General features: G+C 38.4%; 9 protein-coding genes and 1 pseudogene across 29 annotated transcripts; 5 read left to right on the forward strand and 5 right to left on the reverse strand.

Annotated features, from left to right (window-relative positions):
• Positions 1 to 3,088: 3,088 nt before the first annotated feature.
• LOC116258710 (G-type lectin S-receptor-like serine/threonine-protein kinase At5g35370) lies at positions 3,089 to 19,149 on the forward strand. 9 transcript variants are annotated; one of them, XM_031636037.2, is made up of 5 exons: positions 3,089 to 3,642; positions 7,550 to 7,639; positions 7,899 to 8,281; positions 14,065 to 14,178; positions 14,276 to 19,149. In XM_031636037.2, exon 5 carries the CDS (start codon positions 16,382 to 16,384, stop codon positions 18,920 to 18,922), a length of 2,541 nt encoding a protein of 846 aa, XP_031491897.1. In that variant the 5' UTR covers positions 3,089 to 3,642; positions 7,550 to 7,639; positions 7,899 to 8,281; positions 14,065 to 14,178; positions 14,276 to 16,381; the 3' UTR covers positions 18,923 to 19,149. The 9 variants fall into 9 exon arrangements, with proteins under 9 accessions (XP_031491897.1, XP_049935040.1, XP_049935042.1 ...); XM_050079083.1 differs by having other exon boundaries at positions 7,899 to 16,014; positions 16,095 to 19,149; XM_050079085.1 differs by having other exon boundaries at positions 7,899 to 16,014; positions 16,117 to 19,149.
• A 3,162-nt stretch (positions 19,150 to 22,311) lies between these two features.
• On the reverse strand, positions 22,312 to 26,054 carry LOC116259503 (ABC transporter G family member 1-like). Its single transcript, XM_031637366.2, has 8 exons — positions 25,525 to 26,054; positions 25,328 to 25,407; positions 24,405 to 24,869; positions 24,122 to 24,208; positions 23,889 to 24,017; positions 23,590 to 23,784; positions 23,414 to 23,500; positions 22,312 to 23,223 (listed from the first exon to the last, which is right to left on the reverse strand). The coding sequence occupies exons 1-8, from the start codon at positions 25,970 to 25,972 to the stop codon at positions 22,549 to 22,551; spliced, it is 2,166 nt and encodes a 721-aa protein (XP_031493226.1). The 5' UTR covers positions 25,973 to 26,054; the 3' UTR covers positions 22,312 to 22,548.
• Positions 26,055 to 33,734: 7,680 nt separating this feature from the next.
• Positions 33,735 to 37,186, forward strand: LOC116258758 (ras-related protein Rab11D-like). The gene is made up of 2 exons (XM_031636129.2): positions 33,735 to 34,392; positions 36,515 to 37,186. The coding sequence occupies exons 1-2, from the start codon at positions 34,163 to 34,165 to the stop codon at positions 36,957 to 36,959; spliced, it is 675 nt and encodes a 224-aa protein (XP_031491989.1). The 5' UTR covers positions 33,735 to 34,162; the 3' UTR covers positions 36,960 to 37,186.
• An 860-nt stretch (positions 37,187 to 38,046) lies between these two features.
• Positions 38,047 to 47,709, reverse strand: LOC116258757 (uncharacterized). Of its 2 annotated transcripts, none has more exons than XM_031636128.2 (15): positions 47,403 to 47,709; positions 47,232 to 47,320; positions 46,075 to 46,141; positions 45,872 to 45,987; positions 44,977 to 45,043; positions 44,825 to 44,873; positions 44,209 to 44,294; positions 43,756 to 44,045; positions 43,604 to 43,659; positions 43,349 to 43,434; positions 41,901 to 41,993; positions 40,392 to 40,830; positions 39,428 to 39,990; positions 38,591 to 38,822; positions 38,047 to 38,447 (listed from the first exon to the last, which is right to left on the reverse strand). In XM_031636128.2, the coding sequence occupies exons 1-15, from the start codon at positions 47,577 to 47,579 to the stop codon at positions 38,257 to 38,259; spliced, it is 2,601 nt and encodes an 866-aa protein (XP_031491988.1). In that variant the 5' UTR covers positions 47,580 to 47,709; the 3' UTR covers positions 38,047 to 38,256. The 2 variants fall into 2 exon arrangements, with proteins under 2 accessions (XP_031491988.1, XP_031491987.1); XM_031636127.2 differs by having other exon boundaries at positions 46,069 to 46,141; positions 47,403 to 47,708.
• A 297-nt stretch (positions 47,710 to 48,006) lies between these two features.
• On the forward strand, positions 48,007 to 58,182 carry LOC116258756 (lysine-specific demethylase JMJ21). Of its 3 annotated transcripts, XR_004173810.2 has the most exons (17): positions 48,007 to 48,261; positions 50,142 to 50,256; positions 50,545 to 50,599; positions 50,753 to 50,895; positions 51,678 to 51,875; positions 51,962 to 52,161; positions 53,497 to 53,596; positions 53,806 to 54,396; positions 54,579 to 54,701; positions 54,845 to 54,925; positions 55,004 to 55,332; positions 55,412 to 55,714; positions 56,105 to 56,180; positions 56,285 to 56,510; positions 56,944 to 57,124; positions 57,604 to 57,834; positions 57,970 to 58,182. XR_004173810.2 is itself a non-coding variant. In XM_031636125.2 (16 exons), the coding sequence occupies exons 1-16, from the start codon at positions 48,110 to 48,112 to the stop codon at positions 57,737 to 57,739; spliced, it is 3,009 nt and encodes a 1,002-aa protein (XP_031491985.1). In that variant the 5' UTR covers positions 48,007 to 48,109; the 3' UTR covers positions 57,740 to 58,182. The 3 variants fall into 3 exon arrangements, 2 of the variants coding, with proteins under 2 accessions (XP_031491985.1, XP_031491986.1); XM_031636125.2 differs by having other exon boundaries at positions 57,604 to 58,182; XM_031636126.1 differs by lacking the exons at positions 57,604 to 57,834; positions 57,970 to 58,182 and having other exon boundaries at positions 56,285 to 56,449; positions 56,944 to 57,110.
• A 2,365-nt stretch (positions 58,183 to 60,547) lies between these two features.
• On the forward strand, positions 60,548 to 76,114 carry LOC116259364 (pre-mRNA-splicing factor ATP-dependent RNA helicase DEAH10-like). Of its 5 annotated transcripts, none has more exons than XM_031637142.2 (14): positions 60,548 to 61,010; positions 61,130 to 61,222; positions 61,563 to 61,710; positions 64,827 to 64,873; positions 65,089 to 65,169; positions 66,815 to 67,031; positions 67,760 to 68,168; positions 70,051 to 70,254; positions 70,746 to 70,906; positions 72,332 to 72,517; positions 73,143 to 73,374; positions 74,553 to 74,764; positions 75,339 to 75,473; positions 75,628 to 76,114. In XM_031637142.2, exons 3-14 carry the CDS (start codon positions 61,586 to 61,588, stop codon positions 75,839 to 75,841), a joined length of 2,223 nt encoding a protein of 740 aa, XP_031493002.1. In that variant the 5' UTR covers positions 60,548 to 61,010; positions 61,130 to 61,222; positions 61,563 to 61,585; the 3' UTR covers positions 75,842 to 76,114. The 5 variants fall into 5 exon arrangements, with proteins under 5 accessions (XP_031493002.1, XP_049935196.1, XP_031493000.1 ...); XM_050079239.1 differs by having other exon boundaries at positions 61,568 to 61,710; XM_031637140.2 differs by lacking the exon at positions 61,130 to 61,222.
• Positions 76,115 to 78,657: 2,543 nt separating this feature from the next.
• Positions 78,658 to 83,724, reverse strand: LOC116259173 (uncharacterized). 5 transcript variants are annotated; one of them, XM_050079209.1, is made up of 6 exons: positions 83,577 to 83,724; positions 83,075 to 83,155; positions 81,972 to 82,208; positions 81,757 to 81,853; positions 80,686 to 80,872; positions 78,658 to 78,742 (listed from the first exon to the last, which is right to left on the reverse strand). In XM_050079209.1, the coding sequence occupies exons 1-6, from the start codon at positions 83,598 to 83,600 to the stop codon at positions 78,724 to 78,726; spliced, it is 645 nt and encodes a 214-aa protein (XP_049935166.1). In that variant the 5' UTR covers positions 83,601 to 83,724; the 3' UTR covers positions 78,658 to 78,723. The 5 variants fall into 5 exon arrangements, with proteins under 5 accessions (XP_049935166.1, XP_031492706.1, XP_031492708.1 ...); XM_031636846.2 differs by having other exon boundaries at positions 78,694 to 78,880; XM_031636847.2 differs by having other exon boundaries at positions 78,737 to 78,880; positions 81,972 to 82,205.
• Positions 83,725 to 84,842: 1,118 nt separating this feature from the next.
• On the reverse strand, positions 84,843 to 88,458 carry LOC116258694 (ubiquinol oxidase, mitochondrial-like; annotated as a pseudogene).
• Positions 88,459 to 88,555: 97 nt separating this feature from the next.
• LOC116258695 (ubiquinol oxidase, mitochondrial-like) lies at positions 88,556 to 94,156 on the reverse strand. Its single transcript, XM_031636015.2, has 4 exons — positions 93,641 to 94,156; positions 93,386 to 93,514; positions 89,515 to 90,003; positions 88,556 to 88,942 (listed from the first exon to the last, which is right to left on the reverse strand). The coding sequence occupies exons 1-4, from the start codon at positions 94,001 to 94,003 to the stop codon at positions 88,883 to 88,885; spliced, it is 1,041 nt and encodes a 346-aa protein (XP_031491875.1). The 5' UTR covers positions 94,004 to 94,156; the 3' UTR covers positions 88,556 to 88,882.
• Positions 94,157 to 98,194: 4,038 nt separating this feature from the next.
• Positions 98,195 to 102,128, forward strand: LOC116258693 (probable mitochondrial adenine nucleotide transporter BTL3). 2 transcript variants are annotated; one of them, XM_050079093.1, is made up of 4 exons: positions 98,195 to 99,034; positions 99,899 to 100,202; positions 100,971 to 101,418; positions 101,677 to 102,128. In XM_050079093.1, exons 1-4 carry the CDS (start codon positions 98,607 to 98,609, stop codon positions 101,712 to 101,714), a joined length of 1,218 nt encoding a protein of 405 aa, XP_049935050.1. In that variant the 5' UTR covers positions 98,195 to 98,606; the 3' UTR covers positions 101,715 to 102,128. The 2 variants fall into 2 exon arrangements, with proteins under 2 accessions (XP_049935050.1, XP_031491873.1); XM_031636013.2 differs by having other exon boundaries at positions 98,196 to 99,034; positions 100,971 to 101,441.
• The last annotated feature ends 20,838 nt before the right edge of the window (positions 102,129 to 122,966 follow it).

Raw genomic sequence — 122,966 nt, forward strand, 5'->3', positions numbered from 1 at the left:
CTTTGGTTTATTTCTCAATCAAAATGCAACTGACATTCAAGTTAAAAAGAAAAAAATGTAAAGCAGTGTAGTTTATACTTAAATATGCCAAAATGTGATGATCTCTATATACGGATTCTTTCATTTTTGCATTGTATTTTATAAGGTAAAAAAGGATTGGGTTTTGATGTCATGACACCGAACTAACATAAATGCGTTCTCTACGACAACTAGGCATTGTCTAAGTTGGGCCGAATCTGGCATCTGACAATTGGGACTTGGATCTGCCAAAGATCCAAGATGCCTTTCCCTGACTTGGATTTGGTAACGAGTTACGAAATGGTGCGGGTCAGATTAGCGTAGGTATCTGAATCATCTTTATAGCAGCCGTAGTGGTTCGACTGAGACCCGCCAACGCCAAGTTGCGTGGCCCAACTCATTCCTGCCTTATCTGGGGGTCCACATGACAGGATTTTCATAGGTTGGTAAAAAACAAAAGAGGATATGGTAAAATATATACCAAAAGTACGTTCGAGCGACAATTTTGTGCCAAGGAATATAAGGAGCGTGGTCCAAGAGTATATTCCTTTTACCGCCTTTTTTGTATGATAAATAATGGAAATTTTGATTTCTTTGAAAAATAAATTTTAAAAATACATGAATAGAAATTGGTAGGTGCCATAATTATGAAAAGAAAAAAATGCCGAACTAAATAATTAGGTGTCTTTATTTTTTTTTTCCTGCCTTTTCTTTCAACTTGAAAAAGATAAAGATGAAATGCTTAGTTGGTTCCTTGGGGGAGCATTTGATTGATTGCCCCCATTGTATGATTCTCATGATTTGAAAACTATTTATTTAAAATCCAACTCTCCCCCCTCTAATTTTAAATATAATGTTTTCTCAACACAAATAGTAAGCAAGGGTTCCAATCGTGGAATTTACGTGAGACTAAAGAGCGTTAATTTGATGAACCATAAATTTTACTTTACATCTTTTACCACGTCGTATCCAAATACCCAAATCAGATATAGCACCTGTGCGTTTGGCACCAATTATCCAAATTAATACATTTAGAGAGGTGGGTAGTTATTGCCTTAACTCCTCCCAAGTAAACAAATTAATGTAATTGAGTGTGACCTACCAAGGCGCCTGTACAAAAAATAAAGGGACGTATTTAAGTGTATTTAACGATAAAACTGTAGCCTTAACTCTTGAGCGAATTTATAGGTAGAGCATTTGCTATTTTATAGGCAAATAAATGACATATAAAAAACTCCCCCACCCTCCCGCCTCCTAATTTAGACATTAAATAAGCCAAGCGAATATGAAGAAGCCAAAAAATAATTCTGACAAATGAGGAAGGCGGCTAAGTTATTTGAATATGAATTTCACTTACCAAGGTTGAGTCTAAGTTAAAGTGAATAATACAACTCAAACCTGAACACATATTGCGAATTCCATACGTAGCTCCGGATCCAGATTTGCATTACCCAAGTTTCGATCCGAACGGGGTCCGAAACAGCCGAAGAGTCGACCGCCTCGAAGAGACGTGGACGGTTCACATTAAGCTTAAAGCAACAAACCTTCCACCGTCAACACATAATGATTCATTGGGGAAATTCCACCGTTTTGTTTCAACTTTTGTAAAAGTCTCACTTATTAATATTTTATAAAAACCAGAAGCATCGAGCTTTTTTTTTCTAAATCCAGAGTTAAAATAAATGATATGCTAACAAATAAATTTTGTGTCTGTTAATATATCCAATGTATTGGCCATGAGGAAGCTTCAAGAACCTGGCATATAATGTGCTGGAAGAAGGAAAAAAAAAAAAAAGGGTCATTAAAAGGATAGAATTGGAGCACTTTCCTGGAATAGGTGACAGATAGGTGGGCCAAAATGTAAATAATTTCGAAAATTAATTGAGCATGGCTGGCCTGCGTTTCTTGCACGCTGCCTGGCGTGTCACTGGACTTCACGTGACGTCTTCAAAGACGCGAAGATAATTTACTTTTGACTATATAACGGGATAATCAAATTTAAATTAAATTTCTCACAAAATAATTATATTCAAAACATATGTTGGTAAGACAAGCCCACATTTCTAAACATAGAGATCCCATTTATATTTTTTAATTATATTCAAATTTAATGTTTAACCAACCATCATTGTTTTTAAAATTTGGCAAAAAAAATAATAAACTTTCATATCATGCAGGGCAAGGTAGAAAAAAGTTTGGGGAGAATTGTGATCATCGCAATCTCCATTGCATGTCTATTCATGGTTGTGCTTCAAAGGCAGTAAAACAGGAAGGCAAAGACACTCGGTATTCCAATAAGGGTAGATCTAATAAAGATACATAGTACCAAAATCAAGAGTTGTCATAGTGGGGAAAATGGAAACGACGTCAAATCTATGTAATTCAAATGGAAAATGTAGGAGTTGCCATGCTAAATATAATACAATCAGTTTTTACTAGAAACATGTAGAGAAACTATTGAAATAAGTCCTCTCATCTCATATCTAGTATTTTTAAGCATCATAGTTATTATTTTAAAGAAGAAACAGGCCTGGGGATCGGTCCGGCCCAGCCCAGCCCGACACCCAAAAGCCGAGCTTAGGTTTTGTTTAGTTAAAAAAAATATACATTTTAAATATAAAATAATACATAAATATATATTTAAATATAAAATAATACACAAAGCGGGCCGAATACAGCTATGTCGAGCCAACCTGGGCCAGACCGAACCCGCAGGCTTGGTACGCGATGCTCCGCACCAGATCGTATAGAGGGGAGAAACCAGTTCTTTCATTCACAGCTGGTCAAAACATCATTTAAAGAGATAAAAAAAAGGTAGCCGTAAGATAAATAAAACGTAATTGTGTACACGGTTCAGACTCTTACCAAAATCGGTGATCCGGACTAGATCTGACTATGATGAAGGAGCATTAGATTCAGATCATCAATCTTTAAAGGGAGAGTAAGAAAATCCATGTTCATCAATCTTTTTGTCCCCAATTTTTGTATCTACCAAATTTTGATATAGCTCTTTCTCTTTCTTAACGCTACAAACCCTCTGCTTCGAGGGGAGGGTCTCATTTTATCGGCTCTTTCTCTTTCTTAACGCTACAAACCCTCTACTTCGAGGGGAGGGTTTCTCAAGCCAGAGGAAACCCTCTCAAGCGGGGCGGAGGGATTCAGAGTTCAGAGAAAACCCTCTGCCTCGAGGCAAAAGGTTTCCTCTGCAAATCCTCTGCCTCGAGGCAGAGAGGTTCAAAGTTTCTTTGGCACTTTCTCTTCGAGGTGGAGGATTTTTTTGAAAACCCTCCGCGTTGAGGCGGAGAGTTGCGTCGAGGTAGCTCGCCTTGAGGCGGATGGTTTCAGAAAAACCTTCTTTATAGAGAAATACTTTTTCGTTCCAGCTCTCTCTCGACGAAACCTTCGCCCACCGCCACTGTCTCTCCCTTTCCTTTTCTTCTCCTGCAATGCAACCTGTTTCATCCGAGCTCCCCTCTTCTCCATAGGTACACATTCGCCTTTCTTACCGTGAACCAGAGCTCCAAGCGGAAGGTCCAATTTCATGGGCACCATCACCACGAGGCTCAGCTTCGGCATGAGGCAGTTCAACAACATCTCGAACTGGCGCTATTCGTCGGGCAGCTGGTAATCTATTGAGCAGTCTACCAATCTATGGTCGAGAGCTTTTCTTTTGCTAGGAATCTCTAAGAATTCTACTCTGGCTTCATCACTGTGCCATGTCATGCTACATATAGATATATCTTTATTTACCTTCGATATTTTTGTGAGGAAGGGGAGAAATTTCAAGTTCTTACTATCAGTTGACCGAAAGGAATTTTGAAAGACCTTCGATATGAGCAATGAGGAGAAGTTCAATGAAGTTGAGAAATGTTGGGAAAGGATATTACATTGATTTGATCTTGAGATTGATAGCAGTTATTTCTTATTTTTCTATCCTGGTTTAGGTTTTTTTAATTGTTATTTGTTTGCCTTGTAATTGTTTTGAGATTACATAAAAAAAGGATTGCTATGTTATGTCGAAGTTGTTTAGCTTTGCCAGCTTAGTTGTGATCTTGTAGTCCTTGCTTGGATGGTATCAGTAATCAGCTATAGGTTTCTAAAGGATTGGCGTTCACTTGTTATCATTTTACGTCTTGCATGAAACTGTTGCAACATGGTAGCTACCTTTCATGTTTACGGTTATCACAGGAAATGCATGCTGAAACTTTCAGGAAAAGCAGCTGAAAATTGCAAAAAGTACAACATGACAGAAATTGATAGTGAAAGGACATACTTATATGATCTGATTTCCCATCTATAAGATAAAAGAAAAAAAAATAGGTAGATTTATTGGGAATGGTAGACTAAAGGTTTTTTATGCTTTTGTAATGGACACTTGAATTGTTTTGGCACTGCTTTGTGTAAACATTGACTGCTAATCGTGGTAACTTGTATTTCAAGGGTTATACTAGGGTTGTCGATTGATTTGCCGGTCTTGTTTTTGGTGCTTGATTTCCAATTATTTCAAAGTTATTTTTTGATTTGTAAGACAGGTAGGATTTAGATTTTATAAGGTTTATAACTAGTGTTGTATCTGTACCTTCTTGCACATTGATCACAGGCTGAATACTTAGGTATTATATTATGAACTGCAGACTTGTATGGTGATTTTTCTTTGATTTATGCATATCTTTTTTTTTTTGTCTTATTGCTTAGAGGGTTATTTTTTTGCAAATATTATTTGTGCTATCTAGTAAGGTGCATGACATGCAGTTTGGCATACCATTCGGAGTCTAAGATAGTCCAAATCTATAGTTGTTGTTATTGTTTAACTGATGATTTTAGAAAAGTCACGGCGTAGGATTGGTTTATTTTGTTGTTCCTTAAGGAAAGTCAAGAGTTTAACCCAAACCATTCGCCAAACTTGCTATCAGTTGAGGACCCGACATTTATGGGAACTTGTCGCCCTTAAACTAACCTTTTGTGTAGAAGACACTACTTTTATGGGAGTATTGGTGAAGTTTGTTTTTCTACCCAGCCCACGTATCTTGTTTTTCAATTTGCCTTCTCTTTAGGGTGTGTAGTTCCTTCCTCCTTTTGATATACCATTTGATGTCATGAATTTTTATAAAAGAGAAAATTTTAAATTTTACTTAAAAGCATTTTTAAAATTGTTTTCTCACACAATGATATATGCCTTTGGTTATTCTTAGTACCTTCTCGAGTAGAAGGAGAAAATTTTAAGTTTTTGTTGTCAGCCAATGGAAGAGGAAAGCTGAAAAATTCCTGTATATGAGCAGTAAGGAAAAATCTTATGAAGCTGAGAAAATCAAGACTAGAAAATGCTATTGACTCTGATGATCAAGCATCTAGAAGGATTCAACAGTTAAATATCTTGAGAGAAAAGCCATAATGCTCCGTAAGATCTTGGCAGGTAGCAAAATGAGAGTTGAGAGATGGGCTCGAGGCTTGTGTAGTCGTTCCTCTGAGTCGTTAATCAAGAGTACCAGGTATGCATATAGGTGATTTATGTCTGTCCTGCGAAGATAACGACTTATGAACCTTTGGCTCATCGAAGCCCGTAAGCTGAAACGGGTGGGACATGTGACAAAGCTATACATCACCACCAAAGCGGTGGAGCTTCGTAGTAGCCTTTGAGGTGGTGAGACATTCCCTCGAAGGTGAAGGTCGGCCTTGAAAAAGAAAACAAGAAAAAAAATCAAAAAGCCAAATGCAAAAGAAAGAAAGAAAGAAAAAAAGAAAAGAAGAAAAAACATGAAAAAAAGAAAAACAAATGTGCTTGCCAAGAGATGAAAAGCATGAAGGTTGAACTCGCAGGAATTATATGTGACAATCTTTCATAGATGTGCGATTCAGGGGTCAATATTTGCTTCTCTTTTTGATTACCTAAGATGCCAAGGATGATTCCTTTATGTTCATGTTTTGGAAATTTAAAGGCATCCCTTCTAGAGATTTGACGGCATTGATGCAAAATGTATCTTGATGCTTGTACGGTACTATGGGTAAATGAAGGCCATATTATTTGCACAACACGAGCACTCTTGCTTATGAGTTAATTGATCGTTTTTGAACTATTTAAAGTGAAATCTTGACATCTCTTGTTATATTTGTAGGTTTCATAGGCGTAGGATGAACTAACCAATTTCCATTGGTCTTGAAAGATGTTTGCCATTTCATTACCAAACCGCTTGTCCACTCATGGAATAGATGAAATTCCTCAAAACCTAGTCCACTCATGCTGAGTGTGATGAATTCTCCATCATTTCCTCTGTCTCAAGTTAACCCAGACTTACGATTGAGTCTGTCATGGAAGGCCTCTTATCTCTTTACAAAAGAATTAGTCGATTTTGAATTGTTACATTTTTGAAAAGTTCCATGCGTCGAAGCAGCCCTGGGTCCTTCATGGTTTTAGACCAGGTTTGTACTCAGTTTCTTCGTGTCTTGTTAGTCGAATTGATGCTTTATTTAGGCATTGTACATGTCCACCATAGGTCAAGGTCATTGGTCTGATTTGTTTTCAGGAGGATCACATTCTAGTTTAGATAGAGTATTTTAGTTTTGTTGAGTTGACCCATTGTTGCTTTGATTTTATGGTAGTTCAATTTTTTCTTTTATTGCCTGCTTTAGTGGTTTCCTAGCATAGTGCTTGTCATGTTTATTTTTCACTTTCATTGTGAAATGGGTTTGTTTAAGAGCTTTGTTGACTTAGTTGTTGGGTTTTTATTTTTCAATGTATTTACTTGATTCTTTTGATAAATAAAATCTGATCAAGTTCATGGGTTTGAATTGCATTGCAACATTGGTTAAGTTTGTAGGTTGCTTGGCTGAATATCTATGATGACAGTATCATCGCATCTAAGTCGTAGCATGTCAACTGCGAGTTTAAGTTCATGCTGTTTTGTTTAATAGTGCATATCTATTTTCATTAGTTTTAGGTTTCTGGAGGTAGGAACTGGAACTAATGATGGTGCTCTACATTAAGAGTTGAAGGTAGTGTCCCTCGGTCTCTCCAGTTCTCTCACATTCATGGGTTTAGGATGTGGGGAAACTGTAGAGCCATGTTATATTTTCCCATGCAGGTCAGCTTAACCTAGCAAGAAATATGTTGTTTTTTATCATGGGATATTTTTCCTTCACATTTTTATCTTAGGAAAGTTTTGATTAGCCTTATGAACTTTAAGTTTGGAAGAATGCTTCATTAGCAAAGGGGGCACTTGAGCATGTTGGATTTCAAGATTTGGTAAATAGGTAGCTGAGTTTGTGTTTCATATTTGTGCAGTCCCTACTTATTTCTCTTCTTGCTAAATAATCAATATTCATTTTTTGCTAAATGTTCAAGTTAAGTTTGAGTTAACAATAGACTCTGGCCTCGCATCTTCTGAATTTGGGAACTATCTGATCAATCTTTTTCTTGAAGCTTGAAATTTTGAAGATATAACATCTTCTAGCATGCTTGAAAATTTTGGTATGTCCCTCATCCTTTATTGTTTTCTGATGTTGTCTTTGAATTGCTTATCATATGTTGCTTAAGTTTGTAGGTTTATTGGCTGAATATCTGTGACAGCAGCATCGCATCTGAGGGGTTAGCATGTCAACCGTGAGTTATAAGTCATGCTGTCTGGTTAGTACTGGATATTTGTTTTCATTAGTTTTAGGTTTCAGACACATGCTTTATTAGAGAGTGCGTCAACGAGACATTTGCATGAACCAAATGTTGAAGGCCATATTTTTTGAGACAACCTGAAAGACTAAAAGAGAACTGGGGACTGGAGAATTTGCCAACTCATGACAGAGATATTTCATTAGCTGCGCTTCTTCATTAAGTTGAAATTATTTTGGAAATATTCCTTTATTTACAGTCCTTTTTTTGTGTTTTGCAGTTCATTTAGGTTGCCTCCAATGATCGAACTACAGCATTGGCATGAATATGCCACAGAATCTATAGCGGTGATTCCTGTCATTGTTGTAAATCTATACTGGTGATCCGCCCGTTACATTTCTTTGTTCAAGAGCTGGATTGAGATGAGTTTGATTTCTTCATTCTTCGTCCCTTCGTATTCCTTAGCGCTTTTATGTATGACAAGTGCATCATAGGGTAAAATATCCAGAGATGGGAAGGCGGTAGGAAAAGATGGTTAGAGGGAGAGTCGGGAAGGTGATGTCGGTGCGACATATGATCTTGATTCTATCCTCCCATGGCTGAAAGGGCGCTAAATCCACATGTTCAATCACCAACTGCCCCCCTTGTCTAATGCTGTTGCAGGTCTGTTTTCTTTTGTAGTTAGCTGATCTGAATCTAAATGCAAAAAAATTGTTCAGTTATGCTTTCGAAATTAAATGTTTAGGCTTGTTTCTTGATTTACTTGTCATTCTTTAGGTAAATGGTGGCTACATATATGAGCTAGCCTTTGGAATAGATGTCAAATTGATAGAGGGGATGTGTATGTGTGTGTTGTATGTGCATGTCTTTGTCTTTTCACAATCCCCCTCTCCCTCGTGCGCGTCATTGAGTCATCAATGACCAGAACCTTTGGGGTCGCTGAAAGGCTCCATATCTCTCTCTCTCTCTCTCTCTCTCTCTCGCCTCCCGACATTGCTGCTGGAGGCTAGGGTCCATTGGCTCAAAAGCTTTTGCTGCTGTAGTTGCCGGTTCCTGTTGTTTTATTTTTTTGATCAGTTTTTTGTTGGATTGTATTTGGTATGTCGTTCTTTCCTCCTCGTATGCTTTTTTATTTTGTCGCTTTTGTTGCAAATTTAGCAGAGAATAGATTTCTGGCCTCCCTCGTTTGATGATTCTCAACGATACATTGTTCTTTTTATTTGGATTTTCGTTTGCATTCTCTTGTTTATGATTAGCTTGTTGTGAAATTTAACGTGGAAAAACGACTTATTGAGTTGCTCATGCTCTTAGATATTAAAATTTCTTGCTTGCTGAGGGTTTTGATGCACGCATTTATCTATAAATGCAGATTTATGGATTCAGAAACTGTGCATATAAACTGTCAGGCTTTCTGTAGTTATACAATTGTAATTTGTGTTAATTCTCATAAATTATGATTATGTAATCGTATGTGGTTGATACTTGTTATTTTTATAGTATGTCAAAAATTTTCATCAATCTGTAGTTAAAAGAGTACTCTAAAGATTTGTCCTGTAAGCCCTCTTAATTAGGTTGCAACATTTGACTCAATCACCAGCTTGTATATCTTAGAGGACTGCAAAAAACAGAAACAGTGAAAATTGAGCCCTTACCTAGTGCACTCACAAACAACACTGGCCACTTGATTTTGAAATATACAAGTTTCAAATGCCTTCAGATTTACCTGTAACCTTCAGGGTAAATTATGCTAGTGACTGATAGATTTGGAATTGGGCTAGAAAGTTACTGTTTTCTCCTCACCTCCTAAACAAGGGGTGACAAGTTATTTCCTTACCCTTTGTCTCTTTGCTTATATTGTGCAGGTAGGGTAGATTTGGGTGTTCTTTTGATTTTCCCTTTTATTGCTTGGTGGGAATAGAATGATAACTTCATCGTTGTTTTTTTTTAGTTTAAATGTATGATTTGGCAATAGGGATGTAAGTAAATATGCTATTCATGCTTTGTTCCGGCAACGGCTGTCGTCGACAACCCTTCCACTCTTCTGCAATAAGGGGTTGTGGAATCCCTTTTCACACAGTCATTCTTCCTCATTCCATTGATACATGTATCATGTCCTTCTACTTGGGTTGTGGAATGCCTCTTTTGAGTTGAAGTGGGCTGAACAGAAGGGTTGAGATCTTAATGGACATCTTCTACTTGACACCCTTTACACTCTCCTCTTACCACTTGCTCACCCCCTGTGGTGGTGCTTATAACAAAATTTGTTTAGATTGAATGAGATTAGGGGGGGTTGAAACCACCTTACTGAGAGATGTGATCATATTTTCTGCCTTCATTTAAAAAAACTTCCGCTTGTTAGGTGTAAAAGGCTTGATGCCAGTGCATGTAATTCACAAAAATTTTTATTTGATACTACCACCGAATACATCAACTATACAAACCTGAACTGCTTTTTGGAGAAAAGAAGCATATACAAACTTTGATGTGTGAACAATGCCACCTAGAATGTAAACTACGTTCTTTGTTTGTAAACTGAAACCTATGAACATGTGTCAAGCTGCAAGCAGCCAAAACTCTAACGCTCAGATGTGAATACCACCTTTAGAAAGCATTCTAGGAACATGAGCTGCAACAGGTTGTATTTGGATTTCTCACAGGGCATTGGTGGAATGTACTTTTTTGAAAAAGAAATTTTTTTAAAAGTGTCTTATCACGCAATGATATGCTTTCCTTTTGTTCAAACTACCTCCCCAAGTAAAAGGAAACTTTCAAGTTTTCTTTGTTGTCAATCAAGAGGAAATCTGGAAAAATCCTATGAAACCGAGAAAGTCAAAACTAAGAGATGCTATTGACTCTGGTGATCAAGCGTCTGCAAGGGTTTAGCAGGAAAATATCCTAAGAGAGAAGCCATAATGTCTTATAAAATATTGGCAGGTAGCAAAATAAGAGTTGAGAAATGAGCTCGAGGCTTGTGTAGTTGTTTCTTTGGGTCAATTTGTGTCTATGCCGCGAAGATAATGACTTATGAACTTTTGGCATGTTGAAAACCCGCAAGGTGAAACAGGTTGATATGTGACAAAACTACACATGACCACCAAAGCAAGTGGAGCTTCCTAGTAGCCTTTGGGGTGGTGAGGTATTCCCTCAAAGGTAAAGGTCGGCCTGAAAAAGAAAATAAAAAACAAGAAAAAATGGAAAGGCAAAAAGCCAAATGCAAAAAAAAAAGGAAGAAAAAGAAGCAAAACCAATAAAAACAAAAAATGTGCCTGTCAAGAGATAAATGGCATGAAGGCTGAACTCGAAAGAATTGAAATGCGACAATCTTTCGTGGATGTGCGATTTTTGGGTCTGCTCTTCTTTTTTATTTCCTAAGACGTTGAGGATGATTACTTTATGTTCATTTTTTTAGAAATTTAAAGGCTTTCCTTGTAGAGATTCAACAACATTGATGCGAAATGAATCCCGATGCTTGTACGGTAATGAGGGTAAATAAAAGACATATCATTTGCACAACACAAGCACATTCTGCTTATGATTTAAATTGATGATTTATAAACTATTTAAAAGTAAACACTTGACATCTCTTGTAATGTTTCCTGTCTTGGGCATATGAGGAACTCCCAGCCCCTCTCTGTTTTTTAAAAATGTTGTCCTTTTTATCACCAAACCGCTAGTCCGTTCATAGAATAGATAACCCCTCAAACATCTTCCACTCGGGTAATGAATTTTCCATCTTCCCCTTTCCATGTTCCCATCACAATTTGTTTGCTTGTGAACGCTAAGCAGTATTGTTGATTTCTCTTTTAAGGTTTGCTTAGGAAAGGGTTTGAAAGAGTCGTTATCTTTTATTTTTTTTTATCATTAGCCTTTTTTGATGTCGAAGTTTAAAGCCCAACTCATCAGTGTTCTTGTAGATGTACAGTGGTTTTGGAAAAGCCGTGCACGAGAGTTTGATCTTGTACTGCAAAATCAAGTTTTTATTTGAGTTCCTAACAAAGTTGTGGCATCCAATTTGATTTGAGTGAGTTTACATAAATTTGGCTGAAACAGAAACTAATGCTGGCTGCCAAAGTTCGTACAAAGATTGTTAAATCCTGTCATTGTTTGTTTGTGTTTTTTGTTTATTAGCTTGTCACAATTGGTAGGAAGCGAAGTCTTATGCATGTACATTGCTGAGAGCTTGAAAACCACACCCTCTACACCGGAAATCTCCTGCAATTGCATAGATTGCTGCAGTTGGGTGATTTTAACATTTGATGATTGATTTGTTTTGCTTCCCAAGACTTATCCCTTGGGTTTAGTTTATTTTATTGCAGGAAATCTGATCTGACCCAGTGGTTGCAAAGTTTATGTCGAAAACAGAGAATTTTTGCTAGAAAAATTTACATATATGTGCATAATACATATATGTGCATAAATTAAATTGCTTGCAGAAACCAAACAAGTTTTAAATTGGTCTATCTTTTACCTGAATTGAGTTAGGATTTTGGGTGTGATATGACAGCTTAAGTCAGAGTCGTGTAGGCTTCTTTCAGGGTCTTTCAAATTTGTTTATATTTAGGTCTAGTTAATTTAGAGAACATAGATTTCAAGTAAGGATTTTGGTTGTTTTCTTCTTTCATGTATATCGTTTTTAAAGTGTTTATTATTTGAGCTTAGAGTTCTTGCTCGTGAGTGGGTCTAAGCTCTAGGTTTAGGCCCTTGTTTTTCTTTGTTTTTATTTTTTTCCAAGTTGGTCATTGCAGCCGCAAACACTTTTGGAGAAATGTAAGGGCGGATGCATTCAGTGGAGGAGTTAGAGCACAAATCAAAGATCTGAATTGACACAGGGTTGCCCTTTCAAGCACTAGTAGCATCACTCTTGAATATTATTTCGTGAACCTTTTGACTTGTTTCTATTTGAGGTAGTAAATGTGCATTTTTTTGTCTATCTTAATATCCGTTTGTTCCCTGTGTTCGATCTGGACTTCCCACTTATTGGACTCTTATTTTCCTCAAACTGCACAAAACTGTTAGTTCTACCAGTGATTTTGCAGAGGTTAGAGACCGACTTTTGTATGGTTTTTGGGTCAAAGTTGGGTATTGAACTTGACACTCAAAATTTCAGAATTTTTGGACCGAAGTTATAAAATTCTTACTAAACTGAGGAACTCAGAATTTTTGAAATTTACTTGACTTTTTCCAAATTTTACCTTCCTGCTCGGTTCTTTTGTAGTCTTTGCATTGAAATACAGGCAGCTAAGCGACAATCGTTGTTGGATAGTTTTTTTGAACTACCTGGAATGGTTGAGGAGAAATGTAAGGGTTAGCTTGACATAAAACTGATAGGGGCATATCTGATGCAGCATAAGGAGGCAGTAGATGTTTCATGCAGTGTTATCCGTATAACACAATACGGGCTTGTATCGTGCGATATGTATCGTATAGGTTTGGAAAACATATATGATACGCTTACGATACGTGTATTGTAGGTGTATCGGTGGTATCGTACGATACATGTTGATACACCCTACGATACATGTTGATACACCCTTGTATCGTACGATACATGGATAACATTATTTTTTGTGGTTTTTTACCAAAAAAAAACTTTTTTCTCCCTCTTTCTAAATATATCTAAAGTCGTCAGAGGGGAAAGTTTTACTAGTTTTTCTACAAAAATCACTTAAATCGTCGATTTAGAGAACTTGTTACTATGGCCCGTGGGGATGATGGGAACTTGATTGATGATAATCATTGCAAACTTGTAATGTAATATAAACAGTTTAAAGTTTAAATTTTAAAGTTTCTGATGGATGTTTATTATAATGTTAAGAATTTTTCTTATTTGTCATTTCTAAATGTTCAGTGTTGTTAATATATTATAGCTTATGAATGATGTGATGAGTTTTTTTTAATATATATAAAACATGACTTTTTTAATTGATTTTTTGCTTTTCCTGATTTTACCGATTTTTTCTCTATTTTATTCTAATTTTTAAATATTTTTATGAATTAAAAAATTAATTTAGGACACATTACACTATGTTAAAGATACGTTACGATACAGTGTATAGGTTTACCCGACCGATACAGTGTATAGGTTTACCTGACCGATACACGATATGCTATGCCTTTTATAACGGTACTTTCATGACAAACACTTATGAGGTTCTATAAAAATGCAAAATCTTATGTTCAGCCTAAATGGATCTAAGATCATTTTCTATATTTCCTTCATTTTGCATCTTATATGTTTTCCATGAATCTTCAGAATCTTAGGGCCTTGCGTTATCTCGACTCTGTTCTTTTCGGGTGCTTGTTTCCATGTATCTTCTTTTTTGTGGATGATACCACTAATAGAATTTTATTGTGGAGACTGGTTTCAACCTTTATTGGTTAGTGAATTTAAGGTCCATGTTCTGGCATTCTTAATGACATTTTTGTATGCATTGCTCCTGGACAAGACCTCTGTGGACTATTGATGCTTGCATGATGGTGGTGATGATGGTGTTAGTTGAGGTAGCGATGGCTCTCTGGTTCTGCCTCTTCACTTTGCTGTCGTTGAAGAAAACAGAAGGGTTCAATTCGAAACTTAATATGAATTGTTAAGCATGGAAAACGCTAATTGTTGCTGGTTTCTCTTCCTAGATATATAATTTCTTCTAATTCCGCCAGGCCCAGAAATATCGAGGTGGGTACATCTTGTTTGATTTCATCGATCGCTGGTACTTCTTTGGAGATCCGACGGCTTACATACAACAACAATTTTAATTTGCTTTGGCATGTTTTTATACCGAGAATGTCAGCAATTTTATATCAGTTTACAAACTCTGCCAAGAGATAAAATGCGGTACTGAATTAATGTGATACTCGCCCATCCCTGTAGTCAATGGGGGCTCAGTTGGGAGGCGTTGCTGTTTATGGGTGCACCGACTACGGACGACTGCCCTCCTGTCAAAGACCATCCATCTTCAAGATGGCAGTTACGTAAACCTGTGCTGTCTTTTCTACATGATTCTAATGGTCCTACTTATGTGGCGTCCACTGCAATTGGTATTTTGCTGCAGAGGAAATGGGGAAAATGGAATGAAATAAATAGTTTAATGAATGGTTCTAGGTCCGAAAAGGTTGACATTAGAAAATCAACACGATGAGGGTGCTTCTATTTTTATGACACAAGGAAGATAAAGAAAAAGGGACTGGTATTTTATATCATGCATTGAATATGATCTACACTAGGGAATACGTGCTCCTAATTCAAGTAATACTGCCGCTACCCAGACCAAATTTTCTATCTTATTGGGTGCCTTTTGCCATAATGGAGTTTTTTATGTTCTAAATGTTTTTGCTAAATTTGCCGCTGGGGGTTGCGATAATTTGGTAGGCTATCCTGGTATTAACAGGAGGTATTTCTCTTGCTGCAAGTTTGAAGCTGAATGTACCACCGGCGCTAGCTAAACTGCTGAAGTGCCCCTGCTCTCACACAGACACGCACCCACGGACATAAAGAAGGAAGAAATCGACAAAGAAGAGAGCCTTTTTTTTTTGTGGCCGAAGATTTGGAAGAAAGCCTGGGAAGGGGGCCTTTTTTTTTTTAGAAAACCTGGGAATTCTATTGTTCTTTCTTATTGTCAACGATTTGTTGAAAAAGTGGCTCTCTGGCGTTTTTATTTAACAAAGATGAAGTGCCACCACTCGTGGACCATTATGGGTACACGTAACAGGGTCAGCCTCCAGCCTATACGTGGCTGGCATCCAAGAAATTGGAAATTAAACCAATTTCTTTTTATTTTATTAAATATTTTAGAACAGGGAACCAGCTTATACGTGGCTAATTTCTTTTTATTTTATTAAATATTTTAGAACAGCGATGGACATTTTAAATAGAAAAATTAGAAAATCGCCCTGTACCGGTAGATATCGTTTTTTCAAGGTTTTTGATACCAGTTGAAAACCAAGTTACAAATTGTTGGGACCAATGAAGTGGTGGACTAGACTTATTAGCAATGCATTTATCAGTGGCTGGAAGGATCGACAAGAAAGTGGCCAAGTTGAGAAGAGCCGTCAATTCTGAACTATAGGACATGCCGACAAAAGATGCCATCGTTTTGTTTCGTCGCGGCTACCAGTGAAATTGAAAAGGTGCTTGGGGTTCACGTGAAGGCGAAGAGTGTGACCGTATTGATTGCGCGTGACCAGACTTCTCCCTTTTCTTCTTAATTAGAGTGAAGAGTTCCCCAATTTGCAGTCCAGGGATTGATGCTTACAAGGATCGAACTGATGATCCAACTTTTCCGACCTTCCAGACCAACCAGCGGCACTCTGCAGCCTTGGCTCCGCGATGAAATGCTGTTTCTGAAAGAACATGGCGGCCTGTCCTTGATTACGGAGACGCGTCCACACGGTTCTGGCTGGTACGCTGGTTGCCCACGCTTTTAATTGCATTTTGCTTTTTCGTCTTTCCGTCCACATCGACCAGCTCTTTGACTTTCAGAAACACCGGCCGAATCTTTCAGTTCTTCAAGTTGGTGAGCTGCCTCTCCCCAGCGGCCGCTGGGCCTTAAATTCGGGGGTAATTTCGCGATTCACATTGGTTCGTGGTCAACTGTATTAATGAGGCTGCTGGATGTGGGTACCGTTGTGTCTGTGCAAAGCAGAAGTCAAAGCCACATGAAAAGCAATATCCGTGATCTTCAATTTCATCGCCGGTTCTTGCCCCTGCTGTTGCTTCTCTTCCCGATCGGTAAGGGTTAAAAGAAAAGGAGTGGGGAACTGAAGGAGATGATGGCACCAGCGTCCTTCCCTTGTATGTTCTTGTTTCTCTTGTCTTTCTTTGCTCTGCGTTGCTTGGGTGGACCTATTTCCACAGAATTTATCCGGCCGAATTTCACTGCGACCAACCTTGGATTCGTCGACAACAATGGTGTTTTCCTGGCTTCCAAATCTAACATCTTCCGAGCTTCCATCTGCAACCCTGCTGGTGATGGTGAGTACTACCTCTGCGTCCTGCATGTTGAATCCAATCAGGTTGTCTGGTCGGCTAATCGTGGTTCACCAGTGACGAACGCTGATCGGATTGTCTTCTTAACGACTGGGATATTCATTTACGGCGCCAATGGCAGCTTGGTGTGGTGGACAAAGTTTAGGTCACAAGCCGATGCGGTGTCTTTGGTTCACTTACAGGACACAGGGAATCTGCAGCTGTTGGATTCGTCCAATTCATCAATATGGGAAAGCTTTGATCATCCGACCGATACCATCTTGATGGGACAGAAACTTCCTCTTGGTGTTAACCTCATTGGTTCCATCAGCAAGAATAATCTTGCTTCTGGCGATTATGCTCTTGCTGTGACAAAAGATGATGCTCTTCTCCAATGGAAGGGTCATACATATTGGAGAATAACCATGGATCCTAGAGCTTTTAAGGACCAGAATGCTGATATCACATATATGCAAGTGAATGGCTCTGGCTTATATCTGTTTGCTGCTGGTGGCGGCAATCTAATAGTGGTCTGGCGGGTTATATTGAGCCCTGCCAAGCTCCGGTTATTGACTTTAGATTCTTCCGGCAAACTCAGGGTGCAGAGTTATTCTAGGTTCAGTTGGAACACCGAATTCTTAGCACCGGCAAGTGATTGTTCTGTGCCCCTTTGGTGTGGGAGTCTCGGCATCTGCAGTGACTCGGGTGGGGCAAATAACAACTCTTATTGCACATGTCCTGATCAGATCCCGGCTGCAAACCGGAGTGATCTCTCCAAAGGTTGCACTCTCAGTGGCCAAACCGATTTCTGTTCGAGCACCTCATCGTCGCCCTCAATCGATTATCTTGCCCTTGGTACTGGCATTGATTACTTTGAAGATTCTTATAGCCAGGCCGTCAATCCTCTGAATGGGTCTTCTGATATATCCGATTGTCGAAAACTCTGCTCTGCCAACTGCTCGTGTCTCGGATACTTCTACAATAGTGACTTTGGTTCGTGCTTTTTAGTTCGAGAGGTGGTGGGTTCTCTGCAACGTACTGGAGACAAGTCCATGAGTGGCTACCTGAAGACAATTTCTCACGACTTTGGCGTTCAGGGCGGTAAAAGGCTGCCTCTTGCAGCATTGATTCTTTTACCTGCAGCTGGAATCCTCCTGTTGACCACCATTTGCGCCCTTGTTCTTTCTTGGAGGAGAATGCCAAGGAAGCAATTTTCATCCAAAACCAGTTACCCCAATTCAAACGAATCAGACGAGGACATCGACCTTCAGTTTGTACCTGGGTTACCCAAGAAATTTTCTTTGTCCCAACTAGAATCAGCTACCAATAATTTCAGCGTTAAGATTGGTTCGGGAGGCTTCGGAGCAGTTTACAAAGGCATTCTTGAGGACGGGACTCAGGTTGCTGTCAAGAAGATCAACAATGTGGGGGTCCAGGGGAAGAGAGAGTTCTATACTGAAATCGCCACCATCGGTAGCATTCACCATGTGAACCTGGTGCGCCTACACGGGTTTTGCGCCGAAGCTGCACAGAGGCTTCTGGTCTACGAGTATATGAACCTCGGTTCCTTGGATCGCTCGCTTTTCAGCCAGAGCACGGTTATGGAATGGTCGGAGCGGGTAGAGATTGCAATCGGAACTGCTCGCGGCCTTTCGTATCTGCACTCATCATGCCAACCGAAGATAATCCACTGCGACATAAAGCCTGAAAACATTTTGCTTAATGATCCCAAACAGATCAAGCTCTCTGATTTCGGGCTCTCCAAGCTTCTAACGTTAGAGCAATCAAATCTATTCACGACAATGAGGGGGACGCGCGGGTACCTCGCTCCAGAATGGTTAACGAATTCGGCCATCTCCGAGAAGACGGACGTCTACAGCTACGGGATGGTTCTGTTAGAGATCATTCGAGGGAGGAAGAATTGCTCGGCAGCAGAAGATGAGGGCGAAGCCAACGTCTATTTTCCTATGTATGCTTTGGACATGCACGAGCAGGGGCGATATTTAGAGCTTGTGGATCCGAGGCTGGCTGACAAGGTTAAGAGCGAGGAGGTAGAGAGGATGGTGAAGGTAGCTCTGTGCTGTGTGCAGGAAGAGCCATGGTTGAGGCCCAGCATGGGCACGGTCGTGGGAATGCTGGATGGTGTCCTCCCTCTGTGTGAACCTAGGGTCCAGTCCTTGACCTTCTTGCGATTCTATGGTCGGAGATTCTCCGAGCCAAGTACGTTGTTATCTGGGTCCAGTCCGGCTGCTGGGTTCAGCCTTGGGAGCACCGGCTCTTCTTTCCCGGCTTCATTTTCGCCTTCCGTGGCATCTGCGCAGCAGGTATCTGGTCCAAGATGACCGGCTGTGGCCATGGACAGTGGGCGTGAAGTTCTTGTATTTCATTTTTCCTTCTCCCTGTAAAATGCAAGCCTTCTGTACATAAGCAAGCCTATTTTGTACAAGGAAAATGTCTCCGGCCACTTGTTTAATTATTTTTGGTAGAGATCAGGTGAAGAAAGGCATGTGCAGTGGGAAGCCCGGTGAGTTGTGGACAGACTCTTTAATCCAATCTTTTTCTTTCCCAAGGGTTTTTCCAATACTTATTTTTTTATACGTACAATATTATTTGCTTAAAAGTAAATATTGAATTTGTCAATATAAAAATAATGAAATTTAAAAAAACCAGCGTAAACAACAGCAACCCATGATGGGAAGAGAAGCGCCGCTTCTATGACAACACCTTTACTCCGAAGATCAACATTGTTTAATTAAATAACATTTTTCAAGTCAGAGGACATAGTTACTGCACGCAACGCAACCTAAGGTTAAGCTTACCCATCGTTTAGTTTTAGTGAGGGAAAGAGAAAGAGTGATGGGTGCAAAGGAGTGGAGGAGCTAGTCTACTATTAATCGTAATAAATTCTATTTTATTGCAGGCGTATCTAACAATCTGGCAAATTTCAAATGGTTCATTTAAGAATCACGACCCACGGAAACAAATTTAAAATGTCTCATTTAAGGACCACGAAAACGATCACTCGCAGATAAGAAATTAATGAAGGAGCTATTGTGGATGACAACAATAAGAGGACGTTTGAGTCCTGTTCCCTTGCTGGAACTGCGGTTCTGTTACGCTGGGACGGTGCAACCTATACAAATGTCTGACGGGGAACAAGAGAGAGACACAAAATGCGTGGAAAGAAGACATTGTCATGGGCAACCTTTCACAAAAGTGGGAGAGAAAGAACAAAATGGTTTCTCGATATTCCTTGCAATGTTCTATTATTATTATCATCATCAAATACCAAGCACAACGGAACACCTTGTTCGCTGTTTGGACAAACGGCGGATAACAGTCGAAACCCTCCTTTCATCTTGTCATTAAGCTGCATCGATGCATGATGCAAATACAACATGAAAGTAACTTAATGCCACGCTCCATCCCATATGGACCAAGAGAACCGAGAACTTTCAACATGTGACATTCACGAGCTCGACTGTATGTCCTTTATGGCAATGAAGTTTACCTATGAATCGTTCTATGTCTGTTGAGAGGGATGTGAATGTCTGTTGAGAGGGATGTCAACGTATTCGATTTGAATCAGGTATCTAACCAATCATATTCGAAAAAATTGGATATGAACAAAAATTTAATATCTTATTAAGAAATCGGATCAAATTCAAATTTATGAAATGACATTCGATCGGATTTATTTTTAGAAAAATATCCTATATCTAATGCTATTACATTTTGAAAGGTGGTAAAATCCGGTTCAAACTTCGGATGTGGATTCAGATATTAATATAAAAATCAGTTTTAGATTGTAAAATTAGATTTCGGATTTGGATTTGCATATGACTTGCATTTTTAGTTGCACGAGTTTAGTGATGCCGTTTTGGTGAGATGAAATTCTAAAACAAGGAAGAGAGAGAAAGTTGCTTTTATTGCAAGTGAGAGGCCCCAAATTCAAGCCAATTCCTTCACGAATAGAATATCCCTAGAAGGTGGCTGTCGGCGGGGAATTCATAATTGATTTCACACGAATTATCTACGGCTTCCGGAAACACTTTCTTGAACCTTACCAGCAGACTTGCCAAAATTCGACTCTTTTGCCGCTTTCTTCAACTAAAAATTTATGCATAATATGATTCGCCGACTTGAAACCATTGATTCTGTCCAACTGCTAAAACCTAATGGATACTTGCACTCGATTCTTGGTGAGTTTTAAATTTCCCCTGCTTCGTCGTTTACGATTCGTATTCAACATTTCAAATTCTTTTTTCTTCGAAAGAAGAATATTCTATGTATTGGACTGACTATATAACATATAAGAACATCTTGTACAAGGGCAAGTTTCTATTTTCTACCGATCATATCATCAAAATGTGGACAGGCACTAGCATGGCTTCCTTTTATTGTTAAATATAGTTTGAATATAGGCAGCAAGTTCCCTGAAATCCGACGAAAGAAATACCTAATTTTGTATGTATGCTTAAAACTCAGGAATAAACTATATTATAATGGGTGTCAGGCTAAGACGTATAAGTTTTTGACTTTCAGATGTTAAGCAGGCAAGCAAAAGTCACAGAATTCAGATTTCGTCGACTTCCTTCCATCCCTATCTTCAACCACATTTAATGACATCTAGGTGAAGTTTGGCCAATTATCTTTGCACAAGCGACTTCTCTTTCTGTTGTATTTTATCCATTTTTCTATCTTACGCAACCAACATTCATTTGGTTAATATGTTTATTTTCTTATTTGACAAATTAGGGTCAAACAGACAGTTTACACCGATAAAGATGCATATCCTGAGAATTGAACTACTGACTTAAGGTTTTGTAGAAACACTTGCTCAAGCCAGCATGTGACCGCCCCTCAAAACCAGTATTTTTCTTTAACACTTTTATATTTTATTTTTATAAAGGTCCTTTTATATATTTATTTTAGTTGTTGCACATAAGGGAATCAAATTGATGACTGGAAAGATATAAGGGGCTGCTTACTAGTACTTTGAAAAATTAAAATTCAGCACCTATACAAATCTTGAAAAATACAAAAAAGCCCCTTATAAAAAATATTCAAAAAATTGTTTTAGTTTATACTACAAAACCATTCAGCCCCACTTAAGGAAAAAAAAAAAAAAAAAAAAAAAAAAAAAAAAAAAAAAACCTAGCTGCCGCTGGGCCCTTGAAGGCCCAACTTGCCTCCCAAAGAAGAAGTGTCTTTGCCGTGTCCAGCTCTGGGTGCGGAGAACCACCTACGAAGGCCACCCTCTCTAAAAGAGATGCCTTTTTTGGAACTTCTTCGTCAAGACGGTGTCCAATGTGAGGCAGAAAAAGGATTGCACTTTGCTTCCATGGACCAACCTCTTCGTCTTCTTGACTTGCAGCCAAAGGAAAGAAGCCGCCCCCCTTCCCCTTCTTGGCTTCATACGTACATGAAAACCCAATGTCGATTAATTTCATCTGTGCTTTGTGCCGTCGAAGTAACCACTGATCTCTTCTATGAAAGACAAAATCAAAGACTAATAATTTTATGCTTAAATTACCAACACAAACACATGCACAAAGAAAAAGGAAAATAAGAATGTTCAAGATTGTGTTGAAATTTTTAATATCGTATTGAAAATTTTCACAACATCGCCTGCACTCTGTTAAGGCTGGTCTATATTCCATAAACACTACCAAGCGTGATGATTTCACATTCGAAAGGTCAAAACCCATTTACTTCCTGCAAAGCGCCATCAAATTATGCTCCAAGAGATTTATCAGCAAATGGCCGGTCCTGGAGCAGAGGGTTTTCATTTCATTATTAGAAGGATGCGAAAAAGATATACACAAAATGCAAGCAACTGACCATTGCTTGATCCTATTACTTTGTACACACGCTACGTCACCGGAAAGGTTTACCGGTTCCATTTATGGACAAAAGACAAATTTTATAATTATTAAGGCGACCAGAAACAATTAAGCTCTGCAACTCAAGGAGTTGAGTTCGGATGCACTGTTTTCATGTCTTCAGTTGATTGTACAGAGGGGCGAGAGAAGAATCCTCTGATCACTGGCTTCATCTTCTCTGTAAGCTTTATTATGGACAGGAACATGACCCTGTAGAGGACGACCATTCCAAAGAGAACGGCAAGGTCCACCCACTTGGAGTACCCCATCTCAACTTGCCATGTATCCCTGAGAATCTGCTCACCGGTAATGGTGCGAGGTCCCCCTACTAGGTTGTTGGGGAAGGTGAGCCCTTCAAACTCGTTCTTGTAGAATCCCTGGTTGGCATACTTGTGGAAGGAGATGTAGTACATTGGGTACCTCCAGAACGGCTTGGGAAGGTCATTCGGCAGCCTGAAGAACCCTCCATTGAGCATCATCACCCCTTGAATCCCTGCACCAGTGATGATGCCCATCAGAAAGTCGGGCACGATGCTGGCCACAATCATCATCAGGCTCTCCACCAGCATCATGCACACGAACAGCACCAGTGCAAAGTAGAAGAAGTGTTCGGCGCTGCTCTGGAGATGGACCAAGTAGTAGGCTATGGCTCCCGGCACAACAGAGATCAAGAGGAGGTAAGGAATGGAGGAGAACGTGTTCCCGATCACGAATGCCGTAACACCATAGTGGCCGTTCAGCCTCTCGCGTCCGAAAATCTGCAGAAACCATGTGGCTTTTAGAGGGCGAGTTAAGAATGAGCAATCAACTTTCTGCACGGAGATACGCATGAAATGAAGGCAACAACAAGCCTTCAGGCCTATTTCCATTGCTTTTGTCCCCCGTATAAGTACAGCAGGCAGGTACAAAAGCACTGCAATCGGCCGTAAATTAGAAAAAGAAGTGTACCTTCATGTCCTCAACAAAGGAAGGGAATCCGCCAATGGCCATGAATGTCAAGAATGCAGCTACAAACATTAACATTGATCCTCTGGCCTGTCATATATATTCATAACTTCACATAAGCTTCAATTCGGTAATGGTTGTGACGAGAAAATGAGATGTGGATGGGTTGAGCAGTATACCTGAATGGATCCAAATGAGTGGCCAACGTTATAGAAGATGGTGCCCACACACAAGCATAGCGCAACATATATGGCCAGGCGTAGCCAGTAATAACCAAGGTCTCTGTACATGTTCACGAAGGACCTCTGTGTAAGAACCAGAGACTGCGTGAAGAAACTTGCTTGGCTTCCTTTCTTCTGTAACGCTGCGCCGTCCTGCAAAATTGAAATTAACAATTAGAATTAAGAACCCATGTAGGGAAAGAGAAAAAAATCCATGATTAAGTATTATGAAACGGTAGGGATCTTCTGTCTGTTACCATATTGTTGATCTCTTCCACTCTTCTCGACACTTGCTGTGCTATGTGTGATGAACTGTAGGAGGAGACGAGAGTATTGATTGCCTCTGCTACTGTAGTTGCTTTTGCGTCCATCCCCTGCTCAATATCCTGAAATAAAGGGGAAAAGAGCACGATTTATTTAGAAATTCTGCAACTATTAGTTGATGCCGAAAATGTTATAAGCACGGCGAGTGTTACAGCAATATTCTCACCTTATCAAAATCAGAGTTGATGGTTCTGAGATAGTGATCAGAAGGATTCCTCAAGGTTGGACAAGGGAAACCATTTACTGCGAAGAACTGCAATCAAATGAAAGGGATTTCAGTTTTCTCCTTACCAAAAACAGGGACAAGAGAGACAGGGAGGGAGCTTTAGGTCCAGTTTCTCTGTGACTTATTTGATAGACAAACCCCTCCAGTTTGATCAAATCATATCCAATAATCTATATATTCCACAAAGGCTTAGGTCATTAATCCGTGTCTGTTATTTAGTTACCTCACTAGCGCCTGAAGCTTGGCCAAAGTAGACGGTTTTGCCTGCTGAGAGTAGGCAGAGATTGTTGAAGAGCTCAAAGACTTCACTGCTCGGCTGATGGATGGAAGCTATGACAGTCCTTCCGTCATGCTTGGCTAGGCCGACGATCCTGTTCATCACGTGGTAAGCTGCAGCACTGTCAAGCCCACTTGTGGGCTCGTCCAGGAAGAGGAGCTTGGGCCTGGTCAAGATCTCGATGCAGATGCTGACCCTTCTCTTCTGCCCCCCACTGAGTCCCTTGACTCCCCAACCTCCAATCCTCGTGTTAATGGCGTCCTGCAGGCCCATCTCCCTGATGGTGGTCTCTGCTCTCTCCTTCTTCTCTGCCTTAGACATGGTGCTGGGCAGCTGGAGCTGAGCGGAGTAGTAGACCGCCTCTTTGACTGTGAGCGTGCTCATGAGCGTATCATCTTGAGTCACGTAGGCCTGTATCCAAGGTGTTATTATTAGTTCATAGGTCATGTCGCGACACATGCAGCAGTTAAACCAACTACGATGAACCCCGCCGGTCGGCCAAACCATATTCACAAATCTCGTCTTTGAGTAAAAGCAAGAAAAAGGTTTTCCTGATACTGTAAGATCATCTGGTTTTCCCGATATTGTAAGATCATCTGGTTTTCCCGAGAAAATCCCAAGGAAGATGTCTTGTTTGTGCATATGAAGTATATGAAAAGTGCTACTTTGTTGCACCAAGATCATGATAAAGTGGGTTTTCTTGAAAACATAGATTTTTTTTTTTTTTTAACAACACGATGCCCTGTCGAAAAATCTCGTGCTGATATTAGAAAACCAGTTTACATATGAGATCCTTTTCTGTGGTGTTTTAATGAAACTCAATTCTAGTGACCGCAACGCAACAGTAGTCCATAATAATTAATCCTCACCGAAGTTCCATATCCGAGAGCTTGCTTTCTCCCATTCACGAGAATCTCTCCGGTTTGCCTCGTATTGGAGCCCAACCTGCCTGCAAAAGACGCGCAACACCCACATGAGGACACAGTTAAGGTCTAGAGAGAGAAAGATTTCAAAAACATGATAGAGTTGTGTCCTGTTCTGCTGCATGTGTTTTTGAGAGTCTCACCTGCTAATGCGTCGAGAAGGGTGGACTTGCCGGAGCCGGAAGGGCCCATGATGGCGAGGACTTCGCCGGGCTCGGCGAACCCAGTTAGCCTCTGCAATATGGCCCTCGTCCCACCTTTCCCGTCGGTGGCGGTGACCCATAAGTCCTTCCAGGTCAGGAACACCCCAGAGCCACCGCCGACTTTCCTCACCATAGCACCACCCTCCACCTTCCTTCCGCCGCCAGCTCCTTCGCCTCCTTCAATCATCAAACTCACCATCTCAGCGCCCCCCATCTTCCTGCCGCTCCCGAACGCCACCACTTCGTCATCGGAATCAGAAGCATACATCGATTCCTGCCGCGCGCTCTGGCTAAACGGGATCGGACTAGGACTGCTCTGCTCCGGCGGAGCCGACCTCGCCGGACTCGGGCTGGGTCTCCATCTAGGAACAGTGGGCTCGGCGTCCATGAATTTTGGAATGCAAGGGCGAGGATAAAAGCTGGTCGAAAACACCACTACCAGTGAGGGTCCGGGACGGGTGGTGTGGTTCATTTCCAACGATAATGCTGGCTATTTATACAACTCGGCCGCCATGGCTGATGGCCCGGTCCTGGTCGTAGTCGATATTTTCGGTATTAAAATTATGATCGTTGCCGGCCATTTTGAACTTTTTATCGTGGCAGACTGGCACTTCTTTCCTTCCACCTTGGGACTAAAGCGAGGAATTTAATATGACTTTTCTAATTCGGCGTTGACCCTTAATTGAGGTGCAAACGAATGTTATAAATGCTACAAGATCATTCATTTGTCTAATGAAGTAGAATTAGCCGATTAATCTAGCTCATAACTCATGAAGCAGCTGTCGATTGATAAAAATAATTAAAAAAACCATTTTAAAATAATAATAGTACATTAATATGATCTTTTTAACTATTTACAAACCGTTGAAAACGATACACGGCAATTTTTCGAATCGGCTATACCGATTCGTTTTAAACAAGTTTATACTTGGTACACACTGCAAATGGTATAGTTATATACCTCCCGGGTGGCGGCCATTTGATATTTTCTTGCGCCAACATTTCCTCCTTGTTGGTACTAAAGCGAGCGTTAAATACGGTTTGATGTTGATGTTGATGCTTCTAAAAGTCGTTTTCGAAATAAAACGGTAAATTGCCAGATACGACAATCCAGTTAAGTTAAACCAGTAGTGAAATTTTGATAAAACTATTAAAAATTACTTTTAGAGAAAATAAGGATAATTTAAACTAAAAAAGGTCAGAATGTTAAAATATTCGGGTCAAGTATCCGCTCCACATTCGGAGGATCCAGCAGGTCCTATCCCATTAGTTCGGGTCTGAATCTGGCATGGTTTCCTTGGGCAGCACATCTTTTCTCAGATGATTACATGAGAAGCATTTTAATGCAGTTATCATTGAATTGAAAGTTCTTTAAAATTTTTAGATTGATGAATAAGATATGGATCTCATCCTAGAACCCCGATAACGATAAATCCGAATATCCGTCACCCCGTTTTTGACCGAACGGAGGCGATGTATGAACGGGTCAATATGTGGCAGAGACCTTTTCGCGTAGAGAATGTGGGTAGGCAAGCACATGAATGCAAGACTCCAAGAAGAAAGAAAGAAAGCATGTTTAATTTATTTATGATGCCCCAAGTCATGAAAGTACGGGTCTTGCCCAAGTGGGTCAGTACATGCCTTCTTTTTCCAACTCCTTGGCAAAGAATTATCAACAAAACAATAAGTTTGGGAGCAGGGATTTCTCAATATCTTCTACCTAATACATGCCACATTTCTAAAAGAGGAGGCAGATGCTCCTAATCTCAAAGAAAATGGCTAACAACTCCAAATCATTTTCCACATTTGAATTTCTGGGAAGAACTCAAGCTTTTTGCGGCAACAAATGTAAGACTCATAGTCAAATAAAATTGGCTTTGCCGTAGCATTTTTTTTCTCAAGAAAATGAAAAATGATGAGGTAAGGGCGACCTTGAACTACAGTTCTAAACTTAAGGTCCTTGAACCAATCTAAACACGTCAGGTAAAATTCACAACTCATTATAACTAAAAAATAACGAAAGCCTCCAGCGAATATCATATCTTTGAGATGCATGCCATCGTTGTCTTGGAAAAACTGAAACATTCAAAGCTCCTCACTGAAAACCCTATTTCCAGGACCGGTAACTTTAACTGGTCAGCTTCAGGGGTGCACATATTTATGATTTATGGATTTCTAAAGCCAGAGTGTGGCCGTAGAAATCCCACGACACTCGGAGTATGGGCCCTCTTTATATATATACAATACGAGTACCTGGACCATACCCATTAATATTTGATTGTGAATGTCAACTTTACAGGTAAGGTGGTGCATGAAAGGTCCACCGATCCGGAGCAGTATCCCTGTGCCTTTCCTTTCTTTCTCCTGTAATTTAATGGCGAAAAAAGATGTTCACAACAATCGGCGTGAAAGGTCTCAGCCATTATGAGCTTTGTCGCTGACCTTCTCCGGAAGCTTTAACTAGAAACAGCTCACGATGAGTATAGAAAAGTTAATTTACAACTTGATAAATTCCCAGTTCGGGTATTCCGAGTCCACATCATGCATGAAAGGGACCAAGCGGGTCCGATCAGCTTCTTCTTCTTTCCTTATCAAGCGCAAGCGGGCAGTACAGTGAAGTCTGGCCTTGTTGGAAACCGAGGAAGGCGATGCGTAAGGGAGAAAGAAACCTCACCAAGACTTTCAGGGCAAAAATACAAATCCTGTAACGTAAGGAGCCGCAAGTAGCTGAACGTGAAAAAAACCCAATAAAAAAGTCGGTGTCTGAATACTGGAAAGCAATATTAGAGCAGCGGGCTGCTAGCAAGCCGACCATGGATACCATTCCTTTCTTACGTAATCTGCCGACCCCCGAGAAAGTGGCCGTCTCCTTTACCAAATTCCTTGACGCTCAACCGCGTAAGGAACTAAAAGACCGGAACCTTCGGGTTCGGTCATAGTGGCCGCCGGACTTGATAACCCACCGACGGCTGAAGCCCACCCATGCCGTCGTACGACCACCTGAGCTGGGCTCAGCTACCGTCCCTTCCACATCCAACATTCGTCATATCAAGAACGACTCATGGTCGCCGACAGTTATTTAGAACTTTCCAACTAAAGTGCACCGCATGCATGTGCATGATCTACCAGAGACTATAATTTAGATTGTGATTTCTCTTTTGAATCGCGAAAAGACAGCCGTTACGTGCATGATTTTGCGACCATCATCACATTTTGCTTTTCCCTGTAAACAATTACAGAGAAGATCGGTTAAATACAACTTCAATTCCACTGAACAGCGAGGAAAAAGTCCCGGAAAAGTTTGTCGATTCAATTGGGTTTTATTTTTCTCTTCATTAACTTGCTGTGCTGCTGCGCAATTGCCCACATGGCTTGACCGTCTACGGGTTGGCGGTAGCTACCCTTTCTCAGTTCCTCCACGGTCAAAAGGCAAGAAGAATATATGTATATATATATATATATAAGAAAAGGTTCCTGACCAACCCGGGCATTAACCCAGTCGATGATTTGACCAGATCCAGCTGAAAAACAGTTTTGACTTGGCCCATTGGCTTAATATAATTCCTACTGATGTCGAATTTCATGAATTAATTTTAAATGGATTTGCATATGTTTTCTTTATATTACTTGCTTTCATGTAATTTCTTAGACGTCTTTTGTGCCTCTTCTTAGATGTTTCTCTTTCGCTTCCACATGCTTGTGCAAATGTTTTCCATATATATATATATATATGCCCGGGTTTTCAGCTTTCATGTAATTTCTTTGTAGCAAGTCTCCTTATTTAATTTCCATAATGACTTCAGTAGCTGCTTGATCTTCAAAGAGCCACTCCTTCTCCTATAATTCTACCACAGTGTGACTTTTTTCTTCTTGTTTTTACGAATGATGAAAAACTTTTGGCAGACCAGATTAGTTAATGAGCTCATTGTTGGTGGCCATGGCAGACTTGCTACAAATGTACAGAACTATTTCCCTTTATTTTTTTTTCTAACGGTGAAGAACTTTTGAAGAACCAGAGTAGTTACCGAGCTCATTCCCTGTGACCATGGCAGACTTACCTGCTTCAAGCTTTGATAATCCACAACGGTCCTTGGCCCCCACTAGGTTCGCTCATGCCAATGTGACATGACATAAGTTTGCCAGGACTTCGGTGGTGCTGGCTGTATCCATTTACTTCAAGATCAATATTCAAATATCAAGCAACTTGAAATTTATTGTGTTTCAAGTCAAGGCTATAAGGCTATATCCATGACTTTTAGTTCCCAGCAGATCGAAGTTCAGTACAAGTCTTTTCTCTGTAACTTCATGTAGTTTCCCCAGAAAGTCAATCTTTTGAGTTGTTCTTGGTCGAATTTTGGTTATCAGGATGTCATCCATGTGATATATCTGAAAGAGAGTCAAATTTTGAAACGACGATACTCGACACGTAACACGAGTGATCATGTTAAGTTTCAGAATATAATACAAGTGATTAGTTAATTATAAGGAAACCTAAGAACTATTTAAATCTCGATCTTTACCAGGTCTCGTCTTGGTAGATCAAGTCTACACGAAGAAACTAATTTCTTTGAAAGAAAGAGCGAAGCATTGACTTCTCAAAAGGTGTTTATGTGAGGGTACTGCGGGATGAGGTAAGCTGCTTGAAATCGACGGCAAGAAAGTGAAGCGTGACTAATGGAGCCCTGTGATGACCACCACAAGCAAGCACTTCCCCAAGCTGTGAACTGAACGGAGCTCATTTCTCAGCGCTAGTGGATTTCCGCGGGTAGCTTCTCTAAATTGATCATCTAAGATTCTGGGAAGGCCTGCACAGCGTCAAGTTTTCAAAACAAGTTTCCGAACTTGAGTGTGTTTTCTGAAGATGTACATAGAAAAATCAGGTTCTTGTCAGAAGAATCCTTTGCAGCTAAAAAAACTAATAAAAGCAAACCCATTATAAATATCTCTGCAAGTACTCCACTCTAGTGAGCTTCGCCAGGCACAGTTAATTTGGTCTAGGAGCAATCGTTACATGACTCTGATCTTAGAACTCTTAAGCACCTAAGCATCTCTCAGCAACATCTATCCCCACACCTTGCAAACGAACTGAAATGATAAGAAAAATATCAGAACAAAAATTATTTGGGCAGCTTGCTTGGGGGAAGATATGTTTGCCTGGCAGAAGTGGTTCGATTTCCATAGACATCAACTACCTGCATAATGACGGAATAGGCGTCGGTCCTCCTGGTGGAGGGTACTAGCTTTGGAGTTTTATGTTGTCAAGCAGCAAGTAAATTAGGTGCTGAACTTTAGAGAAAAATGTTTAACTAGTTAACATAGAAGAGGCCGCCTTTACATGCAATCAACTGAAGGAGTTGAAATTTTGACTTGGTAAAAAGACTATTTCCTTCCTCTCTTTGACACGCATTCATTTTTCAACTCAGGAACTGCTCGAGTTGAGGGTCCCCCACTTTTATTGCCAAAATTTACTGACCAAATAGTTCAGGGAATCACTCATAGACAAGTTTCTCCATGTTTCTTCCCGTTTTCCTTTTTCCCCACCTAAAATTTCCTTTATTTTTCTACATTGATCATACGGTTCCCAGTTCCCACATCACATGGGCTCTTGTCCTCAGCATTTAGCCATTTACCAGCAACAACAAATGAGCTATCTATTTGGTCTTCTAAGTTTGACTACAAATACTAATAGTAGAAATGGAAGCGTTTTAGTCAAGTTAGAAAAAGCGGAGCTACCACCTTCTTCAATGTAGGGTCTCCATGGAGTTGAGTTTGGTAAATAGAGCTGGACATTATTAGTATCTCCATGACTTCGAGCTGGAACAGAATTACCAAATACAGCTGGAGATAGGCATGCCAATGGCTACCACCTGTTGCAGAATTCCCCAAGTCGCAAAACAGAGCCTAGAAGTGCAGATGGCGTCTTTAATGAGATGGGTAGTTATCCCTTTCTAGGCTTTCCTTCATAAATGAGATGGGTAGTTATCCCTTTCTGGGCTTTCCTTCATATGAATCATATCAGTGTTGTAGCTATTGCACTCTATTTTATATCGTTTTCAACAATTTATAGATAGGATAAAGATTTAAACAAAAGGCTGATATTATTTCATTATGTATGTCAAGAATAAAGGTTACAAAATATCAATCTGTTTCTGTTATCAACAGATCTGTTTCTATTGTCGGATTTGCAGAGAAGAGCTGTTACGCGTAAATGGGCTATTTCCTCGGTGGTTAAAAGATTAGGAAAGAAGTCGTTCGCACACATGGAAAGAAATAGCTGTGCATTATCTTGCATTTTTTGCAAATTATATTTGTCACCAAAAATCTTGTACAGGATAACCTTTCTGTTCTCTATATATCCTGTCCAAAGGATCAATAAAGTTAGGTTGTTCTCTCTTTTTCTCTTTCACGCTTTCTCCATCACATTTATTTCACAATGTCTAAAGCCGATATGAAGCCGGCCGTGTCCTTTGATGCATGTTGATCATTATCTACAAGGGGCCACTCGGGCCTCCTCGCACTGAAATATGATAACATGGTTGAGCGATAAGGCTTTGACTTACAATATTAATGGGTTGTGAATATCACTATAAGAGATGTATGTTACTTTGCTGAAGGGTGCCGTGGCAGGGATTAAAGGAGGAATTTATCGCCTGGTCTAAAAGTGGATCAATAGATGCTGGAAAATCTTCTTTCAGGCAGTGGCCTGATGAAAGGAAAATTCATGGCATCAAATTCTCTGTTTGGCAGAATTGCTGATACGGTTTCAGAGTTGGCTCGTGGAAGAAGAAATAGCAACTCCTGGCCAGTGTATGGGATAACACTGGTGTGATATGTGAGAAGGTGGGCGGCGAAGTAGTTAGCGAATGGAATCCCAGCATAGTCATTGTGACCGAGAAGGACAGAATGAGAACATGCAGATTGACACAGCTGAAATGGAGTTCATTGGCTGTCAGCAATAAGGAAGAGAGGATGGTAGTCACCTCCAATAATAAAGGGTGGATGCGGAGATCGAAGGGTCTGGTTGAAGGTAGAAGACAATGGCCAGCGCGTTGGAAAGAAATAAAAGAGAGAGCAGAAAGTATGATTCTGATGAATAGAAGAATCAGCAGCAAAGCAGGGCAAATTTTGATGGAAGGGAGACTGCAAGATGGAAGAAATGACATTGATTAGAACGATTCTGGTTCCTGATTTCCGTCTGGTTCCAGACTATTTGATTGCTTATTCTTGATCAGTGTAGGAGCTACCGTGTTTTTAGCAGCTTGCTTCTGATGTTTTTTTGTTTGTGAAGCCTCTTTTTTGCATATAATTCAATTTTTCGAAATAAAGGAGGGCTGCCTGTCCCCCAGCCAATCTTTTTTCACTGTAATTGGCCGTTCTGTGTTCACATCATTATGATATGGCGTTCCATTTGTGTGTTTTTTATGCAACAGTGGCTCCATTGGCTATGTCAAGTCTCAACTCAACGCTTTCCTTCTTTAAAGCTCTTCTTTTGTATTGCTTTGGTTTTCAGTTTTTTTTTTTGCCTAATTTCAATTTACTTATGAAAACGAGTCACGTGGTGAAATGTGTTAAATATGTGCCTGCTTTTGTCATTTGGATTACTTTAGTTAAAATATTAGTCAATACAAGTGAAATTGTGTAGAAGCAAGAGGCACTTTTGAACTCAAACTTTCATGTATTTGAGTACGAGATTATTTAACTTGAGGCTCTTTCTTCGGTAGTTGACGGCAAAAAGGCGAAATTCTGCGTCAAAATAAGGCCTGGTCTGGGATTATGGCCAAAATGTCAGGGACAACTAATAGCAAAATCCCCGACAGAAAACAAGAAAATAAAAAAAAAAGGATTCTAAATGGAGGCGGCTCATTTTTTTATTTTTATAAAGGCCTCGTCCCACATTTACTGCAACTCTCCAGTAAACTCATTTTTATCGTTTTCTAATAAATTAAACTAAAATTTCCAGTAAAAAAAAAAGGAATGTGGAAAATATTTTTTTAAAATGTAATTGAGTTACAAACTTTAACTGGCTTCACTTCAATGTGGCATAAGATAGAGAAAAGTTCAGATCACGAGAGGCCCTATGTTATAATTTCAACAAAGTGGTGAAGTTAAACGAAAAGTTCCCGAGGTGAAAAACGGGACACGGGCTTCGGGGGTACAATGATTGAGACTCTCTCGCTCTGTTCTTTGTGAACAGGGAACGGCATCCGACGAGGGCACGGGGGATTTGGCGGGAGTTTCCCTCGAGTCGTCTGTTCTCTTCTCGTCGTCTGCCCGATCTCGCGGTCACTGAGATCAGAAAGGGCAAGGAGGCGACGACGACGATCCCGTTTCTTCCTTCCGTTTTTTTTCTCTCTTTTTGGCGTCTCGATTTCCCCTGTCCAACCACCGACAGCTTCCCACGCGCCTTCTCCGCTTCCGTTCCAACTCACCGTACCCAACACCTAAATCCTAGGCCGTTCATTTCTTTTTCTCTCTCTTCTTGCGCAACTCTTCCCGAAGCCCTTTGGTTGTTCTCTACTCTTCATTCTTCTTTCTTCCTATACTTCTTCTTCTGCTGCTGCTGCAGTGGGGAAAAGAGATGGCGGGAAGCGGCTACGGAGATGTGGCGCAGAAGGTGGACTATGTGTTCAAGATCGTACTTATCGGCGATTCGGCCGTCGGAAAATCGCAGATCCTCGCTCGGTTCGCCAGGGACGAGTTCAGCCTCGACTCCAAGGCCACCATCGGGGTCGAGTTCCAGACGAGGACGCTCGTCATTCAGCACAAGAATGTCAAGGCTCAAATCTGGGACACCGCTGGCCAGGAGAGGTAGCGTTCTCTTCCCGTTTCCGTTTCTGTTTCCGCGTTTTTGTTTCTTTCTTGGCGTGATCTGGAGTTCTTCTGGAACTCGGATCTGCATTTCCTTCGCTATTTTTCTTATGGTTGCGGTTTTCTTTGATCACATTTCTCTGATGCGGTTTCTTCCTGTCAATTCATGTTTGCATATCGTTTTCGCTTGCTTGTCGTCGTTTAAGTCTAGATTTAGACTGGATTTTTTTTTTTCCCGAGTAGGGTTTCCTTAGTGAACAAGTGGGGAACGCAAGAGATGATGCCTGTGATTGCATTTTTCGGACCGTTCTGTGTAATGTAGTACCTTGTGTATCCTGAACATTTTTCGTTCGTGCATCGTCACCTGCTTGCCTGGAGGTTCATGATGAGACATGGCGATGATTGATCTAGTACGATCGTAAGCTTCTGCTAGTTAGTTGATTTTCAACAGGTTATGCTTGCATTATATCGAAGAAGTGGTGGCGCGGTTTGTGGAGAATCAGGTCTCTGTTTGTATGTCTATGTCTGTTAAAAAATTGTACGGTGTATATTACGTGTTAAACATTTCGGATGAATGATTCTCTGGGGTGTTGCTCGGAACGCTGGATAGATGACGGACGACCATTCCTTTATTAGATGTTGAGTCGGATTTTGTGTGTATTATTTAGACTTCAAGGTGGTCTGCATTCTAGTAGTTGGTTTGTTCGAACTGGCCCTGAACAGAACTGAAGTAAATAGAAAAGGAATGATTCTTCTTATATTAGCCCATCCAGCCTGTGGATTCCGTAATGTGCGGTTGCTGCGCCTAAATTACCCAAAAAGAAAAAGTTCATTGAAAGTACACGTTGCTTATGGACTTTTAATTTGCTATTGCAATGCCTAATTTACCAGGAAAAAAGAAGCAGCTTAATTATCTCTTAAGATTCTGATCCAGCTCGAAATAAATTCCTTTTTCTCTTTTAAGGATTTTGCAAATGCATGAAGGGCTTTGTGCTTTCTTATTCACATAATTCATTTGATTGCCTGCTGGAAGATAGGGCTTCGTATAAGTTAAACATTGAAGTGAGTTCTTGGCATTTTATTGGTGATTTTATTTGCCCTTTGGACATTACTTCAATGGTGTTCTGAATATGATACACTATCAGGCGTTCTTCTCATACTTCTCTGTCTGTCTCTTCTTTTCTTTTTCTTTTGGGTGCTGTTCAACCATCGCCTTCGTGCATAAGCTTTCTTTTTTCCTTCAGAGTGTTAGTGCTTTTGAAGTTTCCAACCGACAAGTAGTTGAACGCGGTTCATTATCATTGGAATTTAGAGTTAACAGACCATTAGGAATTAGAATATTTTTAAGAATCCGAATGGGTTATTGGTCAATGCTCCTTTAATGCTAATAATGGTATTTTACAATTGATAGTAGCTTTTTCTGTATCTTTTTCCTGTTAGAGCAATTCTAGGGGGCAGTTGGATCCTTGGATTTCTCTTAAAACTCTTACCCCTGCACTGAAACATGTCTGGACGTGTCTGGACACACAAACACAGACCTCAACAAAATAAGTTGCTAGATGCCGAGATCTCTTCATTTTTTTTATTGCAGGAATTTTAGATCCTTGTTTGGTTGGGCCTGTTACAGGGGGTCCATGCCACATCATCCAGCTCCATACCAGGTTGGAAGTTGGATTCATTGAAAACTGAATTATAGATTTAATATCTTCTAAAAAATAATTATTATAAAATATTTAAGGATTTATCTAATTCTCTAATTTTTAACATAATAACCTCGTGTTTCTAATGTGAAATGCATATTGTAAGAAAAACCAATATACTTGCCATTCTCGGATGTGCATGCAAGAATTGCCTTCTTACCTTCAGACCGAAAACAGGGATCTGCTCTCCTTGCCATATTTTCAGCTACACCATGATTCTTTTCCATGAGGGAGTACATACTTCTGTTCTGTTTGACTACAAGTTACAGCAGCTTGGTAACTAAAACTTGTTATATTCAAATATAAGTCGCTTTTTTATTTTGACGTGCAGTGTTCACGCAATCGTAAGATTCTTACTTTACATAGGTCGTGGTGAAGTATGTTCGTCATCTCTAAGAATTGAGTCTCTTTCCGTCTTTCAGATACCGTGCAGTCACAAGTGCATATTACAGAGGTGCTGTCGGGGCCATGCTAGTTTACGACATAACCAAGCGCCAAACTTTTGATCACATACCAAGGTGGCTAGAAGAGCTGCGAAGCCACGCTGACAAGAACATCGTCATCATACTGGCAGGAAATAAATGTGATCTGGAAGATCAAAGAGTTGTGCCTGCAGAAGATGCACAAGAATTTGCACAGAGGGAAGGCCTGTTCTTTTTGGAAACCTCTGCACTCAATGCAACAAATGTGGAATCTGCCTTCTTAACTGTACTAACTGAGATTTTCAATATTGTCAACAAGAAAAACTTGGTTGCAGGAGAAAATCAAGCAAATGGGCATCCTTCATCGCTTGCAGGAAAGAAGATCGTTATCCCTGGGCCAGCACAAGAAATCCCCGCCAAGGGCAAGATGTGCTGTAGTTCATAATTCGTCTCTATTTTCCTTTTCGGTGGTGTGGTTTCACTTCAGTTTTGCGGTATGGACTATTAGAGGATTCCAGTGATCCTTGCGTCTATTGTAAATCTCTATTTGTTTTATGATCCGTTGAGGCATTTTATCTGAACCTGGAGGAGAATTTGTTGGTTAAAGAACTCGCTGCCTGACTAGGAAGCCCTGTGAAAAGATTTCATGGTCAATTGGTTTGTCTTGGCAAATCGTGTGCATGGTTATCTTTTTCCCATCTCAATTTCGCAGTGATGAGTTGAAGCTTCCCCTCTACGAAAGTGAAAAAGACTAATGCCGTTCAAAATGGCGTCATTTCGAACTGTGGAACGGAAAGAAGAACAAAAAAGACCAAAGAGGAGGGGAAACGTCCATCGTACGGTGAATGAAACGACAAAGGCGGCAATTTATCAGCACATATTCTATCTGTCAACTCAATTATTGCTAAAAACTAGGAGAGAATATTTGCCTAACAAAAATGGAGCATGACAGGCGAAAAGTAAAAGCTTTTCACAGAATTCGTTCTATATGAAAGAAATTTACAAAATTATCTTAAATGTAAATTCACCGTTTTAAATGTAAATTCACAGAACTCGTTCTATATGAAAGAAATTTACAAAATTATCTTAAATGTAAATTCACCAACTCACAAAGCCTTTCCAACTTGCAAGAAGTGTTTTAAGAGTTGTGTAACTGACGTCGGAAGATCCTTTTTCGCTTTCCATAATGTCTCCACAACTTTGAGACTTCTTTGGAGGAGCAAGTCAACAAAACAGGGTGCAAACTCACAGGAAAAAACATCTGTAATTGATCATAAATTTCAAATTTACGTGCTGGTTTACCATAACATGGTTAATTTTCAGTGATAAAACGTGAGGTTCGATCTTGAGAAATTAAACCAAGGACTTTCTCCAACTCACGTGATGGTTTACTATAACGTGGTTAATTGACAACAAGAAAACGTGAGCTGCAACCTTAAGAAATCAAAGCAGGGGTTTATCAAACCGCAAATGAATCCACATCAAACCTAGTAAACCATGCCTAGGCTCAACAGTAAATCACAAAGGCAATAAGATCATCAACACACAAACAGATTGCTATAAACTGCTTGATTTTTCAAGGTTACATTGAACAAGCTGGCCATAAATGGGGGATATGCAAAGCCCGCACAGCATGAACTTGCCACTGAAAAACAGTTGAAACATGAGGGAGCGTACACAAGGGGCTTGATCATGAAAAAGGTTATGCTTTGCAGGGCCCTCCTCAAGTTGAATTGGATTTATTAGCTGACACAGCCGTTGTGGTTCTCATCCTTGGTCTCTTGTAATGACGAAGACTGCCCACTAAGCCTATCAAGCAATTCCTGACATTCTACTTGTGACACCATGATACTCAGATTTGTTCTTCCTTTCCAACATCCGATAGCAATTGTTGACCCATCAACAACAATCACATCAGGAACAGGACCCTCCCCTAGAACAAAATTAAGTGGAAGTACACGAAGAAATGTGATATTAGCATCAAGAAAGTCCCTCATCAAAACGAGACAAGGCTTTCCATAATTCCAACTGTTAATTAGAAGAAAAAGATAATTTTATAAAAGACACGTAAATTACCTTTATGCAATACAACAACACAACAACCTGCTGACAACTCTGAAGCCTTTTCACCAAACTCAGCATCACAAAAGTCTGCAAACTTAATTGTACGATATTTTAAGAGATGCACAAAGTCTTTTAGTGATGCATGGATCCGCTGTTTGGTCATATATGGCAGCAAGAGGGGTAAACCTTCAGAAGATATCCTAAAGGCACATGATGTAGAAGAATCTTTTGATGTCTGCCTTTCCTGACAAATGAATGCACCCATTGTAACAGGCAAGAAAACAATGTACCTGAAGTTCTAAACTACAGGCAATTTATTCCTCAAAATGTCACTCCGTCTAACCATACTTCAGCAAATAGATGACTTGCAGACCAGAGAGAGAGAGAGCTACTTGTGAAAGCTATAATTTAGCAGAGCAGGAGCACAAAAATTTCTTATGACCAAGCTAAACCATGAAGAACTTACAATAATATTTGAGAAGCAACTACCAAACAAATATGCACTATCATTAACATTAATAGAAAATAACCAAATGATTGTCAAATGTATTGATCACAAGAAATGTGGTACAGTCGATGTGACAATATTGTTCTTCAATATGGTGACATCTGGAGGCAATAAACTCAAGTCGAGTAAGAACTGCATCTATTTCATGAGAACAGAAAACCAGTTTTTGCAATCACCTGTAATTTTGGCAAGTTCAGATACAAACTAGAGAAAGGAATAAATTGATTTCAACCCTAAAGTTCCTCTACAAGGTCACTTGGAGAAATGACTAGGATAAATGACAGTTACTTCTATACAGGCAAAAACGAAAAAAAAAAAATGATGAAAAGGGAGGAACTTACAAAAGTTTTCAATCCAAGAGATGTTATCTTTAGCTGCTGACCAACACAAAAATTCAACCTGAGGACGTCCTGAACGGACTTTGATGTATAGTATATCCTTTTCACATGGTGGACATCATCATTTCGAGTTACAAGATGTCCATGAAAGGGCAATGATTCATCAATGCCATAGAAGTTTCTTAAATTATTAATTATGTTATCATCCATGAAGAATACAACAGGATCGACTCCTCTCCATTTTCCCTGGATCTGCAACTTTCCTCTCCCAACTCCCTCCCTGTTCAAGTCAGTCATGCCATCCTCACATTCTTCAGCCTTCTCCATCTCATTGCCTTCTGGACAGAACTCAGAGTGGTCTGCTTCTGAACCAAATTCTACAGTCTCTTGTTCATCCAAAGAATCTGAGGCCACACTTCCCTCAGCAAAATCACCATTATCATCACTTGGTGCAGCATTAGCAATTATGCTTGAATTACCCGCGCATGATGCCTCATTGACCTCCTTTGCTGGCTCTCCAGTCTTGCCACTTTCATCCGTATAACCCCCTTGCTCTCTTGGTCTGTCTGTAGCAGAAATTAAAGATAAACAGGCATTCAGATGATATCTTCAATTAGTAGCAAGCAAGCACTTAGTGAAGCATTTTCTTCTAATGAAATTGAACATAAAAAACTAAGGCGTACAACTTGATAATTTAGTGTTGATAATTACATACAGTACAGAAAATCCAACAGGAAAATGCTAAGTCAGAACAGTATATTAAAAAAAAAATCAACAAAGATAAATGCTGATGTCAAACAAGAAAGGATCTCATGAAGCAGGATAATTCTGTTTCTAACATATAACGTAGTCTTTTGTTGGATCCAATTCCTCCATGGCCTACAACTAAAGCTAACTCTCATAATAAGAGAAAGAAGAAAAAGGAAAAACTTTAAGAAACAGCAAACAATTAAACAGTCGAGGATACCTTTTGAATGAGAAATTTTTTGGAGGACAGCAATGAAAAAGGCTCCTCCATTTTGGTCATGTGGCAATATCCTCATACATCGTTCCAAAGGAAAGTTCGAAACTTCTTTTGCTTTAGGTTTTGGATTTCCTGGAGTTATGGATTGAGAGCAACACTTTTCTGTCCCATTTTCCTGACAAGTCTTACTCAAAGCAATGCCGTCACCCACATCACAGTTACCTCTTTCGAGAGGGAAGTTTTCATCAATTTGACATTGCTTCTGCAAAGAGGTATCAGTTTCTAACTCATTCACATTGACTGATATCTCTTCTTCACCAAAAGCAGATGCTTCCTTTGGCTCCCCAGCTTGACCTGAAGGGAACATACTGGGCACTATCACTGCCTTTCTGTTTGAAGGAACTTCTTTGTAAGAAGTCAACCAGCAACCCTTATCCCGCACCTGCAATGTTAGTATCAGCATTCATAAATTAATTGATGTTTTGACATTTCCAAGATACGGTACCATAAGAATAGAAATCAAGAAATGCTTGAAGCTGGATACAATCATAAAACATGATTCAATAATGTTTATGTCAGAGACAGACAATGAAACAGGCCAAGCTCAGGAATCATTAAAAAGTAAAGTGGCTGATCCTAGGCAAACCAAATAGCTTAGTCCTCAGCCATGAGTCTATTACATAAAACTTAAAAGTACTATCAACTATGATAGAACATTCCCTTTTTTAGGCAACACCAATTATTGCCAGTCACCAGACCATACACCCGATGGAAATCTACACATGATAAAAGGACACAATTAAAACAAATTCCAAAGTGCTATTATTTTGTTTTTGAATGAACAGTGAACCATTAACCTGTACAGGGTAGCAGCTTACATTTTGATAAAATACTTACTTCTTTAGGTGCGGTGTTGGTGAAGGTAATGAAGTTATTCATGAAGTTAGCAAATGGAGTCCTAAAGTGGATGCTGCTCGTGAGGTGTGGAAAGAGATTGAATTCAAATTTGAAACAATGGATGTCTTTGTAATTCTGTGATTCAGGGAGAGAATGCTTCTTTATGTAGAAAATCTGCTTCTAAAGGATTGGCAATATATTTGCTGAAATAATTGAAGCCTCTAAATTAGCAAAGCATGCTTTCTAAGGACACACATACTGGGTCCTGAACATACATTGCCTAGTTGCAAAATGCATTTCAAATTACTACAAGCTCTTTTCAGGCATAATAAAAATAAATTCAGCGCCTTCTAAAAAATATGTTTTGAATATATAATCAATTAATAGCGGTTACAATCTTGTTCACTGTATCTTTTCCACCCAACAAAGAATATCTTGTTCATTTTGTCAAAACAAAAACTTCATGTTGACAAACTCTAGCAGAAACTAAACTAAGTTCAGTTAATAAAAAAATAACTGCAGTAAATTTGGCTTGCAGCTGTACAGCAGTAGAGAACGTTTTTATTGCTCAAGAAAGGACAAATATGCAGTGCACATGAAAGCAGAGAGTCTAACCTTCCATGTCTTAAGACCAGGACGCCTGATCAACTGAGGAAGCTCGGCAGAGACATCCAAAAGCTCAACAGACCCTCCACTTCTTCGAAGAATCTAACACAAAAAATGGGGAAAAGAGAAAGAAGGCACATTGTTATCATAAAAGTTTTGCATCTTAGTTCATAAAATCAAAGTTAAAATCATAACAACCAGCAACATTATGGTGTATGCGGTCAACCTAAAAAGTTACATGCTAAATGCCCACGGTGAGGCGCCTAGGCAATCCAAACACAAAATATTACTTTTCTTAGTCTTAATGGGTAAAAAGTAAATCTCTTTTGGTTCATTTATCTTCTAAAATATTGATTCAGGTGGAGTTTTTTCAAAATTCGCACTTTCATTATTTTCTCTTCATCTATTCCAAATTCTTCTGGTGACTAAGCCCTACCTAGGCCCATGTAGCACTCTTAACTCCATATGTTACAACAAAGAGATTCGTGACTAACTGATCTGATACTCCACATTCAACTGAAAAAATAAAAGTCTGTGTTACATAATGAATCATCAGACAGCCAGAGTGCAAGGACATCGTTAAGGGAAATGGTAATATAAGCAGCCAAAACATCCGAATTCATCCAGCCACACCATATGCTTATCATATCTATGATGTAATGAGTAGTGGGATATAAGTGAATAAGAAAACAAGAAAAAAAACCGTGGAGGTGTATGAACAATGAGATGCAATGTTCACCCAAACCGAATTCAGTGTGCACAGCACAGCAACTCTCTAAAAAATGCAACTAAATATCTTTTACGAGAATCATGAAATGTCTTTAAGGGTTCCCCAGAGAAAACATTGAAATGAAGCATGGAAAATATTTGTAAGCGAACAGTGAAACTTGCAAGGCAATTTCAAATTTGGCACTCTTTCACCAATTACATTTTTAGTGTACCATATATTTTGAATCTATTCACAAATACAATTTTCATGCATTAAACGGCAAGGTTTTTTTGTATAAAACAGCAGAGTTGCTTTTGTCGAGAAAAAAAAACGAGAAAAACGTGGTAAATTTTAAAACAATTAATCTTTCGACAAGAAAGAAAAAGGTACTCAAAATCCTAAAACTAAAATGTGATTTTTTTAAAAAAAGCATGAAAAAAACTTGAAAAAACATGAAACAATAAAAAAAAAGACGCAAATAGAATGCAAAATAGTGTTTTTTTTTTTAAATGTGTTTTCCCCATTTTTTCAGCTAATCAGTTTATAACGTTTTTTTTTTTGGAAGAAAATTGCCTTTCTGTGGCTATGATTTAAACTAGGATTAAGGGGAGACAGGTTCCCCTGGATAAGCTGTACCTGTTTACCAAGATCAAACCTACAAGTTTACATGAAATAAATGATATAACAAAACTCCATGGACTATGCATATGTGCATGTTCTTTGAACTCTATAGTAAATGAAACACTACCTCAGCTACAACAGCTTCATCCTCAACAGGGTTCATTGAACAAGTTGAGTACACCAACCTCCCACCAACTTTAAGTAATGCTATACCTGCAGTAAAATATTCGGAAAAAATTTGCTAAAGAATTGTGGGATCTAATCTGAAGAATGTACTAATAACAGCAGCAGCAATATAAACAGCAAATGTGTAATCGCACATACAATACATTAACAGTTGGGACAGTAATGAAAGCAAATGCAAGGATCAGAAAATGTATACCACGCATAGCAATTTGAACCTGAAGACGATGTAGACCATTCCCCATTCCTGGGTTCCTGAGAATGCACCGACATGTACTATAAGATCACTTAATAGCATGATAAGAATTTAGGTGAATATAAATATAGAAAGAACTACATGAGATTTCATACCATTTTCTCCATAGATCAGGTGCTTTACGAAGTGTGCCATCCCCACTACAGGGAACATCACATAAAACACGGTCAAAAAGTAACTGATTTTCTATTAGTTTTTGAGATTTGTCACATGCCTTAATACCATATGGTAAATTATCAATAGTCATCTCTCTTTCGGGCTTAAAAAGACAGGAGGGGAAATTCTGAGCTTCATGATTAGTCACAATTAAGTTGGCACTGCACATCCTCTTTGTTTGATGTATAAGAAGATTGCATCTTCGGAAATCAACATCATTTGCAATTACCTGAACAGTGTTTTGCATACTTGCATCAGACAAATCAAAACCTTAACCAAAATCCAGCAATCGCCACCCTCATGCCTAATAAAACGGTCACAAATGCAGCACTTAACTAGGACCAATTAACCAAGTTCAGATAGATGCACATATACAAAGAAATATATAGTACCATTCCTTCAGGTAGTGATCCAGGTTTGTTGGACCTGTGTATCATCTCCAGCAACTGGCATGTCTTTGAACCTGGAGCTGCACACACTGTAGACAATAAATTGACAATTAGATGTGTTCAAACTTCAAAGCAATTGATATACACACAGACACATATTTCACATGAATTGCCTAGGCAACAAAGAGAACCTTGTTTATTTCACATAAAAGGATGAAACAAAACAGCCAAGACATGGGGAAGCACGAGCAAGTTTAACAGACCAGACAAGAATGCATCAAAATTTAGCAGTATGACGTACAATATGAGTTGGATACAAGCTTCTTTTTTTTTTTGAAGACGAGGGCAGAGACACTAGAAAAAAGTGTTAAGTGCACTTCCACAGAATGGAATAGAAATATACAACAAGCATTTCCATTAGACAATATCATCAAACCAGAAAACAGCATTATGAATATTTTCAGCAGATAGTAGACATACACACCAAACAATTCTATTGGACAACATCATCACGAATAAAAGATCAAACAACTTTGTTAAGAGGGCATGCCCCTTTGTGTCCATCAGGACCATCACTTACACCAAAGATCTGTATTAAATGGTAAGAAGCTTTACTCACTATCAAGTATACGCTGATCTGGTTGTACATCCAAGAAAAGTGGAGGTACCTGGCAAGCAAGATGGTAAATGTGAAACCAAGAGATAGGGGCTAACGAAATTACAGAAATATGTTGGCATGTGCAGGAAATATATAAGAGAAGAACCACCCACCATACTAACAGCCTCTTGTCTTGTTATGTTTCCAATCTCATTTTCTTGCTTCAAGAACTCGTGAAATCTGAAATTCAATTGAAACAAATTTTGAAGACTCAGAGAGAACTTGGAAGGAAACCAACTCAAGCTAATAATGCTCATCTTGTTTATGCATATACTGATATACATAACAATCAATTGCATATCAACTAGAAGACACTGAAGAAGAAAGTGGCATTGCGAAAATCTACCACAGCATATCAGACTAACACTTTTTAATGGAAGGTAACTAGGGAATTTATTGAAAGATTTCAATATGCTTTGTTTGCTTTAGAAATTATAACAACATTTTACAGAAGGTAGAAAAAGGAGCAACACAAAACTAAACATGTACCAATATTTTCCTGGAGGATCTCAGGAGATTAATGCAATAATTTTCTAACTGCTTGATTGAAAAACTTATACTGAAATTTTCAGCAAAGGAGTTAACCAAATAGCTACTCCCAAAGAGACTAATTGCCATTATTCCACATGTCATCAACCCCAGACCTACAAGGCTACAACCACATCATGAGAACATCTATTGTCCATTTTTGTCATTGAAATTTGAAACACACAAGTGCACATGAATGATTTCACATAAATTACACACGAACAAAAACTTTCATGTCAAGAAGTTCCAGTAAAAAATTTTGCCTCCAAAATTCTTGCACTCACGCAAACAGAAAACCACATGAAAATTAGCTAACATATAAGCACCTGTACTGTCATTTAGATAATTCAAGTAGCAAGCATGGAAATGTAACTAATCTCCCAAGTCTCAAGCTAAATATATGCAAAGTAAAGAAGGCTACCATTAAAAATTAAGCTCAAGAGAAAGTTCTATTAAAGAGAAAGGGCAAAGGGTGCATGCCTCTCAAGTGTTTGGTTTTTTCTTAGCTGCATACGGGAGAAGTTGACCTGCCAAGCAAGTTTGTCCGGATACCAAGGCAGAGGTCTAATACCAGCCTCTCCATTTCCATTTTCACACTGATAACAAGGAAAATGCATTTGAATGTGGCCATACAAGCTAGGGTCGTAAATACAGTCAAGAAACTAGAATCAAAATACCTCCACCTCTACATCGAGGGACTTCATGAAGTCATCTTCCAGTTGACACCGAATATCCTTGGAGAACTGTCCGCTATAAAGAGGAAGACAAGGTAACTATGAACTAAAATAGGAAATGGAGACAAAGCATGAAAACCAAATGGAATCTTGTGATATATTGAATCTACTGATAATGCAATTAGAATTCCTAGCTCCCCAGGATCTCAATTAAAAGCTCAATACGAACTAACTCATTGATAGATAAGTGAGACACATCCAGATGGGTAATCCATCGTCCACACCATACCAACCATATTCAATTCAAACCAATGAACTTAGGACCAATTATACGTCACCACTAACATGTGCAAGTGCAATAGTAGCTTACACTATTCAATGGCCCAGTTTAGTTTCACATTTAATGCAGTTGCTATGCCTCAAATTGGAGACAGTGGCAATAGTACAAGAGCAACAAGAAGCACTAGCAAAAGTCATGCTACGGAGCAGCTTTCCCACTATAACGGGTTTATAAGATAGTTAAAGTGGGAGTGTTACCAAAGCTATCGGTCATTTGTTCGAGGACTGTGTGATAGAGGCCCAGAAGAAACCACTCGACCTTAACTGAATCTTAATTGATGTATAAGGATTCCGAAGCTTAACTTCCTCACATAAGTTCCTTTCGCATTCTCCACGTCCCATATTCCCCAATAACTACCGATAACTACCGACTAACATATGACGCCAAAACAGAAATCGAGACATGAAAGCGACACGGAACAGCGCCTCCTAAGAAAAAGTTAAGTTGAAGAGAAGCGTTCTGCCCCCAAACAACCATGACGACTCAAATTGAACCTATCTGCTGAAATACATAGAAGGATCCAATCAACTTCAACCAATGGTTTGAAAATACAAGTTTCAACTCCTTTTTGAACGTCCTGGCCTTAAACGATCTGAACGATGAATATATCGATAATGCAAAAGCAAGCTTTCACGCCGGTTTTTGACAGTAACGTGCCTCGTTTAATCCACGAGAAAAACAAAATGCCATCCCGCCTCCAACCAATCGATATTAAAAAATGATTCATCTACTCAGCTCCTATGAACAAATGCTGCATTCCGATTTAAAAAAGCCGAATCAAGGAACAGAGAAAATAAAAATTTACTGAAAGGCCCGGAATCGGCACCTGGAATTGATCCGGAAGGCGGCAGGCAATGCCTTCCGGAGAACCGCGAGGAACTCGTCCCACTCGTCCTCCGAGACGATCCCTTGTTCCTTCACAAGAAAGACAAGCGTGAAGAAGAAGAAGAAAGAAGAAATGATCTTTACTTGTTAAGCTCAAGAAGACTAAGAAAACCTTGTAGTACTCTTCGAAGGAGGGGTTTTGGGTGACAAAGGGCTCCCAAGTGGAGTTGTTATCGGAGGAAGGGGGAGGATCGGTCCTGTTCTTCTTTCTCCACACGTTCTCGCGGCTCTGGCGGAAGTGCCTACGCTGCGTCCGTCCTCGCTTCGGCCCTCCTCTACCCCCGCCCATCTCCCTGTTTTCTCCGACTCTCTGCTCTCTGGTCGAACTCTGGCGGCAGACGGCAATAGCAGCGTCGTCTGCCGAATGGAAACGAAACGTCGAACGCCAGCGAGCGGGCAAAAAAAGAGAGCCAATTTGCTCTAGGGCTGAAGATATCGGTTCCGTTGTGGTCCTCTGTTGCTTGACTGCCGTTGAATCCGGATCATGGTCTGGTTACCGGGTCGGATCGGATATACCATTATTTTCCTTGGCAAAATAAGTTAAATTTTCTAAAACCGTGTCCATGATATTGTTTGCCGTCACGTTAAGACGGTGTTTTGAGGACAGCCAAGAAACTCAACCAGGTTTTTCATATTTGGATAATGTGAGCAGGTTTTTGAAATTAGGTATATAAGGGGTTGGACACGCACCTCCAAAATTAATTCCGCGTCCGGCCCGCGGGTCATACGCGCGCATGGCGTAGGACTTACGCGCGCAGAGACGACCTCCGAAGGCACGTAAGACGACGGGGAAGGGAGACAGGAGAGGCCTGAAAGAAGATGGAATCTGACGGAGGAATGGTGTTCGCCCCGCCGAAGGACCGGAGGCCTGATGCCCTCGGAGACCTTAAAGTCCTTCCTGACGAGCTGCTCTGCGCCATCTTTGAGTCCTTGTCTCCTTCCGACGTTGGCCGCCTTGCCTGTGTTAGCAGGTCCGTCCTCTCCCTCCATCTCTCCGTGTATTCTTCAGGATTGAGTAGACTATTGGGTTTTCTTTCTTCGCGGTTGTTTTTTCTTTTTCCGTTTTGAAGCGGTCAAAAAAACTTCGAATTTATGGTTGTTTCTTTATTGGCTAAAATCTCATATAGGTGACTTTCTTTCCTTTTATTGATTTGCCCTTCCTGTTGGTATTGATTTCTTATATACGTATGCTTTCAGTTGAACACAATTCATGTAGGAAATTGGTATACGACGGTGTTGTTTCCTGTCTTTAACTAAGGAACGTATTCAGATGTACCTATCTCAAGCCATGGTTGAGAATTCTCTTGTTTTGTCTGAAACCGAATCAATGGTCTGGGTCTCCTGTTGTTTAAGAGTGATCCTTCCACAATTTTACCAATTTTTTATTCGTCGGCCACTTCTTGATCGGTAACCTCAAAATGATAGTCTGTCCTTTATACCCAATATGCCAACAATTGCAGCAAAATGTTAGACCTAATAGAATGTCTATCAGAAACAATGTCAACTTAGAAGGGAGAAAGGTGAATAACTGTCGTCATATAAATTTTATTTTAAAGGAGATCAAAACTTGTATCCTGATGTTTTGTCAAAGGTGAAGTTCAGATGCAATCTCAAAATGGCGGTCTTCAGAAAGGTGAAGATCTCCAGACATGGTGATCTTACTTAGCATTTGGAAAGCCTCATGGCAAGTAGGCTTCATATTCATCTTTATGCTGCCCTGTTACTAGACGAAATATTTAAGAGACAATGGTTAGGACATTAACTGAATCATCCCAGAATGTAATGTTAATGCTGTCAACATATTAGTTGAACTGCAGATACATAAAATTCAAGTCCAGGATGGATTTTGCTGATCAGATGCCCTACTTTCAACGAGTTTGTTGAGCTTGACAAACTGTAGTGCAACCAACTTCAAAAATCTTGGCAAGACTCATGGACGAAGGGTCATCCAGACTGGACCCAGATGTTCTTGGACTTGTGGTACTAATACTTACTTTCTAATTTGGTAGAGTGCGTTCTAAGTTCTAACCTGGTAGAGTTCAGTGTAACCCCACATGGCTAACACATGTAGTTAAAAGCTATAACCATGAAGTAGCAGACCTCATAAGAAGGCTTAGGCTGCACCTACCAGGGCCTAAGTGGGCCTACTTGATAGAAAAAGTGGAGAAAAGGTAAAATGGAGAAAAAAGGTGACGTAAAAATAGGTCAAAGCTGAGAGGCTTTGAGGGGGGAAAAAACTCCACTCCCATCATTATACCTCAAGACAAAACAATAGAAAAAAGGAGTTAAGGTTAAACCTTAAAAACTAATGCATCATTTTCAGGTTGCCTTGTGCCTAAGCCTCGACATTTAGGCTACTGCCTAGCACCCAGGCAACCTTTAAATACAAAGTGATTATAGCAGGAAAAAAGAAGTGTAAAGAGTTATCAGTGAAGTTGTGCTTGTGTATGCTGCATGTGATTACAATGAACAATTTCTTTTCTGTGTATCGAGCAATTTTTTTTATGTTTTTGGGCCTCATAAGTATTTGTATCTGCTTTATTGTTGAGACAATTGTTTTTTGGGGTTTTGTGTGCTTTGAGGTCGAATGATCTGATGAAGCAGAGTGGAAATCTTATTTTTTCTTGACTTTAATTGTTTGCAAGACAATTATCTTCTGGGGTTTTTTGTGTTGTAAGGTCAAACCATCTGGTGAGACTGAGACCACATGGAGACTAAATTTTGTCATTTTGTTTTCTTGTTGAGGCAACTTCTTTTGGTGTTGCTTTAAGGTTGAACTATCTTGAGGTAGAGTGCATGCTTAAAATTTTCTAACTATTCTATTTATGTGTTATGTGTTTTTACTTCCCAGTGGCTTGTACATCTTCTGCAATGATGAACCACTATGGATGAGTATATGCCTTAGAAGTGCAGGAGGTCTGCTTGAATACCGTGGCACTTGGAAAGCAACTGCATTATGTGAATATGTATGTGGAATATGAAAGTTTATTTTCTTCCGCACTTAATGGATTTGTTGTTTTCTGCATTTACAGCGGTTCTTCTCTTTTGGTGGTGATCTTCGCACTTGATTTGATCTTCGCACTTGATTTGTTTGATATGGTTTGAAATGTCATTATGAAAACTATGTTTCATTTAAGATGCAAAAATCCTAATCCATCCTCTAGGTGTATCATCTGATTAGTGATTAGCCTTTTATATCCACTCTTTCTCCACAAAACTGACAAGTTGAGCATGTTTGTTTTTCTGTCTTACAGTTTGGCTTCTTGCCTGGATGCATTGATCCTTGCAGAAAACCAATGTGCTTTGATGGTAAATCTAGCTGCTATTTTATTCAGAATTTCTAAATCTCTCAACTTCATATATATTATGATTATTATCTTGGGGCAGTTCCTAAACATCTTTATATGTCTTATTTCTTACATTCAGCAACTTCTTTAAATATTTTATTGGATGATTCTGCAGGATTCAGTTCTATGTTTTTGTACAAAAGATGGTATAGGTGTTTCACTGCATTAGATGGATTCTCAATGGACATAGGGAAGGTGGAGAGGAAGACAAACCTCACCTTGGAAGAATTTTGTGTTGAATATGATGGAAAAAAACCGGTAAGAACAAGTTATGATCATTCAGTTTTAACCACAATGTCGGCCTAGTATTCCCTTCAGATAAACTATATATTTCATTGTTCCTAATTCTTTATCATGTGAAACTGGTCATTGACCTCTGGACCTATCTGGTCCTCGGGGCTTGTTGAACTTACTTTGATATTTCACTTCGTTCTTATGCATCAGCATGCTTTCATGTGGCAAACAAGTATGCATGACATATAGAACCTCTCCTCTCCTGTAACAGTATGAATTTTAGGCCATGCTCCGAAAACTGATAATGAAAAATGAAGATGACCTCCATGACAGACATGACATTGATGAGATTGAGTCCAAGCTTTCTCACTTTTGTTCAACTGGCTTTAGGCACACTCCCTTCTAAACTGGGTTTGGTCAGTTACCAGCACGTTTGTTTGATCTAGCACTAGGTGAATGGACTACCTTTAGTTCATTTAGTTTAATTGCATCCTCATCCTGTCAGACAAATTTTGTTAATGGCCTATATTTGTCCCAACAGTTCGTGACAGTATACCATCTATAGATGTGTACTGGTTGCACTTTGTATGAGCTCGTTTGGAGTATGAAATTCCTTTTGTTTTTCAACTCATCCATTGTTGAATATTCTGCACAAGTCTTTGATGATATTGCATTCAGTGAAGCACTATTGTACTTATTGAAGTAATTAGCTACTGCAGTAGAACAGAAATGAAATTTTGCTGGGAAGATTCATAATCATCTGAAACTGTAAGTTGCTCATTCTCAGAACCGGATATTCTCTCCAGGTACTCTTGACTGGTTTATCACAAAATTGGCCTGCAATAAACAAATGGACAGTTGAGCAACTAGCAGAGGACTATGGCGATGCTGCTTTCAGAATTTCTCAAAGGAGTGCAAAGAAAATAAGGATGAAATTCAAGGATTATGCTTCCTACATGAAAGCTCAACATGATGAGGATCCACTTTACGTGTTTGATGATAAGGTGAGTCTGTGAAATCAGTTGCATTTAAATGTTATGCTCTTGTCCTGAACCTTTTATAATACTCATTATTCTTTAGCCTACTGCAGTTTGGAGAAGTTGCACCAGGGTTGTTGAAAGATTATAGTGTGCCTCATCTATTCCAAGAAGATTTTTTTGATGTCCTAGAAGAAGACAAGCGTCCCCCATTCAGATGGTTGGTGGTAGGACCTGAAAGATCAGGTGCTTCATGGCATGTAGACCCTGCCCTTACAAGTGCCTGGAATACACTTTTAAGTGGACGGAAAAGGTATGGTTTATCTGCACTCTTGGGTATTTGTTCTAAATTTGTGGGTACGTTTGATTGCGTGCATCATTGCAATTTTCCAGGTACTTTTTAAATTGAGATTGTTCCCTTATTTCCTGCATTCTACACCCTTGTGTCCTTAGGTTGCTAGCCAAGACACAGTCTTTAAAAATTCTTTTTGAATAAGTTGTTGAGAAAATGTAAGCAACCTTTCTTTACTGAAAGGTTTAGGGAGACACTAGATTGAAGCTTGTAAAAGTGGATTCTGGTTATGTATTTTCTCTGATATATAATTTATTTAGTTACTAATTCTCATCTGAAACTCCTAAAAGTTTATCTGATTGTGTATTTCCTTTGATGTATAATTTTACTTAGTTACTCATTTACGTCTTGTCCTCCCTTAAAAAGATAGTAACCAAAAGAATAAAAAAATAAAAATTTCTATTACATTGGTCTCTTATAAGCAGGAAATAATGAATATTTCTCTCTCTCTGTCTCTCTCTCTCTCTTTCTCTCTCTCTCTCTCTCTCTCTCTCTCTTTCTCTCTCTCTCTCTCTCTCTCTCTCTCTCTCTTTCTCTCTCTCTCTCTCTCTCTCTCTCTTTCTCTCTCTCTCTCTCTCTCTCTCTCTCTCTCTCGCAGATTGGCTAGATGGGATTAGGCAGATCCCAACCAGGATGAATAAAAAGGACTATGATGAATGCGGGCCTCTGGGGGTTTATCCTTCCAAACCCTTTATACTAGAAGTAAATGAATTTGATCTAGTTGCACGATCACCATCTGGATGGCTTTGAGATGTCCACATACTGGATGTTGACATCAATGTTGTTCTTTATAATATAAGCAAGAATTGCCTTCCTCACCTGTCTCCCCAAATTACAAGCAGCCCAGGCCAAGATCTTATTCTTAATTATGAGAGGATGCAAATCGTCATAATGCTTCTCCAAATTAAGCATTGCAGTCATTGCCTTGAGCAACAAAGCGCTTCTACCACTATTGGTTGCAGCAGATAAATATTTCACTTATTCCATGTTTTGTTAATCCACCACTTTTCGTGAAATGGGACTCTAAACTAGTAGTATGAGTTTGCAGATTGGAGAAGCTGGGTGCTCTCTTCTTAACAAATCCGTCTTAAAATGAAAAAAAAAAAAAACACCATCAATCAGATTTCTACCATGAACACTAGATCCTCAACCCTAACTGGAAGTCGCCATCTCTTTTCCACCAAATTCAACAAGTGGATCTCTCTCTCTCTCTCTCTCTCTCTCAGAGATAGTTTCTTTCTCTTTGCTCCTTTTCACTAATAATCTAGTACTTTTGTTGGTTTTTCAATGTTTCAGGTGGGCTTTATACCCTCCAGGAAGGGTTCCGTCGGGTGTCACGGTACATGTCAATGAAGAAGATGGTGATGTGAACATTGAAACCCCATCATCATTGCAGGTACTTCTCGGTATTGTTTGACTGCATATCACTTATCATTTTTTCTTGTTGCTGCCATTCCTGATTCAACAGTGTCTTAAGTAATGCTAATGTTTTTTTACTATTCGTTTGTCATTTGATTTTGCATTATAACAATTTGCCACCTTAGTTGAAGATTGCATGTAGCATTAACCTAATTCTGTTTTTTCTTTTCCTACTTGTGTTTCTAGTGGTGGCTGGAATTTTATCCACTTCTTGCTGAGCATGAGAAGCCTTTGGAATGCACACAACTTCCAGGTGAAACAATATTTGTACCAAGTGGTTGGTGGCATTGTGTCCTTAATCTGGAGAACTCAGTTGCTGTTACTCAGAATTTTGTCAATGCATCCAACTTCGAATTTGTCTGCCTCGATATGACTCCTGGTTATCATCACAAGGGCGTGTCTCGTGCTGGGTCCCTTGCCGTCCACAAAGATGACTTTAAAAGCCTTGAAATGATTGAACCCTATAGTGTTGAGCAACTAAATTTGTCAGACATGTCCAGAAAAGGAAAAAGGCTTAAACTTTCTGAAGTTGGTGAAAGTCCTTATGCTTGTAAGAGTATCGAGCATGTACTGAATGGCAGATCCAACAGCTCCATACATTCTGTGTTTCAGCCATTTTCTTATACCATTGATTACTTATCCAGTTTTCTTGATGAAGACAAAGGCCATTACAACTCTTATTGGTGCGCAAGTAACTGCATAGGACAGAGGGAATTTAGAGAATGGTTGCAGAGGCTTTGGATTGAAAAACCAGGGCTGAGAGACCTAGTATGGAAGGTAGTTCTTAAATATACATTATACTGTGCAGGTTTTTGTCTTCTCTCATGATTTTTTTAAATGTTTTATTTGTTTGTCTGATATTTTAGATAATCTTGTTTTTCCATGTTACTTTTTTATCCATCCACTTCCAATGGTCCTTTTTTGTTTACTTTTTGTATTTTTTTCTACTTTGTACTTAGGGAGCATGTATAGCACTAGACGCTGATAGATGGTTTCAGTGCTTGATGGGAATCTGTTCATTTCATAATCTGCCCCTCCCTTCTGAAGATGAAAAGCTTCCTGTTGGTACTGGCAGCAATCCAGTGAGTATGGATCATGTTTGAATGTCAATGGAATTATGTTGTTATATTCTTCCTTTTTCCTTGCTTTTTAGTAAGAAACAGCTTTCACCTTTTGAGATCCTCCCGGAATCATTGTTGTAAGTTTCTATTATCTTCTTCTATAGGTCTATCTCACTGCTAATCATGTCATTAAGATATATGTTGAAGGAGGACTGGAATTTTCAGTCAATAGTTTGGCTACAGAGGTAATCACTGTTTTATTTGTCTTTGAGGCACTTATTTCCTTTTGGTACTGAATCGTGAAGTTATGTTTCTTGTTGCAGCTTGAGTTTTACAGCTTACTGTGCAGAGTTCAATCGCCTCTAAAGGCCCATGTTCCTGATGTGTTAGCAAGTGGTTTTCTCTTTTGTGAAAATGGTGCTTATAGAATTTTGCCATGGGACGGAAGACAATTTCCAGAGGCACTTGAAAATTTTGTCAGACAATTTGGTTATTCGAGGCTATCTCATTCTGAGTTCGGTCTGTGGAGCAAGAAACAGTTTGAATTTAGGAGAGCTGGAATAAATGGATTAGTGAATGACGGTAGTGAAGCAATCAAATTGTGGCCTTATATAATAACAAAGAAATGCAATGGGGATATGTTTGCAAATTTGTAAGCTCGCTATTTACATTGTCAATTTAACCTGTATTTGCTCAATGTTACCTTGATGACATCCTTTCTGCTGTTTCAGACGAAATGTGTTAACAAGCGATGAGCTATTGAATCTATCTTCCTTTCTGGGTGAACAAGTTCGTAATCTTCATCTCATTCCGCTGCCATCCATTCTGAATTCTTGTGATACTAACTCACTGGAAAAGATAAGTAAGGTGCGATTAGATAAGAATTGCGACCTGGGCAACGAGTCTGCTGTGCCTTCAGCCAGCTATCATATGGAAGCGACTGAGATTACAGATTTGGGAAAAGAAATGCAGAAGGTATTTGTAGAAACTATGAACAGAAGAAAACGGGCTATCTCTGACCGTTTAGCTAAATGGTATGCTTTAAGGCCACCTTTCTTTTTTCTTTTAAAAGGCCTGTTCAAAAACATTTAGATCCTGTCTTAATTCTAAGGTGCCGAAATTGTGCCACTCACTTCTCCTTTTTATGCCCCAAAAATAAATTTGTGAATCACAACATTTTCCTCTCTCTCTCTTTATCTCTCTCTCTCTCTTTTATGTTCACCATAATAAATTTGCTTGAAGAAAGATTTTTGCTTGTCAATTACAATGCCAGGTGTTTATTTTTGTTTGAGTACTGTTATGACTTTATAGAAGCTCTTGGTATCTGAAGTTTGCTTTTGTAATTTATTTTTAATTTTGGCTGATTCATTTTAATTAGCAGTTTCGGCTAAAGTTGTCCTTACATCCAATGGAAATCGTTTCAGGGGCAATCCTATTCCAAGTAAATTGGTGGATAAAGTAATCGAGTACCTCCCTAAAGATTTTGCACGGTTGTTTGATGTATGTCAAAACCTTGTGGTGGAGCTATTTTACATCATTTCATAAATTTTTCCTCTGAAAACTAATTGTCTTATTGACTGGAGGCTTTAACTTGCATTCTGTAGGCCAAGATTGAACATGATGGGTGTGACAAGTTTCTGACATGGATACACATGGATATCATGGATGACAATGTTTACATGGAGCGCTGCTCATTCAACCAGTGTTTGCGTGATAGTTCACAGGATGCAAATAAAGGAGAACATGGTGTGCTGAATGTGCCCAACGCTGTAAGTGGGCTCAGAAGATGGCAGCCGAGCTACATTCTTGATTTCGGTGACCTGTCTGTTGGTAAAATCTGTTGCCATGTATTATGAAATGTTAGCAAACATGTGTATGCATGCATTATTTTATTTGTTCGTCCTGACTTCAGATATCCGCACTAAAAGACTTGAACAGAGTTGTTGCTAGTGTTTGTAGCATTTGCATGTATTTGATTAAAAGTAAAGAGCCCAAATGACAGAAATAAAATATTGGATGTTTTAAAGGCATCTCAAACATTTGCTTGGCTGTTAAATTGTTAAAGCATTGTTAAAGGTCACATTTCCCATTTTGTTGACAATTCTTGAAGTTCCTGTATTATGCAAATTCAACTTGGCCATCCAAGTTCTTGGCGAATGAAACTTGCAGAATGTAGGCAGTGCTTGTTCATAATGTTCGGACCCTTCAGGTTTATGTCTTCGTACCTCTGCTAAAATTGTTTCTATGCCTTTTTGCTTTTCAGGCGATCCTCTTTTGGATTTAATTCCAATTTATCTGGATGTCTTTAGGGGAGACTCCCTTCTTTTCGAGCAATTTCTGAAAAGCTACGGGCTTCCTTTGATAACATGCACTGTGCAGCCTAAGTCAGATACAGATGTCCAAGTGGATCTGGAGAAGTTTAAACGAATATCTTATCGTGCCATGTATGTGTTTAAATAACTTTTATACTGGTTTTCTTGCTTTCGTTATGGTTTTAAACCAATTGCTGTCTGCCACTACGATCCTTTTGGTCTCATCCAAGTTTTGCTTTCACATTCTTCATGATATGGTCTTTCATTTACATCAGAATGGTCAGATTTATTTGCACTTCTTCTTGGAGTTTTGGTCCTTTTCCCGTTTAGGAGCAAGTAACCATGAATATAATTGTAGTGGTGATAATTAAAGTGATTGAGTCCTCTTTGTTCATCAGTGACACTGAATATGTGATTTTGTTGGCTTTTGTCTTTTGTTTACTGAAGAGATTACTTTTAGTCTGCATGTGGAATTTTCTTTATTGGAAAGGCTTTCTGGACGAATGTGAAATATATTGTTGATATCTCTGGAACCACCATTTTTAAGCAGAATAAAAGGCCTTTCTGTGTCGAATTTTCTGGATTAATGCAAAATTATATTTGTTATTTAGGTGCTACTGTATCTTGCATGAAGACAATGTTTTGGGTGTCATATTCGATATGTGGAAGGCGTTAAGAAAATGCGAGTCATGGGAAGAAGTTGAGGCTGCTGTCTGGGGATGCCTGAACAATTATCAACCTGTTTAGGCTCTGAAGGTTCTGTTTTTGGCATGACACTGATAAAACTTTCTCCTGGAGCTGGAACGGAGTGATTTTGGCTGCACGAATATGCTTTGTCGCAGGTTTTGTTGTGCCCTTTAAATCGTACTTGCAAAATTTGATAATTTATGAATTCTATAGCATATTTTTCTTTTTTCCCTCGGGGAGTGGTGACATTTCCTTAAATGAACCTTGTCCTATTCTTTTGCATATTGCAGCTGTATACGCCCGGCTTTGACTGATCTACTTGTGGATATAAGTGATTGATCAGGACTGGTGGGAGTGTGACTGATATTAGAAACACTTATTGTTCATTTTTATTAGTTCCTAATAGGTAGGTAGAATAATTGGGGACATCATGATAAGTTATATTTACTAAAATTTGTAACTGGTGCAGAAGGTTTAAGGTATTATGGAAGAGGTTCCCAAGATTTTGCACATTGCATGTGACCGTCCAAGTTTTGTCTGGAAGAACAAGCAGTTGCCCCACTTCATCGTTGCTCTTTTAACTCTGCATATATCAGGTTTTTGAGTGAAAAATACAAAATCACTTGTCAAGTCCATGAAAAAATTGCGCATCATGCTCCTTACATATGTCATAGCATCTTCCACTCCTCGTCTTCTAAGAATGATTGCAGACGTGCCTTCATTGTTCTTGTTCTTCCGCTCTAAAAGTGGATTTGGTTGTGTGGAACTCTCTCTCTCTCTCCAACGCCTACTTACCCTTGTTCATCTTTTAATATAAACGTTATTGTCTGTAATGGCTTTGTCCGCACCGGCTCAATATTGAATTTTAGAAGGTATAGGTAATTCGTGTTTGTTGTCGTGTAAGGTTGAAGCAAGTGGAAGGCCTTCTTGGTGTACATGGAAATGGTACTTGAGTTTTTTTCTTTTTCCACATAAAAAAGAAGTAAACAATGGGAACTTGTCCCAATGCCGAGTCCGCCGCTTGAAGGTCTCCCTCGTCATTAAGGAGAAGGTACGTACTTTACCTGTAACCGCGTCCACAGTGTCATCCATCCATCTTGTTGGTTTCAGGCTTTTAACCACTTAATGAGAAAAAAGATGAAGCATATGTATTTAGACGCTTAAATTAAACCCAAGCAAGGTGATTGTATCTCATACTTGGGTATATAGTTTTTTTCTGTTATCTGCTTATGATTTGGGCTCGCAACTGAACTAGTCAAGGGCCAGCCTGCGTCCAAATTGAAAAGTCATATCATTAGCTTCAGCATATAGGTTTTTTCTGTTAGGCTTGAATTAGAACATCGATCATTTTGGCGCTTAAAGTTAAGGTTGCATTTGCATGGCAACCTCAAAAAATGTCTTCCTCACAACCAAGTTTTATGAAAACTCAGTTTTTAACCACCTGTTGGATTCTGGCTTATATATTAAAAATATATATTATTATTTTCTCTGCAACATCTAAGAGGGAAGAGCTGGGATTCCATTCATGTTTTTTTTTTTTTTGGTTGAAAAAGTCGTTTTGTCAAAATTGAATTTTCACAAGTTAATCCAGTTTCAAGGGTCACCCGACTGCGCCATGAACACCGTTTGGAGGATATCACCCAAACACCCATAGAAAGTTTATCCGACAAATTTTCGTTCGCTCCTTGCAGTCCTGTGATAATCCATAACAAAAAAAATGAATTCCAGGAGGCGATTGAATGGGGACAAGATTAATATTGAGAAATTAAACCATAGATATTTCCATAATATTTATCATCGACGTGGCCTCTTTTGTATAAAAAGGAAACTCTACACCAATCACGCAATGAGAGAGACTTTGCTTTCTCATCAATCAAGACTCCACCCTCAAATCAACCCTTCAACTTAATCTCTTATCGTGAATGATACAACAAAAAGAAATAAATAAAGCATCCAAAGATTCAAAATCCCCCCCCCCCATGGTTGAAGACAAATTAAAAATGAAGGACCGATTCTAAGTTATCATATAGGTTGAATTTAAATTATTTTAATAATATTCAGTAGGATAAGTATCAAATCTAGATCAACAAGAGAAAAAACAAAGATGGAAGTTTCGTCCTTGAAGCACTTGGTGGTACGAGGGGCAAAGCTAGAAAATTCTGGCTAATGGACATTAAATATAAAATTTTAAATGTTAAGGGGAACCAACATGTGAAAAAAAATACTCATAAACATTATGTTGATCTGGTGCAATCGTTCCAACATCAATTATTAGTATTCTATTTCACCGAATAGAAAAAATTCTAATTTGAAAATAATTAACCAAAGACATTCCTGCTGCGGCGATACACGGAATTAATTAATTATGTAATTTAATATAAATAAAATCCATAGGATCCATTAATTGATTATCGGGCAAAACGATTTTTTTTTTTTTGTTTAGTCACATTAGATGAAGGGCCCAATAAGTTCACCAGCCCTAACTATTTCATTGATTAGAACACATGACCCAACCCAGTTCTCATGTGCCACACAGAAAGGTATATTTTTAGTGAACACCTACATCTTTAATTATTTTTTGGTCGAAAAAATTGAGGTTAGTTGGGCCTTACTAAATTGTGGCATAAAATTTACACCCAAACCGCGTATAGAAATATTAAGTTTGTTAGATCTTAAGTGATTCATTAATAATTTACCAGACACGTTGAAACTTCTTGTTGGCAGCAACTAAATAGCACCTTCGAGACTAAATCATAAAATTAATTGCGCACCATAAGTTCTTGGCGCCAAAGTAACGTGGCATCCTTGGCGCGAAAGTATTTGTGCATCGTTGGCGAGTTCTATTTTTCAATTGGATCTGCTGCTCAACCGCCTGCTGCTCGTCGTCTCTCTCGCCCTCTCACTCTCTTGCTCCTCGTCGTCTCTCTCGCCCTCTCACTCTCCTGCTCCCCTCGTCCTCTATCTCGCCCTCTCACTCTCCTGCTCCCATCGTCCTCCATCTCGCCCTCGTCTCTCTCGCCCTCTCACTCTCTTTCTCCTCGTCGTCTCTCTCGCCCTCTCGCTCTCCTGCTCCCCTCGTCCTCTATCTCGCCCTCTCACTCTCCTGCTCCCATCGTCCTCCATCTCGCCCTCTCACTCTCTTCCTCCCCTCGTCGTCTCTCTCGCCCTCTCACTCTCCTGCTCCCCTCATCGTCTCTCTCGCCCTTGCTCAAGAACAAGTCTTCCGTCTCTTCCTCTCTCGTTTGTGCAGCGGCTTCCATGTGGGGAAACACGGATTTCGGCAATGACTCCCGATTCTGAAAGTATCTCGTGACTCGCCCTGTTACCGAAGGTCAGTATCATCAGTTGCTACATACAATAGACCTAAGGTGTAGTTTCTTGTGCTTTCTATCAAAGAATTTCAAATCCTTGCTAAGACAAACTCCTGATCTAATATCCCCGGGATTTTAGATCACCATTGATCTAAGATTTCATTGATGTGATCATATCATGATTTCATTGAGCAAGTAGGTGCTCCACCAGGGTGCAACTGAAGTCAAGCAGGTGAGCCTCGCTGTTTCTGGTCTTAGTGTACTCTAATTCTTCCATTTTGAAGTTTTTTTTGATGTCCATATGTTTAACAACCTCATTTATATATCTAATCCTTTCCCCCAAGCACAAGAAGAAAAACCCATAATGCCATATTGCTAATTTTCTTTCCCATGCAGTCTGTGTGTGACTTTTGTTTTGTTTCAACTTACTTTTAATAGTTTCTACAAGTTCCCTTGTAAGTCTTGTATTATCGTAAAAATTGGATAAAGATCAGGTGTTTTTGGTTAGCAGGCTTCTTTTTGTGCATGAGACTTGATAACCAATTACTGAAAATGAAATAACTTCGTGGTAGAGAAGGAGTTTGAGAAAGAATAAATGCCTTCCATGGCTGGCTTCTCCCATCAGCGATCGCTTTGCCATGCAAACAGTAACGTGGAAACCAACAGCCTCGACAACAGAATTGTCAGATGGAGCAAAGGGAGGAATGATGCATTGCAGAGGTCATTTTTGCTTAAATCTTACATTTTTTTTTGTTTATTTGTTGTGAAAGTATGTATCACTCTTCAGTTGCCATCTGTTTTTAGAAAAAAAAAAACCTAGAAGATGCCTTTCTGGTACCATGCTTTGGCATGGTGCATTTGAAACCTTACTTGGTCTTTTAGTTTCTTGATCATAGTGGCTTTCAGTGTGAGTATTATCATCTTCTATGCAAAATGGAGTTTTCTATCAAGCATCTATAATGGTAGCATGACTGTCACATGCATGGGCATGGGTCTAGGGGTTCTAAACTCAGTACAGTCCATTACATCCATAGTATGTGCTTGTTTGCAGCCCACTCTCAACTTTGGAGCTGGATGCTGGGGGGTGTTTGAAATCACCAAGGGCCGGAGATGTCTGCCGTAAGCGTGAAGCTTATTGTGCTCCTGTTGGCAAAGGGTTCACATGTGTGGGCATCTGAGATGAGGGCAAATATGACAATCTCTGATAGCCAAAGTGCTGAACTGATTATGCTCCCGTGGTCTTCTTGGTGAGAGAGGCTATCTCTCCCTCTATCTGTTTGAAAAAAGGAAAAACCTACATTTTTTAAACATGTTTTTTGCTATTAACTGCAACCGATGGTTGTCTCTAAAAGCATTTAAATATGGTATATTGGTATGGTAAGTGAACACGAAAACAGGTGCAAGGAGGGCCATGGCTTATTTGGTTTCTCTTCTCTTGTGGAAGGAAAGACTCTCTTGTGAATGATAGGATCCTTAGATGATCAGGAGATTGCAGGCGGGTCTCCTTTCCTAGTAGTCAAAATTGTGCCTGGGCCCTAGTCTGCCATGTTTTCAACTAGGCTCGGTCCCTTAAAAAATGTGGTAGTTTTTTCCCTTTTATTTCTTCTTCTTCTACTATTTTTACACTTCTTTAATTCTTTTTCATATTTGTTTCCTTTTTTCTTCTTGTTCTCTCTTCTTTTTCTTTCCTTTTTCTTCCTCCTCCTCTTTTTCTTTCATTACTTTTTTTGCCCCATCTAGGAACTGCCTAGTCCTTTTTGTAGGGTTCACCGCTAGGCCGGATAGCACTTTGACTACTAGGCCTCCTCCTGTTCTCTATTAGGAGATAGAAGTATTAAATAGTCATCTACATAAATGTTTTTTACTTGTCTCTCTGTGTGTGTTTGTGTATGTGTGTTTGTGATATATGTAAATATTTGGGTATGGGTGTGCATATATAACACTTTCATATATCATTGTCTCTTGGTGCCCTGTGTTACAATCTTAGTTGTTAGGGCGCCTTGGCAAAAAAGGTGATTTTTTTTAGTTATGTTAACCATTACATAATAAAATTATGTACTTACTGACTGAACTGTAAGCTTCTATTCCAAATAAAACTTGAAAAATTGTTTTGTTATGTTCTAACTGGATGGTTATACTTCGTAAGTAAAGCCAAAAAGTAAAACATGAAAAACTGTTCTGTTCTTGCTTACATGACTTAACAATACATTTTCAGCTTGTTTACATACTGGAAAACTGTGCTGTTCTGTTCTAGCTGATGCCTTAGTTTGATAGTCAAAAGAAAACACATCATTCTTGTTTGCGTACTGGACAATGCTTGCATTTCTTATAGACTATTCCAGTTATAGACCTTATAGACTATTTCATTTGAATCATTTCAAACAAAAATCATATCAAATCAGTACATATAATATACATTACAAGTTTACAACAGATTGTACATATATGATATATCATATAATATACATATACCACACGAAATATCCTCACAAATGAGAAAATAAATCTGTTTTCAGGTTGTAAAAGTGAGGTCTGCACGTATTTCTCTGATTACTAGAATGCATGAAACAAGAGAACCCAGTGGTCTTTTTACCATAAACCTAGGTTTTAACATGGGTAAGAAGGCTGAAATAGGTTCCACATAATATGTTTTAGAGCACATAAGAATATACAACAATTCATTGGTTTTATAGAATATGTACTTAACGTATGGCTGGAACCTCCACTTGATGAGTTGATATAGAATATGTAATTAACGTACAGCGAACTGTACTTAAAGAATAGAAATTATATAATGTAGCTGCATATAATATAAGTATATACGGTATAACAGTGTTTAATAAAATTACAGGACTTAATTTGAAGGTGACTTTTCACCTTCGCCAGTCCCGCACATGTTGTCTAAGTGATGGACTTAGGCAACGGGTGTGGACTCACGCCTAGGCATGGACTAGTCCATGCCTTAATTAACAACTAAGGTTATAACTCATGCCTATGCCTATGTGTCATGCCTATACCTATGTGAAGTGTGTCCTCTTAACTGAATTATTGGACCTCATTCAGTTTACTGTTTTAAGTTTCCGCTTGGTTTGGCAAATGCAGGATTTTGTTTTCTTTCTGTGAATCTTTTCACATTTGTCAATAGATTCAGCACTATTCTGTGCAGTTTGCTGTATGGTATTTTTTCACAGAAGTCTTACTAGAACATTTCCGTGGCGTAGCTATGCATGTATCTACTTTAACTAATGACTTTACTAAGCATTCATGCTTCTTTGTGTTAGCCATGATAACAAGAACCACCCCTTTACAAAAGAAACCCAACAATGCATGCAGACTCACCCCTACTCCCCGATCAGGGATCTCCCTCACCAGAGGGGCCAGATACTCAATGCTCACGATGATTCCCAACTCAGGTCCTTCGACCATATATAGAAAGCACTACTGGATCAGTCCCGTAGGGATCTGATCCAATCTTATACCTGACGCCTAACACTTTGAGATTTTGAGTTGGCTTCTTTTCTTTCTTGAGGTCCTTCCTTACCTGGAATACGCTACCTTAGATGATTTTCTGTTCAGCAACGCTCTGACTTCTTTTTCAACAAAGGCCTTATTATGATATCTTGGGACAGTTTTTCTGTTATCTTGTTCTTATTTGAGGGTGTAGCTGAAATAGTTATTGCTGCTTTTGTTCTTAGCTTCTGGCATAGTCAATGATCCAGGTACTGTTGAATATAAAGTTTCATACTTAGAAACTGTGGCATTGCATGATTCACAATCTAATCTTTTGTAAATGAACTAATCAGAATTCTTTGTCGTACTTTGTTTGCATGATTCAGGAGGCAAGAGATAGCAAAACAAAGACGGTCATTGCCCATAGCATCAGGTATTGACATTGAGAAAATCAATATTATCATGTAACTGCATATTAAGCATGCTTTATGGTATACCATTCATACTATCGACAAAGCAGGGAAATGTGTTCTTTGACAAGGGAGTAAATATTATCTTGAGAATCTGTAGTTTTCTGTTGCTTCTAGCAAGTGGTGTAACTGCATTGGTCTGGACTCTGATATATGCATGGATGTGAATTTCCTGTAGTTGAGCAACGAATTGTGGAGGAAGTGAGGAAGAATGACACACTTGTAATTGTTGGTGAGACAGGAAGTGGGAAAACTACACGTAAGCTTTTTCTCAGTAACCTTTTAAGTTTTAATATATAATACCAGAGAATGCCTTTGAATATTTCCCCTCCATCATGCTCAGGTAAATTGTTGTCTGGAGATAAGGAAATTATATCCAAGGGATACAAGTATGCACTGAAGATGTATTATCTAGCACTGTGTTTAAATAATCTGTTCTCATACGATAGTTTGGATGTGTTAGTTTTGGATATGTCAAATTAGATCATTCAGTATTTAATATGACGAAACTAATTGCATCTATATCTTTTCTTTTTCTTCCCCAATGCAACTAATTCAAAGCAGGAAAAGGAAAAAAAAAGTAAGTAGTTCTGATTGCAGAAAGAGAAGAAAAAGAGAAAGTGCCTCCAGTAGAGAAGAGGAAAAAGGAAGAGGAAGAAGAAGGAAAATTAAAAGAACAAAGAAGAAGATCTAGGTTGTTGAAGTAAAGAAGCCTAGGCTATTGAGTACCTGTCTACCTGAGTGAGCCTAGGTGCTGCAGGTAACGACGTAGGTGTTTAGACGGCAGGTTGCCCAGTAACATCCAGGTTAGGCAATCTGCCAACCTTGGGGACTAGTTAAGCATATACACAAGGCTGCGCTCCTTTTGACAATGTTTTTAATCACATAAACACTGACACATTGAACATTTCTTAGCAGTTAGCACTAAACATAGTTGAATGTTTAGAAGACTAACTTAGGAAGTTAAATAATTGAAGTTAAAGATTTAATAGCATAAAAAGAGCAAGTTTATAATCTAAGTCGCTGCGTTGCAATTATCATGGAGGATGCAAAATCTTATGTTTTTCTAAACACCAACAATTAAATCTGTAGTTCTAATTTCTAAAACCGAAAAGCCTAAACAAAAGCTAAAATTACTCATCTGATTTTCTTTTTTCAAAAGAGAGAACATAAATCCTAACATACTTAGAACTTCCATGTTAACAGTGCTTGTCATCAAACTGTGCTCTATCATTGTTCTAATAAACACAGAAAGCATTAGTCTCTCTCTCTCTCTCTCTCTTTCTTTCTCTCTCTTTTACATACATGCGACTTATAAATTTGTAATACAAAATCACATGCAACACCAAAAAGATTGAGGAAGAGAAAATCTGCAATAAAAGTAGAGAAGAAGAAAAATGAAAAAAGCCTTCAGATTGCAAACAAAGAAGAAGAAGAAGAGGAAGAAGAAGAAGAAGAGAAAAAAGAATTTATGTTTCTGAAGAAAGAGAGTCCATAGGCAAAACTAGGCACCCTTGCAATGACCTAGGCGTTTTCAGATTGCATGTCATGCTACCTAGGAGCCAGCCTAGCTGACTAGTCAAGCGTTAGGGGCTTAGGTGAGCCTCGGCACAAGACTAGGTATCTGTACAACAAAATAGGAAGTTCCTCATAAATTTATTTTAAGAAGGAAAATCTTTTCCAGAACATTCTTTGTAATACTTTGAGCAGTTCAGAGCCTTCATTTTATTTTTTCACATAGATCACTACATTTTGGAGCATGGCATTACAGTTGTGTTTTTGTTTTGACAGTTAGGAAGAAAAAAGGATTGAACTGAGTGGTGCTTTCCATTTTCTGGTTCCCTTGGAACGTGAGGAGTGGTTGCACCAGTCCGTTTTGCTAACTTGAGTGGTGTTTGTTGTAGAACTTCCACAGTTCTTATTTAATGGGGGATTCTGTCGTGATGGTAAGGTTATTGGCATTACTCAGCCTCGAAGAGTGGCTGCAGTTACTGTAGCAAAGCGTGTTTCTGAAGAATGTGGTGTTGAACTTGGTCAGAAAGTTGGGTACTCTATTAGATTTGAAGATGTTACATCTTCAGCTACGAGGATCAAGTATATGACAGATGGGATGCTATTAAGGTGATTCTTTTGTTTCCTTTGAGCTCTGAACTTTCTTCTCTGCATTTGTCACCATCTTCATGTTGTTCTTGTTTGTCTATCTTGTGTGGGGTTTTGGAATTTGGTAGTTCACACTTCACAGCCTAGCTGTGAACTCAGACTAGTTGGTCCGTCTAATTGCCTAGTTGTCGTAGGTGCTGGCGAACAGACTAATCTCTAGGTATTAGTTGGTTGGGCCTATCACCAGTGATAGGGACTAGTTTTTGACCAACTAGTTTCCAAAGTGCATTTTCTTATAAACAATATGTTTTGAACCATGAACCATCAGATATAAAAATTTACTAAGTTTCCTCTTTTCCTTAATAGTTTCCCTTTAACTTACCTCCAACCCTTTCTTTAGTGCCTTGTCAATATTATTTTAGTGAACTATCTTAGATCCTGACTCAGATCAACTCGCCCTGACTAGTCTTTTGAGGGCCTTGACGAACCTGAGTTCGACTTCTGATCTTGACAACTAAGGTTCAAAATAGGATGGTCCCCTGGCCATGCAAAGCTTAGTCAAGCTATTGAAAGTATTATTAGTTTTTTTCTCAAAGCAAATTTTATAATGTTTTTAATAAAGAAACCTTTACAATTTAAAAAGTTATTTCATAACAATTTATTCATGTTTGGTCTTGCACATTGTCTTAAGTTCCTAATGTATACTATCTTTGAAATGTCAAGGTGGATATGTTGCTTTTTGCTTGCAGGGAAGCATTGTTGGACCCTCTACTTTCTAAGTATTCGGTTGTCATTGTTGATGAAGCTCATGAGAGGACAGTCCACACAGATGTGCTATTAGGCATTTTGAAAGGTGTTCAAAAATCAAGGTCACAGGAAGTGGTGAACAAGGACAATGTCAAGAACATCGATAATATAGACTCCAATGAAGACACATCAATTGGAAGAGGAAATGGCTGGAAGGGCCAAGCATCTCCCTCAGGTTGTCCTTTAAAGTTGATTGTCATGTCTGCTAGTCTTGATGCAAGGGGATTCTCTGAGTACCTTGGTGGTGCAAAAGCTGTCCATATTCAAGGACGGAAATACCCTGTGGACATCCTATATACGTACACTCCTCAGCAGGACTACATAGATGCAGCTTTGATTACCATATTTCAGGTACTTATGGGTTGAAATTTATTTGTACTTCTCTTTTTATTTCTTTTGTTTGAAATTCAAGGAATTTTTTTTTGAAGGCATTTATTGCACAACCTCTTTGAAGTCTTCTTCCATAACAAAATTCTGTTTCCTGTCTCCGGAAAAACAAAGTGGTATCAGTATAATATATACAAAAAGTATTCTTTGCGATGGAAAAGTCTTACCTGCCGTTGAAGTAAATTACATTCTCACATTTGGGTCCATTTTACAGAGAAGAGGTTTTCCATTTGTATGGTTCTGCTTCAAATTTTCCTCTAATGGAATTCCAGCCATCAATTTTGTTTCTTCAGGAATTTTTTAACTGAAGCCTGCAAGAGAAGCAAAAACAAATTTTAGTTGAAAATCGTCTTGCTCCTTTCTTGCAAATGCTTTTGTTGATGTTTTGTGGGTGTAAGAAGTTGGCATAATGGGTTTATACTCCCTGAGTTTCTAACTGGGAAGTGTGAACCACCAAAATTTTTCAACAATGAAATGGTGTTTTTCTAAGAATTTGATGTCTGTAGTGCAAAAGGTGCACAGTAAGTTGGCAACATGCTTCATAAAGCTGAGCCTTTCTTGAAGCCTTAGTACACGTTATTTCTTCCTGCTTATGTCATTACACCCTTTTCTTTCCTCAAATTCAAAAGACAGATTCTTGTGCCTGCATAAACTAAAGGATGGGATCAGGTAATGTGAGACTTGTCGTTTTGAAGGCTGACATAGTAAACATATTTCAGCAACAAGAGAATTTTTTTTTTTGGCAGTAATTCTTTTATATGTTCTGCAGTATGGCTGTGTCCTGTGTCTTTCGGCATTTTTTTTATTTATATGTGGTTTTAAGCAGTGTTTAGAAACTCGCCGAGCAACTCGACCGTCTACCGAGTCAACCCAGTAGGGAGACTCATTTTTTGTTAAAATTCGGCCTGACTTGGCCATGACTCTGTTTGACTCTGCTGAAACTTGGTTTGACTCGGCCAAAACTCGTTTGACTCAGTGTAGTCTAGTGGTAAATTTTGTATTTTGTAATTAACAAGGTAATTTGTTTATGAATTACTTCATTAATTTTTGACATGAATCTTCTAACTTATTAAATATAAAAATTTAGAATTATTGTTCATTTATTAAATTTGCTTATTACAAATGAAAAGTTAAAGCTAATTAGGCTTAACTTGTTGTATAGTGTATTTTTTTCAATTTTTAAGACATAGGACTCTTTACTTCTTGGTTTTTTTAGTTTTGATAACATTAACTCATCAACATACATGTCAAATTTGTTAACCATTAGATAGTTTTTAATGTTGAATATATTAATAATTTAATCTTAGTGTTTGATTTGTATTGACTTGTTTTTCATTGACATATTGATTCTTGCCACAGTTTTTTTGAAATGTGCAATTATAGAGTAGGTGCAATTGCTTAATTGTGCAATTTCTGGTTATGAAAAAAATTTAGAAAATATAACTTAGTTATTATTTGATGGTATGAATTATACATGTATTCAAACCATTTTACAACTTTTTTATGTTTAAATGACAAGTTATATATTGTTTTTATTTTTCTTTTAAAAATAATAGTTAACAAAACCCAGGCTGAGTTATCGAGTTGATCCGCTGAGTCACAAGTCAAGAATGAATGAGTCGTTCTTTTAAATATTGGTTTTAAAAGCTAGGCGTCTTGGTGAACATATGAGTGTCACATAGTCCACCTCACTGACATAAAAGCTAATTATCATTCTTTTTTCTTTTGCTGATTATATTGCATTTACCTAAAAGCTGCTTCTTCAATATACTGTAACTTTGTCTAGTTCTGCACATTTTGTGGAATCATGGATTCAATTTCTAACTCCTGTTTCAAGTTGTAGTAGATCCATTTGGAGGAGGATTCAGGTGACATACTTGTGTTCTTAACTGGGCAAGAAGAAATTGAGTCGGTGGAAAGACTTGTTCTGGATCGTTGTCAACATTTAGCTGAAGACAGTAAAAAAATTTTCACTGTTCCTATTTATGCAGTGCTTCCTTCTGAGCAACAAATTCTGGCTTTTAAACCAGCTCCCCACGGATTCCGAAAGGTACATGTTTTCGTCCTTGATTTGCATCATATAACATGTGCATGTACAGGTGTTGTATACCGAACACTCATCATGTACACAATATCACAGTTATTTGTTTTTTTTTCTCTTGACAATTGTGTATTCAGAAGTAAAGCTCTTAATTTTATCTATTTGTTATTCCCTTGTCCAATGGAATGTCTGTGGACTTTATCATCATGATGATAAATTAATTTTGAGTCTTTGACATATAGCACTTTCCTATTACAACTGAATCACCGATTGTTCAGATGGAGGTGCTTGATTGTGAAGCAACTCTGTGTGAAGTTCCTTTGAGATACTTGTACGGGCTCTGATAAATTCATTTGGTTGTTGATTCCTTCAATGCATTATTTGTTAATGGACTGTTGCGTGTGTTTTTTCATGCCTCCTTGTTATCTAGAGCACATCTACTTCATAAAGGGAGTTCTGTTCTCCAAGTTGCTATACTGATAGATTTTTTTATATTTCAGGTTATATTGGCAACAAATATTGCTGAAACATCAGTGACAATTCCTGGAATCAAGTATGTGGTTGACCCAGGATTGGTTAAAGCACGTTCTTATCATCCACACACTGGAATGGAGTCACTAGTTATCGTCCCTATTTCAAAAGCACAAGCTCTTCAGAGAAGGTGGATTTTTTTTTTGTTCTTTTTTATGGTAGTGGAAGATCCTACTGACATCCTTCTCCCTGTTTTTTTGTTAATTCAAGTCATGGATATGTTTTTAGTCTTTACGTTTCATTGCGATCTCTTGTCTTGTCTCTGTCGATCATTCATGTAAGACTGGATAATAAAAGGTCTCCGGTACTGGTTTAGACAAGTTGTCACTTTAGTTCATCTATATATGATGAAAGAAAATCTCGTGGGTCCTCTTTGTTACATCTTGGAGGCTGACAATGAAACACAAACAAGATTCCCCCCTTCTCATTATGGGGACCTACATGCCTGCCAATATACAGGGGAACCTTTTGTTGAAACCTGCAGTTTTTGGTTCTCCATTGTGTGTGCAGCCTCCTTCATTTGTTCACTACAGCCCCTCATGTAGCCCTAGATCAGAAAAAATGTGGATGAAAGATGTTATAGTAGGACCTATCCTAAGTCACATGGGTATGGGTGCAGTTTGGGTATGGGCACGGAGATACGGGTACGAGCACAACAACTTTAAAAAATGCCGGTATAGGGGGTAGGGCAGGATGTATGTATGTATATATGCAAAATAACACAAAAAAATCAAAATTAAAGCAACATTTTAGCAAACAAGTGATATAAATAAAAACATTAGTATGTTAATGAACAATAACTCTAAGAATAGAATGAAAAGTAAGGTGGAAAAAATTAAATCAAAGTAAAATTTAAGCAGTTTGAATTTAAAGTTACGCGAGTGTGTCCAAGTACCCATTTTGGATATGGGTACGGCGACACAGGTACGTGGACCTTACTGAAGTACCCTTGTGACTTAGGATCTATCTAGTATAGCCGTTGCCCTGAGCTTAAATCTGGCAGGTCTTGGCTCAACATACTGAGAAGCATATATGAAGTAGAAGAACGACAAGTAAGAGGAAGGAGAAGAAAAAGTGACAAATATAGGCCAGTCAAATGTCCAATGTTGTTTCCATACAAATTTGACAAATTCTTTGTTACAATGGCCAAGGTATCCGAAGTCATGCTACACTTAGACATGTCAATAGAGGTGCTTCTGCTTTTTAAAAGCACTTGTTTACATTGGGGAAGTTATTGGGGAAGCTTTATAAGAAAGCTTGATTGGTCCTTAAAAGAGCTGATGTATAGTTCTGTGTGGGGCCCAGCACATTTTTGACGTGAAATAACTCAAAATAGAAAACTGACCCTCTGATATGATTCGTACAGCAAGTTCAAAAGAGACAAAATGTGCTTGACATAAAGGTAAAAATACAACACTAAAAACTAAAAAGATACCACTACATTGTTCGCAAGGGTACAAAATAATGCATTAGATTCTATGTTTTCTTGATAATGTTCTCTTGATTTGTATTCCATCTGTGCAAACTGGAAACTAACAAACATTGAATGTTTCAGTGGTCGTGCTGGTCGTGAAGGCCCAGGGAAATGTTTCCGTCTATACACAGAAGATGAATTTGACAAATTGAAAGACTCTACTGAACCAGAAATTAAGAGATGTAGCCTTTCAAATGTTGTGCTACAGCTGAAGGCTTTTGGATTTGATGATGTCCTTGGATTTGATTTCATTGATAAACCTTCAAGGTGGGAGGTTCTCCTGTTTAAGTGAGATGGTCCTTATTTGTATAATCTAGAATGCCTGTATATGGTTTTTATATCTTCAACATGATCACTTGGCAAGACACAATCTCCTTTTTTTACTTTACAACATTTGATGTTGTCCATAATTCTTACCAATAATTGTGGCTTCTGTTAAAGAGGCATCTGCTTTGATTGCTTCACATCTGCATATTTTTTTTTTATCGAGTACTACATTTTTTATTCTATATACCATATTTCCATGTTGTTTTTAGTTGATCACACCGTAGTGTATTTCTGTCTGGGAAAAGATGCATCTGATTGCAATTTTTGTTCTGCTCTTTATGCAGCAAGGGCAGATGATTAAGTGATGATAAAGATACACCAATATTACAAGATTATTCATTATAGTGATTTGTTTTTGTCTGGTTTTCATGATGGTCTCCCTACATGATGTAACAGTCTTTAGATCTCATGCACTGTTCTCATAAAATGGTTAGGTTTCAAAAAGAAAATGATCGCTCCTTTATTTTCCCAACGTAATGAGTAGTTGACATTTTGCCATACTGGAAATTGCTTTTCTGCTTCTGTCCAAAACTAGTAGCATAACTTCATGCAGAAAATGATGCAGGATGGCCATTGTGAAATCCTTGGAGCAATTGTATGCTCTGGGAGCACTGACTGATGAAGGTAAACTGTCAGATCCAGGTGGGCATCATATGGCTCGGTTACCATTGGATGCCATGTATGCCAAAGCGCTTATCCAGGCTAGCACCTTCAACTGTTTGGAAGAAATGTTAATAGCGGTAGCAATGTTGTCGGTTGAATCCATTTTTTACTTCCCCAGGGAAAAGATTGATGAGGTACATTTTAATATGGCTGACCTTGGTTGTTTAGGTAGCTAGTTGTATTTTGTGCAGGTTATCTCATGCTAGTGTGCTGTTAAGAATCTGTGTATACAGGTGCTTACTGAAAGACCATATATATACCGGTCTGCTTTACTTCCTCCATTCGGTTGTATGCTGGTTGATCTTTTTTCTTTTTCTGGTATGATAGATTGCTCTCAGGTGTTTACTGAAATGCCATGTGTGTTGTATCTTGATTCAATGACCTTTTTATGCAGAGATGATAGGAAACCTTGCTTGGAGGAGTGTGCTATTTATGAGTGTTCCTATTTTATCTGACTTGTCAGTAATGCCATCTTTTAATTTCTAGGTTGTCCATGTTCGCTGTGTTCTAATAATCATATGAAAGCCTGCTCAGTTTTGCTGTAACATTTGCTGCATGTCCATTAGGGGTCCTGTTATCAAGTTAGGAGAGGCAACAAAATTCAGAATTTTCACCTACTTAGAGAACAAGTTACTCCTCACCATAGGATTAAATTGATGGAAATGATCATTTGCACCAATTGTGCCTGTGAGCATAAGTAAACATCAATTCCTTTCAAGGAAATTAATGTCCATTGACTTTTTTTTTTGGGAGTTGTGTAAGTTCCAGTCTCTCAGGGCCACCACTATGACACCCCAATTAGATTCACAATTCAGAATGCTGCCAAGGTATCAGCAAAGAATTTGTCTTCTCCTAGCCGGTAGAGTTAAGGGAGAGGCTTCCAGCCCCTCAGTTTCTGGCCTCTGATTTCCATACAACTTCCTGTGCCTATGAAGATTCACTACCTGAAATATGTGCGTATTAGGGACTCAGAGATATAAGATTGTATAACCATGTGCCTTTGATAGGTCCCAGCTTGCTATGAATGAATAAGGAGATAACAGTTTTGTATTCTTCATCTAATTCAGACCATATGTGCAACTTTATCTAATCATAGAAATATAATCGATGAAAACTACCAATTATCAGTGCAATGTATACCCAAATATATGCATGTTAGGTACTGGGTTGTTATTAAGGTAAGCCACAATGCTTGCTTCCATCTGAGATAAGTTTCTGTAGATTCAAGACATGTAGGCTGCAGGCATTCATGGGTTGCACATGTGTTTGCATTTGGATTTGAAACAGTTGATAAATCGATTTGCATTCCCAGGCAAGGGCTGCTACGAAGTGTTTTTTAAGTTCAGATGGTGATCACGTTACTTTGGTGAATGTATTTCGAGCTGCTGTAGACAGTTTGCAAAAGACCGAGGGGTTAATCTCCACAGATGTGAAAAGCAGATCTAGTGAAAGGAAACTGAATAAATGGTGCAAGGATAATTTCATCAATAGCAGATCATTAAGGCATGCTCTAGACATTCACAGGTCAGCCCAATCACGTTTTTTGTTATGAACTTATAATATGTTGGTGAATTTGTCCTTTTAACTTCTCGTCTTTATAAACATCCCACTTGTTTGCCGATCCAAACTGTAGCTCTATAATCTTTGGAATGCCTGGTGGAGCTTTTGCTTGTATAGAAAATGTGAAGATGACCCTGATTATAATAGATTCACCTTGCAGAAGAGAGTTCTAAAGACATGGTTGTGTGTTCAATTACCTTAGATTTAGTGTCTTGACATGGATACACATCTGGCTTCAATTTCCTGTCACATGCTGAAATGCTGGAAGTTTCACAAAGATGGTATCATCCTATGTGTACAAGTGAGGGAGATGTGTAGCATTCAATTATGGTTAAGAACCTAGACCTAGCTTTCTTTGAAAATAATATTTTATCTGGTTTAAAGAGTTCTTGGTGGGTGCTGGAGTGGATATGCTTCTATGCTTTTACCTTTCTCTCTAAATCACTTGGATATCTTTTCCCTTTCCATGAAACAAGTCCACAGTATGTTCTATCTGGCAAATGATATTTTTGGTTCTTTTTCTTCTTCATTTTTGCAGGCAAATTTGTCGGCATGTTAAAGACATAGGCATGAAGATTTCTTCTTGTGGGGATGATATGCTTCAGTTCCGCAGATGTCTTGCTGCCTCTTTCTTTCTCAATGCAGCGATGAGACAAGCTGATGGTTCCTATAAGTATGCATAGATGTATTTTCTAGTTTAGAGTATATATTACATGTTCTTTACGACGCTGCAATTAGGCATCTTTGTCCTTTTACATCTTTTCATCTCTCACTAGTAACAATCTAGAAATGCCTGTTTGATTTGGCTGGTGATTATGTTTTTTCAGGGCCTTGGCAAGTAGCTTGACCGTGAAGATTCACCCATCATCTGCACTATTTGGAACGAAACCGGAATGCATTGTTTTCAATGAGCTGGTGCAAACACAACAAAAGTACGTTCGTAATACTACTCGGATTGATCCACTGTGGTTGACAGAACTAGCCCCAAAATCTTATGGATGCATACAAGAAGGACGTACGATGTCTACACTGGTTAATTGACAGGAAACAGAGATAGTGGTTTACTTTTTTGGTCACTCGCGTTCTTGGATTTCGTTTTTGATCTTTCACTGATCCTGTTCAGGAGCTCCTTTGCTGAAGGGGGGTATGATATCATGGTTAAGCAGGTTCAGAAAAAATGTTAACCCATTTGTAATTTAACATTGGCTTACGCCTTATATAGTGAACTGTCTTTTTCTCTGGTTAATAAGTTGTACCTCAAATGCTATATTCTATTAACGTTTGTAATAATGAAAAATGAAGTACATTACCGCCTTTCCCGAGAGTTGTACATCAGTTTATCATCTCACCTTGTCTAATCATGGTTCCTTTCCCAAGGTACTTATGTCATCCGGTGTTAGATAAGTTGACAGGTTCGTTAAAAAGTGTCATCTAAAAAGACCTTTCCCACGGTAAGCTTTTAGGTTACGTTTGATGACTTTCGATTGTAGATCCGGGTTCGATTTTTGGGCCGAGGATCCTAGATCCGAGGTTTTGAAATCAGACCTGTAAAAATGAACTCGGTTGGTGGGTTTTTCACGAACGGGGATTTTCGCAACATTTTTTCAGAAAAAGGGATTTTTTGTGGATTTCTTTCTTTCTCTCATCCGGCCATGGAGTTCAGTCGGCCGGTGTTTGGGCTTGCTGTTTGAAGTGGGTCTCTCTCTCTCTCTCGGCTAATTCATTCCTTGATTTACATAGGCGATAGAGTTAGCAGCGTCCTTTGGGTGGTTAGTAGAAGGTGGTTAGGGCTCCATTGGGTTTTGGTTTTTTCATATTTTCTTTCAATGTTCAATTTTTTTGATCGGAATGGCCACTCGTTTTCTTTTCTTCCTTTTATTTGTTTTGATCAAGCTCAACAGACCAGATCCTGAAATTTGTCCCTGCTGACCTGAGCGTTCTTCTAGTTTCTTTTTTTCTTTTTTCTTTTTCCCCTTTTTCTAAAGGTTTTTGATGAAGATGATGGAGATTGGGGAGAATGGGCATGATGAAGATAAAAGCTCCACTCTTCTGAATATGATTCGTTGAGGATACACTGCTGGCAGAATCGAGGGTCTTAGCCATGGCTGAACGTTGGGGTTGGTGTTGCAGGCATTGGGCGGTCCGTCCATCCGTCCGGAAGAGAGGTCTCCAGTTGAAGGCTGGTCCGCCCCCGTCCGGTAGGTCAGCCGGAAAATGGCGGGTGGAAGGAGCGGTCGGTGAGGAGGTGAAGCTCGCCGGGGAAGATGCAGAAGCGACCGTCCATGAAGATGCCGAAGGGACATTCACAATCGTGCGAGAGATGGGAAAAAAAAAAGAAAGAAAAAAAAAACCGGATAAAATGTGATGTGTGATCATAAAACTGTAGATTTATCGACAGATCCGACCCTCGGGTCTTTAACTCCACGGTTATCAAGCACACCCCTTTTAAAGTTGAAAAAGAAATAGTTGAAATTATGTTGGGACGACAAGTTTGGCTTCTTCCCGTCTCTCAAACATTTGTTAACGTCAGACTCTCTCTCTCTCTCTCTTATGAAAAACTCTCTCTCTCCAACACCTCTTTTTTTTTTTTAGCTAAAAAGAAGTTTGGCATTCATTAAAAGTTTCAATTAGGTTTTAGCAAACTGCCAAACTTGGTGTACCAAAGACATGTCTATGGGCAAAGCTTAATTTCTTTATAACCAGGTTCGGCAACTTCAAACTAATTACCCTGTCTTGATTTATATAACTTTTGATTGTCGAATCGAAGCAGGCTATAAAACAAACTGGAAGTCACCAGATTAATGTCGGTATTAGTTGTCACTATTTCTTATTTTAAGCATAAGGATATAATTTTATATTTTTTTTGTTGAATCTGAATCGGCTAGATATAATGAATCCGTTAAATTCGCTCCAATTTTCAATTTTATTACACTCATAAAGATAAAGCCAAATTTAGCATGTCTATCGTAGCTAAGCTATCGTTAGAAATAGAGTGCGCGACCATTAATTTTTCCCTTACCTCTTTGACTTACAAGTTCTTTTTGTCCAAAAAGTCCACTTGACCGCCCCTCCATAATTTTTATATCTTTAATGTATGGTAATCTAAAAAAATAAACGTTCAAACATGTCACCCTACTTCTTTTACAAAAACTAACCTTTTTTATGTTAGGAATGTAGAATGAGAGTGACATGTTGGTCTAAATAAACAGTACTTCTTACAAAGCCTTTCACTTTTGCAAAAAATATAAAATACCTGGTATTATCTTCTTTAAGTTCAGATAAAAAAAAATTCTGGGAAATCTTATTATGAGAAAAAAAAACTTGACATGGACAAATGTAGTGATATTTTAATGTTTTTCCAGAAACAGTTGAAGAAAAAACGATAGGAACGCGATTTAGAATGTAAAAGAAGGAACGTATATGAAATATTAAGCCTACGGAAAAAATATAATAGTTTTTCATAATGTAACTAGATTTAACAACATATGGTAGTTTGATAGATGTTATATATATACAATACGATGTTCAAAATCTATCTCTTCGCTTGTTAATCTAAAAAGTGAAAGCAAAAATTTGTATCCGTCACCTTAAAATTTTTGGTTAGTGAGTGCCGTCCACCCATCTTGATTCTTGCATGTGGTTGAATAGAGCTGGCAGTTCATCAAGAATGTCGTGTTTTTACTATATTTTTAGCTAGTAATAAACTTTTTGCTTGCTACTCATCATACTCGATTCAGCGATCCAGCTGGATGACCTGATTGGCAGACCGAGGTCGACGAAGAACCGGTAAAGCTCTGGTCTATAGTTTGCTGGTCCTCATCCATACTCTCTCACACACAATCAAGTGCCCTGAATGATTGAATCATCAGAGACCGGAGCCGGCAGCTACCGAGTGCCTTAAATTTCCAGATATGCAATTGCGTTTACGGGCCTTGGGCAAATCTACAACAATATACAAAGAAATTTGAACAAAAGCATTCAAACAGTAGACATGGCCACTCTTAGAAACGAGAGAGGCCTTCACTGATCTTATTTACAGTAAGAGTCAGGTAAATCAGCAACATCGTCCCTAAGCTAGACCTGCAAGAAAAGGTAAAGAGAAAATGCATTTTTCAACACCTTGCATTCAGAAATTAAAAGTGAAAGCAAAAAACATAAAGTACTTCAGGTTGAAGCTAAGGTTCTAAAAACAATGTTGTAAAACTCGTATCGTAAGTCGTATCGGTCAGACTTTAAGATAAGTCGTATCATAACAGTATCGTAAATTTTTTAAAAATAATAATAATAAATCAAAAAAATTAAAAAAATCAAAAAAATCATAAAAAATCATAAAAAATCAGAAAAAATTAAAAATAATAAATTCTTCGTAGAAAACATGTTTTAGTCTTTTAGATAATGATAGACTTATTATTTTGTTAAATGCTATAAACTTACGCGTTGACGGTTCATCATTCATACTTCATAGACATCAAAATTCATAACAATATCATTCTTTTTCATCTTCATCTTCATGGTTTAAAAAAACCCCTTTCCTTCCAATGGGAATCAGCCACCTACGCACAAATCCATTGTTCAATAGATGATTTCACGGTGAAAATCGATGATTTCATCGATTTCCCTCTAAGGCGGTACAATCTATAGATTAGAAATGAATTAGGGGTGGGTTTTTATAAAAAAAACTCGAAAAAATGGAGTTCAAGCCTCCTTTTTAGAAATCAGCCCGTATCGTACCATACGGGCCGTATCGCACCATACGGGCCGTATCGCACCGTATCGTACGATACGGGGGCCCGTATCGCACGTATCGTACGATACACCCCCATTTAAGATACAGGGGGTGTATCGTATCGTATTTTGTAAACGATACGGCCTGTACGATACATACAACACTGGTTAAAAGGAATACATGAAAGAAATATCTGGAATCTAGTAACATGAAGTAGGAAGAAAAGAGTTAAGTTTGCTTATAGGAACTACAGATTGAAATTTAAACTTTGTTCCATCAAACATGAGATATACAGGTTTCCTCTCTATTTGATTGTTCTCCTTAATTTGTTTTAGCACAAACCTTAGTGCAGTGAACATCAATCAGAAGCATGCACAGATTTTTTAACATGATTTGCCTTTCTCCAAAGTTGTACTCAAAATACTGAAATTTAAACAAAAATTCCTAGTACTGTGGGCCAGTATCTGCTTGATCCAAACAAATGTAGGTAGAACTTTTCATTCTATGAAAGCTAGCTATAGGACTATTTCACATTTATAAACAAGCCAAATAATAAAAATAACATATTCCAAGATTAAAACCGTGAAGAACGAGTATGCACACAAACACAAACAGTAATGATCATAATGATTACAAATGAAAAATAAGATCTTCAGACTGAATAAATCAACTAAAAGAAAGCACATAACTAGTGAAAAATTTATTCAACTGGTGATTGCTTTTCCAAGCACAAATAAGCCATTATCCAGAATGAAGCTATCAGTTCATTAAAACAAAAAAAAGTCACGGTCAATGCCTCATTTGTTATATGATTGCTTTGTGTAGGAAAAATGTGATGCTACCAATAATAGAGACACTTAATCCTTTACACGATCTTTCTTTTTTTTTTTTTTTTTGGGTAAGAGGAATGGCGAGTTGCTAATGAATCAAAGAATAAAAAACTAAAGTAGTTTTACTTATCCTATTTCTGTTTAGAACTTAACCTGTTTGTTTCAAGCCTAAGTACCTATTCCCTTAAGTCACTCAGTAATTTTTGCATCCAGTAATCAACAGGAGCCAACTTTTTGTTCTTTTCTTCTAAGTTTTTTTCTAACATCACGGGTTTCATATATGCCCTTGAACAACAAAATGCGTGTACTTGTAAAGGTGTGAAACTCACAGTGTTGCAAAAAATAAAAATATTTTCCTTGGATCATGCTGAGCGTAGAACTTATATGTCCGCCATTTATCCTTTCCAGTGTCATAGGACACAGACTTAGAGCTGCCATTTGTTGAATATAGAGGAATTATCGGTTGTGTGGAAGAGCACCATGGAAGTAGAGAACTGCATCTTTCTAGTTTAAATCCTGCATGTAAGAAAATACCCATTAATGAAGTGTTCAGCATATGCGGTACATGTTTTATCATCCTACTGACATTTATGTAAGCTTTATAAATCAGATAAACTGAACAACATAGCAAAACACAGTTTAAAGTTCAAACATATGTATAAGAATAAACCATCTCACTACTGATGAAAGGAAGAGATGGTGTAGCGGAAATAAGCCATAAAAAGGCATGATCTATTTGAGGGAATGACCAATCTATTAGTTTGCTTTATCAATATAGGCATCAACTCACAGTAAGCTTTTCAATTCTGTGACAACCAGTATAGAGACCATAATTTCTAGTTTACAGATAAGATATCCAATAACAAGTCACAAACAATGGATAACCAAAAATGCCACGACAAGCTTCTGACCAAGAAATGCAAACTGCGTGCTTGCCTCCCCAGATCAATTAGAAATAAACATTCTCATTTGTTTCTATATGAATTGATTCCTGTTTTAACAATAAGAACCTTTCATTGATAAAAAGGGAAGACAACAAGAACCCAATAACTGAAGGCCATCAATGCCATTATAATTTTTTATTACCACTAAGAAAGATAAGGCTGTTATTTTATTTTTTAACTAATAGACCTTCATCTGATGTTTTACAGATTATTAGATATACCTACTCCATAAGTTCTTCGATTGATTGACCTATTCGATAATTCTAAAAAATAATTATTCAGGCCTTACTAGTGGAAATTTGAAAACCATGCAGGTACATTTGAATTGTCCAGTTGATATAAGACTTATAGAGGCAGTACAGTATACAAAGAAATTAAGATGCAATCTGTTATCCAACAGTGCTGGTAAAGCAAGCGTAAGAATTTATAGTAAGTACAATGGTGGCATCCCATTACCTTTAGAGGTGCAATTCAGCAACATCATCCCACTATCTGTTAGAAGTTGAATACTTCTCCCTCCAACCGGTAAAGAATTTGCTCTTGTTAAAACTTTCTAAAAAGACAAAATTAAATAAAAAAAAAACTGGAAGTATAAGACATTCATCATAATTGTTTTAACATTTCAATGGTGAGAAAAAAAAAAAAGCAAGGCATATAAGTATTGTGGTTACAGTAAGCATGCCACCATCAGTTATCTTTGGGATATTGCAAGATTCAGAGCTGCACTTAGGAGTAACAATCTGATCGCTTTCATTCCCTTCCATAGAGCTGGGAATAGAACGACAAATGTGATTCTTTGATGGGTATAGGACTCTTAAAGGGCTCAAGAACGCCAACTCAGAAAGGACAATTGGCTTGGAACTGCCATCCTCAGAAAACAATGGTATTCCTGTCGGATCTTCAGCCTGCTGAAACAAAACATCAGAACTGCAGCTTCATAGATCAATAAAACTGTAATTTACTATTAGATGGCAGAAATGAAAAAGTCCCTCATAGTTCTAGTTTTCATAAAATACCACCATAATTCATGGCAGCATATCCATGATACAGACAAATCTGACCTTCAGGAAGAAAAACTGGCCCGCTGAATATGTTTTAACACGATCCATGTGCTATATGATCCCCATTTGATTTTAGCCATTTTTAAAAGATTTCCTTGTTTGCATCGTGATGCTGTTAACATTATCCAAATTTGTTTACCGTGATGATTAAACATGATCTCGCCTAACCAATATACAATTTAGCGAATCTAAAACCATCCACATAATTAGATCCAACATTTGATGGCTCGATCGATGGAAGCAAGAGTAAGGCATACTTTCTAATTTAACACGTGTGAAAGCCACGTGCATGTAAGAAGTATTTTTCTCCCAGATCCATCTAAATCAAAGGAATGATACCAATAAATTTCAGCAAATATTACATTCATTGTTCATAAATGCTGTAAATCATGGATATCAGGTGAGTGGCAAGTTTTGTCGATTGAATGAAGATATCATAGATGCAATCGGATTCTCATAAAGAAGACGACATCAACGTTTTTCTTTCTCTTTTACTTTTACTCGAAAAAATTTCCCCTGTATTTTCGACAGGAGGAGGAATCAAACACACAATGAAGACATCTTTGGGTCAGAAGAAGGTTAAACCGTCGTTTGCTTTAGTTGCCCAGTATATCAATAATGTCTCTGAAACCATTAATAGCAAAAGGCCGTCATATGTATCCAAAAACCTCAAGAAAACCCACCAAAAGTGAAAAAACAAACAGCGAAGTTACCAGAAATGTGCAGTTTTGATGAAGACGGACACACTGCCCACACACCGTCATGCCATGAACTCCACAATACAACAGCATCGCCTAGGAGTTAAAAAATAGACAACACCCATTATCCGGATGAACCGATACGTTCGGAAAAACACACAAAAAAAAAAAAGAAAAATCTGCCATCTTCATAGAAGAACTGGGGTCGTCCTTCTGCTACTTTCGTAATGAAACAAAAAAAAGGAAAGCTGCCTTGAATCCGTAAGAAGAAAAGGGTAGAGTTATAGATCCCATTTGCATATAACTTTTTTCGTTTCTGAGGAACCATTTTCTCATTTGAAGCAGGTGGTTTTGTAATGACAGAAACATAGAGACACCTCACAGTAACATCTTCGTTAATGGAGGCAATGGGCTTCCATAACCAGCCATTGAACAGAGAGACTGTGACTCCGTGTGTGAGTGCGGGTTCTAGAGGTTCTGGAGAGTACACTGGAGTGTGGGTAACGAGAATGCTCACCTGCTGGCAGTTGCAAGCAGACATTTTTTGCGATCACCGACGCACTTAGATCTCGTCTCGACGGGAGAACGACGATCACGGATCACAGAGACAGAGGGAAGAGGGTGGGGGGCAGAGAAGGCGAAGCTGCGGTCTGTAGTTTAATGGGGTGCAGAGGAGCCGTACTGGTGTCTCTGTGATCTCCAAACCATTACCGAAAGACTTTTATAGCCCTGGCCTTCGTCAAAATAGACACGGAACTTTCGAAGTTGGACCCAGCTCCATAAAACGGTACTATTTTATTTAGGGCGTGTTTGGATGCATGAAAAAAAAACGGCGTTTTGAAGAGAAAATGCTATTTTGCTTTCAGAACTCCTTACGAACGGTTTGAGTAAAGAGAACTGGTTTTTGAAACTCCGTTTCACAAAGGATTAAAGAAACGAGTCCCCTCAAGTTATTGCCCTATTTTTTGCCTCCCCACCCAAACACACAAACAATGTTTGTTTTACAAAAATTCCTATTTTTACAAAACCAATTTTTTTGAAAAACCATTTTCTTAATGTGTCGTCCAAAACGCTATCTTAATGTTTTCAAGAAAAATCGAATTGGATGTAAAACCCTAAACTTACAACAAATTTTTATTATGCAGCTAGAAGGAGTGACTATGTTCCTTAAAACCTTTTGCCACCCGTTTTGACTATGGGCTATTTATCTTAACCAAATGGCTTCAAAGATGGGATTTCTTTGGTCTTTCTTTTCTTCTCACCAGAAACTCTTTCGAATTGGATCTCTAATCGAAAGCCCCTTAGAGCGAATAGAGTCGTCATTCTGGGCTGTGTGGAAATCGAGGCCATCCATATTTTCTATATTTAAAAAACATAATAAAATTTATTTCATTTAATTAAATTAAATCAAATTAATTAATGTCACCATGACATGATGATTACTTGTCTTAATTTTTTTTTCTTCTTCCCTTGTGTATGTGTGTATGTTTTGTTTATATTAACCATCAATCACTATGGAAATTGGGGAGGCATGACGAGAAATGGTGCCCTGTAGGCATCCTGTAGCCACAGAAAAGATTGAATAGTCCAACGGGGCCCTGTAGGCACAGGGTGTACAACTAGATGACAAGAAGGGTCACGGGTCTGGATGTGAGTAAAAATTACCAGAACGCCCTTGGACTAGACGCCGCCGCTGTAGCCTCAATTTTCAAAGCTTCGCTTCCTTCCTGGATTTGGAGTTTGGTACAGAGTAAGTTGTAAAAAACAGAAAATTCCGATCGCAACAAGTATAGGTAATTGAGATTAATATTTAAAGTTACAAGCCAAGCCTTCTCCACAGGAAGCGGCTTCTAAAGTTTAAAAATCTGAAAATGCTCTTGAGCGAACCACCAGCCTTAATTACGCCTAGAAATCATACAAATTTCCCTCCAAGTAGCAATCTTCTGGCAATACATACGTACCATGCAAGGAACATTTTATGCTTCCGAACAATTGATCAGCAAATGAAAATACCCATAAAATCAATGGTGGCCGGGGATTCTTTGAGTTCCTTCCCTTGATAACGAATATCCTGCCACAGATTAAACAGAAGAAAAAAGAACTTATTTAGATTCATTCACAAGACAGGTCCTTAATTCATTGAGCAACGCAAGGCTTAGTTTATCCGGTTCATCTCATCACAGACTTGTCCATATAGCCAGTGATCGGAACTTGAGGAGCTCGTCAAGCTTGAACAGGCGAGGTATCTTGATTTAGTAGCGAGCTCTTGTTTTTTCTTCAGAATCTAGCTAGAGCTATGAGCATAGCTGTGGCTCGATCTGGATGAAGTGATCGCTTCTTAAAAGATAGATGCGAAGTTACAAACACGGACACATGAGAAATAAACGGAGACAAAGTTCAAGGAACTCACGGAAGCAAAGTGATTGATATCGCGATGGTGGGCTTCGTCTGCTCTGATTACAAGCACCACGTCCTTGAGCCTCGCATCCTTCGGCAGCCTCCAGTGATCTATGGCAATGGCAGGTGCTGGAACGTTAGGGACGCCCCCACTTTCAATGGCCTCAAAGAACTCTGTGTAAGAATGGACCGACGGCTTCCTCCTCGAGGTAACCCACGAATCTGTGTGCAAGCTTTGGATTGAGCAGGTAGAGAACGAAGTAGGCGTTGAAGAAGACGCCCTGAACGGCCAGAACCAGCAGTCGTTCGTACCACTTCGGCTCCACAATCTCCACCATCGTCATGAGGTGCATCCTCTCGTTCTCTGCTTCTTCAAGAAGCGTCTTCATCCAGCCACCGCTGTGCTCGAACCTCCTCAGTGACTGCAGGTGCAGAAGCATGCCTCCCACCATTCCCGGCACGGCTGCAACCGTCTCCAGCATCATGGCATGGCACCCATATCTTCTCTGCGCCACCATTTCGAACAACGAAATCAACCGCGCAGTCTAAGATTAGTTAGTGAAATCCAAACACGGGCACCTCATGTTTACTATAAATTTCGTTGTTCTCATGCATCAAAGCTGAAAAGCAAAAATTCTTGAAATACTTTTCCTAGTTGTTATTGGATTACTATAAATTTTCCAACTTCTTTTTATCTCGTAAAAAAAAAATCTATTTTTTACTGCAAAATTTTCAACGGCTGCACAATTGAAAATGTTCCCTTTTTCACCCAATCAAACACCCCTAAATGGAAACACTTCAATTTTCATTTAACATGTTATTGCATGGATCAAACCGTCTGCGATGCTTATGCTGCAAATGAAATGAAGTGAAGTTTTCCTGAAGAACTAACCATAATAAAACACGCGTACATTTTACATATTGTTAAAAGAAACGTCTTAGTTTTCGGATCATTAACGAAACAACAACCATTCGTCATTAACCTTAAAGTTTGCCTTAATATAATAAAAAACTAACATAATTTTAAAAAGGGCAACCTATAACTTTATTAGTTTGTATTATATTTCTTTGATTATATCCTGTAATATTAAGACATGATTAATTATATCCAAATAAAATATTTTCATTAATATTTAGGTGGTACTTTTTTATTAGCGTAAAGCGGCTCTTAAAGAAATTTTCATGCTATTTTTTAGACGGGAAAATAGTCAAAATTTAGTGGTTTAGATTACATTTTCAAAATTAATCTTGCGATTTCTTCGATTGAACAGTGAATGGGAAGGGCATCAAGAGAAGTTCTCTAAATTTATTTGGAAAAAGAAGGTAATACCTGAAAGAAGATATCAACTGGAATCCAGAGGAGTTTCACCGTCCGATAAGCCAGTTTATCAAAGAGTGTCTTCGGCACATGGTGCTTGGAGAGATCGATCGTCACATCAGCGGTGTACGCGTCGGATGGCTGCAAAGTGTTAGAGAGGAGGAGAGATTCAGGCAAACGGAAATTGTACGGACAACTGGAAGGCTGAAGGAGGGTGAAGGATATGAGCCGGAAGATGAACGGACCTGGAAACAGTTCCAGGGCCAAACAGTCCCGTCCTGATCCTCAGTGATCTTCGACGGCATGATCCCCCAGTAACTCGACACGACCGTGCCTGTCGCCGGCCGGGATTCCACTTCGCGCTTCGTTGTCTGCGTGACCGAATTCTCTCCCTCCTCGGCCGTCTCAGCCTTCGCCGGCTTCGGTGAAGCGGAACTAAACGGGCGGTCCCAGGCACCAATCCGGAAGAAGGCGCAGCAACCGATCGTCCCGAAGCGGCATGCGATCGCCTGATCATAGGAAAAGGCTGTGGAAAAGTAAGGAGCGGAGTTCCGGCGATATCGGAGTAATTGAAGCATCAGAGAACTGGTGATCCTGGAATTCATCTCTCAAGAATTTGCCTTTCACTGAGAACCGTAGAACCAGAGATTCAGTTCATGCAGGTAAAGTTTGCCTAACAAAAATGAACTTAATAAATATAAATATGCATTAGTTAGCAAATACTGACATACACACATGCGCATGGACACCCAACAATCGACGCTGTATCTCGAACAGGTAAAGCTTGAAAAGTCTCCAGCCGCCATCAGATGGAGTTCAAATTTGCTTCAGCTTTGACAACATAGAGTTACTTTTTCAGATTTACATTGAAAACCAGAGTCCAGTATAATTAGTTCGGATTGTGTCTAATATCCACATTAAAATTTGTCTATAGGACACTCCCTTGAACTCATCAAGCCAGCATATATAGCTGAACCGGGTGCAACTCATTTTGTAACTCTATGGCCTCAGATTGTTTTTCATTTAACTAAACAAGTTTGATAAATCATCAGCATCCCTTGGCAGACCTGAATCATATTATGCAAAAGAGGACATACCTCGCATCGAACTCTAAAACTCTTCACAACTTAGAGCCAACACCCAGCAAGATGGAGGAAGCTCTTGCTGGCACCATGAGCTGGGTCATATCAGGGTTCACGTTTATAATTAACTTCGGCCAAGTCCGTTCACAATATGACAAGGTTAGGTTCGCCCAAGAACTTCCAAATTGAGCAGACTGAGCATTTGCCTGATAGACGGTCCAAACAAATCGCGTCTGATTCAAAGATTTTGTGAATTTTTGTCATCGTTTGTTCTACTAGGTCTGGTTTCAATCATTCTTATATACTTTAGCTTGCTCATGCTTGCCAACTTCCAGCTTTGTGCTCTTCAACAGACCTGACGTCATTGACTAACTAAAATGCTTGAGAACCAGGAATGCTTTTAACTTTTAATGGTTATAAGTAGGGCTGCAGACGGATTGCAAGAGCAAAGAACGCATCAGATGCTGAACCAGAACTGACTCCAAATCACTAAAAATTGACAAAATTCTCAGACCGGATCCAGATCACCGGCAACCCTATAATTATAAGGTAGGGATGAAATGAATATATGCCCATAGCCCTCCTTTTGACCGAAAGCAAGGGCCACATTTTCTCCAGGATTTCTCAAGAAACCTAAAAAATTTAAGATATATAGCGACATGTGTATTCATAGGCGTAACTTTATAAACTGCACACCACTACAGATGAATACATGATAATTCTACTAACAACACAAGTTCCAGCTATAAATGATAGACAGAGGGAATTCATAACCTCGACCACTTTAAGAACAGGGGATTGATAGCCAAACCTGATTGCCCTTCCATACAACGTCGCAACTCTAGAGTTTAAAATCTAAACATGTTTTTGAGCAGCCACTAGTTTTATTTACGCTTTACAACAACAAGAGAATTTCATAGTATTTTCTGACATTCGAATGGCAAATTTTCGTGGTCATAATACGTGCACGCCACACCCTTCTGATAGCAACCTTACCGGAGGTACCCAAACAAAAATTCTCGATAGTCAATGGAACCCAATGGGGGCCGGGGCTTCTTTTAGTTCCCTCCCTTGATAACGCAAATCCTGCCATAGACAAAAACACGAATGAGATTCATTCTTGAAACATAGGTCTTTTCTTGAGCAACGCAAGACTCGATCGTGCCTGCTAGCAATTAAAGTATCACAGCCGGGGCCTTCTAGGCAAACGAAGCAGCTGTGACTTAAAACTGATTCATCTCGTCACCGACTCGAACACGTAATTTATGAGAGAGCTTGATTGGTTGGTCGATAGGATTTAGGACTCAGATACACACAGCAGAAAACATCACCCAACTAAGCAGTCCGATCCAATTTTCTTTCTCAGACTAAATGGCTCTGAATTTGGGTTCATGATCGGACAAGGCCAAGACAATGATTGGTTGGTGGGATAATTGAAAGCCAGTGACGGGATCCGCACGGCCGGCACGGTTGATTGCCATCTCATCACAGCCAAATCTCGAGCACATCATATGGTTAAACTGTTCTAATATCTCCACTGTCCACATGTCACGCATCAGAGGGAGGAGATGTTAGAGCACTTTAACAATGTCATTTGGCACTTTGTAACGCTGAGTCATAGGGCGATAGCAATACGAGCAGAGAGGTAAAGAACTCACAGAGGCAAAGTGATTGACATCACGATGGTGGGCTTCGTCTGCTCTGATCACAAGCACCACATCCTTGAGCCGGGCATCCTTCGGCAGTCTCCAGTAGTCTATAGCAATGGCAGGCGCGGGAACATTGGGAATAGCCCCACTATCTAAGTCCTTCAAGAATTCTGTATAAGAATGGATGGCTTCTTCCTCAAGGTAGCCCACGACTCTGTGCGCAAGCTTCGGAGATAGCAGGTAGAGAACGAAATAGACATTGAAGAAGACGCCCTGAACGGCCAGAACCAGCAGTCTTTCGTACCATTTCGGCTCCACAATCTCCACCATCGTCATGAGGTGCATCCTCTCGTTCTCTGCTTCTTCAAGAAGCGCCTTGATCCAGCCACCGCTGTACTCAAACCTTCTCAGTGACTGCAAATGCAGAAGCATGCCTCCCACCATGCCCGGCACGGCTGCAACTGTCTCTAGCATCATTGCACGGCAGCCATATCTTCTCTGCAGCACCATTTTGAACAACGAGACCTCAGTCTACGGCTGACCCATTGAGTTATATTGAAAACTAATTAACATGTGGAAATAGCACGAGAGAGACGACATCTTAAACATTAGAGATGAAGAATGGATGACATTTAGCATCTCAAAGCCTCTTGGCCATGCCACCAGCAGCAAGCACCGACATTTTTTTTCCCTTCATCCATTGATACCAAAATTACGACAATATGGTCAAGATACTCGGATCTTCCTCCGACAGAGATGCTCCTTGAAAATACCATTACCAATCCCTTTTCTCCTCTCTCCAAGAGGAACTCTGAATCAATAGTTCAAAATAATTGGCGAAGTTATTATAATTATTTTTACGATCAAGATTTAGTGCGATATGCATTAACGATTAAACCATTAAATATCGGGCTCTTCCTAGAAGCGTGTATGAGAGCGTCAGCAGGTGTAGATCAGGCAAAAATATATGTTGCACTTTTCAGAACAGACCCCATTGCCCTGTTAGACTTGTGCTGAAATGTTTCACCTGATCTCACGTCTCAGCCCATGAAGCCATTGCCCAGTGTAGACCCTAATACAAGACGAAACGGAAAGGGATTGAAATTGGCTGTAGCAATTTTCCTTCTTTCTCAAAATCACTAGTTTCTCTACTTCCTCCCCACCCAATATGTATATATATGTATATATATATATATATATATATATATATATACATACGATGCTGAGAAAAGCGGAGGTTTCGGAAAATTCTTACACTGAAAAGGTCTTCCACTTTTTCCATAGATTAACCCCTTCAAAATGAGTTACCTAGTTTTGAAAGCGTCTCTGTGTACGCACTGGTACATTTTAGTGTTTGTAAAATTTCTTCGTGACATCACCCGAAATGGTTTATATTTTATATGTTCAGTCTGGAGCATACAACTAGGCCGAAGACTAAAAATTGCACTCGTAAAAAAAACAAAAAAGGTGAATGGAAAACCCTTTCTGGCCAAGGGAAGGGGAAAGTAGCTTCTGGATGTGCCCCTACCAGTTTATATGGGCACCTTTGGGTGGGTAGAACACTCGGAGTATGTTTGAGTCACTTGAACCATGCCAGTGGTAGCCATAACGGAACCCAAATAACAGAACGCGTTTCCTCCTTTGTTCATTAAGGCAATGCATTTTATATATCCCCTGCCATTCCGTCGAATTGGCGGAACCCCTTACCCCTGTTGCTTCTTGCCAATCATACTCTCAGTAAATATTTTTCTCAGAAACGTTATTTGTAACTCCCAAAATAGGCTTTGCTAAATGTGGGCCTTTTAAGTAATAGAAGCATAAGCTTACTAATTTATAGGCAAATGATAATCTAGACCTGATCATGACCATGTCAAATTCAAAGTAGTCCAATACTATTTTTCATGTTGCACTTATCATATAAAATTAGTCTGTTTCTGGTATATCGGCAAAATATTTTGCAAAACACTGGACCCACACCAACTAGGCGTGCAGCTCGTGGGAGACGCACCGTCCACCCAAAAGACGAACCCTTGCCCTAACCATCATTCCAAGAGAGTATTTCCAGAATATCTTTTGTCTTTGGTATACAATGAATCATTGATGGATATTTACGCATCACAGTCACCACATTTAAATGGTGATTGCAATCGTTACTTTAGGATCCATTTTAAATTTCTCAAGATATTTTCGGTTGCAAATCACTATCACAACACGTTCTCTGTCGTTACGTAACTTTTTACCCTAAACGTTGGCTGGCTCTTAGCCATAAGTGTGGGACGACCCCCTGCCCCTGGTAACCTGATGATGCTAGAAACATGTTTACTACAAAACGTTTTAACATCTGTCCACCTTAATAGTCGTTTAATGTCCATATACCATTGGCGTTCATCCAACGACATAAAAAGGGTTGAAGCGTGTCAAGTTGAAGACCAAGTCCCATGACTATATGTCCTTCGCATTTTGGTCTTCCTAGATTGGTTAGGCAAGCTTAGTCGGATTTCCTTCTAAAGGTTGCTTGCTGTTCAAGAAAAAATCATTTTCACAAATATCAATTGTAAAGCTTTTCTCACGTATAATACGACAGATAATATGATATAAAATAGATCATACGATATAAAGTTGTTTTTCTCTAGAAATCTTGATAAATGTTTAAAATGTAAAAAAAATCATAAAAATAACGTGAAAACTATAAAAATAAAAATTTGGTAACAGAAAAATGTAAAAAACTTGTAAAAATGAAAAAAGAAAAAAAAATGAAAATGTGAAAATGAAAATTTTTATATTTTTCATTTTAGCGTTTATTTCGAAAAAAGCATTTTTTCCTTTTTCCTGTTTTAAATGTTTTTTAATACGCTTGTTCCAAATGAAGATGTTTTCTGTGACACTAGAAAAAACATCAGTAGCATGGGTTAGTTGGAAAAAACTAAAAGGCCAGAAGCTCAATATCCAATATAAATAAATAGATTTGAGAACTTTCTCAATCGACTGTTTGATTGCTGACTTTTTGTTCATTAAGCCCTAGGCTAGTTATTTCCTTGCTTTGAAGACCTACCCAGAAAAAAAGCTCCTAAATTTAAACAAGTTCTTTACTTGGAAGTAGAATACTCTTATGAGACACTAGTGTCTCCCTATTCGCTTTTATTATAAAAAGACTTATGGCTATCTATGAAAGACCAGCGCTGCTGGCTGATCAATTCATCACGCATCACAGGACTTGGATCGTACCAGTTTCCCACCTACTCATTAATGACTGCCCCTAAGAACTCTGCTGCGCCTTCAGACTCAGATTCACAACCCTGTGAAGATTGAGGCACCACCAAAATTTTGACTTTGATCTGTCCTCTACAGAAACCCTTTTCATCTGATTGTCAGTACACAGTACCGATGAGAGTACACCAAACTCAAGTAGAGGCAACTGAGAAACTTGAAAGTACAAATCCTATTGAGGAGAGTACATGGCACCACCGTTGCTTTCTATCAAATCACTCCTTGTGGTTCAGGGAGGGTAAGGTTGTTCGTTAGTATGGGAAAAAATATTTTTTAAAATATTATTCGATTAATATATGGGATGAAGCTCATTTTGAGCCATCCCAACTCTTCGTTTCGCCGCCCAGAACTTGTCCCTTTTTCTCTGTAGGCAAGCAGAGATCATGCAATGGAGCAAGACGGTGGCTGGCTATTGCCATGCCAGGTGAACCAAATTATTATATGGAGATGCGATCCACACGTGGATTTTCCTACTAGTAAGAAGGCAAAGAAAGGTCTTGCTTGGCGAGGCTTCGGTTCTAACATTAAACGAGCAAGTTAATAATGCGGCAGAAATTAACGAAGAGAAACTTTCAGATTTACTTGCAAGAAAAAATTAAAATAAAAAATCTACCTGGAAGAAGATATCAGTTGGAACGCGGAGAAATTTAACCGTCCGATAAGCAACTTTGTCCAAGAACGTCTTAGGCACATGATGCTTCGTGAGATCGATCGAGAGATCGGCGGTATACGTATCCGAAGGCTGTAAATCATTCGAGAGAGAGAGGGAGACAAACAGAGTCTCAGGCGATAGGGAATTGCATAAACAAATGGAAAATTGGAGGGAAAGAATGCGAGGGAAAATCATGGAGCAGAAAAATTATCAAACCCGGAAGCAATTCCAAGGCCAAACAGTCCCGTCCTCCTTAGTGATCTTAGACGGCCTTATCCCCCAGTAACTCGACACGACCGCGCCGGTGTCCGGCCGGGACCCGACCTCCCGGTTCACGGTCTCGGCGATTGATGTCTCCTTCTCGGCCGCATCCGCATCCGCATCCGCCTTCGCCAGCTCCGGCGCCGCGGAACCGAAGGAGCGTTCCCATGCATCGACGCCAAGGATAGAGCGGCGACCGATCGTCCCGGAACGGCGTACAATCACCTGAGAAGAAAAGGCGGTGGAGAAGCAGAGGGCGGAGCTACGGCCGTGGCGGAGGATTTGAAGCACCAGAGACGTCGTGAGCCTGGAATTCATGTTCCAAGGAATAGCTTTTCACTGGGGACAGTAGAGTTAGGGTTTTCCGAGATGGGGAAATAGGCGGGAGCGGTCGGAAAGAATGGAGATTCTTTTGTGAGGGTAGATATCAACGGCGGTTCTGCGTAAGAAAGAAAGAGAAGGATGAAGTAAAAGACAGACAGGCGCTTCCCAATTAATGGGACACGGGATTACGTGGATGATTGTCCAAAGTAGCTCCATTCTTTTGGTCAATTGCAGATAATAGCCCCTTTGATTTCGTTACTTGGAAAACCCTCAGCTTGCTGTTTCGTTTAGTCAATGAGTCTATTATTGATAGCTTTGGATTTAGATTTCAACAAACCATGGATGCCAATATTGGATCTCAAAACCATGGATGGCTGCAGAGCACAATCAGGCAGTTCATGGATACTAGCCAGGGCAAGATCCAAGATCTGGCCTGCAGTTGCTTATGTAAGCATGCTAAGCGTTTTTTTAGATTTAAATCAGATATCCGATCAAAAAAAAATCGGAAGACATGGAAAGAAATTGGATTAAATTTGAATTTAAAAAATGACATCCGAATTCGAATTCGGACATCGGATAGAATTCTGATTAGACTTATTTCTAAACGAATATCCTAGATGTAATATGCTCCTGGCTCCTATATTATGGAAATTGGGGAAATTCTGATTTAGATTTGAATATGAATATAAATTGGATTTTGAATATGAATCTGGATATGATTTTTTTTTTATTTGTATTTGAATCCAAATTCGAATTTGAATATGTAAATAATGAGTATGATTAAAAGTATATCCAATCAATTGACAACCTGAGTTATGGGAAATTAATAAATTTACCATGTAAAATTTACAAAAAAATTCACTTGACCTTCCCTCCAAGTTTGATTAATTGCCTATTGCTGGTAAAAGGAATTTGCTTCACCCCTCCAAATGTATTTTACAGTGCGAAGGGCACCTTCTCCGCCCTCCAATCCAAGGCAAGCATCTCTTCGCTTTGATGCAAACACCGAACAGTTGCCCACTGCAATCTTTGTTCCAAAATCATCCAAAACAAAAGAAAGCATATGCCTTCTTTTTGGAAAAGTGTTTTCCTTATCATGCTGCATGGTGTCATGTAATGGTGCTCGGATTGTTGTGGTCGTCGCCATCCTCATCAATAAAAACATATCGTATAACGGGCTTATCATCCCACACTACTTGATCACCAGTGTCCTAGATAATTTATCTTCCACTCAATTCTTTTTCTCGTTGAGGTTCGTATGGGCTAGCATATATTCGCGGGGGACATGGAATTTTGCAACCGATCATCAAAGTGGGGGGTCCAATCCACAACCCAAAATGTAATCGGAGCTGGATGGATTTCATTCATTCCCCTACCTTCTAAAATTTCCCTTCCCTACACCACAGCCATATGATTCTTTGCCAAGAATAACAACATTGAAATGTATGGTCATAAAACATATGCATGTTTCAAGAATACCCTTATTAGTTTTGTTGTGAGAAACATGGCGTCCAATATATTTGAAACATACTAAGGTTTCATAACATGTTTTTGAAATATGAATTAAAAGAAACATGGTTGTTAATTTTTTAAGTGGGATCACGATACTTTAGTTTGACTCACGTACTATAACCCTCTCATGTCCCAACTTTCAGAGGGAATTGGGGGACTTCTAATTTTTTTTCAAGGGATGGATTGTTAACCTCCTTCATTTTTGAACGAAAATAAGCATCAATCAAAATGTTCGTAAAAAGGAAGAGAAAAAGTATTTTACAAACTGATTCCGGCCTTCTCAAATTGTGGATGGTGAAGACAAATGTTCTCTCTCCATTTCTTTTTGTTATATATATATATATATATATATATATATATGCGCATCGTTTGAATGGGATGGCATCCGAAGAAAGGCACCTGTACCATAGCCCACAACTTGTCGGATAATTCCGTCCTCTGGCCAAAAAAGATACCAAGTGCAAACGTGGCAAAATTGATACCATGGGCACAATCAGTTCTTTCTTGTGCGCTAACTCTGGTTACATTGCTTTCCACCTCGTCTTTTTTGAATTTTTAGCAGCTGATCAACTGAACCATAAAGAAAGCAGGGTTTGCTGAGCAAAAATATTAATGTTACATATATACAAATTGCTCTCTCTGTTTATGGAAGCATGACTATCTTTTGCAATTTACAAATGCTGGCTTTGTATGAGAAAATAAGGGATACTTTCACAAGTAATATGAAGAAAGGCAGGTTCTTGTAAATTCCAAAACGTTGTTGCTGAGCAAAAAGCTTTAAGTTTTCATTCCTTCATCAAGCTTCTGTTCGAGTGTCTCCTTCGGAAACCAGGCAAAAGTTTGGACTCCATGAAAAGTTTAGGCTGAACTGGATTGCTCCATACTTGCAGTTGCAACGAAAGCATACGAACCATGATGCTGACACACTAAATTTATGTAATCTCACCGTCCCATAACATGTTACATTATTCTTCTTAAAAATGTATTCCTTCTTCCAAAGTGTTCGAAAGAAAACTTACATCAAAAACTCTTCTAGAAAACTCTTACTCTTTGGAGTATCAGTAAAAGCTTTTGATTGTGCCTCCTTCGGCTCGATCGAGTTGTAAACTCATATGACGAATTACTTTGTGACTGCCCGCATTAGAGCAAAAGCCTGCCCTGCTCTGCCTTTCTCTTTTTCCTGTTTGGCTTGGACGTGTTTGCACTGCCATTTTGAATTCAATCTTCTTTTACAAAGCACCCATCTAGCCCATACGGGCTTTCCATGCATTTTCTTTAAAGTAATACCCTCATGGCTTCAAGCTTTTGGCTTGTTTCGGGGTTTATGTAAACCTTTTAGTATTTCATTCAACTTGTATGTCATACCTGTTATCATTTACAGTTCAAAAGAGTAACACAATAAATAAAATGATACCAAAAACATAAAAATAGGTCCATGATGAATGAGAAACTAAGGTTCTCCTCTTTCGTCCTACCCCTATGGTAAAGGGTTCTATCAGCTTATGCTGGAAATGATGTTCGCCAAAACTTCCACTCCTTTGAGAGGAAAAAAAAAAAACACTTAAGAACATATGCAAGTCATATAAATAAAAGGAGCTTCAAAGAAACCCAACGAATGGATGGAGCTAAACTAGATATCAAGTTTGAATTAGGAAGGTTCTTTCAATTTTGTAGTCCTTATCGTAGTTTCCTACACGCACAAGCCACAGGTTTTATAACCAACAAATGAAATGGTTTATTTTATTTTTTTTGTCTGCAATAATTTCAAGGCAAGGCGGGCTTGACAAACTTTTATAAGTTATGTGAGCACCATGAATTTTGGGGTGGTTTCCGTATCGTATCCGAGGTTGTATTTGATAGTTTCGGATTTTAAATTCAATGTTGCATAAAATGGTGTGTTTTGAGAGGTCAATAGGATGCCTTTCAACAGTTAAAAACCATGAATTTCAGGCCGGATTTGAAAGGATCCAGTCTTAGATTTAAGATCTTAAAAATCTCAGATCACCCTAGATCGGTGAAACAACGGTTTTAACAGCAATACTCTCTAGTAAGGAATACAGAACATTGTCAGTCCCACAGTTTCACACCATCCATATAGACCATCGAGTTAATTCAAGCTAATGATAAAACTCGAGGATTCATAGATTCATTGTCAAATATTCTGCTCACGAGCCATTTTCATCTTTTCGCGGAAGAAGAAGAGTACACTACTTTTACGCTGCTCATGGATCATGGCTAGCTCGTTTGTATTGGCGTTATTCTTTAGGCAAAATGAAAGTTAGGAAATGTTGCGTGCCTCGATTTATCGTAAGATTTCCGCAAAGATCTACGACTCGGTTCCTGGGAAAGTTACAATCATCAGCGTGCTTCATTGAGTCCGCAATTTTACTTTGGAAAATGCTGATCAAAGCGCAACTTTAGAACAAACATGTATTAGTATTTCCCACTTCCTAAGAATGATAAAGAAGTAAAAACACTTGGGAAGTAAATAAAAACAGTTTTGAAAGCAGCTTTTCCTCAAGCCACAAAAAAATTACGATATCAAGAATTTACCAAAGGCCAAGTTTCTTCAACCCGCTTATGGGAAGACTTTTTTTTTTTTTTTTTTTTTTTTTTTACGCAAGCGATGGGCGCATATGAACCAAAAAGGGCAAGAACGGGCTTCTGAGATATCGTAGAACTCCCTAAAGTTCAAGCCTGATTCAGCACCAGCCATAAATACTTTAAACCTTCCCTTTCATATCATTCGCTCATGCATTCCGTCTTCCCAATCAAGAAGATCCCAAAATTTGGTGAAATGTACGCTTCTGCAATTTGCGTTTTGTTCCCAATGGCCATTTGCGGATCAAAAGATTGAGCAGAAACAACAAATCAATCGATGGAAAGAAAGGGAAGAACGAAGCCACTTGCCGAATCTCATCAGCGTGGCATCGCAACGCCCCAAAGATTCTCATTCTCCCTTCCTCCTCACTCTTTTTTCCTCGCCAGATAGCCGATGGACGGAGCATTTTAACCATCGCCCATCTCCTCCCGCCGCTTTCCTTCGTTGCAACCTCTCCCCGTTTCGGAATTTCCCGTTCTCAACATGATGCTGGGATCGAGGAGTGGAGATGTATCTGACAATGGGGAATTGGGTAGTCTTCTTCTCGGAAGATTGTTTCTGGAGCCGTCTGTTTCTGTCTCTCCAGCATTCTATGCCTCCGTTATGAGCAGGCGAGGCGATTCTGTGGGGTTCGACCATTGCCTAAAACCTGTGGTCTCCTTGTGCTTCTCGGTGGATTCGAGGCGTGGAAGGAGGGGAACAGGAAAGACGTTGTTTCTTTCCGTTGGTCTTTCGGTTAAGGAGTCGAGGGAGAGCTTGGAGCAGAAGACTGAAGTGCGTGACTCCCACGTGGGGCTCGGTGTGATAGAGAGGAAGGAGGAGGAGGAGCGGAGACTGCAGCTTAAGGGCTCTGGTGCGGTTAATACGACGAAGCATCTATGGGCGGGAGCAGTGGCTGCCATGGTTTCTAGGTGGGTCTCCGATACTAGCTTTACCAAAGATTACTTTTGAGTTTGGTTTTGTTTGGAGTTCTTGATTTGTATTTGCGGTGGTGGTTATTGATATCTTCTTTGGCGATGACCAACCGCTCCCTTTTTTCTATCTTGGCGGTTGCTCGGGTTCTTTCTCCCATATGTGCCGGTTGCCATTATTTTCTGAATTCTGTTCTTGCAGTTTTTTAACTATTGAAACAAAAAAATGTATCAAAAGGATAGAAAAATATAATAATTATATGCAGAAGTATGTCTCATCAATTATTGACATCATTTCTATTTGTTCTTCAGTGTTCTTCCAGTTTCTCGTGAATATGCTAATGTAGTCTGCACTTTGATTAGTAGGCCTGCCTTCTTTCTCTGTTTTATAGACAAGGCTGGTGGTGGTTGTTTATGAACCCAAAAAAGAATCACCATTCCAGTACACTCATAGATCTGTAGAGGAAGTTGGCTTCTGAGTGAAGGATTGCTTTGTCATTAGTTGTCATCATACTGTGCAGGAGAATTCCTTCCAAAGTTTTACTCTAGAAAGTTAAGAGATTGGTGGAAGGGTGCCTGGTTGGTTTATTATGTTCTTTTGCAGGCATTCCTTTTACCTTCTTCTTCTGCCGCAAGAATAGACTCAACCTCATGCAGCAGGCTCCTTGTGGAATAGGAAACTGTCATTTATTTAACCTAAAATTTTCAGCTGTACCCTGTTAATTTTTTTTCTTCTATTTGCTTTAGTTTTTATTCAAAATTACCATTAATAGTTAACATAAAAAATTGTTTTCTTTCTTTTGTACTGTCTGAGCTTTTTTATGTGTTTGACATTGACATCTTTTCACTTGCTTTAAAATGCAGAACGTTTGTAGCTCCACTTGAGAGATTGAAGCTCGAGTACATTGTTCGTGGTGAGAAGAAGAATCTTTTTGAACTTATTAAAGCAATTGCAGTATCTCAGGGTTTGAAGGGATTTTGGAAGGGCAACTTTGTTAACATTCTTCGCACAGCGCCATTTAAGGCAGTCAATTTTTATGCATATGATACTTACAGAAAGCAGCTTATGAAATTGACCCGCCATGAAGAAATAACGAACTTTGAGAGGTTTGTAGCTGGTGCAGCTGCGGGGATCACTGCAACTATACTTTGCATACCCATGGATACAGTAAGCACCCTGATATGTTAGCCAATAGTAAATCTTGAGGTGATGCTGTTGCCATTATCATGTTACCTAGTTCCCTTTAAACCTATATATGGTGAATGAGTGTTCATATGCTTCTGCTGGCTGTGATGCCAATGATTTTTGAATGAGTTTTGGTTTTAATCATGGAAGTTTGTCCCTCTGTTGGGTGAAAGCCTTCCAACTTACAAGTTGATGACTTTGGTGTATCATTTCCTCTTTGCTTATGTATAATGGTACCGGTGATTAAGTGAGAACCTTGAAGAGTGTCGGCTTGGGTGATCTCTGATAAGACTGAGACATATGGAAGTTGTTGTTTACACACACCCAATAATACCTTTTTTGATCGTATGACAAAGGCATTTGTTAGGAAACTATCCAGTGGAAGCTTCAGATTTTACATTCTCCAAGTTTGTTTTCCTTTTTTATTTTTGGAGAGTGTTTTCTTTGGGGCAATCTCTCTCTGAGGTCTATTGAACCAAATTTTCCTTTTCGGTGGAAGACTATCCAAGTGATGTAAATAGAAGTTGCTTATTTTTTTCCCATGCAATTTCACCCCACTTCATCACTGATACCCATTTCATAAGTCGCACGACTTTTCTTTTTGTTGAGGAGAAAAATTTCTGCTAATTGGTCATATTCATAGATGAAATCCTGAAGATACAAACTCAAAGAGTTTACGTATTAGTTTTCTTGCCATGTTTCATGAACGTGGTACTTTTTTTTTATATTTCTGGTTCTTAATTTATGCAGATTCGGACAAAGTTGGTCGCTCCAGGTGGTGAAGCACTAGGTGGTGTGATCGGTGCATTTTGTTACATGGTCCAGACTGAAGGATTTTTTTCACTGTATAAAGGCCTAGCACCATCCATTTTAAGCATGGCGCCTTCTGGTGCAGTTTTTTATGGTGTCTATGACATACTAAAATCTGCTTATCTGCACTCGCCTAAAGGGAAGAAAAGGCTTATGCAGATGAAGCAGCAAGATGGACATGAAGTCAGTGCTTTGGACCAGCTTGAGTTGGGACCATTGCGGACTCTTTTGCATGGAGCCATTGCTGGTGCATGTGCTGAGGCTGCAACCTATCCTTTTGAGGTAGTGCGGAGACAGCTTCAAATGCAAGCCCAGGCAACAAAAATGAGTGCAGTGGCTACTTGCATCAAAATTGTTGAGAAAGGTGGCATTCCAGCACTTTATGCAGGTTTAGTTCCAAGCTTGCTGCAGGTACCTGAAATTTTAGTTTACTTTGTTATATATATATATATATATATATATATATATATATATATATATGCTAGTTAAAAAAAGGTGCTTATTTCTTTTTATTTACGAGGAATTTATTTCTACAGGTGATACTAAAGCTTTCCAGTACATCCCCAATTATGAACTTATAGACTTGAATTTGTATGTTCCATCTATTCCTGATCTTTTCCATGTTTTCCTTTTACTCCATTTTCAGGTTTTACCTTCTGCTGCAATCAGTTATTTTGTTTATGAATTCATGAAGATAGTCCTCAAAGTAGAGTAATTCTGACATGAGCCATTCGATTCTTAACAAGACAATGGAGCCTCAGCTTGGGTTCCCATGTGGTTCTTCATTGAAGCTACTCGATTTTGTAGTTCTTTATACACTAGTAGCTAGATTCACAATAGCAATGGAAGTCCTTTTTTTTTTCTGTTATTAATGTTGAGTTGGAAGATATATGTGAACAATAAGCCCTGGGAGCTGGCATCATACGCAATCATGTACTACAATCCTTCATTAGGTACAAAGAATTTTCTTGTAATCGTGTAGGGATTAAGAGCAGATTTCCTGTGTCATGCTAGTTTTGCTCTATCCTTACTGTGTGTTCACATTCCGTTGCATGGTTGTGTTCTTCAATGAACTGTTGAGAGAATAATTGTACTGCAGCTCCGGAGGATTTAAAATTTCTGAGAATTTGAAAATGTTTCTCATCTCTTGCTCGTAAGTGCTTTGCACACCTGGCTGGTGTTCAAGTTGGGGGATGTCGATGATCTTTACCTGATATCTTCTCTGCTAGTAAGGTAAAAACTGTAGGTTCTCCGGTGCGCCAAGGGGAAACCCAAGTGATCTTTAGTTTTTTACCCCCTTAGGGATGGGTTATACAGGTAGGTAATTATATCTCTCCCCAGAATCAGGCTTTCCTTTAAAAATACCGGAAACAAGTGTCCCCGGGTCCTCATTTTCTGAAAAACCATTCAAGTGGTTCCCTCTTTTTACTGTAACCCAATAGTTCATGTTCAGATCCTTGCCACATTATGTAGAAATATGACTTCGCTATTTAGCTTGAAATTGAAACAAATTGTGAAATGCAGTTCATGAGGCCAACCTATGTAGACAGTGCAATGACTGATTAGGTTTATTAAGTCCAATGAGCGAAGGACACTAGTTATCTCGACTGTGTTAAAGTGCACTTGAATGTCTCATGATTGTGGCATTAGCAAATTCTTTTACCTCTTCATTGACCTCTTGGGACTTTCCTACGAGGATGAAAATTTAGTGAAAGAAGCAGTTTGGGCCTTATACCAACGGAAGCTTATCTAAGGTTTTACATAAAATTTAGTTCATTTGTGCATCAATAATATGTAGAACACCTGATATATATAATACATGCATGTGTATATTGTACATTGCCAATCAAAAATTCCTCTGGGATGGTTCAAAATTGAGTTGAGTTGATTAAAAATATGTGGTGCCCAATCCAGACCTGAATCTGTCATTCCAGTACCCCTCAGCCAAAAATTCCTGGCTCCACCACTAGTGGAGCCAATCTACGTTTGTTCATACTGCTTTGTTTCTAAAACGAAAATGAACTTCGTTCAGCGAGGCTATGACAAAAGCATTTTTATAAGCAGACTTTCTGATCCCCCAACCGTTCTCAAAACGCGTTTAGGAGATCTGCATCCAAACCATTTGTTACTCTATATGCAAAACTGGCGAAGCTTCTGCGTGTCTTGATACTGACTATAATCCAGAGAGGAAAAACCTTGATGGCTTTTCAGATCTGTTAGACATGGCTCAATGGGCCAGCATATTTATAGGTTACAGTTTATTTTGAAAGAGCTATATCATTAGATGAGTGGCATAAAACATAGAATGTGAGAGCTTTTCTATTGCCAACTTTATTCCTGATAAACAAAGACTACTCTATATACCCTATAAACGACGCATGCATCCACAAGGATTGAAGTAGGCGAAGCAATGGACAGTTGAACATAACGGAGGCTGCGCCAGACATTCAGTACACCAAATGGCACAACCAGCATACAAGATCTGACCCAATTTGCAATTCACTAGGTATGGATGAGAACAGATTCAAGTCAGGTCACGCGGCGCTTAGCAATGCAAAATACTACAATTACAAATTTACAAGAACCTCGACTTTCCTTTTTTGGTTTTATCGGTGTTCATAGATCAGAGGCCGTTTGATTGCACTAGAATGCAGCAGAACAGACGGGAGCATTCCATTTTCTCGAAGCGCATGCAAACGTCGAACGTGGTATCTGCAGAAGGGACTGGACATGGGACAGGGCTATGAATGCCCGAGCCGTTCAGCCGACTTCTGCGGTAACCACGGAACGACGCATGATAGAACGGCTATCAGTATTGCCCAAGGGGCTCATAGCATGTTAATGTCCCGCGCAAATCAAATGTCAAACTGAATGGGCAGAACAGCACTCAGACAGATATGTTCTGTGCAAATCAAAGGCATCAGAACAGACAGGATGTTGCATTCCTCCGATCAAATAGTGGACAAAAAGCTGCTCTGCCCATTAGGACATGGCAGTCGTGTGGAGCACTTGATGCCCGGTCCCCTAGTATACAAACAAGGCTATTGAAGGGTCTCCTAAGGCAAGTTTTGTAACCGCCGCGTATGGACCAACATTTGGCAAAGAAAGAAAAAACATGGATCAAAGTGGTCATTTCGAAGAACAGTATCAAATATTTATCAGCTCAAATATTTTCCCTTCGCGCATCACGGCTGATCTAACGGATATCCGCCCCGATCTATGTTGGGTCAGTTTAACATTCTTTGGCAAACTGCCAACCACAAGGCGAATGTTGTAAATGATGGCAAAACCAATACAGCGGATCGGCCGATATCTATAGTTATGCATCGATCTGTCTGCCCTTTTCTTTTGGTTATTTAATTTACATAATAGTTCAAAATATTTCATTTTTTTTTTCAAAAAAAATTAAGAGAAACGTAGTAGAGCCTTACCGCTGCTCTTATGGGAGTTGAGGACGGAGCTTCTACCTTCTAATTGAAAAAAATTTATTGCTATAAGAAAAAAATTGCTTTCGTTGGTAATTTAAATATTATTTTAGCAAATTTCCAACAATATTTTAGTATGCTTTTGGGATAACACTTTTAAATGGCATTTTGAAAGCAAAATACCATTTTGTCTCCAGAACACCATTTTAAGTGTGATTAGGTAACTGGAAAAACTCAGTTTTCACAAAACAATGTTTTTTTTTTAAAAAAGAAAAAAACTGGACTCTCTTATACAAACCAAGTTTCAAGTACTGATTAAAAAAATCCAAACACTATCTCAAGACTTAAATCATAAGTGGTAACAAGAAAATTATATATATATATACATCGAGGATTACATTCTTATTGGGTCACTTTGCTTGACCAAACATAATCAACAAAACCAGTGTTTTCATTTTACGCCCTTCTGGCCAATACAGTGACTTGTATCGGCTTATATTCCAGCTAATTTCTATTTCCCAATTAATTAAAAAATAATTTAAAATGTTTAATAAAACGAAAGCTAAATGAATCTCGTTTGGGGCCATGAGAACACTACATCCGAACTAAACTCAATTTCTCACAAGATTCAAATGATCAGTTAAAGATTACTATACTTCTAGGTCAAGTTTGTGCGTATAGCTTCTTTTCCTTCTCTAAATCTTTGGGTTTCTTTTTCTTATTAGTCAAAGAGAAGATTCATGTTACCTTTCAAGTCATAAACGATCCACATATTCTCCTTTCATGCTGCACGCCATTCCCTGCATCTGATTGAAACATATTTTCCTTAATATGAATCAAATTCAAATCCATACTTGAAATTTGAGATCAAAACAGAAACGGGGAGGAGTAAGATTCAAATTTCATGCAAACTTGGATTGCAGATTTATTGGATTCCCGAACTCAGATTTGGGTTTGAATATCTGAAACACAAAGACCTAGACTACAATTCAAATCTGTTTGGCCTTACCAGATCCAACTAAATGATTTTAGTTTCAGCTTTAGAATCACACACCAACCCATTTATATAGACGGTTTCAACACTTTATGGTTGAACATAAAGCTGCAACAATTGGATTTAGTGAGCTTCATCAACTATACTTTTTCAGAACCTACGCCAGAACTTTACTGAAAATGTGAGTATTCAAGAGTTAGGTGAAATGAATCGTCAACAATTCATGAGCGTAATTTTCATAAAAATGTTAACTTGTCATGTAACCTTCCAACTTCGTTGTTCCTCAAAGCGATAAATAACACAACTAAGCAAACAATCAGATTGCTTGTGTGACCCAGATATGGGTCACACAGTTTTCCTTTTCCGGATTTCCACATGAATTTAAAAGCAACAACGGTACAGGAAATGCCACAAAGAAGTCCACCAAAAATCAATGCACAATCTACCAAATGGACAAATGGCGTACGATAGTTTACCTTCCCCTTGATTAAAATTGCAGAAATAAAACATTTATTAATAAAATAATAGAACATTAAACAGACAATTTAATAATTTTCATGAATTTAAAAAGTTAAAAAAAAAACTACTGGCAGGATTATGGTTCCCTGATAGAAATGCAATTAAGCAGTGACGAGCTAAACTTTAGTCAAAAGAAGACCCTTGTAGAATTGAGAAACTCGAAATATGGCTCACGGATACGCGAAACATATTTTGTACCTCCAACCTGTTTTAGACCTGATGTTACTCACGCTTGAACTTATTTAATGCAACTCAAACCTCGGTCCATTATAGATTTAGACACTAATAAGGTGCTATAATAGTTTTCTAAATAGATGTAATTATTTAATTTTGGTAGACTATCATTATGGCATGTGTCTGGCTGGTGAATTTACCGGCATTAGAACATGTGATATTTATTACAGATGAAACAAAACATTAGAGCATCAACTTGAAATGGGCAAAAAAAGTAGAGCAATTGTCAAATAGAAACATATCGATTCTCACATGATTCAAATGACCAGTTAATGATTACTGTACTTCGAGGCCAGGTTTGTGTGTATATCTTCGTTTCCCACTCTAAATCTTGGTTTCTTGTTCTTATTAGTCAAAGAGAAGATCCATACTACCTTTCAAGTCATAAACAGTCCAAATACTCTCCTTTCATGCAGGCATGCACACTGCATCTGATTGAAACATGCTTTAGTTAATACTAATAAAATTCGAATTCAGACTTGAAATTTGTGATCAAAACAGAAATAAGATTCAAATTTCATGCATACTTCGATTGCAGATTTACCGGATTCCCGAACTCAGATTTGGGCATGAATATCTGAAACACAAAGACCCGAGACTACAATTCAAATCTAGTTGGCCTAACCAGTTCCAACTAAATGATTCCAGTTTCAGCTTTAGAATCGCACACCGACCCATTTATATAGACAGTTTCAACACATTATGGTTGAACATAAAAGATGCAACAATTGGATTATGATGGCTTAGTGAGCTTCATCAACTATACTTTTGCAAAATCATAAGAAATTAACAAGTAAATGCTGCTTAAACTACCTGCAAAATGCATGGTTTCATTAGAAAAATCAGAAATAAATAGTTCAATTGCTCTCAATGATACTTCAACAGTCATCAAAACAAATAAAGCCTCTTATACACAATGGAATTTCTATATTAGTTTACATGAAAACCTTAAATTTTATTTTTTACTTTAAATGTGTAGAAATGCCATTCACGTCCAGTAAATACAATCAAGTAAATTGTACTTTTTGTTGGCTGTTGGATGAGCAACTTGGGCCTCAATGAAACTATTCTAGGGGTGACAGACGAATAGCCTTGAAGGAACAACATTTTAGGTTGTTCTTGGCGGTCAAGCATTCATCAAGCTTTTTGTGTGTGCCCGTGCATATGTGCAATGCTTTGATGATTGATTATCAACATTTATAATAAATTGGGTTGAATTCATGTATGAGTTGTTAAGGGAAGATGAATGCTTTGTACAATTTATTGGGTTTTGTGCTGGGGATCTATGGTTGTTTGGGTTTTCCAATTATAACAATAATTTTCCAACGAAATCATAAGGTCTGTTGGGAGGGGGTCTATCATTGGGTTCGTCTTCAGCTTTATTTAAAAAATCATAGTAAAATTTTGCAAAACACAAAAGAGCTGGCGATATTTGAAATCATACCTAAACATTTAAATATTGTTGGAAACAAATCAAAGTTTTTCCAGAATTAATAAAAAAGTCCATAAGATCATTTTTTGTCAGAATAATTGTTAAATCACTAAGGAACATGATTCCAAACTTCAACCATTTTGAACTTTTTCGCTGGGTAAAATTTTAGCCGCTCATTTTAGTGTTCACCATTGGAAGGCGGCTATTTGAGATTTAACATGAGATGTTGTGTGCCTATTTTATGCTGTCTAGAGGTTGAAAAGCAATTTGTTAATTACCCATTTCTTGAGCTGCTTTTTCCAACGTTTTCAAAGATTAAAGCAACAACAAAGACATGTGGAACATGATAATAAATAGAAAAGAAGATGAAATTAACCAGAATAGTACTTACCGGAGTATAGCTTAAGAGAAAATTTAGACTTGTACAACCTAAAAAACAAGCAACCAAATAAGTTAATAATATCCAACAAAAGACAAATTAAAGAGTGGATTCCGCATCACTCAAACCCTGAGCCTCCAGCTGAGGTTCCCCAGCAACCCTACTTTTTCGAAACAGAGTTTGAATTCCAAAACAGCTTCCAGTTACTGCGTAACTGCAGTGTATTGAAAAACGTAAATTCATGCAGAGGAAATAAGGACAAATGAATAAAAAATAAACACGTCTCATATAATTCTTGTTTCGGACATGGGTTTGAAGTATTTTCATAAATTTGTATGTAAGAGCACTGCTATACATATGTACATACAAACATACACACATATATGTGTGTGTATGTGTGAGTGTAGATAGAAAGGGAGAGAGAGACACCCACACATACACCAGCAGTAAGATTTTAAGCCAACACATTTATCCATTTGTTCATATTCATAAAATACAGATTACTAAGCAAAGTACCAATATATACAAAAGGTATATGTTGTTGTGTCACCACGCCCCCTTACACACATCCAAACATGTTGACACAGTCAAGTGTCTTTACAACTGACAGTGTGATAGAGGACATAACTAAACTAAGACTACCTGTCCCATCACAGTATGTTGACATATTTCATGTGTGAAGCATTTTCAAAAATTTGATTGTGGGGATAAAGCAATGAATGTGAGTGTATATATATACATACATATATCTAACATCAAGATATCAACTTTACAGTTTTTTATCAATAGTAATGACTAAGTTATCTCCTGTTTTAATCAACCCTGTACCACAGTGAGATGGTATTTTACACCAACCACCTATAATCACAACACGATAGTCTTTGACATTGTAGAAATAATAGACGCGCAAGAACGGAAGATCGAACACAGATGTAACGTGGAAAACCCTCAACTAGAGGAAAAAAACCACATGTGAGGAGGTCTGGTGCCCACTAGCCGCCAGACTCTCTCTCTCTTTGAAACTTCATTCACACTTAAGATTAGGGTTTACAATGGCATAAGTATCCCCAAACCAGGACATACTGGATCGGGTCTAGACCCGGACCCATACATCAAGATCCGTCAACACTCCCCCTCAAGTTGGGCATACATATCAAACATGCCCAACTTGGATACATTTCTCTCGAATGAAGTTGAAGATAGAGCTTTCGTCAGAACATCAGCTGTTTGGTCTTCAGATCTCATGTAAGGAAGTACAAGTTCTTTAGCATCAATTCTCTCTCGAATGAAATGCTGGTCAATCTCAACATGCTTTATTCTGTCATGAAGCACAGGGTTGTTGGCCAAGTTGATTGCCGACTTGTTATCGCAATACATCTTCATTGGTTCTTCAACCTTTATACCAATATCAGTCAACAATACTTTTAGCCACAAAAACTCTGAAACTCCCATAGCCACTGCTCTGTATTCTGCTTCAGCACTGGAACGAGAACAAACATCTTGTCTTTTACTTCTCCACACTATGAGATTCCCTCCCAAATAAATACAATAGCCAGAGGTGGACCTCCTAGTGTCAATACAGCCTGCCCAGTCTGCATCTGAATAACCTTCAATCCCAAGAGTGTCTTGCTTGACATACAAGAGACCTTTGCCAGGATTTCTCTTCAAGTAGTACAAGATCCTGTCAACAGCCTTCAAGTGGGCATCCGTGGGAACATGCATGAACTGACTCATCACATTCACAGCAAAGGTAATATCAGGTCTAGTGAGAGTAAGATAAATCAACTTCCCTACAAGACATTGATATCTTCTTTTGGCCTCTCTGCTCCTCATCTCTAAGACTTAGCTTATAGCCAGCATCTAGAGGAGTAGAAGCTAGTCTACACCTCAATTTCCCGGTCTCCTTTAACAAATCTAGAGTGTACTTCCGTTGATTTAGCACGAGGCTAGTCCCAGACCTAGCAATTTCAATGCCAAAGAAATATTTCAACTTACCAAGGTCCTTGAGGTCAAACTCGATCGCCAACAGTTTCTTTAACTTAATTATTTCATTTTCATCATCACTTGTGACAATCATATCATCAACATATACCAACAAAATAGTAACCTTTTGCTCATTTCTCTTCACAAAGAGTGTATGATCTTCATTCCCTTGATGGTATCCGCATTGTCTTATGACAAGTCTAAGTCGTTCAAAACCATGCTCGAGGAGATTGCTTGAGCCCATATAAAGCTTTCCTTAGCTTGCAACATTTTCCAGGTTCCTCATATCCTGGAGACATACACATATATACTTCCTCTTCAAGGTCTCCATTGAGAAATGCGTTCTTGACATCAAGTTGGTACATCTTCCACTCCTTCATCACAACTAAGGAGATAATGACTCTGACAATCTTCATCTTCGCAACAGGAGCAAAGGTCTCCAAATAATCAATCTCATATTTCTGACTAAACCCCTTGGCCACAAGACGAGCTTTGTATCTTTCAACACTTCCATCTGGTTTGTACTTGATGGTGTAGAACCACTTATATCCAAACAAGTGAACCGCCTCAGGAATCTTTATAATTTCCCACGTCATGTTTCTTCTCAAGGCCTCCATCTCTTCTTGCATTGCATAAGTCCACTTGGGATCACTTTGAGCCTCAGCAACATTCCTGGGAATCATAGCCAAAGAAAGAGAAGATACAAAACATTTGTAGTCCTTGCTCAGTCTAGAATATGAAACAAAGTTACCAATAGGATGTTGAGTACATGACCAGACACCCTTTCGCAGGGCAATGGGAAGCTCTTCACTTGCAATAACAGTCTGAATCTCTTCTTCAACAGGTTGCTTCTGAGCACGACTTGGGTCATCCAGGGAATGACTAACTGGATTGGGAGTAAAAAAAAAAAAAACGAACCAGTCACGCCGGAACTTCACGGCTCTGATACCATGTTGAAATAATAGACGCGCAAGAACGAAAGATCGAACACAGATGTAACGTGGAAAACCCTCAACTAGAGGGAAAAAACCACGGGTGAGGAGGTCTGGTGCCCACTAGCCGCCAGACTCTCTCTCTCTTTGAAACTTCATTCACACTTAAGATTAGGGTTTACAATGGTATAAGTATGCCCAAACCAGGACATACTGGATCGGGTCTAGACCCGGACCCATACATCAAGATCCGTCAACAGACACTATAGATGGTAATCATCGTGAAATTTACCATTTACATTGAATTCATTGGCAGGCTGATGAGGCCATGCAAAAATTTATGAAGTGTTAGGCAAATCATGAGGTACACCCATTGGATGCACATGCGATTCTTTGTCTTAACTCTATTAAAACTAGCAAAACGAAGTTTTAACATCTAAGCTGCTCCCAAGGGTGAATAAATGCTTTGAGTAAAGCAAGCAGCTAGATCAATGCGATGCATGCCAACGGATAAGCAGTTCATCTTATTGATCCATGACAAACATGGTTGACTATGCTGTCCAAGTTTTAAAACATGCTCTTTCATCCAGCCGCATAAATTAACATAAGAACCACAGCAATTATCATCAGTAACAAAACAGTATTACTGAACCAAAACCAACATGTTGAATACCTCTTCATAGCAAATCATGAAAGAAAAGCACCTGAGCACAAAATTACCCTGCCTATTGTTGAGCATTCACAACCTATGCAAGAAATAAATACCCAGCAATGACCTTTGAACATCTCTTACCCTTCTATTTTTTAGAAGTGACGGAAAGGAAGTTCCTGCAAGAGCATCAACTTAACTTCCACGCATACAGTCACATGCATGAAAAATCAAGATCCCAAAATCTATCAAAGGTCATATCGGTTCCAGAAAATCAAAATCTACACCACAATTGAGGAATAAAAATACCGTTGTGCACACATCTCCAAATAAAACATTTACAATTGATAATCAGTTCTTTTGCATATAAAAACTGTTTACTACTTTCTTCTCATTAAACCAAAGAGGCAGTGCAAGTCACAAGTGCACAAATGGTGACAACCCTCATATCATGAACATCGAGTAAATTATAATGGTTGAGCATATGATTGAATGTGCATAAAGGATTTTATGTATAACCAATATTGACCTACATCCAAACGCTACAGCTGCTGCCTATGTCTTCCAAACTGAGACATTGGATATTGGATTTGGATCCAAAATATGGATCAGAGGTCTGATATGATATGTTGCATTCAGAATTTTTACCTAAGTTTTGGATCAGAAGTATAATCTGATCCGATCTGAGATGTTGGATTTAGGATTTGAATCAATGAAATGGATCAAAGGTCGAATCTAATCTAACCTATGATATTAGCTTTGGAAATTGGAAATAAGATCTGGATGAGAGGTCTGACCAGATCTGGTCTGGATTCTTGGATACGGAATTCAAACCTTAAATCTGGATCAGAGGTCTGATCTGATACGGTTTGCGGTGTTGGATTTGGGGTTTGGATCTAAGAAGTAGATCAAACGTCTGATCTGATCCGATCAGGGGTGTTGCATTTCAAATTTGGACCTAAGTTCAAGATCAGAGGTCTAATCTGATCCGGTCTAGCAAGTTGGATTTGGTGTGTCTCAATCAAAGGTCTGCTAAGGCCTTCTCTACAATGCTGGATTTGGGATTTGAATCTCAGAATTGAATGAGAGGTCTGATCTACTCCAGGTTGAGATATTAGAATTGGTATTTAAATCTAAGGAAAAAAATCTTAGTCTGATCTGATCTTGTCTAAGATGTTGAATTTAAGATCTGGATCAGATGTTGGTTAGGATAAGGGATCATAATCACTTATAATAGATGTTAGCATGACATGCAAGTTATAGTTGGTTTCTTGGAAAACTTTGGCCACTACCATGGCAAAAAGTGGGTGAGCCAAGGACACAAAAATGAATTACATAGAAGTCTGACCAGAACTATTAAGATAACTAGTTTATCATAGGCTTTGACAGTTATTCAATAGTGTCCACTGATAGATCTCCACAAATCTCAGTCTCAATTGGAAGTGCATGAAGGAGTTCCACTAGTTGAAGGGTCTCGTATTTATGCCTTTGGATCTAATACACTCCTAAATTTGTTGTTCACTACCTGGTCACAAATTTATTAGCCTCTCATTGACATAAAAGCATAGACATAACCAAGTGTCATCATGGTCTGCATACTTAAGTAAAGCTTCTTTCACATTATTACTTGTATCCATGTCTATTTCAAGCCACCCGCGGGACAGTATTCCACTGCTCCAACCAAAACTTGGCGAACTTCCAATCACTAATTTGCCAACACATATTGTTTCTTATTCTTTTTGAGGCATTAGAGATGCCTCTCCAAATAGGAGATTGGATTCCACCATTGTATTTTTCCCAAGCACCCTTCTTATTTAGGTCTTTTTTGTCTGCAAACATTCGCCAACATGCCTTGATTCATAACTCCTTCACATCCCATAAAACTCAAGAATGCAATGTCAACTTCCCCAACTTCTTCATACCTACTCCCTCCCTGAAACAAGTAAATCAAAACATCAAAGAGATAAGATGCATTCGACCACCATCAGCATTGATTGCCATTTCTCCTTTCTTTCTCATCATTTCCTTTCCATTTTGTTGATGGATAATGGCATACAATTGTCATTTCTCCTTTCTTTGTTATCATTTCATTTTCATTAAGAAGCAAGAATGGCATACAATTTGTTGTATGGAAAATGGTATACAATTTTTTGCCACAGAAAGCTGATCATGATATTTGCAAATTTTTTAATAATAGTAGGGCAATAGGTACCATAATCTGTTGGGAGAAAGAGGTAATCCAAGGTATTCAGTTGGAAAAGTTCCTCTAACCCAACCAAGTTGAGAGCCAATGGCATTCATATTTGACTCCATCATAGAAATTCCAAAGAAACTGGTTGCAGTCACACCTTGAATTCATCTACCTATCTTTAGAATGTCAGTTTTATTTCTCATAATAGCAGTCTGAAATTTCTTAGTAAACATTTCCAAAGCAATCAAAAGAGATAAGGGGAAAAATGATCCCCTTGTTTCAAACCTCACTTGCTCACAAAATATCTACTCTCTACCATTAATAAGCATTGAATACGACTCAGTAGAGACAATAGTCATGATTCTTTCCACCCAAGTACGGTGAAATTCTAAAAAATTGAAGGCAACTTTCAAAAAAGACCAGTCCACCCTGTCATCAACTTTAAACAAGTCCATTTCAATCCCAAGACTACTCTTCTTACTCTTAGACATCTCATGAACCATCTCATGAGCCAAAAGATAAGCAAGATGGATGCATCTGCCTGATAAAACGGTACCCGGCAGACCTGAAATCACTCTATCAATCGTCCACTTAATGCTGTGAACATTACCCCTGATATAAATTTGAACCAACGATTTCCAAGGGCAATGGAATGAAAGTTGGAAATGTGGACAGAATTCCCTTTCTTAGGGATAAGAATAAAGTGATTTTGCCCAAATTTCTGAACAGTCTGTCCTTTATTAAAAAATTCACAAAGGGACACCGAAACATCAGGCTTAATTATATTCTAGCATTAAAAAAAAAAATCTGTTAAGGAAAACCATCAGGGCCAGGGTAGCTGCCCCAGCTAGCTCCCATAATAATTTCATAGATCTCCACATCTTCTATTGGTCTGGTAAGCTTATCATTTTCTTCTTACGGAACCTTGCTCCATGCCCAAACATGGTTCATCAATATACCTGTACAATATCCTATTTGAAGAAATTTTCTCAACATGTCTCGCACAAGCTTCATGAATAGCATTAAGATCCTCAAATCGGCCCTCGTCACTTTCAATGTCAAAAATATGTTTTTCCTACTTTTATCCTTAACAAAAGCATAATCGCTTCCATCATTTTGCAGCCATTTGATTCTTTGAACGACTTTTGCATTCATAGGATCATCTCTAATTCTGTGTTGCTTAAGTTCCCATTGAGAACAACCAGGCCTGAAATCATTGTGGACATAAGACAATTCCTGTTGTATCCTTTTAACTGTAATGTTGATACTGTCAAGCCCAAATTGATTCCATTGATTGAGACCAGCCTTCAGTCCGTCCAATTTAGAAAGTAATCTGACCATGGGACATCCGCTAATAATTTTTGCAAATATTTGGCAAAAGACAAAAATGACATGATAGTTTGTTCATCAAAACTTTTTAATGTCATCCAAGATAAAGAAAAAAAAAAGAAAAAATAATTTGACAAACATATCCATACAAGGTAACACATGAGTACAAAACTTCATGCTCCTGTATCACAAAAACCTAGAGAAGCCCAAAAAGTTTTGAACAGTTGGTCGAAAAATAATGAAAATTTAATAAAAAAAATATTAACAAAGTTAAAAAGATTATGAAGGCTTTGGAAGAAAACGAAATAAGTGTGTTTTTCAAAAAACTTGCAAAATTTCATGTCATCCAAAATTAGAAAACGGTCTTAAACAAATTGAATATCTTTGAAAATTTAAGATTGATAAATTTTGTTTCACAACTTGGAAAATATATACGACTTCAAAACTTCATGAGTGCTCATGAGAGTCAATGATCTGAAATCTCAAAAATGTTTGAAACGTTTCCAATTCTTTGTTCAATAATTATGAACGTTTGAGAAATTGAAATGCTAGCAAAGTTCAAAAAATGTAAAAATTGTGACACAATATAATCCTAACAAAGTTAAAAAAAAATGTCAAAAAAAATTGGCTTCCTAAAAAATGTTGGAAAATTCAACTTTTGGAAAAGGTACGTAGTTTAGGAAACAAAGCAAAAAGATTAAAGAAATTCCCAAAACATAACAAAGATTTGTCAAAAATTGTTAAGAAAAGTAAACATGTGAGAAAAAATTACGAACATCCAAAATCAAAAAATGTTTCTAAAAATTTTGACAAAAGTCTTTAAAATCTAAGTGAAAATTTTCTTACAAGGTATTTAGTTTGAGCTGTTGGACTTTTCAACTAAGATCTCCAGGACAGGTCTGGTTGATCCGATCTAAGATGTTTTATTTAAGATTTGTATACAAGACATAGATCAGCTAATCTGTTCCAATCTTGGGCATCCAATTTTGAATTTCGTAGTAAAATCAAGATCAGAGCTCTCATATGATCGGGTCAGAGATGTTGCATTTGGAATTTGGACATAACTTTTAGATCAGAGGTCTAATCTGATCTGGTCTAGGATGTTGGATTTGGGATTATGATACTAGAATGATCGATAACGAGTTTGATTTGATCTTGTCTAGAATGTTGGATTCAAAATTTGAATCTAAGAAATGGATCAAATGTCTAATATGATCTAATATGAAATATCTAGGATCTGGATCAGAGGTCTCATCTAATCCGTTTTGTAATGTTGAATATGGGTTTGGGACTAAGATTGGGTTCAGAGGTCTAACCTGATCCAGTCGACAGTGTTGAAATTGGGAATTCAATCTAAGAAGTAGATCAGATGTTTGATCTGATCCGGTTTGTACATTGCGTATGCGATGTTTCACCTAAGATCTGGATATTGATCCGACATAATATATTGCATGAATTTTGACCTAAGTTTTGGATCATAAGTCTAATTTGATCCGATCAGAGTGTTTGATTTGGAATTTGGAACTAAGATCTGAATCAGAGGTCTGTTTGAGGTGTTGGAGTTTTCTCTTAAGATCTCAATGAGAGGTCTGGTTGATCCGGTCTAAGATGATTTACTTAAGATTTGAATCTAATATACATATCAGATGTCTAAGCTAATCCAATCTAGGGCATTCAATTTTGAATTTCGTAGTAAAATCAAGATCAAAGCTTTGATTTGATCCGAACAGAGATGTTGCGTTTAAAAGTTCTAGATCAGAGGTCTAATCTGATCTGGTCTAGGATGTTGGATAAGGGATTTGATATGATATGGTCTACAATGTTGGATTCAAAATTTGAATACAAGAAATGGACCAAGGTCTAATCTGATCGAATATGCAATATCCAAGATCTAGATCAGAGGTCTCATCTGATCTGGTTGTAACGTTGAATTTGGGTTTGGGATCTAATATCAGGTTTAGAGGTACAATCTGATCCGATCCACGGTGTTGAAATTGGGAATTCGATCAAGGAAGTAGATCAAAAGTCTTATTTGATATGGTCAGGTACATTGCATATAGGATGTTTCACCTAAGATCTGGATCAAAGGTCTGATTGATCCGGCATAACACGTTGAATTTAAGATTTGGATCTAAGGAACAACCTAGAGGTCTTCCAATATGAGACATTGGATTTGAAACTAAAACATGGATCAAAGGTCCGATATAATATGTTGCATTCTGAATTTTGACCAATCTAATCTGATCTGGTCAGAGAGGTTTGATTTGGAATTTGGAACTAGGATCTGGATCAGAGGTAAGAATGAAGTGATTTTGCCCAAGTTTCTCAACAATTTGTCCTTTATTAAAAAAATCACAAAGGGGCACCGAAACATTAGGCTTAATTATATTCTACTATTAAAAAAAAAAACTGTTAAGGAAAACCATCAGGGCCAGGGGAACTGCACCAGCTAGCTCCCATAATAGCTTCATAGATCTCCAGATTCTCCACATCATCTATTGGTTTGGTAAGCTTATCATTTTCTTCTTACGTAACCTTGCTCCATGCCCAAACATCGTTCATCAACATACCTGTACAATCTCCTATTGAAGAAATTTTCTCAACATGTCTCGCACAAGCTTCATGAATAGCATTAAGATCCTCAAATCGGCCCTCGTCACTTTCAATGTCAAAAATATGCTTTTCCTACTCTTATCCTTAACAAAAGCATAATCGCTTCCATCATTTTGCAGCCATTTGATTCTTTGAACGACTTTTGCCTTCATAGGATCATCTCTAATTCTGTGTTGCTTATGTTCCCATTGTGAACAATCAGGCCTGAAATCATTGTGGACATAAGACAATTCCTGTTGTATCCTTTTAACTGTAATGTTGATACTGTCAAGCCCAAATTGATTCCATTGATTGAGACCAGCCTTCAGTCCGTCCAATTTAGAAAGTAATCTGACCATGGGACATCCGCTAATAATTTTTGCAAATATTTGGCAAAAGACAAAAATGACATGATAGTTTGTTCATCAAAACTTTTTAATGTCATCCAAGATAAAGAAAAAAAAAAAAAGAAAAAATAATTTGACAAACATATCCATACAAGGTAACACATGAGTACAAAACTTCATGCTCCTGTATCACAAAAACCTAGAGAAGCCCAAAAAGTTTTGAACAGTTGGTCGAAAAATAATGAAAATTTAATAAAAAAAATATTAACAAAGTTCAAAAGGTTATGAAGGCTTTGGAAGAAAACGAAATAAGTGTGTTTTTCAAAAAACTTGCAAAATTTCATGTCATCCAAAATTAGAAAACGGTCTTAAACAAATTGAATATCTTTGAAAATTTAAGATTGATGAATTTTGTTTCACAACTTGGAAAATATATACGACTTCAAAACTTCATGAGTGCTCATGAGAGTCAATGATCTAAAATCTCAAAAATGTTTGAAACGTTTCCAATTCTTTGTTCAATAATTATGAACGTTTGAGAAATTGAAATGCTAGCAAAGTTCAAAAAATGTAAAAATTGTGACACAATATAATCCTAACAAAGTTAAAAAAAAATGTCAAAAAAAATTGGCTTCCTAAAAAATGTTGGAAAATTCAACTTTTGGAAAAGGTACGTAGTTTAGGAAACAAAGCAAAAAGATTAAAGAAATTCCCAAAACATAACAAAGATTTGTCAAAAATTGTTAAGAAAAGTAAACATGTGAGAAAAAATTACGAACATCCAAAATCAAAAAATGTTTCTAAAAATTTTGACAAAAGTCTTTAAAATCTAAGTGAAAATTTTCTTACAAGGTATTTAGTTTGAGCTGTTGGACTTTTCAACTAAGATCTCCAGGACAGGTCTGGTTGATCCGATCTAAGATGTTTTATTTAAGATTTGTATACAAGACATAGATCAGCTAATCTGTTCCAATCTTGGGCATCCAATTTTGAATTTCGTAGTAAAATCAAGATCAGAGCTCTCATATGATCGGGTCAGAGATGTTGCATTTGGAATTTGGACATAACTTTTAGATCAGAGGTCTAATCTGATCTGGTCTAGGATGTTGGATTTGGGATTATGATACTAGAATGATCGATAACGAGTTTGATTTGATCTTGTCTAGAATGTTGGATTCAAAATTTGAATCTAAGAAATGGATCAAATGTCTAATATGATCTAATATGAAATATCTAGGATCTGGATCAGAGGTCTCATCTAATCCGTTTTGTAATGTTGAATATGGGTTTGGGACTAAGATTGGGTTCAGAGGTCTAACCTGATCCAGTCGACAGTGTTGAAATTGGGAATTCAATCTAAGAAGTAGATCAGATGTTTGATCTGATCCGGTTTGTACATTGCGTATGCGATGTTTCACCTAAGATCTGGATATTGATCCGACATAATATATTGCATGAATTTTGACCTAAGTTTTGGATCATAAGTCTAATTTGATCCGATCAGAGTGTTTGATTTGGAATTTGGAACTAAGATCTGAATCAGAGGTCTGTTTGAGGTGTTGGAGTTTTCTCTTAAGATCTCAATGAGAGGTCTGGTTGATCCGGTCTAAGATGATTTACTTAAGATTTGAATCTAATATACATATCAGATGTCTAAGCTAATCCAATCTAGGGCATTCAATTTTGAATTTCGTAGTAAAATCAAGATCAAAGCTTTGATTTGATCCGAACAGAGATGTTGCGTTTAAAAGTTCTAGATCAGAGGTCTAATCTGATCTGGTCTAGGATGTTGGATAAGGGATTTGATATGATATGGTCTACAATGTTGGATTCAAAATTTGAATACAAAAATGGACCAAGGTCTAATCTGATCGAATATGCAATATCCAAGATCTAGATCAGAGGTCTCATCTGATCTGGTTGTAACGTTGAATTTGGGTTTGGGATCTAATATCAGGTTTAGAGGTACAATCTGATCCGATCCACGGTGTTGAAATTGGGAATTCGATCAAGGAAGTAGATCAAAAGTCTTATTTGATATGGTCAGGTACATTGCATATAGGATGTTTCACCTAAGATCTGGATCAAAGGTCTGATTGATCCGGCATAACACGTTGAATTTAAGATTTGGATCTAAGGAACAACCTAGAGGTCTTCCAATATGAGACATTGGATTTGAAACTAAAACATGGATCAAAGGTCCGATATAATATGTTGCATTCTGAATTTTGACCAATCTAATCTGATCTGGTCAGAGAGGTTTGATTTGGAATTTGGAACTAGGATCTGGATCAGAGGTAAGAATGAAGTGATTTTGCCCAAGTTTCTCAACAATTTGTCCTTTATTAAAAAAATCACAAAGGGGCACCGAAACATTAGGCTTAATTATATTCTACTATTAAAAAAAAAAACTGTTAAGGAAAACCATCAGGGCCAGGGGAACTGCACCAGCTAGCTCCCATAATAGCTTCATAGATCTCCAGATTCTCCACATCATCTATTGGTTTGGTAAGCTTATCATTTTCTTCTTACGTAACCTTGCTCCATGCCCAAACATCGTTCATCAACATACCTGTACAATCTCCTATTGAAGAAATTTTCTCAACATGTCTCGCACAAGCTTCATGAATAGCATTAAGATCCTCAAATCGGCCCTCGTCACTTTCAATGTCAAAAATATGCTTTTTACTTTTTCCTACTTTTATCCTTAACAAAAGCATAATCGCTTCCATCATTTTGCAGCCATTTGATTCTTTGAACGACTTTTGCTTTCACAGGATCATCTCTAATTCTATGTTGCTTAAGTTCCCATTGAGAACAACCAGGCCTCAAATCATTGTGGAGATAAGACAATTCCTGTTGTATCCTTTTAACTGTAATGTTGATTCTGTCAAGACCAAATTGAATTCATTGATTGAGACCAGCCTTGAGTCTATCCAATTTAGAAAGTAATCTGACCATGGGACATCCGCTAATAATTTTTGCAAATATTTGGCAAAAGACTAAAACGACATGATAGTTTGTTCATCAAAACTTTTTAATGTCATCCAAGATTTTAAAAAAAAATAAAAATAACTTCGACAAACATTCCACACAAGGTAACACATGAGTACAAAACTTCATGATCCTGTGTCTCAAAAACCTAGAGAAGCCCAAAAAGTTTGAAAAGTTTTGAACAGTTGGTCCAAAAATAATGAAAATTTGATAAAAAAAATATTAACAAAGTTAAAATTTGTGAACATGATAAAGTTTAAAAGATTAGGAAGGCTTTGGAAATATCTTCCAAAAGAAAAAGAAATAAGTGTGTTTTTCAAAAAACTTGCACATTTTCATGTCATCCAAAATTAGAAAATGGTCTTAAAAGTTTAACATCTTTGAAAATCAAAAAATGTTTCTAAAAATTTTGACAAAAGTCTTTAAAATCTAGGTGTGGTGAAAATTTTCTTACAAGATATTTAGTTTGAGCTGCTGGACTTTTCAACTAAGATCTCGATGAGAGGCCTGGTTGATCCGGTCTAAGATGTTTTATTCAAGATTTGTATATAAGACATAGATCAGCTAATCTCATCCAATCTTGGGCATTCAATTTTGAATTTCGTAGTAAAATCAAGATCAGAGGTCTCATCTGATCGGGCTGAAAGATGTTGCATTTTGAATTTGGACATAAGTTCTAGATCAGAGGTCTAATCTGATCTAGTCTAGAATGTTGGATTTCCGATTAGGATACTAGAATGTTCGATAAGGGGTTTGATCTGATCTTGTCTAGAATGTTGGATTCATAATTTGAATCTAAGAAATGGAAAAGGATCTGGATAAGAGGTCTCATCTCATCCATTTTGTAATGTTGAATATGGGTTTGGGACCAAGATCGAGATCACAGGTCTAACCTAATCGGATCCATAGGGTTGAAATTGGGAACTCAATCTAAGAAGTAGATCAGAAGTCTGATCTAATCCGGTCTGGCACATTGAGTATGCGTCTATTTAATGTTTCACCTAAGATCTGATCCTATCATAGATATTTGATTTGGAATTTGGAACTAAGATCTGGATCGAAGGCCTGATCTGGTCCAGTCTAGAATGTTAGATTTAGGATTTGAAACAAAGAAATTGATCAAAGATCGAATATGATCTAATCTATAATATAGATTTGGAAGTTGGAAATAAAATATGGATTTCGATCCAACATCTAGATAAGAGGTCCAATTTGATAAAGTTTGAGATGTTGGAGTTTTCTCTTAAGATCTCGATGAGAGGTCTGGTTGATCTGGTATAAGATGTTTTACTTAAGATTTGAATCTAATATACATATTAGAGGTCTAAGCTAATCCAATGTAGGGCATTCAATTTTGAATTTCATAGTAAAATCAAGATAAAAGGTTTGATCTTATCGAGACAGAGATGTTGCACGTTAAAAAGTTCTAGATCAGAGGTCTAATCTGATCCGGTCTAAGATGTTGGATTTGGGATTATGACATTAAAATGTTGGATACGGGATTTGATCTGATCTGGTCCAGAATGTTGGATTCAAAATTTGAATATAAGAAACATATCAAAGGTCTAATATGATCGAATATGCAATATCCAAGATCTAGATCAGAGGTCTCATCTGATCTAGTTGTAATGTTGAATTTGGGTTTGGGATCTAAGATCGGGATCAGAGGTCTATCTGATCCGGTCCACGGTGTTGAAATTGGGAATTCAATCTAGGAAGTAGATCAAAAGTCTTATTTCATTTTGGTCTGGTACATTGCATATAGAATGTTTCACCTAAGATCTGGATCAAAGGTCTAATTGATCCAGTATAACATGTTGGATTTAAAATTTGGATCTAAGGAACAACCTAGAGGTCTTCCAATAAGAGACATTGGATTTGAAACTAAAACACGGATCAGAGGTCCGATATAATATGTTGCATTCTAAATTTTGAC

Source organism: Nymphaea colorata, chromosome 8, assembly GCF_008831285.2.
Source record: "Nymphaea colorata isolate Beijing-Zhang1983 chromosome 8, ASM883128v2, whole genome shotgun sequence".
NCBI classification, from domain to species: domain Eukaryota; kingdom Viridiplantae; phylum Streptophyta; class Magnoliopsida; order Nymphaeales; family Nymphaeaceae; genus Nymphaea; species Nymphaea colorata.

What these genes read in the sequence shown, in the direction of transcription:
- LOC116258710 (XM_050079081.1), top strand. Translation starts at nt 16,382, where the DNA reads ATGATGGCACCAGCGTCCTTCCCTTGTATGTTCTTGTTTCTCTTGTCT.
- LOC116259503 (XM_031637366.2), bottom strand. Translation starts at nt 25,972, where the DNA reads ATGGACGCCGAGCCCACTGTTCCTAGATGGAGACCCAGCCCGAGTCCG. An exon ending in CCTTCTCGACGCATTAGCAG is followed by an intron (nt 25,408 to 25,524) that starts GTGAGACTCTCA and finishes CGTCTTTTGCAG; the next exon opens with GCAGGTTGGGCTCCAATACG. An exon ending in AAGCTTCAGGCGCTAGTGAG is followed by an intron (nt 24,209 to 24,404) that starts GTAACTAAATAA and finishes ATTTGATTGCAG; the next exon opens with TTCTTCGCAGTAAATGGTTT.
- LOC116258758 (XM_031636129.2), top strand. Translation starts at nt 34,163, where the DNA reads ATGGCGGGAAGCGGCTACGGAGATGTGGCGCAGAAGGTGGACTATGTG. An exon ending in GACACCGCTGGCCAGGAGAG is followed by an intron (nt 34,393 to 36,514) that starts GTAGCGTTCTCT and finishes TCCGTCTTTCAG; the next exon opens with ATACCGTGCAGTCACAAGTG.
- LOC116258757 (XM_031636127.2), bottom strand. Translation starts at nt 47,579, where the DNA reads ATGGGCGGGGGTAGAGGAGGGCCGAAGCGAGGACGGACGCAGCGTAGG. An exon ending in AAAAACCAAACACTTGAGAG is followed by an intron (nt 45,044 to 45,871) that starts GCATGCACCCTT and finishes ATTGAATTTCAG; the next exon opens with ATTTCACGAGTTCTTGAAGC. An exon ending in ATGAAGCTGTTGTAGCTGAG is followed by an intron (nt 41,994 to 43,348) that starts GTAGTGTTTCAT and finishes TTTTTGTGTTAG; the next exon opens with ATTCTTCGAAGAAGTGGAGG.
- LOC116258756 (XM_031636125.2), top strand. Translation starts at nt 48,110, where the DNA reads ATGGAATCTGACGGAGGAATGGTGTTCGCCCCGCCGAAGGACCGGAGG. An exon ending in CAACTGCATTATGTGAATAT is followed by an intron (nt 50,257 to 50,544) that starts GTATGTGGAATA and finishes TCTGTCTTACAG; the next exon opens with TTTGGCTTCTTGCCTGGATG. An exon ending in GGGGATATGTTTGCAAATTT is followed by an intron (nt 55,333 to 55,411) that starts GTAAGCTCGCTA and finishes CTGCTGTTTCAG; the next exon opens with ACGAAATGTGTTAACAAGCG.
- LOC116259364 (XM_031637139.2), top strand. Translation starts at nt 62,101, where the DNA reads ATGTCTGCCGTAAGCGTGAAGCTTATTGTGCTCCTGTTGGCAAAGGGT. An exon ending in ACAGATGGGATGCTATTAAG is followed by an intron (nt 67,032 to 67,759) that starts GTGATTCTTTTG and finishes TTTTGCTTGCAG; the next exon opens with GGAAGCATTGTTGGACCCTC. An exon ending in CAAGCTGATGGTTCCTATAA is followed by an intron (nt 75,474 to 75,627) that starts GTATGCATAGAT and finishes ATGTTTTTTCAG; the next exon opens with GGCCTTGGCAAGTAGCTTGA.
- LOC116259173 (XM_031636846.2), bottom strand. Translation starts at nt 83,600, where the DNA reads ATGTCTGCTTGCAACTGCCAGCAG. An exon ending in ATCAAAACTGCACATTTCTG is followed by an intron (nt 82,209 to 83,074) that starts GTAACTTCGCTG and finishes GTTTTGTTTCAG; the next exon opens with CAGGCTGAAGATCCGACAGG. An exon ending in TTTTTATTTTTTGCAACACT is followed by an intron (nt 78,881 to 80,685) that starts GTGAGTTTCACA and finishes CTTTTCTTGCAG; the next exon opens with GTCTAGCTTAGGGACGATGT.
- LOC116258695 (XM_031636015.2), bottom strand. Translation starts at nt 94,003, where the DNA reads ATGAATTCCAGGCTCACGACGTCTCTGGTGCTTCAAATCCTCCGCCAC. An exon ending in GGCCTTGGAATTGCTTCCGG is followed by an intron (nt 93,515 to 93,640) that starts GTTTGATAATTT and finishes AATGATTTACAG; the next exon opens with CCTTCGGATACGTATACCGC. An exon ending in ATGTCAATCACTTTGCCTCT is followed by an intron (nt 88,943 to 89,514) that starts GTGAGTTCTTTA and finishes TGTCTATGGCAG; the next exon opens with GATTTGCGTTATCAAGGGAG.
- LOC116258693 (XM_031636013.2), top strand. Translation starts at nt 98,607, where the DNA reads ATGATGCTGGGATCGAGGAGTGGAGATGTATCTGACAATGGGGAATTG. An exon ending in TTTGCATACCCATGGATACA is followed by an intron (nt 100,203 to 100,970) that starts GTAAGCACCCTG and finishes TAATTTATGCAG; the next exon opens with ATTCGGACAAAGTTGGTCGC. An exon ending in TAGTTCCAAGCTTGCTGCAG is followed by an intron (nt 101,442 to 101,676) that starts GTACCTGAAATT and finishes CTCCATTTTCAG; the next exon opens with GTTTTACCTTCTGCTGCAAT.